At 39.2% G+C, this 118,320-nt stretch overlaps 4 protein-coding genes across 4 annotated transcripts; 2 read left to right on the top strand and 2 right to left on the bottom strand.

Annotated features, from left to right (window-relative positions):
• Window positions 1-38,470: 38,470 nt before the first annotated feature.
• LOC139735819 (uncharacterized) lies at window positions 38,471-43,342 on the bottom strand. The gene is made up of 3 exons (XM_071646568.1): window positions 42,883-43,342; window positions 39,606-39,811; window positions 38,471-39,078 (listed from the first exon to the last, which is right to left on the bottom strand). The coding sequence occupies exons 1-3, from the start codon at window positions 43,308-43,310 to the stop codon at window positions 38,546-38,548; spliced, it is 1,167 nt and encodes a 388-aa protein (XP_071502669.1). The 5' UTR covers window positions 43,311-43,342; the 3' UTR covers window positions 38,471-38,545.
• Window positions 43,343-45,307: 1,965 nt separating this feature from the next.
• Window positions 45,308-59,069, top strand: LOC139735813 (uncharacterized). The gene is made up of 6 exons (XM_071646562.1): window positions 45,308-45,557; window positions 51,755-51,823; window positions 52,353-52,620; window positions 53,755-53,859; window positions 55,607-55,773; window positions 56,595-59,069. The coding sequence occupies exons 1-6, from the start codon at window positions 45,316-45,318 to the stop codon at window positions 58,657-58,659; spliced, it is 2,916 nt and encodes a 971-aa protein (XP_071502663.1). The 5' UTR covers window positions 45,308-45,315; the 3' UTR covers window positions 58,660-59,069.
• A 14,623-nt stretch (window positions 59,070-73,692) lies between these two features.
• Window positions 73,693-82,294, bottom strand: LOC139735818 (EF-hand domain-containing family member B-like). Its single transcript, XM_071646567.1, has 9 exons — window positions 82,160-82,294; window positions 80,904-80,963; window positions 80,261-80,404; window positions 79,028-79,208; window positions 77,976-78,216; window positions 77,000-77,306; window positions 75,776-76,118; window positions 75,036-75,217; window positions 73,693-73,884 (listed from the first exon to the last, which is right to left on the bottom strand). Exons 1-9 carry the CDS (start codon window positions 82,292-82,294, stop codon window positions 73,693-73,695), a joined length of 1,785 nt encoding a protein of 594 aa, XP_071502668.1.
• Window positions 82,295-83,279: 985 nt separating this feature from the next.
• On the top strand, window positions 83,280-113,179 carry LOC139735804 (ras-related protein Rab-5B-like). The gene is made up of 6 exons (XM_071646554.1): window positions 83,280-83,391; window positions 91,301-91,648; window positions 100,565-100,716; window positions 102,803-102,925; window positions 104,226-104,319; window positions 111,009-113,179. The coding sequence occupies exons 2-6, from the start codon at window positions 91,489-91,491 to the stop codon at window positions 111,131-111,133; spliced, it is 654 nt and encodes a 217-aa protein (XP_071502655.1). The 5' UTR covers window positions 83,280-83,391; window positions 91,301-91,488; the 3' UTR covers window positions 111,134-113,179.
• The last annotated feature ends 5,141 nt before the right edge of the window (window positions 113,180-118,320 follow it).

Below are 118,320 nucleotides of genomic sequence, written 5' to 3'. Positions count from 1 at the left end.
CTTTCTTATTGATCATAACCATAATTTTTCTTTCTATTTCTGATGCTTGTTTACTGTAATCGTGTAATATATTTTTCTGCCTTTAACATTTTGTATTCCTGTAATTTTGTACATTTGTATTCTTGGAAACAGACATGATTGTCTTTGTGTCTATTTAGCATTTGCTATCAAATACGGGAAGGAAAAATAAGAGACCGTTTATCTGCCTACTAGGGTGAAGACATAAGCTGCTAATTCAAAACTGCAATTTCCTACCAAGACAAAATAAAGAAATATAGAAAGATCATGTGTGCCTAGAGTCAGATTCCATGTACTGTATTAGCCATTATATGAGCTGTGAAGTTTAGAAATCCTGTGCCATTTTCTATGCATGCAGCAAAACTAGTGTAATATCCAGGAGACATGCATGTAGCATGATTGAAATAGCATCACACCTGGCACATTGCTTAGCAATAGGACAGTCAGAATGATGCTCTTATTCTTTTGTTTCCTTGTCTTCATCAGATAATCATTCAATCATATTTGAAACTTTGAACATACGCAGATAAGATCTTGGATGGCACTTTCAGTGTTTGTTTATGAGCAAATAGTAGGTGCAGGTTTCATTCAGTATTTGCTAAATGTGATGAGAGACCAAACAGAATGCACTTAGCCTATTATCCCAAATTTATGCTCGCAAATGTTTTCTATACCCTTTCTAGAAATATTACTATGAAAGCATTGCAAAATGATTGATGCATGTACAGTCAAACTCGGATACCTCGAATTCGTCGGGACTGAAGAAAATGGTTCGACGTACGCAAATTTCGAGGTACGCGTACGTCGAATTTTCTTCGACTTGTCCGATGTTTATCGATGTTCAACGTTTATCGATGTTCAACATGGTGTCTGTTATAGTGCCTAGTGATTGTTTGCATGCTTGTCAATTTGAATTGAATCAACTTTTATATGAATGAATTGAGTGAAAATAGGAAATGAAATCAAAATTTCAGAAATAAAGATTTTGGTGGCCCGATCGCGCCACCAAAAAAAAAAAAGTCGGATGTTTGCCTTCACTTTTCAAAATGAACAGCGGTAACAATCGGTTACGTAAGATGCTAAAATAAATGTCAGAGTTTTGCGTTTAATTGTGGAAATGAATGACGGTAATATTCGACTCGGTATGATACTAAAATAAATGTCGGATGTTTGCTCATACTTTTGGAAATGAAATAACGATAAGACTCAGCTCCGTATGGTGCTAGAACTAATGTTAGATATTTGATTTTGCGTTCGGAAATGAATAAGGATAACATTCGGCTCCGGAAGACGCTGAAATAAATGTCGAATTTTTGCTATGACGTTCGGAAATGAAAAACAATAACATTCAACTCCGTACGATGGTTAAATAAATGTCGGATGTTTCCTTATACTTTTGAAAGTAAATAGCAATAGCATTCGGCTCCGGAAGATGCTAAAATAGATGTCAGATGATCGTTTTTATGTTCGGAAGAAAATAGCAGTAATATTCTGCTCCATCATGTCCATATGATGCTAAAATAACTGTCTGATGTTTGCTTTTAAATTTCGAAATGAATAACAGTAACATTCAGCTGCGTTTAATGGTAAAGTCAATGTTTGATGTTTGCTTTGACGTTCGGAAAAGAGTAACAATAATATTCAACTCCTGACAATGATGAAATAAATGCTGGATGTTTGCTTCTATGTTCGAAAGTAAATTGCAATAACATTTAGCTCCGAAAGATGCTAAAATAAATGTCGAATGTTTGCTTTGATGTTCTGAAGTGAATAACAATAACATTCAACTCCGTACGCTGATAAAATAAATGCCGGATACGTCCGAAAGTAAATGTCAATAGCATTCAGCTCCGGAAGATGCTAAAATACATGTCGAATGATTGCTTTTACGTTTGGCATGTTTGGAAGTGAACAGCAGTAACATTCTGCCCCATACGATGATAAAAAAATATATATATATTAGATATTTGCTACGGTACATTTCAAAATAAATATCAGTAACATTCAGCTATACGTTTCATAGTCCAAAATGTCTGATGTCTGCCTTTACGTTCAAAAATGAACAGTAACATTCGGCTCCGTGCGATGATAAAATAATTGTCAGATGATTCATTTCACTTTCGGAAGTGGACAGCAGTAACATTCGGCTCCGTTCGATAATGAAATAAATGTCGGATGTTTGAAATGAATAACGGTAATATTCTGCTCCGTACGATGCAAAAATAAATAACAGATTGTTGCTTTAAATTTTGGAAATGATTAATGGTATTAATCCGCTCAGTTAGATGCTAAAACAAATAGCGGATGTTTGCTTTCACGTTTGGAAATGGATTACGATAGTATTCAGCTCCGTAAGATTCTAAAATGAATGTCGGTTGTTTGCTTTTACATTTAGAAATGAATAACGGTAACTTTCGGTTTTTTACAATGCTAAAACAAATGTCGGATGCTAACAAATGTCAGCAAATGCTCCCATTTTCTCATTTCAAACGTAAGTTTTGACCTCCTCAATATATTGGCATCAACTTTTATAATAATATCTACGCCTATTAACTTGTCAAATCTTTAAACACTAAGTAAGATGATTGAATTTTCTATTCATTTGTTTTAGACATGGACATCTGTATCACTTCAATAATGCTTAATATTAATTTGTCTATGTTTAGTAGGACCGATTTAGTTTTTCTAATGTTTTTCCTGATTTTTTTTTTTGTCACCAGATTTTACTTTCGACCACCAGAAAATAAAAATCAATGATATTGGTGGCCCGATAAAACTTAGTGCGGAGCCCTGTGTATTCTATTCTTCATTGTGATCGGCCTATACTTCCAGATTTTCATAATCGCATTGCTGGAAAAAAAAGTTTCAGTGCTTGCGTTCTCGGGGAAGTAAACTTCGTGAAAGGCAAAAAAAAAAAATAGTTTAAAAAAAGGCACTACGATGTAGATTGATGTTTTGACAGTGGAGCGTGATTAATGGCAAAGATATAACTGTCAACGTAAGCAGGTGCGCCCCGACGGTTGAGAAATCTACGCGCACGGTATGACTGTCTCGATCAAAAATCAAAACACAGTGGTTAAAGAAAAGCAAATGATGGGGCAGCGCGTAGTGCTCTATCGTAAAGCACTCCATTGGCACGGGTGCTATGTGCATACCCATGTACGTGTGGTGTTGGGGATTTTCCTTGTCAGCTGTGTATCGGGTATTTCTTCTTGGGCGCGCGATTGTTCTGGTCTCAGAATATTTACAATCGAGTGTGAAAACATGTGACACGTCTTCGCTGTCCACGCGCGCTTAATCGGAGATGCTGAGTGATGTTTACAATTTCGATTCGAGCAACATGCTGGGAAAAACAATAAGTTAATTAAGATCGGGACATTAGATTTCCCTTCGAGGTAACCGAACTTCGAGTTATCTTTTTCGAGCTACGCGAATTTTAATACACGGAAACTCCATAGGAACAATCGGGACTTTCATTTTGCCCCCGAGGTAAGTGATATTCGGCTTATCCGATGTCGAGGTATCCGAGTTTGACTGTATCTATATTTCCTGCTCTATTGCAGCAGAGGGCAACAAATTGAATTTTATTCAGTTACGTCACATCTGATGCGTTTTAGCTCAGACGTTGTAGCGGTAACTTTTGCCAAATTCTACCTGAGCAAGTTGTGGTAATTACCTCGACATGGATGTACCCCGACAACTCTTCAGTAAGAATGCTCATGCACTCCTGCAGTAACATTCCTTTGATATTAGATTGTAAACACGTTGTCCCAACGTTGGGTAAAGTCTGTTGAAACAGGGCTTTCTATAGTCATGTACACATTTTGGCAGTACCGCACAATATTTTCATTGTGTAATCAAAATCATTTCGATCAACAAAGTTTATCTTGAAAACTTGGTGGTCATTAATAAAGATAAATTTTGTCAATGACGAGTGTTCAGCAAATTGAGGTGTTTTGTGTCGTGTGTGTGCGTTGTGTGTGTTTATGTGCATGCATTTGTGTGTGTGAGCGTGTGTGTGTGTGTGTGTGTGTGTGTATGTATGTTGGGGTGTCTAGTACGGTGTGTCTGTGTGTATGTATCGGGTGTTCACGGGCCAGGTCTGTGTGTGCACAGGTATGTGTGTTTAATGCTTTTGTTTCTGTTTTATAATGATATTCCATTATCTTGGTCGCTTTGCTCCCATCTTGACGGACGGCATACTTTTGAGAGAATGAAACCCAAATATAAAGGGTATTCAACATGATATTATATTTCTCTTTTCTAGCATACTGAAAGAGCATAATATTACTTGACTTGCCTCTTTTCGAAAACAGGAATAATACCCCAGTATTACCCTTAACATTATGTTAGTAACAAGTCGAGGGAATGTGTATACTTTCATTAAAAAAAAAAAAAACACCTATGCAATTTTCTTCAAAGTTTCTTTGTAGCAATGTCCTACACTGTGTACACTGACGTCACGAGTCACGAACGAGTCTTTTTATCCAGCGATGACGGCACAAAGTTCTCAACCGATTGACTGATTTTCCTCAAAATTCTCATGCCTTACCAATTCAATTCAATTCAATTTATTCGGCACAAAATAAATCAAAAGTACATTATGTACACAATAAAAACAAAAGCAATGTGTATAAACGTACATGCACATATTATGGAGATTAATGCCGGGACCCCTTTGAAGCATCTGGTGCTCGTTGTTGGGGCCCAAAACAAAATTATACAAAATACAGTTGCTAAATAGCATATTGTGCAAAAAATGAAAATGAAAACAAAAAATACACACACACACACAAAAAAACTTATCAGCCCTACACTATGCACACACACACACCACATTCTCATCATACACACATCGCACACCCAACACACTCATTCAGTAGCAATGTCAGGATCAAAGAAGTGAAAAGTAGAAGAAATTTGGTAGCAAGCAGTCTACTCAGACATGAATAACAGTTTCTTAAAAAAGAAACCTTACCAAAAAAACCATATTGATGCTTTCACTCAATTCACATCCGTAATCTGAGTTTCGTTCCCCTTTAATACCCAATATGCATATTGCTGAAATGAAGCCACATATTTAATTCCTGAAACTTTAGCCTCATTTCCTTCACCTTTTCCTTGATGTGTATCGTGTATCTGTACAAAAGCGTTAAATTGCCGTTCTATACTTATGACATGACGAAATATTTCATCCTCGTTAAATTGACTTAACCCTAACTAGGCCGGGCTATTTAGGTTGTTGATAGAGCCGGGGGAGGGGGGCCTCCAGATCTCGGCCGTCGACCACGCGATCGCAACGAAAACTGGCACACACATTGCCTATGATGTAATCTAAAATAACATGAAGTTAATTTTATGAAAATTATCATTTATGCTAAATTATGCTAATTTATGCATAATGATGCATGAAATCAGACTATTTGGTATAAATCACAAAATAAAGCTCAAAACAGGCACATTTTTTGTGTAAATATTCTTTTTAGTTTTCTTAGCAAATGTAAAATTGTGATATCAGAAAAAATTCTTAAGTATTTTATGTATTTCATTGTTTTTTCGACTTTATGTTTTTCACTGTTTTTTCGATGAAATTTGTCCGCGACATCGCTCCGAACAAGAAAATATGTTATTCATTGATTTTAATCAATAAAACACCAAAGTAATCATGCTTTTATGAAATTTGCCTGTAAGCACAGTTTGCATTGAAATTGTACACGAATTCACGTTTTTGAGCAATTTTTGGTCTGACATGCATGTACATATTTATGCGTAACTTCGGAACCGCGTGCCCGGGCGTCGCAAATTTGGTGTCAAAAGATGCGGGAGACTCGAAAGAAAAAAGTCATGAAAGGTCGCGGCGATAGCTTTTTGTGATTGCGATATAGCGCCGAACGTCGAGGGGGAGGGGCCTCGGAGGCCCCCCCCCCCCCCCCCCCCCCCGCCTAGTTAGGGTTAATAGTCCATTTCAACATGGCGAAATAAAGTGCTGACTTCACATAAACTAATACAAAACATTTTGAACATTCTTCCCTGCTTTGATCTCATGATTTCCGCCGCCAGCAAGCTAGAGCTGCAAAACACAACGCAGTTTGAAAATTTTTAAACAATACATGTGCAGAAAAAAAAAAAAACTGTCTTGAATGAAGAAAAATGCATGCACAGTTGTGGTATGTATCAGTATATCACGACTCAGATATTTTCATTGGCAAAATTCTACAGAAAAAGCTGTTTAGCTGATTGATTATGATATGTAATCTCATTTTCCATCTTTTCCGCACATTTTTGCAGAGTAAAAAGAAATAGCAAAGGGGAGCGGGCATGTGTGTCTCACTATTAGGCAATGGGTCGTATGTGTGAGCGATAGCGAGCGAGTCTGTAATTTCCAAGCAAAATATACACGAAATTATAGTCATGTTCTGACGTTTGCTGCTTCTCGTCATTGGCTTTTATTCAAAGATTGTTCCGCATGAGAAGGCGCATCAGCTATTAAGAACGGAATTAGGGAAACAGTTCCTTTGTCATTGACGATGCATGATTATGCAATCATCATTTTCGAGACACCCTGTACCTGTACTCATTGAGATGCGCATAGTCAGATGGCGGCGGATCTCGTACTTCATAGTGGTTGGATTCGTTGAAAGTCCATTCGTGAGTACTAGGTCCATGGTTCCAGCAAACCGTGAAGAGAATGATAATTGGAGAGTAATATAAGAGGTTTCCTGTCAGGAGACATCCTACTAATTATACAATAAAGTAGATTCATTTTTGCATTGTCAGTTATGTAATTGTATCCCATCTTACCGGACATACTAGACTACAGGAAATCTTACGCTGAGTAGTTTGTGCATCTTGACCTTTTGAATCTTTTGTTATTATACCTTGCACTTAAAAAAAAAGCTCTTTGAAGCCAATAACACTAAATGTTAAGTAGAGTACTCGAAAGGAACGTTTGGAACAGAATGTTGATGAGTATTGTCTATGTTTAGCTAAAAGTAATGGAACGATTCAAAACTGGCACGCGAATGTTCAAACTCTTAATTCAGACATCAGTTCGTGAAAAATGCGCCACTTGGTATAGCGACTCTTTCGATAAAAACATGCCATCATCAAAGTTTCCCAAAATGCTGACGTTTGATAATATTATTGCAGGTAGTGAGCGATGGACGTCAATCGTCGCTTTAACTGTTTTTTGCTCTTCACTTTTTACGCCCAGTCTCGGTGAGTACCTTCCTAGAATGATCTAGAATTAAGAATACCATATCTAAAGAAGTTCTTACAAGTCATGATACGTGTATGAAGGACGTTTTTTAGTGAAAAGAAAAAAAAATCGTCTGTTGATAACTTAGCACAGACATAAGTTAAATTCAAATGTTTGCATTTTTTTAAAGATCAGTGTATCGAAAACATGGAAAACAGAAACCTTTCGACATTTTGAGAGGTGTTATGAATAAAAAATATAATTACATGAAGTCACGACGTTTGGTAATCATTCGCCAATATATTATTTGCACATTATTTTCTTCATGTTGTATATCGGTGTAATTGTCATCATTATTATCAGTATCATTATCATCAATGTTCTTTTGGCTAATTTTCCAACGCCAACCTAACACGATAAAATGAAAGGATCCCTTGAGTTGTCGTTTTCTTTGAATGAATAGATAATAAAATAAATAATGAATCGTTGGTCCGTATTGATACCAACATTAATAAAACCATGACAGTTTAGCCTCTTAACATAGTGTTCTAAATAGCAGTCAATAACGGGTTGTAGCATTCTGTTCGATTGGCAATTTGGTTTCAGGGAAACCAAACCTCGACAACGCATATCTTGCTTGTCCGTTGAGACAGGGGAGCTTATTCTTTTGCACAGTCATCACACTCCACTTTCAGACTCCCTCTCAAGTATGCATGATATATCTTTATCTGTTGACTAATTATTACTTTGTCTTCAGTCCGCTGTAAATATGAATGTTTTCTTTCTTTATAATCATACTTGTACATGTTTGTTTGTTTGGTGGCTGTATAATGGTTTATTGTTTGTAAACTTTAATATGCACGCCGGTATAAAATACGAACACGAACTATTACCTTAGCTGTACCAAACTTTTAAGGCCATTCAGAGTTCATTACCTGCCTATGAAGGTATGAGTTTTAGTAGAGGCTACTATGTAATCCCGTGAGATTTTTGTGCCAAAATTGATTTTTTTTTGGCTAACTTAGTCAATTTGGGGGTGCTGAATCCAAAAAACTTTGGTTCCATTTTTTTCCGACCACGTCTTCAGCCGCCATTTTGAATGTCAAAATGGCCGCCATAGCAAACTGTATTTTTATCCATATCTCATTAAGTGAGCATTGTAGAAGCTTTAAATTTGGTGCAAAATGCATGGTTGTGGTGTCAGACAGACTGGTATATCTTTTTCTGATATTGTAGATTGTTTTGATACATTATGTAGGCTGCCATCTTGAATTTCAAAATGGCCGCCATAGCAAACAATATTTTGAACCATATCTCATACAGTGAGCATTGTAGAAGCTACAAATTTGGTGCCAAATGCATGGTTGTGATGTCAAACACTCTGATATATCATTTTCTGATATTGTGGATTGTTTTGATACAATTTATAGGCTGCCATCTTGAAATTCAAAATGGCCGCCATAGCGTTTTTACCCATATCTCATGTTGCAATTATTGTAGGAGCATCAAATTTTCAGTAATGTACATGCTTGTGGTGTCCAACGTTCCAGTACAGCTGTTCCCTATTGTGGATCATTAGATACGCCACCATCTTGAGATTCAAGATGGTGGCCATATAAAAACATATAATACTGTGGTAAGCGCCTTAGATGAATTTGCCAAAATTGTCCTAGTTAGACCGAATTCATTTTCAGGTCACACAGAACGACAGCCAGCTCTTAATTCAAAATGGCCGCCATAAATTCAGACTGTAAGGACGAGGTTCCAATGACGTCATCAAGCCATCCTGAGGGGCAAAAACTGCATTGTTTATTATGGTGGGGGGGGGGGGGGGGGGTAGGGGAGGGGTCCTATACCACTTCCCATAGGTGTGGGCAAGCGTGTAAGCGTTACATCCCACGTCCCATAATAGCCAGGAATATGTGGTTTGCGTACTGTGTGCTACAGCTATGCGCTTTATACACACGTGATTTGTTTTTGCCTCTCAGGTAATACACTATTTGGTGTCGTGGAACCTCGTTAAAAGTTATATTCAATCCCAGTTATTAAATATCTGTACAAAAGCAAGCATTGATACGATTAAAGGTGATCTTCAAAAACTTGATGCTGCCTCGAGAGAATGAAGACAAACAAGGAAAAGTCTCGCAATGGCAAGAAATGCCACGGTCACCCTACCAGGCATCCCATTCACAAGCTTGTTTGTTGACCACAAAATGAAACAACTCATCAGGAAGCTCATAGTTGCTGGATGTGTTTCTGGAATAACATAGAATGAATAAGGAATGTCAATGAGTAGGTTTTTTTCCTGATTGCCCTGTGTGGGTCATCCTCAATTATCAAGACTTCCAAGATGCTTACTGCTTTACCGCCAATGATTCTAAAACTACAAAGGAGCAATAATAGCTCAGTTCTGAGGCACTTTGGATGCATCAAAATTCCTCAATGATTTAGAACACCATCACACAAGGGTAATCTCAAAAATTGTCACTGCATTGAAACTGATGAATATGGTGTTTGGCAATCAGGTTCAAGGAGAATATTCTAGAAAGAGATGAAAAGGGAAGTTTTCATGTTCTGTACGAAGAATTTGTATCTGAAAGAATTAAAAAAAAAAAAAACCAATCTATCTGGGCTAATATGAGAAAGGCCAGACATTCAGCTCTTGCAATTGAAATACACCATTTAAGATTGGATCAAAAGTCATTAAGCTTAAGAGGACCAATACACTGCAAAAACAGTGGTGTTAGATTTAACACCACTGGTGTTGAATCTAACACCGGCCGAACTTCAATAAAGGACCACACCATCTGGTGTTGAAGTAACACCGTCTCTGGTGTTAAAATATCCAACACCCATGGGTGTTAAAGGGTGTAAAAATATATCAACACCAGCCTCGGTGTTTTTTCAACACTTAAGAGAGTGTTAAGAAGTTGACACCATAATGGTGTTCATTTGACATCCCAACACCAGTTATGGTGTAAGTTCAACACCCGTGGTGTTAAAATATACCAACACCAGCTTTGGTGTTGCTTAGATTATTGATAAGTTGACACCACTTTGGTGTTCTTTTGACACCCTTTAACACCAATGACGGTGTAACTTCAACACTATTTGTTGTTAGAATCTATACCCCAACACCTGTCATGGTGTTATTCTAACACCTCAAAGTGTTATAAGTTTGCATTATTTGGTGTTTATTTGACACCACAGAAGTGTTGATTCAACGCTTCAGAGTGAGAAATAAATTCCAAGTGATGCCAACTTATTAACAATTTGAAGTGTCGATACCTCGACATCATTTCACACTCTCCACATTCAATCGCACAAAATAACACAGTAATGTAAGTAGGTGAAAGACAGTCACGTGCTACTAGGTTGATCAAAATATTTAATAAATTCTGTCTGTCACAACAAAACACAATAATTCTATTACATGTAATGAAAGCCTCATCTCTACAATATAAGTATCAAAATGGAATACCTTTGACCCTTTCAGTTGGTTCTTTGATTATCTATGCAAACGAGATACATTATGGCTATTGTAGGCTAAAATATCAAATTTAAATACTCACTCTGAATACCTTTGGCCTTCTTGGCACTATCAAGTTGAATTTTCAAATGAAATTGATACTAGTAATATATCTTCTTGGCTCTATCATTCAAATGTTCAAATTGAATTGCCTACTCAGCTGTATAATTCAAATAATCAATATATATCATCCAGTCTGGTTGTAAAATGTTAACATTTTAAAAAAAATTATACTCTTTCGTTTGATCAATGCTATTGCAAGTGACGATACAAGCATGTGAAATTCGGATCATTTGAATATTCAAATGACACACATAAGGCCTTCTTGGGCCAATATTTTCAACTCGAACTGGATGTAATTGATACCCCCACCTAAAACTTAGAGAGTTAGCTCAATTCACGATATTCTTGTATGCCTTTTGTTGAAAAAAAAGTACAATGTAACAAAAGTTGTTACCATAGCAAGATTACTCAACAGTGAGATCAGTGTGCGACTCATTTTAAGATTACACCGGTTACATGAGCGAAACCTCAAGTCAAATGCTAGAAAACTGAGGGAGCTCACCCAATTCACAGTATTTTTTGTTTGATTTTCATTTTAAAAGATGGTTGCCATTACATTAGCACTCTGTGCAATATTTCAGGCCAGATGCTCAGAAATTGAGGGAGATTGCATAATCAACTGTTGTGTAAGTTTTTAATTAGAAAATGTCACTGCCATGATAACACTTTCTTTGACCGATACAAAAGATGACATTTGCACATTAGCGCACTACAGTGGTCACGTGCCAAATTTCAAGTCAAATGCCTAAAACATGAGGGAGTTATGAGTCAATCACAATATCTTCAATTGCTTTGTATTAAAAAAAAAATAAGTTAGCATGGCAACGCATTGTTTAACATTGACGAGAAAAGTGTTTTGCACATCTAGAATTTATCTTGTCACAATATATAGGTGTCATATCTCAAGGTTATTGCTAAAAATTGAGAGAGTAAGCTCAAGCCACTTGTAGTTTATACGATTCTCATTACAAAATACCATTAACTTGAAAACATACTATTTGACAATGACGAAAAATAAAATTTGCACAGGTACATAATATGTACAGTGGTCACATGTGCCAAATTTAAAGTCAAATGCTCAAAATCTGAGGAAGTTAGCTGAATCCACATCGTACTTGTGGATGATTTGTATGAAGATGCTGTTGCCATGGAAACGGATTTATGACCCCCACAAAGTGTCTTGCACGATAACATATTATCATAGTGACCATATGTATCAAATTCAAATTTAAATGCTAAAAAAAAAGAAACTAAGAGAGCAGCGTGATCCACACAATTTTGTATAATTTGTTTAAAAACTGCAATTGCCATGGCAACAGATTTCTGGACAATCGAATTTCAACAGAATTGATTTAAAACTGAGTAGCTTGATCCACATTCTGTATTTGTAATCTTTATGAAAATTTGATGTTACCATGGTAATGCATTACTCCATACTGACACATGTAAACTAGGACATGTAAAAATTACAAGGTCGTTGTTCAATGTCCCCTGGACTAAAGGTAATCACCTCCTCATCAAAAACTGTCATCGACTAATGAAGAGTACTGCTTCATCAACTGTATATCATCAGTCTCTATCTCGGTTCCTCTATAGAACTGGACTTGGAGTATCTTCAGTTTCATTGTCACAATGATGATTCTTCAAGTGTCTTCTAAAACCATTGAACGAATCAAATTATGTCCGTACACAGGCCCCCTGGGCGCAATTTATTGTTTGTCCATCACTCAGTCCATGTTCGTATGGCAAACAGTGAAAAAAAAAGTAGTTTCAGTGGGAACTCCTAAAGAATGCATCACTTCATTATCTATTTGAAAGTTTAGATCTCGGTTCACTAACTCGGGGTAATTCCAAATGTCCAAAGGTTGATGAGAGGTTTTGCATACCGTAGACAAAACACATATTTAATGTGCTTTGAACAATGTGTCGAAGGCACTCTGAATGATATCACCAGGGCAGGGTAGTACCAAGTGGTCAACAATGAAATAATATTGGTACACATGTATGTTATCCTTCTGACGTCCTCTGTCAAGCAAGCTGCATCTTCTGATCTTCAAGCAAGTAAGCTGCATCAAGAGCTGCATCTTCTTCTGCTTTCCCTCTTCAAGTGGTGATCAAAACTAGCATCAGGCTGAAAATGTAAGGAAACAATGAAAAACAAACAGACATTGTATGAATCTATTACAAATTAAAACTAGACAAATTTGACTGTGACCTTCATTTCGATTCCATAATGCAATTTGATAGACTCAGTCATACATAGGCTTAACACATTTTATTCACATTTATGATTATCTTAACAGATTTCAAGCTATCACACACACGGAGGGATGGACTACTCAAAACCATAACAATTCAGGCACCACTTCTTGGCAGAGGATAATAAATGGATCTTATTCCATTTTACTTAAAGATCACTATAATGTCACAATTAAAACTCACTTATACCTATTTTTTCTTTAAAGAAGCTTTGAAATTTATCACTTTTCTCTTATTCGTGACTGATCAAAAGCAACTTCAAAATTTTAGCCTACATATGGGGAAGACAATCTTTAAAGTTCAAGGATCGACTTTGAAGCATTCACGAGTAAAGTTCTCGTCGACATCAGGACATAACCCTGACAAAGGCAAGTGCGCAAAAATATTCACAACATCCAAAAAAAAAAAAGTTAACCTGTGAAACATTGAAAAGCAAGTGATCTTAATAAATTACATAGTCCAACAACACAAAAAAAAAACCCAGAAAATTTCCCTTGACCTCTAATTTCTTTTCTGATACAAAAACAGATCATAGAAAGTAGAAAATGCAAAATCAATTAAACTCGTAAAAATCAATTTCATTTTCAGAATACCAAAGTACTGTGAGTTCTAATTGCCTGTCCAAAATGACTCATAAAGGCTTGTTCAGATATGATGAGACAAACTCCGGCAACATTTTAGTGCACAAATCAATGCGATATGAGATGGTAAAAAACAAACAAATAAACAGATCAAAATGCAACAAAACTAAACAAAAACACTGAGGCAAGAGGAATATATTTTGCCACACAGTGGCAAGAAGTTATGGTGCAATCAAGCTCAAAAGTAAGTGAAGATACAATGTCATGAGTTTTTATCTTTATCTTACTTTTTTTTGAGTCATGTGCATTCATTAACATATGAAAGTGGCGTGGTTCGGCGCACCATATCTGAACACTAAAAATGTCAGGGGGTTTGTCGCATCATATTTGAACAAACCTTATAGTCATGTAGACTTACCTTTTGAAATCGGATAAGGTAGTCTACAGCCAAAGCCACAGAAATCTTGCACAATCCTTGCGCCCTGGTTCACAGGTGGAAGCAGATAGAGTACAAGAAGGATTTGCAGGTTACTTACATTCTATGCTGTGTTGTAAGAAATGCATGTTATATACAATATATTCTACGACTTATTAACAAAGTATCCAGGTATCAACAGAAATTATCAGTGAATTGCACTGCATAATCAGGGAGCATTAAGTAAAACATATGATCCTTCATGTAGGATGAACCCATGGGTTGTTGTGTGGCTTCTATAAAAAAACAAGAAAAAAAAACTCTTCTTTATTTCATCAGCATCTCCAAAATAACAAAATTACATTACATATTGATTTGTGACTGTGAACCTTTATATTACAATTGAGTTTGGTGAAATCCATTCATCTGCCTTTGAAAAATCAAAGTCACAAGATATTTCCTGCATTTTTTTTTTCATAATGAAGGGCTCCTGACCCTTGATTATTGACCTCATGACCCTCATCGACTCCAGGGAAACGTTTGATAAAATGTATTGTCAGATGCAAAGATTTTAGCTACTTATAACAGTTGTCACCAATGACAAGTTTTGTGGAATGCCCCCTGGATTTACATAGCCTTACCAAGTTTCATTCACAGATGATTGTTTTCAAATTGCGGCATGATACACAAGAAACGATATTGGATGGATAGACATCTAGAACATAAAAAAGGGCTTTCAAAACTTATAGTATTGTGCATACCCTGACTGCTACCAGGTCTGGTGGTACACTATTTGATGATTGCTCCAAGTCTCATGAATCCACATCAGTTTTCCGCATGTGTTCTCCCAGCAAACTCAACAGCTTGACTGTGGTTTCTGAAGGCTTTCCTCTTGCTAGTTTGACAAGACCTTCCACCAAAAACTGGCCACTGCTCAAAAAAGCTTGGCATCGTTGCCTGGGAGAAGGAGTGAGAAGTACTGTTCAACCTGCAAGTGTAAGGACCATGAACATACATAATTATCAAGTGGCTACAAGTCCGCAAACTGTCAAACTGGTGCGCAAGGTGTGATGCACTGGCTTAGGATTCAAAGTACTGAACATCCACATAACTGCGCTAGTGTACTTACTGTATACAAGTGCATGAAACAGATTTATCTTGTGTGGATGAAAGATTTGATCAGAACTGCAGAAAACAAAGGGTTTTGTTCAGGTGGCTTCAGATTAATTCAGTCGGTGATTCTATCATATATACCTACTTGAGATATGCTCATAATTTCAAGTTCGTTTTAATTAGCCACCAGGGGGGGGGGGGCAATAATATCCTGCTTCCAGGTATTCATCATCTTTATGCAGTGTACATTTATGCAAATATTATTTGAGGAGAAATGGAAAAATCAAATGCCATTTTGCAATTGATCTACTCTCATTTTCAAGGTTTTCTAGATAGATAATAAAAGTTCTTTTTGCAATTCTGTCATTTTCAAGATTCTCAAGTGCACTATTGCCAATATCATTAAGTGTGGCAATAACATAAGTATGGGGAAGAGGCATATTCCAGAAGGGATTTTTTTGTCTTCAAGAGATTATTTCAACAAATACTACCATCAAAGTAGACGTATATTCCCTCACCTGAATCATGAAAAAGCGACGATACATGTATTCCATTTTGACTCATTTGTGAAATTTAGGATCAGTTCTCAGACAGAGAACAACTGCCAGTTATTAATAGGGGCTGTGATTCTGTTTCTCGCTACCCTTGAACTCGCACCTTACAATTAGATCTAGTGCACTGTCTTAACATAGACTCGGTGGAAATACCGGTTTTACATTCATGTGACGTCATCAACTTTATAAGAGCATATTCTTATATAATGTAAATTTGTAAGCGGTTAGCAAACTCATAAATAGTAGTACATGTACTCATATTAGAAACTAGTTAGTAGATTCTAACGTAAGATCCACGCGCAAATACTAGCGTCCTATATAGGCCCCTACTGTACGTTCCTACGTGTAGCTACTGAAAACATCACGTAACCTGTTGTGATAAACAAAAATCGGGTCGGGAGAACCCCCCACCCAGCCCCTTTAATCGGGTATTTACGCTCTTTTTAGAGCGATATTTGCTACTAGTACCTAGTACTAATTTAAACCTAACAGTTTGGACCTAGAGCAGTTACAGTAGGCCCTACAAAAAATATAGTAGGCCTAGGGGCCTACCTGTATACCTACGAACATGTACAAACCTACGAACATGTACACACAAACATTGTTCGAACTTCGTCTTCGTGCACGTCAGTAGCGGGTCGGGTTCATTGGTTACAAATGATTTGCGCGCTAACAAAGATCCGCACCAGAGCCTCAGAGGTAAGAAAACTACATCAATAACAATACAAAATGCCACGGAACCTTTTATATTTAAAATTTGATGATATTTTTAAAATGCAATTATTGGACAAAGGAACCCTCAGCGAAATTCGGACTCAATGCACCACTGCAGCGCGTTTGTGTTATGGCCTATTATGTATGGCAAACACTATAGGCTATGCAGTACTTAGTATGTTGCGCTACATAGTATACTATAGTATTATGTGCGTGCAAAGACAAAGTTGTCTATAATATGCGATGAAATCCGTGAAAATCATGCACATCGTTTATGATAGAAAATAACTGGTACAGGAAATAATTACCTTAAAAGATACTTATCCCTGCTGACAGACTTAGCAAAGTCATCATCATAGATTCAATGTCATTTTTAGCCCCATACGACATCGAAAACCTGACTATCGCGATGACAGACGTTGACGACTCCGCGCCACAGCAACAAATTTCAGGCATTGGTATGTGTAACCAATGAGATCATCGGACTGCGAACACGTGATCTTCTCTGGTGGACAACTAACACCGATACGGTGTTATTAGTGAAAACCCCCTTTTCATGACAAAACTATAACACCACTTGGGTGTCATTTTAACACCGAGAATCTAACACCCAATGAATGAGAGAATGTTGGTGTAAAATTAACACCGAAGGGTGTCAAATTGTGTCAATTTAACACCAAATTTAACACCCACAGTTTGACACCCGGTTGGTGTTACACTTTTAACACCGCATTTTTTGCAGTGTACCTTCTTATAACACTACGATACAATTATCGGAAGTTACAAGTTCTACTGTTCTAAGTAATTCCACAATCACTCTTCATCTCATAATTTTATGGCCTTCTCCTCATTCTCACTAACAAAGGTTTTTCATACCCATGCCTTAGAAACCCACAAAACTGAGCCAAATTATCAGCCTGAAAGTTGAAATACTGATCAATCAATTTCATCTGACACAGATACCACATCACGGAAAAAAAGAAACAAAGGGTTCATCAAAGATGCTATGGGAGCTGTCACCCGTCACAACGAGGAAGCAGATATCCTCATTCCATTGCATGTATTAGATGCTACTTCAAGAGCAACAGGGAATTTCAGAGATATTGATGATTATTACCTATAGACACTGACATTTTCATTCTCCTAATTGATCTTTGCTTCGCTTTTAATACTGCATCGCATGTTGTCTGCTTCATCACTGGAAAAGGAGATAAAAGTACAATTGACATTGTTGAGAGATTATGTTCTGCAAATTGTTGCGAAAAACAAAGGTCTGCTTGGTCATGCCTTTCATGGCGCAGGCTGAAGTTGAAAATTTGAGGATGTCTAAAAGAGCAGATGGATCAAGAATTCTCTAAGCCTTGAATCATGCAGAATGTGCAATGACACAGTCCATGCTTTCCAGAAGTTGGGCGTGGATGACTTCAACCTGGACAATCTCCCGCTTTGCTCTTGTATAGAGTCTTGATACAACACATCCAGAGAACAAACCTCGTAAACTTTCACAACCTAATTTGTGCCTCTACGTACAGGGGAATATAATATGGTACATTGTAGTTATTTTCAGCGGATATGCATAAACTGTGCAATTAAGTGCTTTGAGCTTCCTGGTACACCAACGGTAGCCACAGAATTCATTATCATGTTCATGTGGCACGAAATGCAAAAGCAATTGTTTCTGGAAGAATTTAGAACCAATTCTCCCCATTGTACAGCCCTATACAAGTGCTGTGACTTCAAAAACACATGCAGGGAATGAGCCTAGAGGACATAAACTAAGTAGATATCCCATGAATTTTTAGTACACGGTTAATATTGTTTATTTAAACTCTACAACCAAATCGTCTTAATGGGGGCATTTAGTCACTCAGACACAGTTATTGAGGCACTTTTTCCAATTCACAAGTTTTACTCAAATGCAAGCTCTTAAAGGAATGTTTCCCATGGCAGCCATTTTGCATTTCAACATGGCAGTGTACCGACTGGAAGCAGTCCCGCTCACGCAATAATAATACTATTTACGAAAGTGATTGACTTACACATAGGTCCTACATGAAAGTGCTCCAGCATGCTTGAGTTTGCAGGGTAAAGATCTTACAGCACCAAATATGGGTCGAAATCCATCTTGAATTTCAAGAGTGGCAGGCAATGCGAATAATCCATTATTACAGAATGTATAATTATGTGTGTGTGTGTTTGTAAAAGAATGTACAATGTACACCACCATAAACATTGATATGCCAAAAAGTTGCTTGCCATTAGCTGAAAAGCAGTCATTTTGAATGATAAAATGGCAGCCTCAAAAATGATCTGCAATTTTAGGGAGGGGATCTAAGTGCATCTGAATGTTCAACATCATGAGCCCAGTTTATGCCCGAAATGTGAACTTTCTGTATTGGTTACAACATGAAATATGGGTCAAAATATACATTCTGGTATGGCGGCCATTTTAAATTTCAAGATGGCCACCTATAATATCAAAATGGACCATCATTTCAGATAAAGATGTTTCAGAAAGTCTGATAGCATATGCATGCTCTTTTCCCCAAATTAGAACCTATACACAATGCATATGATATGGGATATAGGCCCAATTACATTTGCTATGGCGGCCATTTTGAATTTCAAGATGGCCGCCAACCAAAATGATCCATCATTTAAAACAAAAATGTATATATTAACATGTCTGACATCATAAGCATGCTTTTTGCCCCAAATCTATACTTTTCATGGTGCTTACAACCTGAGACACAGGTAAAAATACATTTAGCTATGGTGGCCATTTTGAATTTCAAGATGGCAGCCCTCAAATTGTATTAAAACAATATACAACATCAGGAAATGGTGTATCAGAATGTCTGACATCATAAACATGATTTTTGCATCAAATTTGAACCTTCTATGATGCTCACATTATGAGAATTGGGTCAAAATACAGTTTGCTATGGCGGCCATTTTGAAATCCAAAATGGCGGCTGAAGACGCGGTCGAAAAAAAAATGGAACCAAAGTTTTTTGGATTCAGCACCCCCAAATTGACAAAGTTAGCTAAAAAAATCAATTTTGGCACGAAAATCTCACGGGGTCCAATATTTCGACATAGCAGACCGTACTATTTTGTTTGCTTACTTTTTATGCCTCCGCCACGAAGTGGTGCCGGAGGCATTATGTTTTCGGGTTGTCCGTCCGTCCGTCCGTCCGTCCTTCCGTCCGTCCGTCCGTCCGTCCGTCCTTCCGTCCGTCCGTCCTTCCGTCCGTCCGTAATGAATTTTGTGGACAGGGTAACTACCAAAACCTTTTGAGGTATCCTAATGAAACTTGGCATGTATGTGTATTAGGGGGTGAAGTTGTGCCTATCAACTTTTGGGTGCACATGCTCAAGGTCAAAGGTCAAAAGGTCAATGTCAAATGCTTAAAATTTTATATTTCCCCCATATCTATGCAATGACTGAAGATATTTTCTTGAAACTTAGTGTATACATGTACTACCCAATTAAGATTCTCTGGTGAAAGTTTGGGGTCATGAGGTCAAAAGGTCAAAGGTCAAAAGGTCAAGTAAAATGTTAAAATTTCACTTTTTTCTCTGTATCTTGGAAATTGTTCAAGGTATCTTCATGGAACATAGTGTATATGCATCTACTGACTGGCAGTGGTTATCTAGGGAATTTAGGGTTCATGGGGTCAAAGGTCAGGGGTCAAAGGTCAAGGGCAATACTTCAAAATCTTACTATTTTCCTTATATTTATGCAATGCCAGCAGGATATTTTTTTTAAAAAAACTTGATGTATGCATGTCTAACCCAATAGAGATTCTCTGGGATTTTTTTTTGCCAAGAAGGTCAAAGGTCAAAAGGTCAAAGATCAAGTGAAAGTGCTGAACTTACTTTTTTCTCCATATCTCGGAAGTGGCTCAAGTTATCTTGAAACTTAGTACATGCTGAATTTATGTATGTTCTGCCTGGCAGTGCTTCTCTTATAAATCAAAGGCCAGATGAAAATGATAACAAATTACTGTTCAATACAGAAATTGCGCTTTTTCTCCATACCTTGAAAATTACTCAGTGCATAAACTTATGAAATGGTCAAAGTCAAGTTAAAGTTCTTAAATCCCCAAGTACATGCTCTCCTATTCATCCAATTAAACATAGGTCAAGGAAGGTAAACATTCAATACATTTGTGACAAACATGTCATTTTAATATTTTGCCAATTTTGTGAAAATGTAATCACACATTGTCCACATGTACTATAGACCTATTAGGAGAATCATGCATTATGGCGGAGGCATACCAGTCGCCATAGTGACATTTCTAGTTGTTTGTCTGTTTTTACTTCAAAACAGTCATTTAAAAGTTACAGGTAAATCATTGCTGTTTTTCAGCCGATATCTAAACGTTCTGATTAGATATTACAGAAATAATTACAAATGTGAGTTCCGTTGATAGTGATATCAATAGTTTCCTAAAATGTTTATAGAATTTGTGAACTAGGTTCCATTATTTCGTTTTGTTTGGTATGATTTTTTTTTTTTTTTTTGGGGGGGGAGGGGGTTGTTCATAACTTTCGATGGTCTTTCAAAGAACGATTAAAAGGGCGTATCACAATTACTTATGAGAAAGCACAAGTGTATAATGGCACAATGTATCTATCTGCGCAAGTCTGTTGATAACAATCATTTTCCCAATTTTTAATTGGCATCCATACACAAGCTATTACGGCGTATAATGTTGTGTATGCATTTGTAAAAACCATGCATTTCCAAGTAATAATGTCTGTATCAATCATCATCTTACTTTCCAGGTAATCAGGCTGCGATTACCGTTTTAGCAAGAGGGTTTTCTTCAGTCGAGATTGGTTCACTTCCATACATGTATCGGTGCTACAAAAGTTTCCCCAGTCGGGGTGCCAAGCTGGAGTTTGGAATGATATCGCCTGTCTTATCCAACAACCTTTCAACTGCGCCTGTGACGTCCATCCTTGTAGCCAGAGAGTTCGCGTCCTCATCCTTTCGGAATGTTAGTAGAGCATTCTACTGTCGCGCGGCTCCCACAGACGGAAGTGACGTCACGACCGTGTACACGTTCTTCAGAAGAAGCGATGGTACTTGGATACCCCGGGGTTACTTCCCTCACTATGTTCCCCTTTTGCCACTCTCTCAAATACAACAAATGTCTTGCCCTTATGCTTAGTGAAATGATCATGGCGGTAGCTCCTTATCCACCACGTTTCATCTTTGGATATCATACTATAGTCGATTTCAGAAAGCTCAATTGACTTTGAATATTTTGAAGAGCTCGTTTATTAAACGCATCAAATCAGCGAACTCACAGTGGTTTGGTGCTATATCTTTTTATTATGATTTTTTATAAAGGGATGATTAGTAATTGGTTGAGATTGGGTTCAGGTTAAAGCATGCCTAATTGAATGTAGGCCTCCAACAGCATTTCAGTCATTCAGATATTTTTTTTTCTTTCAAACTGGAACTTTGTAGCTTAGAATTTAGAGCGATCATTATTTTCAAGGTCTTCAAATGAAACAAGACGTACACCAGTTTAAAGCCAACATTTCCATTCTGTTGACGTGACATAAAAACGAGAAAATTATACAAAATGTTACATGAACTGGATTTTCTAAATTTCAGTGTCGCAATTTCTACTGACCTCCATGTAATTTTGATATTCTCACAACAGCTTTCTTCAACTCTAGAGATGGACGTGTCACTCGTACGGTCAACATCGGAGACACGGGAGTGACCATCGAGATGGTAGAATCGATAGAATGTCCGAAAAACTTGATTACTTGGAGGAAGGATGGCAGTTTGCTGACGACACCACTCAACACTGCAGTTCTCTTTCCGAAGCCAGTTGTTCCAGCAGACGAGGGTTTATACGAAATCAACTGTAAAGGCACGCGGGAGAGCGGCAGAGGAACATTTTACAGGCTCATTGTCCGAGGTATTTATCTCGTCCACTGTATTCAGGGTAATTTTTGTATCGATGTACATCGATGTACAGTGCACTCCCGTTATAACGAACACGGTTATGACGAAATTCCGGTTACAACGAAGTAAAAAAATAGTCTGCAACATTATCCACTCTTTTTTTTAATTGTTCATTTGTTCTGTTTTAACGAAATTTCGAGGTGTAGATATACTGTTACAGTAATATGTAATTCCGAAGGTTCATAATTCTCAAGTTTCATTAATCCGAAGACGAAATGAGTTTTGTTCTTCCAAGGGTTCGTTAATCGCAAAATGAAATAAGGTCCATTATCATAAAAAAAGTAATAATCGTTAAACCTAAAACGAAATAAGGGTCGTAATCAAAGGTCCGGTAGAACGTAGCTTCTGGGTTTTTTTCTTTCTCTTTTTTTTCAGATCAACGAACGCCTTATAGGTTTGTACTGAAAAAACAATGTTATGCTTTAAGGATTTTATGGCGTTGTGTTATTTGCTTTTCCTTTATATTCGTGGTAATATTTGTCGTTTTGGGGAGGGTTCACACTAGTTAGAATGACAAAAGTCACCAGAAATATTACATTGCCTTGTTTTTGCCTTATTCTGTTAAAATGTCTGCAAATTGGTTGCTTTTTTTTTTTTTTTGCTTTTTTTTTGTTTACGTCCCAAGCCCTTGAAAAAGACCGGTAACTCGGTCAAAAGCTCGGGAGAATTAAAGGCAAAGTGAACATACTGCAACGTCTATCAGCAGTCATTCCTCCGTCACACCTCTATATAATTATGTTGTATATATATATATATATATATATATATATATATATATAATATAAGATGACGAAGTAGGGTGGTAATGCATTTCAGTCCAACAGTGCTATTTATTCAGACCAAATTTTCGACGAATACATTCGTCTTCCTCAGGGTCGACAATTTTGTCTGAATAAATAGCACTGTTGGACTGAAATGCATTACCACCCTACTTCGTCATCTTTTCTGTACTGGTACCAACACGCGGACTACAAGTATCATTATATGATATATATGTATATAAATATAAATTTTCCACGTGTTGGACTTCGAATGTTATAAAATAAGAAGAGTGAGTCTCAAATACGCCATCTGTAGATCCAACAAGAAGGTTTTTATTCACAAAATTTTCAACCCGCCTCGGGATTTCGTCAGTGTAGTGTATACTAGACTGAACATTTTGAAAATTGAAAATTTTGTGAATAAAACCTTTTTGTTGGATCTACAGATGGCGTATTTGAGACTTATTCTTCTTATAATCATATATATATATATATATATATATATATATATATATATGATTATCAGTGATTATAAGAAGAATGAGTCTCAAATACGCCATCTGTAGATCCAACAAGAAGGTTACATATATATATATATATATATATATATATATATATATGTGTGTGTGTCAGAATTTTAGTATACGCTGTATATGTTTATGCCTGAATGAAAAGGCCCTATATTCTTTATTCGTATAATTACGCTCATTTTAACTTAGACAAAAAGACAGACAAACAGACAGTCGACAGACAGACAGACAGGGAGATATGTAGGTACTAGCAAAGATAGACCCCTATTATGTTTCATACTCGTAGATTGCCCTGCCGGTAAATGGGGCCCGCCCCTCTGCCATGGAGTCTGTCATAAGTGCTACAACGGAGGAATATGCGACGACAAGTCGGGTCTCTGTATATGCCCGAACTCTTTCCAGGGACCCAATTGCCTACAAAGTAAGTGCTTTTGACATTGTCTTACATTTAAAAAAAGATCATCCTCTTTCCAAAATATACAAAAAAAAATAGATAATAAATAAACAAATGAGGTAATATATATATATGTTATTTATGTACATATATACATGTATATAGTGCTCAGTGAAATCAGCTCTTATTTTCCGCTGCTGTGCGCCACTGCAGATGTAGTTAAAATCTGCCCGTTGAAGTTGACACCTGCGAAGATTCTTTTGTTTTCTCTACCCCCCCCCACCACCACCACACAAGTGCACACACTTTAGGACTTTTTACACTTGTAAATTTTTGCTTAGCCCCAGACCAACGGTGGGGCTAGGGGGGGGGGGGGCCTTAGCCCCACCGTTGGTACGGGACTATCCTTAGCCCACTTTCTGTTTACACTCGTTTTTGCCCAAGTGGGCTAGCTCCACCGATAGTACGGTACTATCTGGCCCTGCAAAATAGCAGGGGTTAGCACCGCAATTGCGGTGCCAAGCAAGTGAGTGTAAACAGAACGAAAGAATAATCCTGGGCTAAGCGACGGAGACGAAGTCCGACCCTCACTGACCAATCAGAAACGAGGTAATCAAGTGCTGCCGGTGCGTGCGTGTACGTGTACAGTACACAGCGTAATTATGAATATTCATGTGGTTTGGAAAGTCCGGGGCTAAGAAATACAAGTGTAAAAAGGTCAGTTTTCTCCTTAGCCCCGGACAAGAGATAGTACGGGACTAATTGGCGAGTGTAAAAAGCTGAAAAAAATTGGTACGGGACTAACGATAGTCCTGGGTCAGAGAAAGTCCGGGGTTAAGAAACACAAGTGTAAAAAACCCTTTTTTTAACTAAAGGGATAAACATAATTTATGTCACGTGTTGGAATTTTAGATACTCTACACTAGATCGCACTTTTGGGAATTAACGAAGAGTTGATAAAGCACAGAAAATGATATCGGTCTTCAAAGGGGCTTTAGGTCCAATCAAACCAAGTCAAAGCACTTCCATGAAAAATGGGATTCTATACAAGAACGCTCATTACTGAAGAGGGCCTCCTGACTTCAATGGGAAGATAAGTGTGCAGTAAAAGTAATGCTCTGAAACAGAAAAAAAAAACCAAACTGCCAACTCAATAAAGAAGGACAGTTTGTTAAAAGGGATTATATAGTTTTGGGTGAGACCTGACTTCAGGTTTCTAACCTTTTTTTTTTTTAGAGAGAGAGATAATGAGAAACCACTTATGAAATATGAAAGAGCATGTAATTCCAAGAGGGATTCAACGTTTATTTGAGGAAAATTGGTTTTGAAATGGCTGAGATATTCAAAAAAGAGCAATCCTAATAAAAGGTGGGACCCACCTTTTATTAGGATCCCCTTGTTTTACTTTGTTCTTCGATGTCTCAGCCATTCCGAAAGCAATTTTCATCTAATTCATTGAATTCCTCTAAGAATGGCATGCTCTCTACTATTTCATAAGTGGTTTCTTGGTATCTCGCAAAAAGTTAAAAGCCAAATCCTCATCTCCACCAATACTGTACCATCACTTTAACACATTATGTCGATCACTGAGGACTTTCAAAGAGGACAAGATTTGAACGACCTGGTAAAGAGAGAGAGAGGAAGACGGGAATATATGTGTGTTTGTGTGTGTGTGTGTGTGTGTGTGTGTGCGAGTGTGCGTATGTGTGTGTGCGGGTTTTTTTATTAAAAATATTGTTGTTTGTACATTGTGTTTATACATTCAAGATGAATGTTTTTGTTATGTGAAATAACAGAAATCAAATAAAGATTGCTGAACAACAACAAAAGTGATGTGTGTGTTTGTGCATTTGCCACTGTTTTTTTTTTTTTTGTTGTTGTAAATAATATCTGCCGCATCTCCCCCTGATATGATTCATACTCTCTCTCTCTCTCTCTCTCTTTCAGTCTGCAGATCTGGAAATCGCTTTGGCACAAGGTGCGAGTTTAAATGTGATGACACAAGCGGTAGTGAACAGCTTTTTTGCCTTCCAGACCCTTATGGATGTACTTGTCACCTCGGAGTTCATGGCCCTCATTGTAGAACTCGTGAGTTACATATTTTGTGACGCATCTCTTATATAGCTTTCGGTGAAGTTGGTATATGACCAGGTGAAACCGCACACTTAATCTTCTCTCTCGTTTGTTTGTTTGTTTGGTTGGTTGGTTTTTGAACTCCTTTTTTGAGGTCTTCCCACGAGACCGACACCCACGAGTCATACGGCCCACGAGTTCGACATTGAGAAAACGTCCATGAGTCATACAGCCCACGAGTCATACAGCCCATGAGTTAGACACTAGGTAAACAAGGCCCACGAGTTCGATACCAAGCAAAGAAGGCCCACGGGTTCGACACTATAGGCAAAAACGGGGCACGAGTTCGGCATTATATCACAGGGATTAATATGTCGGTCTCGTAGGCCTTGTTTGCTTAGTGTCGAACTCATTGGCTGTATGACTCATGGGCTTTGAATCTATATTACAGGGTGTAAAACTCGTGACGTGCACCCGGGTTTTTTTCTTTCTTTCATTACCATTGTGGCTCCTTACATTTTTTGCCATGTTTTATATTCTTGCTGTACATATGCACAGGCATGACAGGTGTATCTAATGAACACATACTGTGCCCTGACTGCTTGCCGTGAAGTGTAGCTCCGAGTTATCCTCATATCGTTACATGATTTCTCGATTTTTAAATGCATTAGATACATTTTCTTCTACATCCACAGCATGTCCTCCGGGTACGTATGGTCCAGGATGCTCCCAAACGTGCCATTGCCAGTCGGGGACCTGCAGTCGTTATTTGGGGGTGTGTAGGGGCGAGAATACTGACTGTCAGGCTGGATGGACCGGCGACAATTGTCAGAGTGAGTGTTTGTGAATACATGTATCTTAACTTATATATAAAGCTCTCCCTAATTTCTATTGAAGTCATCTTTCTGTAAATATAATTTTTTCTTTTCGTTGTCAAGTGAGCTTAGCTGTGACTTCGTCACAGTATACTTGGGTGACCCGCACCTCGTCATAGTTAATGTTTCCCCATATTTGAATCACATTTCGCCACTGAAATTCTTTGAAATCCAACTCACATACAGGAAAAATGCTGAAAATTCCAATGGAATCACAAGTTCAACGATCGATATTGAAAATTTGCAGCTATCGTCGTCGAACGCGAACGATGCGAAAAAGTTGCGCGCTAAGGAAGGGGCCCGCAACTCGTCACCCGCTCTCCCATAGACTTAGCACGTAAAAGACTTGTGCGGGTGACAGTGATGTTCCCATAGACATACACGTAAAAGATGCGTGCGGGTGACTTCTAACACGTATTCCTATAGCCCTATGAAAATTCCAGATTTTCGCGAAAAACTGTTCGGTTTTCACCACAATTTGCTTGATTGTGGTAGCCCTGCCAAGTTTCAAGCGTGCAGAACACAGTCCCGGGCATACATTTTTGTTTAGTGCGCTCAAAACAATTTTAAGTGGGGTGACGGTATTCGGGCCCCTCACTATACACATCATTTCCAAACCCTAAATGTAGGTCTTCTCGATCATGATGATTTTTGCAATAATGTTCAATATGCGCTTGCACCATGTGCTAACTATACAATATATACAAACGACAAATAAGGCACAGGAATACGTGGATAAGTAAATAAAAGAATGAACCAAAACGGCGGATTCGACATTGACTGATATTAGACTACTGAATAAATAATTGCATTATATAGCTTTTGCACAAAAGACAATACTAAATGTCTTTGTGTGTCTGTAAAGACGGAGACACCCCTTCCACACAGATATTAGGCCTGCAATGTAGTTGACAGATTGGTGACGCTAAGTATAGCCTATATCCAGTAGTGGATGTTATGCAATTTCTCTTTCTAATCTGTTTAATATTATTATGTAATTGTATGTAATTGATCAATCTATACACTCGTGATGCACAACTTATTCATAATGACTCACCCATGAGCTATTAAATAGTTCAGAATGCATGTTTACTATAATTCCTAGCAGAACGATTTGAAAAGGCACTATAGCATTAATGCGGGCATTGTATAAATCCCTGTATGGTAAATTCATCAGATACAAGGTAGTTTTGTGGGATTTTAGTTTTAGTTTAGTTTAGTTGTTTTGCTTGTTTGTTTGTTTGTTTTTGCTTTTGTTTTTGTTTTGGGGGTAGTCTCTTTTTAAGCATTAAAATATGTCTGTCCGTTTCCATCTTCTTACAGTCCCAGACGTGTGTGACAAAGGCTACTACGGACCTCAGTGTACCAACAAGTGTATTTGTTTGAACGGCACACCTTGCAACAAGACTACGGGGGAGTGCATTTTTGATCAAGGTTGATTTATCCTTACAAACATGCAGTATCAACGGTACTGTTCCATTCACTGACTAGTAAACAAGTTCTAATACGTGTACTCCTGTCTACAATATATTCACACAATACATTCTAAAAAATGAACTATATGCGATAAACAATTTTTGTATCTTTCTCAACTAACCTAAGAAAAAAGGACTCCGGGAGAATGTGCAAAAATGTTCTTCAAATTGTAGAAACATTGTTGCCAAACGGTAGGCCAATCGTCTCAACGTGTGGTGACAAAGCACCTCTGTCTGCCTGCCTGTCTATCTCTCTCTCTCTCTCTCTCTCTCTCTCTCTCTCGTAGAATGCAATGTGAGTTTGTATGTATGTATTTATTTATGTATACAAGTTTGTGTGTTCTATACATTCGCTCATTTTTATTTTATTATAATTATTTCACAACGCAAAGACTATTCACAGTGCGCCGGTGTGAATAGTACTTCTTCTACCACGACAGTCGGAGTACAGCATTTGGATCAAGGTAAAGAAATTTGATTTTTTACTACTGTGGCGCCATAATTTTATGGTGAGCACCACATAGCATTAAACTATCTGTGTATAGACCGTATAGTATTTGGCAGTTTCACTATGTCTTAGGGAATAGTGAATTGATCCACTGTGTGAATGAACGGTGGGTACTTGAATTACTCGTCTCTCGGCACTCGCCAAGTGTGGCCGCTGTTCAAGTACTGCACTTTGTTGCAGTGTGAATGTTGAACATATACTGTGTGAAAGGCCCATATCAAAATTTCTTAGTAACATTAACATCGCCAAGCGGTATTAACCGACTGTTGGGCTGACTTAGTACCTCTCATTGTCTCTCTGCATCTTTCGCTTGTAGAATTGTGTATGTATGTTTGTATGTGAATATTCATTTATGTATACATAATACATGTAATATGTGTGTTATGATATACTTACATTCGTATACATTCATTCTCCTACATGTCACAACGCATTAAAAGACCGTGAGTCATTAAAAGACCATGAGTCACAGTCCGCCGGTGTAAATGGTACTTCTCCCAACACTACAGTCGCAGCACAGCATTGGGGTCAAGGTAGAGCTATCTGATGTTTGACCGCTGCATGCGGCTCTCTATAGTGTTAAGCACTGCCATGACAGCATGGCTTCACGCTAACGCTGGACATTCAATATTTTAGTGAATGGTGAATTGTTCCACTGTGTGAATGACTGGTGAATGGTAACGCTGGGTAAATACTCGGTATTACCACTGTCCGAGTATGGCGCACTCTTGCAGTTTGAATTATAGTTATTTACTGAAAAAGGTGAATGACTTAAAATTTCAGCAACATTATTGCCAAACGTTATTGAGTCAACTATTAGGGTGACAAGGTCCCCTCTCCCTTCCTTTTTGTCTGTCCATCTGTCTCTTCTCGGAGAATTTTGTATGTTTGTTTGTTTGTATATGCAGTATGTATTAAAAAAGGATATCCTGGCCTGTTACTTTGACTACTTTCATTGACAGATCGCATCCATTCAGTAAGACATTCATTGTTCCTTCACGATAACACTAAAACTTGAAAAAAGTGCAAGTTGTCATTAAAGACATAATTTACCATTTGCACATGAAACAAAAACCCAGAAGTATAGTGCTTCAAAATAGTTTTTAAATATGTGAGTAAGGGATAGAAACAACCAATGTAAAAATTTGAATCAGTATAATCAATGTTAGGTATTGTTAAATATACAAAATGTGAGCAATAGTTATAATAAGAATGTTTCCGAACTAAACCGTCTACAGTAATGGTTTATTGAGAAAAGCCCTGAAATCTCTTTACATTTTAGGCTTATTGCGAAAATTGTATATGGTAGGATGTTTTGTGATACAGCTGACGTACACATATGCATCAAACGTGATACCTTGAACATTTTTAAAATCACTTTTCCCAAAGGTAAACAGGACCTTTAAAGTTCATGTGCTCAGTCATGCATGCCATTTGTCAACATAATTAGGTACCAATGGAAAGAAGAAGAGTTCCCCTTTCCTCACAACCAACATTGCGCTCTCCATAGCTGACAATTACGAAATAGTAGCCATCCAACGTTGGATTACCCTTTTTTTATACACACTGTATAGGTGTTTATTATGCGTGCCATGCAGTACTGGTGCCATATATTCATATAATATTTCCCTACATTATTCCACAACGCAAAGACCATGATTCACAGCACGCCGGTGTGAATGGTATTTCTCCCAACACGACAGTCGCAGCACAGCACTGGGATCAAGGTAAAGCTATTTGAATTTTGACCCTTGCGACGCCATAAATAATCATGGTACGCCCTGTATGGCTTTACACCAATGCCAAATTGAATGCATGGTAGTTTGGCAAAATACTCGATACACTCGGCGCTCGGCACTCGCTATCGCCAGTGTGCCACTGTCCGGCTAATGCGCAGTGTTTAGTGTGAATGGTGAAGTGATACTTTGTGAATGGTGAATAAATTCACTGTGTGAAGTATGCTCAATGCAACTAGTGAAAGTGGGACACATAGGCTATGTAGCTTGAGAGCAGTGACATTGTCTCAGACCTCCCAACCATACTGAATTTGGAGGAAAGAATTTGAATTTTGGCCATTTCCAGCTCTTGTTTCAACAGGAGTTTTCTATTTTTCTGGATAATTTTACTACACGCTCCTATGGTAACTTCTCTTTCTTTCCTACTTTTGAGCCAAATCATCCTTATTTTTCAGTCATAAAGGTTGGGAGGTCTGCTGTCTTGGAATTGTGTGAATGATGAAATGCGATTGTGAGAACTGGTATCATTCACACTAAACGTTGGCACTGTGCTCATGATGGTGCATGTAAATGGTATATATAGGCATGAGAAAATGTTATTGTGCAAGGAAGTGAAAGTACAGGTGTGCGAATCTGTGGCAGTATCACTTTGTGAAGGGGGAACGATGCAGCTGTGTCAGTGTTAACGAACCAGCCGAATAAAATCACGCAGGTTGCTTGATATTTCATGCCAGAAATTTCCTATCCGATGAAAAAAAAAGTCATAATCAACTGAGGAGCAAGAAGTCTTACTGCTGGCTGATTATTAATGAAAATTGCTTTCGTAATTCTTAAAGAATGGCCATTAACTCTATTTTGGTCTAGACCTGCCCTACATACCATTATTGTGTGCTGCATAAAAGAAATATTCAATGTTTTATCATTCGTGCGACGTTTCGAATTTTACATCCGGTGCAAGTTTAACTGTTCTATTGACGCGAAGCGGAGTTGAATAGAACGGTTAACTTGCACCGAATGTAATGTTCGGAACCATCTTACTCACAAACATTGAATGTTTGTATACTATGATAATGTTTACAGTTAAATGCTAAAGTGTTTATATTGTGCGCTCGTCTTACTCTGGCTTACAGGAGATATTATGTGGTTGCACCTCTGCTATGGCATCAGTTTGGCCATTTCTGTCATTGGAAATCTTGTGGCTATGACTTGTGCATGGTAAGTTAACAATGAAACAATATTATATATGTACATATATATATATATATATATATATATATATATATATATATGTACATATATATATACATATATATATATATGTACATATATATATATATATACATATATATATATATATGTACATATATATATATATATATATACATATATATATATATATATATATCTGATGATGATTTGAGGTTAGATTGGATATTTGTATTGAATTGAATGATTGATTTGTGTATATAAAGGAAATGGTTTAGAAGATTAGTAATATGTGAAATTGCATTATATATTATATGACACATCAGGTTATTCATATAATAATCGTTCTGTTGGTAGGTCCTGACGAAGGCCCAATGACTGGCCGAAAGCTTGACAAATAAAAGGGAGACTAAGATCGAGAGCAACGTCCCGCCTCAGTCCAATTTCTTTCAATTATATGCAACCAACAATGCGGCACCGCGCACGTTCGGGACCCAGGGAACTATCTCTCATATTATATATATATATATATAGTGCGAGAGATTGTTCCTTCCCAAACATAATACGCAGTGCCTAATTATGGGTAGCACATAGTGAAAGAAATTATCCAGATGAAGGCCCGATGACAGGCCGAAAGCTCGATTAAAAGGGAGAACAAGAGAGCTACGCCCGCCTCAAGTCCATAATTTCTTTCAGTTATTATGTATGTATTAAGAGACTTATTCAGTCCAAATAAAGATAGAGCTTACGGTCTTAACATGGGAGAGTCTGTTGGTCTCAATAACAATATATGTGTTTGTATATTAAGTGAACATGCACCCTTAAGTAATAATGATTAGGATGGTCTTATCGTCTTGTATTCTATTCCTTCGTTCTTTGTGTTATTTTTCCTTCCTCGCTACAATCTGGCGGGACATACATACTTCACGTGGCCATCGTTCGTTCTGGAAACACAACAAAACGAAACGAAAATGTCGCCGTAGTTATAAGAGGAAAGTCAGGGAATCGGACAACGGTGCGATTAATCTGAAAGTGATATCGAGTCGAGATGTGGACACTGCTGGTGGCCTCTACGAAATATCCAATTTTTCTCCTGATCTGAAAGTGACATCGAGTCGAGATGTGGACAGTGCTGGTGGCCTCTACGAAATATCCAATGGTCCTCCTGATCTGAAAATGATATCGAGTCGAGATATGGACAGTACTTGGAGCCTCTACGAAATACCCAATTTCCCCCCTAATGAAGATGCGCAGGTTATTTACCAAAACGTCTGCGCTGCATCGCGCTCCAAGCATGATCAGTAAAGTTGTGTTCCCCAACCCACAACGCGGATCCGTATAGTGCCATATAGCGCTAAGACGTCTGTTGTCAAGTCCGCTGTGTAACTGTGAGCTCTGGACGATCGGGCCATGTGCTGTACACATGAAGCCGTGAAATAGGCCTATCATAACGTTTTCTTATGTTACATCACTATCTGATTTGATAGGGAATCACTTTTTAGATATTATAGACAGCAAACTGAAGAAGGTGCTACTCGTTGGTTCCACATATTAGTTTGACATAAAAACTATGAGAAAACACACATGCTGTGTAGGGGAGACCGGGTCTAGTTGTTACACGGGCAAGTTGTTACACTGTCATTTTCTCTATAAATGATCAAAAGAGGGCGTTACAAGTAATATCAAATCAAAACGTATAGCCAACGATCTCTGTATGCGAAATCTGGCGTTGCCTGGACGTCACATGTAGAAGGTAGGTCCAAAAAACACTTTTTTACCTCTCCGAGTAAAATTTTGAAAAATTCGATTTTTCTTTATTACACCAAATCCATTCTTCTCCAGTAAGTGATGAGTATGTGGTTGAAAGAAGCGTGTTTTGGCTGTCTTTTGGTGAAAGTAGCAACACACGATGTTTGATTGTTTATTGGCCACACGTGTGAAAAGTTTTTGAAAACGCACTGCAATGGGTCAAGTTGTTACAACAACTTGACCCGTCTGGAGAATCGAGTGGTGTAACAACTTACCCCAATGCACTTTCAATTGGATTTATGGTTATACACACACACACAAACACACACACACACACACACACACACACACACACACACACACACCCACACACACCCAACACACTCATACACCCCAGCATAGGCTAACATGCACACCCAGACAGGTTAATATTAAGAATTACCTAACACGTCAGATCTGCATTACCCGATTTGAGTTGACTTTCTATACGGTGTAACAAAGTACCCCATGTGCTGTAACAACTTACCCCAACATCGGGGAAAGTTGTTACAAAATTTTGTGTTTATTGATTGCGTAATATCTTGTTTATATTATCTGGACTTCAGTTTGTACTGTTTTTAATTAAAGGAGGAAATAAGGTATCCTCAAAGTAAAAATGAAGCCGATTCCTCTATTCGTTTTTTGTACAGTCCTAAAAATGTGAAAATTGTAACAACTAGACCCGGTCTCCCCTATCACTCGTTAATAGAGACCTATTAATAGCTATAATTCAACAGCCCAGTGAGATGGTCTGCGGTAGAGATTCTAGCTTATAATTGTAATTATCTGATGCGTTGTGAAACTGCTGTTTTTAATTCCCAGTTCATCTGTTCATCGATACAATAAATTGGTAATGACTTTATTACTTACTGTAAACATAATGTGAAAGTTGCTGATAGGATAAATTTGCGTTCACTCATTTAGGGAAAACGTACGGCTCTTCATCTATTGTAAATTCACAGAAGCACATGACATTTTCCAGAGATTGTCGAAAACTATATAAAGAAAATACTCGGATTAAGAGAACTCTCCTAATGGATATGACGCTGTGGCTGTGTGTCCCCCACTGTCAAACGCTGCTGACAATTTAAGTTGCTTTGTTTTGTTTTGCTTTTAAGATGACGTGTTTCTAAATCTAATCGGCAAATTGAGCACAATCCAAAGTCCAGATACCACAGGGCATGTAATAAATGTTTTGAGTACATTCCATTGATATCACACTTTTTGACATAATTATTACGCTGTCTAAAGAACGCAGTGATATCACCATTAAGCATGTCATAATCATGAATTAGCGTAAAATATAGCACATTATAGATGATAGCATTTAAAAGAATGTAAGAAACAAAAGACAAAATGCCGCCTAAGAATGTTATCAAGTAGTGTCAGGCACTGAGCAAACCTCAAAGTGAGCACTGAGAAAAAGAAATGTGTAATTTATTTCTCCTTACAATTAACACTGAGATCCTCATGTTGCTCAATTAAGAATTTATTTGCTGATTCGTTTGTTTTTCTCACTTCTTTGTCATCGTTTGTGTCATTATACCAAGAATGTGAAATGCAGATTTTGTTATTTCACCCAATTAAGACTTTCTTACGATATATTTTTTTCTGTCTCTGTCTTCTCTGTACCACCGCCGTATTGCTCATACTTTAAAGAACCTTTACTGCATGGAAACTTTTCTCGAGAAAGCAATTATCTATGTGATCGATCGATGTGTCAATGGGTTATACAAGACCCTATGTAAGATTTGATAACACCATTGTTGTTTTTTTTTTTCTTCAGTGTTTTTTATATTCATGTTTTAACATCCATTTAACATAAGACTACCAGAGAATCCGGGCAATTTCTCGAAAGTTTGCTTTGCACATAATGATCAACACCCTTCTACACTGAAGATTGAAAAACTTTATGGTTGGCAGGAGAAACCTGTCCAATAAATCTCTTTATTGACAGCCGATGCGACAAAGGCATGCACATTCTCTCCTGATTCATGATCCCCGAATTAAAAGAATGGGGGTCATCCTACGAGACCGATACCCACGAGTCATGCAGCCCACGACAGGGCCGTCGGAAGGGGGGGGGGGGGAAGGGGGGCTTGGGCGGCCACTTTTTTTGCACCATACAAAGGAATACATAAGGTGTCACCACTTTGGGACGCCCCCCCCCCCCACACACACACACACCTTTCTTCTTCTTTTTTTGTACCCCGGAAGTGCGTAAGTGGCACTAAAAAGAAATACAGGTAGATACAAACCTTGAGGTGTGATCGCGGTAAGGCCTTGTTTTTGCGCTGATGACCTTTTCTTTTTCTTTTTCTTTTTTGCTTGTTAGCTCCAGAAGTGGCAGCAGAAGTTTGAAATGCCCACCCCCCCCCCCCCCCCCCCCAAACACACACTTTTGAAAACGTGGTGCCGGCCATGCACGAATCATTCAGCCCATGGGTTCGACACTAGGTAAAGACAGCCCAGAGTTCGACACTCAAACACGGGGCTTAATATCGGTCTCGTGGGCCTTGTTTGCTTAGTTTCAAACTCATGGGTGGGCTACATAACTCTTGGGCTGTATAACTCATCGGCTGTGTGACTCGTGGGCTGTATGTTTCGTGGGTGTCGAACTCGTGACGTGCACCTGAAGAATGTTCATATCTTATGTAGATAAGTGACTTTGCACTGACGTCATTTCAATTCTCCACAGCTCTGATCCGCCGTGTATTTAGATTTCCATGACAACATGTGATTGTATAAAGCTCCATGACATCATAGATAAACGGAAAGTGAATAAAAGAAATTCACATTGTAAATTTATGTACTGTTACTGTCATAATGCTCTTTAATGACATAAATGTAATCCCACGCATACATTTAAATATGTGCTGTGCGTTTTGTGCTTACAATATAAAAAGATCCAATGAACTTCCGTCATAACGAACACGATTAGAACGAAATTCCGGTTACAAGGAAGTAAAAATTCAAGCACCAATATTATCCCCCTATGTTGTTGTTGTTTATTTGTTCAGTTATAAGGAAATTTTGATAAAAAGATCGAAAGAAAGCTGCCTGTCCCGAAGACTTTGATCCGTTATAACGGGAGTCTGTATTTGCCATAATGAGCAAAAAGGTGCCGACCTTCTCATCATATCTAATTTCCCCTGAACAATCCGTTGCTCCGCTAAAAGTCAAGAATGTTACAACTCAATACTCCATCTAATTTCTTTTGGATGAAAAGAAAAATGTGATGAATATTGTATGCAAGGGAAGAGAATAAGATAAGATGATGAAGCCACATGACAACCTCTACCTTGTGCAATCTATCTCACCTATTTTTAAGTATATCATAGGAAGCATATGAAACTGTCATATTCCGTAACATTCTTGTTATATGTCCGACTTAAGGATTCAATTCTGTTCGCGTATAAGTTTACTCTATAGTCACTGGAACACGAATATAACATTATATTGCTATCAGTAACAAAAAAAAAATAAAAAATAAAATATTAGGTGCATTCAAACAAAACCAATAGTATAGGCCATTGGAGTAAAAAAAAACGATCATTCGTGATCATTGGAGCTATAACCACAGCGATACCCCTGCTTTCACTAGTTCTGGGATCGGTATATCTGAAAGTGACAGAAATCACAACACCAAACACACACATTTCTTTGAGGCCAGCATTACTGATTCTTTATTTGAATCGTACATTCCACAAGCTGACATATGGAAAAGTATGCCGTTCAAGTTTGATACAGTATGTAGTAGGACAAACGTCCACGACTTTGGGGATTAGGCAGTGCCATTGTTTGTCCGCCTTTTGTATGTATTATATATAATATATTATATGTATATATATATATATATATATATATGTATATATGAGATATATATATATATATATGTATATATGATATATATATATATATATATATATATATATATATATATATATTCACAACAGTAGGTCAATATAAAAACTCCGTTAGAGACGTAAACCTACTGTTGTGAATCTATACTTTCTTAGGACTCCGAGCAAAAACTAATTATTGCTGTTATATATATATATATATATATATATGTGTATGTATGTGTGTGTATGATATATATATATATATATATATATATATATATATATATTGTGTGTGTGTGTTTATCTTCAAGTTTAACCTAAGTTTAGTTTTCGAACTAAATATACAAATATTGCTTAGAATTTAATGTCTTATCCATTTTAGATTCACATTTTTTGAGTTTCACATGTTCACATTCTGATCCAACATTATTCTTTCGAGCTGATGCTATTGAAATTATGACAACACAGAAGTTTTATTTCTTATTTGAGACAGTCTGGGGGAATATTGATATACAATTTGTGCCATCCTTTACTGTTTATGTTTGAATGAAGAATTCGTTTGTAAGTAAAACAAGCGGAAGGAGGAGAAGAAGAAAGTTCGTCTCTTCACTACATCTTCTATAAAGGCCTACTTATCATTACGGCACATCGACTGATAAGACAGTAAGAGTTGTTTTTTTTTTTTTGAATAATTGAGCAAATGTAGAATTAGAACTACATATCTCAGAGCAAGTTATCAAGCACACAGACATCTTTATGTAAATTCATGTTGATTTTCATGCAATTTGTAATGTATTGGCAAAATACATCGAATTGTATTAACTTTTGGTGCTCATTTGCACACCTGTATTAGACACCTTGGCATCAGCGAAAAAGAAAAACAAAATCTGCCATTTATTGCTGCGTGGCCTTCTACATTCGCAGGAATTTTCCGGAGCAGAAATTAAACTTCTGATCCGGTGACATGCTGAAAAAGCGCTGTTGACTCATCAGTGAGATGAGATAAGGGTGGACTCTTCGGACGTGAATTGGACGGCCTAGAATTCTCTCACACGTCACTCGCAGCATGTTAAAGAACGAGCCGTGATCTTGATCTATCGGGCCACGCTCGCGAGAAGGATTCGACAGGACGTCGTAGAGAGGTCCGGCAGACCGCTGCGGGGCGACGAGCGGAACATCCACACGGCGCCACTGGGTGCTCTGTCTGACGGGGACGCGTCGTGAGCTCGCCGTTGATGGTTCTGCCGTTGTTGCTGACGACGATGCCGACTTGTTGCAGAATTTCGGCGGTGTGAAGATGGACATGTCCTTGATGCCCTGGGAGAGGTCGAAAAATCGAGTGCTGACTGACTGTACCATCTCGAGGGTCTGATCGTCTCGCTCCATGAAAGTCTCCGTGACTGGCCAGCAACCAACGTCAGTAAACGTACCAATCCATGTCTCCTCTGAAGAGGGATAAGGGTTGTATATGGTGCACATTATTATTTCTTGTTTAGACTTTATATCAATTTTATGACATATCATTAAAAGAAAACTTGCGTTGAACGCTAAACGTTTTAAAACTCTTTTCCTCACCTTGTTTTTATCTTTCTTTTTCTATTGGAATTTGTTTTCAACAAGTATAAACTTTTCACTCTTCTAATTTATTGGAAATAGAAGTAGTCCCTCAAACTAACCAAGTAATTATCCAATCAGACAATCGGTCGATTACCCGCAAGTCTCTCTATCTCGCAGTCAACTGCAAATTTTAGCTGCTATGTATCAATCTGCCAATTTATTGATCGTTACATAGTCAATCGGTCAAACCAAAATACATCTGTGGTTATGTTGGGAAATCTGTCAATCAACCAACCAATCAACCAATCAATCACGAAATCAATCTATCAATCAACCAATCAATTTATCAATCAAACAACCAGTCAATTATCAATCAATCATTCATCCAGTCAACCAATCAATCAATCAAACTTACTGCGTCGTCCCGGGATCCTGTCGGACCACTCCTGCACCATGAAGCCACTACCAGGAGCTCCGACCTCGTAGCGGTCTTCCAGCGTTGCGTTGGGAGGAATCGTGTGATTGCGCCATGTGCCCAGAGGCTCAACGTGACAAGTGTTGTAATTGCGGTTGATCACATACTGAATACCGTCATCGAAGAGCTGAATGTACTCGTAGATCCTGTAATGGAGATGGAGAAAAGATCAGATACGACTTACTATACAATAGTTATTCGATATTGAAGATTTTCGGTTCTAGTAACATCAGTTTAACGGAGTATATCAGATTTGTAATTGTTTCAGATGTCGACTCGTGTTCGTGACTACTGAATCTCATGCTACCGCGAATCAGGCACGGTTTTTTTTTTTTTTTGGCAAATAAAGTTAACTGTGGAAAATATTCTCCATCAGTTCACGTTTCTTTCAAGAATGTTTGCAAAGTGCCAGGTTTATAGCTCAAGAATCTTTGAGAGAAATTGGTAATGAACACAGCAACAATCACTGCTAAAGGAATTCGAAAGTGTTTATCAATAATTACATAAGAGGGAATAAATTGCCTAAAGATTTAAGCATATCTTATCATTACTTCAGTAAGGAAGGATATAGAATTCCAAAACAATATCACAGACACACAGGTGACCAACGGAATTAGTCAATGTTTGAGAACAGGAATACTCAATCTGCATTGCCAGTATAGCGTATCTGTTGGCTGGCAATTCTATATTGACAAAAATTGCTTCTGTGAATATACATTTACGATATTTCTTAAGCTACATCCGTCTATCTAATCTTGGTGGTATAGCTTTAACACAACAACCACTGCACAGGAACCTTGGCAGGCAAAACAGAGAAGACGTGCGCCCTGTGAAACACACACACACACACACACACACACACACACCATATGCCAAAATATTTTCACACCTGGTTGGGATTCAAGCAATCTTTCCCATCGTCATTCACATGCGAATCTATGAGTATCCCAGGGTTGATGTTTTCCTATGCTGTTTTCATTCCAAAATTGCTAACACCAACAGCGTCATAATTGATGATCCAGATGATAATGGCCTTCTTTAACCTTCCACCTCCTACTACTTACTGGTGAAAGTTAAAGGTCCGGTTTACCTTCCTGGGAGCAGTGATTTAAAAATGTTCAAGATATCACATTTGATGCATATGTGTAGGTCTGTTGTATCACAAAACATCCTACCATATAAAATTTTCGCAATAATTTTCAAGCACTGCTGCTGGGTTTTTGTTTCATTTGCAAATGGTAAATTATGCCTTTGAATGAACACACGAAAAAACAAAACAAATGCAAAGCAATAGATAACTATGTCGAGGGCAACATGACTTCCTGTTTCTTTCCTCTTCATCTCAAGCAAAAGGAAATCACGGTGATCTGTAATCTCTCTACCAAAACATTTTATAGCTTGCGTGTTTGTCTTTCGTGGACGCTGAATGCCACGGGAAATCGGTCTGACCTTAATCGATCCTGCAGCAAGTTCGCTTTCTGTAATCTTAAGGACATCACTTTTAGATAACTACAGTTGTTCATGCCAGCAAATTATGGAGAATATGCTAAAGTGTTACTATGAAGATAATAAAGAAATAATGCACATTGCAGTGGGCGGTAGTAAGAATTATCCACCCGATAGTAACTTTGGAACCGAGCGTGAAACTACGAGGCAAGGCCGGAATATAATTATGTTTTGAACTGTTCCAATGTTACATAGGGTGGATAATTTTCCGACCTAGAAATGTGTATCCTTGTTTACAAAGAAATAACATGGATCCTTGTTACTAGATTGAAACTTCATATTATGCCCATGCTTTGTGCTGTACAGAAATTCCCAGGCCAGCAGCACCAGTTCTATTCGAAGCTATAAGACAATTTAGTGTAAGAAATAATTCGACCGCGGAACCGCACACAATGTACTATACAATATGTGAAATAGGCCACGCAGCTAGCCCAGCGGAGACGATCGTTACCCTGAAAATTAACGGGTAATGAGACAACTCGTGGATCCTAGAGATAGTTTCGGCCGAAAAAACCCACATATCGTCCATATTTGACACTTCGTGAGCCAATCCTGTAGGGTAGACATGGCTTTTGTAGATTACGGCAAATCATTGAATGAGCAAGGACTATTTTGAGCCTATCTCCGAGCGGTCGTTAGTACCGGTCAGTAGTAAAAAACTTATGCCCGCTGGGCATGTCGGGCAAATCGGAAGACTTGTCAAGTGACTGCTCTCTGCCAACCATTATTGATTACGATCCATACCACCATTTAACGCGTATAATAAACGACGCGCGTATACTTCAAGAGATATTACGGAATGGATGAATTTCTATGTAAATTATACACGTGACAAGGAAAGCGAAACTGTTTTCAGAGTTGTCTTAAAGTCAGAAGATTTAATCTTCTGAGTAAATTTTTAGACATAAAAGTAGGGAAACCGACACAAATACTGATGTCTGTCCAAATCTGAAACAAAATAGCATACGATTCGTTTACATAACTTCAGTCATTTTGAATTGTTCAATGTTGGGATGGATAAGGTAGAATTTTATAGCTCTCACATACCAGCACGTTGTGTCTTTTGAAAGCATGGAAACTGTAGAGGAATCCACTTTCTGCATCTTGATAAGAACTGGTGGGGATGCAGAGAGTCTGAAATGCTTCTTGTGGTGTCTTCAGGGAGATTATAACTTCAGCAGAGTTATAATCACTCAAAATGAGATTCCAATTACCCTGTAAGAACATCCTGTGTATTCCCCTCGTATGCAGTTTAACATAAATAGCACACACACACACACACACACACACACACACACACACATTTAGGCCTACATGATTATATACTCATATAATCATATTCACGTATACATGAGCGAAGAACCTAATTATGAACATCAGAACATCATGTCATAACTCACATTTCCTGCCAATATAGACTGTTTCCCTTGGTGCCTTATATAATTTTCTTTACAGTTTCACGGGTACGACTGTTGTGAATAAACACCTGATTGATTGCAACATAAATCGTCCCGTTTGTCAACTACAGTTACAGTTGTAGGATATTATATCAATCATTGTTTGTTTGATATGTGACACTGGGAATTTGCACCCAATCGACAGAGATGTATGAGCTTCTCTGTATCAGGCCTACCGATTCAGCAACCCCGATTCAATTGTTTATCAAAGCGTACTCGAAGTCAAGAGATGGAAGCTGTATTTAAAGGCCTACCTCTTTCCAGGCAACTGAGCGCGTTTGTCTTCTCTGATGTGTTTGCGGCGGTTGATGCCGTCGAAGCTGATGTTGAAGCGGTCGTTGTTCCCCTGAAGGTGATCCCACTCACTCGCTCGCCCCTCCCACTGGGCTACGGTCTGACATTGTGCTGTGGGTCCCGAAGCCGTGGTCGTCGACGCCGCTTCCACACCACCGGCGCCGACCTGGTCTTCCACCCCGTTTCCACGGACGGCAGGTTCTTTAGGGAACAGTCCCGACGAGATTTCCACAGGAACTGGTCTGCTTCTCTCATGCGGGAGTATTCCTCGATAGCTGGTTGCCAACCTCACCCTTCCCAGAGCTTTTCCTACATCAATTCTGGCGCAGGCAACGGCTGCAAGCCCCAGAAAGAGGACAAGAACCGCAGGCGACGAGAAACGCGACATGTTTTCAGACCTACTGTCGAACTCGAGATAGGCTGAAATGACGACTCGCATGCAGTGTTTGTGTGAACTCTTATAAAAGCAGGCTCTCGCAAAGAATGGGCGGAAGTTAGCTGGATCAAGGGTACCAGCCTGCTACATCCTCTGTGGGAGGTCGCTCAGATGTAAATATTTTTCTCCTTATAAAGGCTATAATCTCTACCTCAAAGAAAACAAATCATACTGCATTACTCGATGAACTTTCAAAATGTTTTCTCCAACTGCATGTTGTCAAAATACAAACTTTGTATTCTATATCCGTAAACTCCCTTGCTCAAATTTCTCGCACCTGGCAAAGATTGCTGTATCTATTGTTAGCCGTCATCCCACGAGCCTAACTCCCACAATCCGTACGGCCCACGATCTTGACAATGAAAAAAGATCTATGAGCCATAAAACCCACTAGTCATATCAAATCCCATGAGTCGAAGCCCGCAAGACCAACAATGCATAAGCCCCGTGATGCTTGACTGTGTCGGACTCGTGCATGGATTAGATTGGTCCAGTGTCGAGCTCGTGGGCTGTATGACTCGTGAGCTGCATGACTCGTGAGCTGCGTGACTCGTGGCCCAGCTCGTGGCCGTCGGACTAGTGACGAACACCCATGCAGGATAATTAACATGGGCCAAATTTCAAGTCATGAACAATCCGACATCATATTAAAGAATTAGCACAACTCATTCAATTTAACAGATGGGCCTATCTATGTAGATTCACCGTGAAAAATTCTCGCACTTTGCCATCGATTACAAAGACGTATTTTTACACGATACGCCCTTCTGCCATTCTTTTTGATATGTATGAGTTACTAGTATTGCTTAGGTAGGAAGGAGCATCTGTAGATCCGCCCTTCTGTCAAAATTGTAAACGCTCTATCCGTGTAGATCCAGAGGTATACGACATCAATGCGGAGTACAAGAACATGGCCAATCATTAATAATGAAGACCTATACCGAAATCTATACCTGACTTGAATCTGGAGTGAACTTCAGGTTAGACGAAAGTGTTATACTGGTAATACATATCACAAAGTCGATGTGGCAACTTAAAAAATGATGCGAACGGGGAAGTTAAACACCATAGAATATTCACATGTAAATATTTTTGTATGATCTCCTTGGTAATTTGAAAAATAACGAATTTAAAAGAAAAAAAAATGACGTGGCGCCAAAATTGGATGCTCGCGAGGACAGATGTCTGATGTCTCAGAGTCAAATCGTGTGCAGACTTACCATGTTTCATGTATTAGGGGCGAGACGCACTTGGGTGTGTTGGTGCGAACGCACCCCCCGCATCCCCTTCAGACCTAACCCCCGCCCCGCCCCCCCCCCCCCCCCTCCAAAAAAAAAAGTTTTACTTATTAAGTATGCACGCACGCATGCGCGCGGGTAAGAGGCTTTTTTTTTTTTTTGCTTGTCAGCTGAAGAAACCCGGAAGTGGAATCAGACATTTGCGCTGATAAACCCGGAAGTGGAACCAGAAATGAACGCATCCCCCTCCCCCCCCCCCCCAAGCCCCTTGAAAAAAAGCTGGTGACGTCCCGACGCTGCAGGGTCCTTTCTCACCCATGGCAGACCTTTTCTTACTCCTCTCAAAGAACTCCCAACGCGCGCTCACACACACGCACACACAAAAACACAAAAAAAGAGAACAGATTAAAAAAAAAAAAAAACCATAGGCCTAATGGGTTTCCAATCCTATGGAAAAAAAAATTGAGACAACTTTTTCGTTCAGACTCTGAGTAAGCCGAAATGTTATATCAAGTGTGGGCCATATCACATCATTTACTCGATGTTATCAATTTATGTATTGTTATTGTCATTAAACGTCTAGTAATTTTCCTCTTTTGCATATTTTGATACTGACATTTCCTTTGAACTCCTGAGTCCTTATGCCATATTCCTGCATGGGTAGTAATAATGCCCAACGGTCCGGTACGAAGACTAGTAGTGTGACACAAGTGGACAATATGGAGGCGACTGCAGAAATAATGGGCGACGAAAGCAAACCTTGTGAGGAAGGCTCGGAACCAGATGACAAGAGAGAGGATATCAGGCAATCTGATGAGATACTTGAGGAGCAAGAAGTGGAAGAAGACACACGTGTAGACTTAGAAGAAGAATTTGATAAATGGATAAAGTTAAAGGATCTCGTAGGTCTGTCGGGGATCAAAAGTGACGCTCGATTAGCGGCCTTCCTCATCGACTTCTGGTAATAGAACTTGCTGCATGGTCCCATGTATTGATAAATGTGTGCTCTGTGCTGGGTTTTAACTATTGACAATGTGAAATTCCTGATGCCTCATCGGATCGGTACAACATAAACAAATACTATGGACAACGATATCAAAGAATTTACTTTAACCAAAAAAAAGTATAGAGGAATATATTCAGAAATACGATGCCATGCAAATAGTGTTGAAACTTACGCCTGTGTGGTGTCTATTCTGAAGCCCAGTGAATTAAGGCACTATCTTTATCTAGAGACTAGACTCTATCACTACTGACATAATCACAGCGCGGGGCGAGACAGAACTTCAGTTCAGAAGCATGATGACATTTGAATCATGATGTAGATCTAGACAACCTAGCTGTGACAGATAATATAAAATTGCAGGCATTTACAGATGCAGTAAAATTTTATGAATTTTAACTGTCGCATTCAGATGCACTACTGACTAGACTAGATCTAGTCGTAATTTAGAGTATAGTGAGGTGCCCGCACCTCGTCAGGGGCCCGAATATCGTCACCCCACTTAAAATTGTTTTGAGCGCACTAAGCAAAAATGTATGCCCGGGACTGTGTTCTGTACGCTTGAAACTTGGCAGGGCTACCACAATCAAGCAAATTGTGGTGAAAACCGAACAGTTTTTCGCGAAAATCTGAAATTTTCATAGGGCCATAGGAATACGTGTTAAAGTCACCCGCACGCATCTTTTATGTGTATGTCTATGGGAACATCACTGTCACCCGCACACGTCTTTTACATGCTAAGTCTATGGGTGACGAGTTGCGGGCCCCTTCCTTAGCGCGCAACTTTTTCGCATTGTTCGCGTTCGACGACGATAGCTGCAAATTTTCAATATCGATCAGTGAACTTGTGATTCCATTGGAATTTTCAGCATTTTTCCTGTATGTGAGTTGGATTTCAAAGAATTTCAGTGGCGAAATGTGATTCAAATATGGGCAAACATTAACTATGACGAGGTGCGGGTCACCCAAGTATACATTTGTATGTGTGTATCGGGGGAGTAGGAGGTCAGGGTCTGAAGTAAGAATGTAGTCCAGTAGACAGGTCTAGATCCTCTAGGCTTTACTTAACTGGACAATCCGATCTGGGCCCTACTTTTACTTCTGCATTGGTGTCTAGAGTCTACAACATAAATACTTCACAGCAAAATCACTCTAGCCAGGCCTACACCACTGAATGTAAATAATGTCAAGTATGGCCTAAATTAAGGAGACTACAAAAGTGTCCAGATCTAGATCATCTGATCTAGGTTCTAACTAGTGTAAACTGTAGTGAGTGTCTCGTTGTGCAGAGCTAGAGCAGGCAGGCCGTGCTTTAGTTAGACTCTTTATTCTTTATCATTTTGGTCTGGTACAGTCCGCTGTGCTGCTGGCATGTTATCGTATTTAAACTTTGAAAGTTGTGCTTATCATTTGATCTTGATGTCATTGATGTACAAACGCCTGATGTAGCTATTCCATATATTTAGGCAGCAATACATGAGTCGGAGGCATATCTTATTCAAACTTTATATTTTCAGGAAGGTCTTTAAATTTTTTAATCGTAGGGGCTTCCCTTACATTATCTGGGAGGTCATTCCACTGGGGAATTGTCCTTAAAGGACAAGTTCACCTTCATAAACATAAGGATTGAGAGAATGTAGCAATATTAGTAGAACACATTGAAAGTTTGAGGAAAATCAGACAATCCGTTCAAAAGTTATGAATTTTTGAAGTTTTTGTGCAGTAACCGCTGGATGAGAAGACTACTGCAGTGGCTGAATAACTTAGATGTCACATGCGTACAACAATATAAGGAAAATATAAAGAGAATTTCACAAAATTCCATCTTTTGAAAAAAGTACACATTCCCCTGACTCGTTACCGACAAATGTTATGGGTAATATTATTCCCCCTGCCTTTAGAAAGAGGCAAGTCAAGTGCTCTTATATTATGCGAAAAAAGTGAAAATATGTTGAATTTTCTTTTACATTTTCTTTATACTGTTGTACGCATATGACTCACAAGCTGTAGTAGTCTCCACATCCAGCGGTTCCAACACAAAAATTTTAAAAATTCATAACTTTTGCATCGATTGTCCAATTTTCCTCAAACTTTCACTGATGTGTTCTACTAATATTGTTGCATTCTCTCAAACCTTACGTTTATGAAGGTGAACTTGTCCTTTAAGTAGAGAGACTGCCGGTAGCAGCTCTTATTTGCCCTTACAATTGTATATGGTCATACACAAATTTCTTAGAAGAGTGCCTTGTGCTTGGTTTTCTCCGAGCCGAATTAGTGCTTTGTAGATGTTTGATGTTGCTAGGGATTAGTCCTTGAGTCTCTTTGTAAATGATGCGAAGGCGAGATTTGAATCTCCGTCTTTCGAGACTTTCCCATTCCAGATGCTTCATCATATTTGTCACACTAGGTGTTCTGTCATAATTGTTGCATGCAAAGCTTGTAGCTCGTTTTGGGATCTTTTCAATGGCTTGCTTGTTGTTTTCCTGGCATGGACCCCAGACTGCATGGCAGTATTCCAAGAGTGGGCGTTCTAAGGTGATGTAAGCTATGGTTGTGGTTTGAATGTCGCAGCCGTACAGATTCCTTCTCAGTAGACCAAGCTGACGATTGGCTTTATTGGTTACTTGATTGATATGCATGGTCCAGGACAAATCCAATGTCAACTCACCTCCAAGGTATGGATGATGAATGAACTCGTCTTAGTGTGTTGTTTCGCATGGAATAACTAAACTGAAGGGGTCTTGTCTTGTGAGTGACATTCATGACGAAGCACTTGGAAGTGTTGAAGCCATCTGCCACTTTCGCTCCCAGGCACGAAGTGTGTCGATATCAGCTTGGAGTGAGGTTTGGTCTGAAGGGGTTTCAATCCCACAATACAAGATGCAATCATCCACGAACAGGCATATTTTGGATGAAAGATTACTGGGTAGGTCATTGATATACCGATGCAGAGACTGTAGGTGAGGAACAACAGTGGACCCATCACTGTGAACTGCGGAATGCCTGACTTCACAGGTAAGGGGTCACTGATAATCCTTCCTACAAGGACTCTCTGATGGCGGTTGTGTAAGAAATTCTGCAGCCGAGTATGGATGTTACAAATTCCAAGATAATCAAGCTTATGGAGTAGTGGATGATGGCTATCCACATCAAAGCCTTTTTGAAAATCCATGATTATTAGATCACTTTGACCCCTATTGTCCAAAACTTTTGCTGAGTTTGACTGAAAGATCAGTCTGTATCTTGTCGTTGGGGATATGTTCTGTGGAGACTACGCACATCTGGCTTCATGGAATCCTCTCCTATAGTATACTCATCTATGGAGGAGAGCCGTAAAAGTCAACAAAATGATTTTAAAAACTCCTTCAAAAGTAAAAAAAAAAATATAAAAATAATTTTAGAATATAAAGCCTAGAATTACCATTTTGTAAATTCTGTTTGCAGCTAAATACCAGGTAGAAGGAGCTTGACATGGTTTGCACTTTCTGCTTGAGTTGAAGAGCTCCAAGAAGATGCAGCAGATGTCTGATGATGGCAGGTGAAATTTAAGAATAAGACTTCCACAGCCATACCATCTGGGTAGAACAGAACATGGCTTAGGAACACAAGAATTGGAGTACAAATGGAACTTGCAACTTCTGTGGATTCCTGTATGCACAATATGTCCTGTTATTGGTCCATCAACTTCCCATTCTTGGCGGATACTGCCGATGCAGTGACCAACTGGACTGAGTACGCCGATGTTGATGGCACAAAAGAGAAGAAATAGAAGTGAGAGGAGACCTCTGGATGATTTTTAGACTTCTGCATTTGAACATCTATGTAATTGATTATACTGGGTACAGAGTTACAGAATTTATAGTGATTGGGATAAAGAATAAGAATGTTCCAAATTCATTACAAATCATAGTTAGCAAGGGTGATGACTTTCAGCTTCACATAACAATGTGTGATTGGGTGCTCATGGAGGCAAAATGTAAGAAGAAAACCTGTATAAATTCTATACAAGTGAACTTATTTTGGTAAAGCAAGTGGTGTTGTAATGAAATTGAATTGGTATGGTGTAATTACACTGTATATGTAATCACTGGAAATGAGCCTCCCATGGCATCATCCGTGTTCAGGGTAATATTTTTTTCAGAGTTTGGCTTATCTACTCAAGGACCACAATAAATTCCACAAATATGCATGGCACTATCAGTTTATGTACTACATAAGCGCTACCTGGTCTCACTGGTCTACATGGCGTGCTTCAGCAAGATACATACATGTAATTTGAAATTATCAAATCGTCTTGAATGTCCCTTTAATGGCTTTTTTTGAATGCTATGGAGAACTGCTGCTTTGAAAGTATCTTTGTCACCTCGGCCTATAGGAAGTTATGTTTTTGTTGCTGTTTGTTTGTTTGTTTGTTTGTCTGTTTGCAAAACAACTCCGAAAGCTGCCAAAGGATTTGGATGAAACTTACAGGAAAAATGATAATGATGTAAGGAACAGATGATTAAATTTTGGTAGTGATCTGGCTAATTGTCTGGATCCCGGATACTTTTTTTTTCTCCTCTTTTGAAAGATTACCATTGGCAAATAGGGCCACCAAACAAGGGAGCTCAAGCTGTGCATATTTGAGGTGTGCATACTTGCACTGAGTGCATGGGTGTATGCAAGGGGGGGTCGGGAGGGTCGTACGATCCCCCCAAATTTTCAAAAGGTCCACTTTTTGTAAGACATTTTTGTTTTTCGAGGGCTTTTTACCTTATAATAAACGATAGGAAAAAAAAAAGTAACCAGGTGGTGTTCCAGCAAATTGTCAAAAACCTCGTAAATTTTGTAACTTAGTTTTTATATGCCATACCTTATTTCTAAGCCGCACTGCCATGCCGAAAAAGTCACTTTTGTATGCTCCAAATGGCCCCATTTTAAGATATAAAATTCAAAAACTCCCTACCGTGGGAGGGGGGACACACCCTCCCCCCGCCTGGTCGCTCCACTCCCTCGCAAAGGTAAAGGTCCAAAAAATTTGATTACGACCCCCCCAGAAAAAATCCTGGATACACCCCTGGAGTGTGTACTTGAGGCACAGCTTGCACCTATATAGCTGCTGATGAGGTATACTCTGAGGACACACAACAGAAATGCTTCTTTATGACTGATATTGGGAAATAAGGGCGATTTTCAGCATGCCTATATGAGCGGAAATAAGCTGCTTGGCGGAGGTCTACGCTCTCCGAGTGCTTTCCTAGTTTTTCATATTTTTCATATTTTTCCTGCGCTCATGAAGACTTTTACTGACTCATCTAGAAACTGGGCCTGAAACCCTAGATCTAGAGACCTTGGGCTAGGCAAAAATTTTGCAGATTCTTACAAAGCTGTGCATTATTTAAATGTACAAATTATGTACTGTATAATACAAAGTAAATGTCACTGAAACTATGTTACCAGTTTCTGCTGTGTTTTGTTGTTGTTGTTGTTTGCTTGTTTTGTCAGTTTGATTAGGCATACTTGATATGTGCAATTTAGAATATGTTTTTGCTGTTTTAAAAAAAAGTTTTTACTTATCATCAGTATGCCTATTTAGATACACTGTAAAAGTGGTTTCTTTCGCGGTGGTTTTATTTTTGCGCTTTTCGCGCTTTGAGGTTGAACCGCGAATTTAACATCATGTTAAAAAATGTTTTCAACTCGCCGCTTGTTACAATGCTGTTGCGCACATGCACACACGAAGATTCCGTGCATTGAGTGTATTGATGGTCAACACACACACAACGATACCGCGCAATGTAGGTACAAGCATATCATAAAGTACTCGAGAGACGGGATTTTAGGTAAGCCTGCATTTGATTTCAATTTCTATCTAATAAATAAAAGAATAATCGGATTATAGTTTGGGTTTTCATCTGCAAAATAAAACAGATTTTGCCGACTGTGAATTCACAGATTTTGCCGACCGTGAATTTAAACACACGCAAAAAAGTCGGCACCGATGGAAACCGTGAAAGTATCTGTACGCGAAAGAAACCACTTTTACAGCAATCTTTTTTGTTTGTTTGTTTGTTTGTTTTTCTGCATAGGACAGCAGCCCTGCTTTGAGCAGTACTCTCATATGTCAACAGTTTTCTTGATTTACTCGGAAGTCGCTATTCTTTTTTTAATCATAGGTATGGACACAGAGACTGCACAGAGCCTGAAAAGAAAGAGACGAAGAAAGGCAGGAAGCACAAGCAAAGGTGAGCTTGGACAGCATTCCTTTTTTCGCCCCCAACCTTGCGATGTCATTTCAAATCTCAAGGCACATAATATGTCATCTCTTCTACCCATGATCAAGAACATTAAAGTAGAGCAAGTCAAATCAAAGCCATACATTTTTTATTAAGCTCTGATGAGTACAGATGTAGATACTCCAAAATCCTTTGGATTGTCAGTCTTGGCTACATGTACTTTTAAGAAAGAATATTATGAGGGAAAATACCTTCATAGTTATTGTTAGTGTGAAATTGTTCTGCATATTGTATATACGGTGTACAGTGTATTGTACTATTCTTGATGGACTTTGCAGTTTATCTGTGCAGTTATGATAACCAGAACTGTAGAGGATGTCCTCAACTGACAGTCAGAAACCAATTTAAAAATGGGAAAAATGATGAATATTGAAGTCATACGCCCATATGAAAAGGGTAAAATGTGTTAAAGATGCAAAGAGATCAGAATGTTTTTTTTTTTTTTTTTCGTTCGATATTTATCCTGCATTATCATCAGGTATGAATCATCTACACCAGCCCCTAAAATCAAGATACCAGTTCGCATGACCAGTAGAGGGCGTCCCGTCTACAAGCCAAACATCCTTCAAGTTAAGCTGACCAGCGATTACCGGAAGAAGAAGTCGAAGCGACAGGTTGCCTTGCAGAAGAAGCAGGATGCCATAAAGAAAGCCAACCAGAAGAAGGGTGTAGGGAGGAAGAAGAAGGTGACGCTGAAGGTGAAAACGAGTGTCAAATCTCCAAAGAAAAAATCTCCTGCATCAAAGGTAAATATACCAACCTGACACGAACTCTCGTTTCGTCATCAGATAGATGCACAGTCACTTCAAATACCCAGAATAAAAAATAGATGGGGGAGGGGATCATGCTTTCTCAGTTATGGAATCAATTACCTATTCAGTTACCCCAACTGTCATCTACAGAAACATTCAAATTCAAACTGGAAACGTATGTGTTCCTCTCACATTGAGGATTACATAACTGCCATCCAGAATGTTCAGTGAAATTGTCTTCCTTATCTGGTTTGTGTTTGTTATTTTCCTCCCTGTTGTCATGTTTTGTACATTTAGAAGGGCCATGTGCACCAAAAGGTGGACTCATGTGCTATACAAATAGCCGCTATTATTAGTATTGCTATTATATACCCTCTGCTGTTCTTGGTGGACTCTTGTAGAATCGTGGCAGTAGATCAAAGCAGCGGAAAGATGTCATGTCTCATTCTACAGTAGCAGAAGGCCTGTTAGTGATGTGATATGGGAAAGGTGACTGAGAAGCTGGTGACACACCAATGTAAACAAAACTACGCTCATCTTTTTCGAGAAGTGAGAAACTTCCCAAACACATGCAGGAAATTTATAGAAAATTTGGCTGGTTCAGAAAGTTTGCAGTCAAACTGCCCATACTGAGCAAAACAAAATACTGGGTAGTATGACTGTGGCTAGTGTGTCTAATACAGTGTATGTTCCATTGAGTATCTGTAGTGGTTGCAAAAGCTGACGCAGTGACCCATGAACTACTGTATACGCCGAATATTGTGCGAGATTTTTATTTTTGCGAATTTCGCGAGTCAGCCGCTATTTGCGAAATTAAAAACACGTGAAAATATTGACTCTAATGCCGATATGAATGTGACGTACGCATATAACTCCGTTCAGTACAGGACTCCACGATCACGAATTTAACCACTCGCGAAATTGTTGTGAAGTCCCGATTCGCGAAAATTTAGACTTGCGAAATATATGGCGTATACAGTATTCTTCTGTTGTCCAGGAGCACATAAACTGGGATTTCTGTAGGACTTCAGTCTAGAAAGTGAATCCATGATGTCATTTAATCTTATCCCGATTTCAGGCTATGATAAAGCAATTATCGCCTTCTGCTTGTCCTTTGTCCTATGACAGTCCCACACTGCTGCCTGGCCATCGGACGATGAAGATGATGGGGCCGTGTCCATGGAAGACAATAACGACGACAGAGACTACAGACCCCAAGCAAAGCGAGGAAGGGTAAGACTTGTGTGAGCCCGTTCCTTACGGGAACCTGGTATACATGTACCAGGTTCCCGTATGGTCAACTGATATATGGGAACCTAGTATACCAGGTTCCCAAAATGTAGACAAGACTGCCTGCATTTGTGGCCTAAATTCATGTTTATTTGTTTTATGCTTCCCAGAAAATGGCCTAAAAGAGTTTTTTCTATCGATATCTGTTGCTTTTCTATATGAAAATTGTGTGTACAGTGTACCTGTATCTCGTAGTATTATTTGCCTTTTCCGAATGTAGTGTGTACTTGTTTCGAGATGAAACTCATATGAAGATGTACATATAGCGATCAAGGCTAAGCTCAGTAGATAGCATCTTCCTCTGACCCGATGCAGGTGCCTCTTTTGTGTACAACAAAAGAGCTTGTGAGCCCATCAGCACTCGCTGTATTCATACCTCGAGCCTGGTTGATATTTTCATTGTTCGTGGCACATGGAAAGGGGATACGTACCACTTTACTGCTTTCACAAAGGTGGATTACAGGTCTGTCTTTTCTTTGTCGACCTGCAAAAAGAATCTTGTTTGGGGGTATTAAAGGCTCTCATAGAATTGTGGGAGGTACAGGTTAACAGATCTTAGAGGTTCTTATTTTTCAAATTTTTTGAGGTCCTCCTGGTGTGGTGGTTTTATCTCTTTACGTGTCACATTTGCACGCCCAACTCAGTCAATGCTTTGCCAAGTTCGCATATTTTGCTCAACTGCACAAAACCCACCCAAACTTACTATAAATTGCCAAATGACACAGTGTACTATAAAAGCTGTTGGGTTTGTTGGGGGTTTTTTTGGTCAAATTTACATTCTTCTCACATGTAGCTTGTATTTGCGGGTATTAAATGACATCCTAGTTTTATAAACCAACTTTTTTTTTCTCTGCACTGAAGGCTCACAAACAGTCAGTTTGGGCAGTGTTCATTGCTGCAAAATATTGTAAAGTGGAGTTCATTATTTACTTTTCAGAAGTACTGTCAACCTTGCTTAAGTCGACCTCAAATAAGTCAAGTAATTGCCTAAGTCAAAGGTCTTTTCAAGTCCTCTTCTCTTTATTGTCTATTGATTTTAATCCCACATAAGTCAAATTTTCTCTAGGTCAAAGCTATTTCTTCAAGTCCAAATAGATTTGACTTAGACAAGGTTGACTGTACAACCGTAGTGTCTCTGGGGATGTGGCCTTTCTGTGAAAATAACAAATTGCGCAAGAGGTGCTTTGTCATAGCCTCACTGGGATTGGAAGTTGTTAATCCTTCGTCCCCATTCACTTCTCTATAAAAGGTAATGTTTTCTCCAAACTGGTGAGTCCTCACCGCAGTGATACACAATGTGCAGGAAGCAAAAGGCATTGTGTGAATGTCTCCCTAAAAGACTCCTTCCTGTTATCGCCAAAAAAAACATGCCAAACTTCTTAACCCACCAGTTTCTAGACACCACATTACCATGGCCTTGTTATGTACTTTAATCTTATCTATTCTTATCTGATCTGTAGTATCAGATTGTTAGTGTTGAAAAAGGAAAAGTTGACATTTTCTGTATTTGAATCTTTTGTTGTTCATTGTAATATGTTTGTTTGTTTCTTTGTTTGTCTCAGTTGCAGTTTTTCATCTTTTTTTCATCTTACCCTCTTTTCTTTCTGTTTAAATGGTGTTTATAGATCTAATGCATATTATGCATTAAAAAGTGCCATCGGGTGTCTTTGATTGTTTTCCTGTATGATAGGGTCGACCCAAACTGGTAAGAGATGAAAAGTGGTCAGATGAGGACGGGAATGAGAAGGACCGTCGCTCCAGACAAGGAGTCGGCGCGGCCAGGGGGAAGCGCAAGGTTCGGCGGGGGGAGAAGCTGCCACCAAAGAAGAGGAAATACCTGGACAAGACTAGGTTAAAGTACGACCCATGCTTATTTCTTCTTCTTCTTCTTCCTTTGTACCAAACACTTGGCAACTATGATGTGTAATGTGCCTGTTGTTCTATACAATTGTACATTAGTATATATGTGTTTTCAAGGTCATTTATTATACATTCAGGGATTGGGCAGGATCCCAATTTGGGGCTATTTCGTACATTTACGTTTCTCTTTTTTTTCAAGTGCAGAGTTGAATTTTCAAAATACTTTGCAGGTATCTTTACCAGAGTGATGTACTGTAAAAGTGGAAATTTTCGCGGTGTTGAAATTTTCGCGCATTTCGCGCAACCAGAAACTAGCGCAGAAATAAAAGCACGCGAATAATTTTGCTTGCCATATGTTCCTGTGCTTGATATCTTGAGTCCGCGGAATTAAAAACACGCGAAACTCTTCTTACCTGGCCAAGCGCGAAAAATTGCTCGCGCGAAAATATCCACTTTTACAGTAGTGTACAGATGGACACCATGTCCCCCTGGATGCCCCAAATTTGCTATGTTCTCACTTTGTAGTCTGGAAGTATGCATGGAAGGCAAACTTGTGACACTCAGGTGAGTATGAGGACCCCCAGGTCCCTTCTCTCTTGTTACAGATGTAGTTCTGCAAATGAATATTAAACTTCCACTGAACCACAGACAATGAATATTAATGTATAAAGAATGAATGCCTGTATGCCTGGGAAATGCTGTTTACAATACTTTCCATTGATAGAGGAAAATGTGATTCAACTTGCAGGGGGATGGGAGTACGTACTTTATACCCTTGAATGAAATATCTATCTTTGTATCTGTGTATTTGTCTGTAGGGGAGAAACGTGGTACAGGTGTCGCATCAAGAAGATGATGGCATACAGGAAGAAGTTTCAGTGTAAGATCTGTCTGGAGCAGATGGCAGTCATCACCGAGGTCATCGACCACATCCAGAACGAGCATCCGGACCAGATCCGGGAGTTCCGCGCCACGCTCGGACCTCACCTGGAGAGGTGCGGCCTGACCGTCGTCTGGCAGCTCCCGGACTCCGAGGTTGGCCAGGCGAGGGGGACGTCACAAGATGTGGCCTGCAAGACAGAGGAAAAGGAGGAGGAGGAGGCGGGGCCCCAGGGAGACGGGAACAGCAACGCTGTCAGCTCTCTGTCCAAGCTGGATGAGGCCAGGAATGAGAGAAATGATGGAGAGGACAATCCTGGAGAGAGAGGGAATGGGGATGGCTTCGCAATGGGAGGAGGCATTCTAAAAGGAGGTTACATGTCGTTGTTAGTAGGAGACGAGCGCAGTGGAGCAGCATCTCTGAAGAGGGATGGAAAAGGCGATGGCAACGAGAAGAAAGGAGGTGATGATGAAGAAGGAGGAGAGAGAAGAGAGCCTGAAGGACGTAGGGTAGTGGTAGTCCTTGGTGACGGACAAACTGATGATCTCTTCAAGGATCGTCACAATGCTTCTGAAAGTTTGTCCCCCGAGGAAGATGTTGATGTCCTCTACGAACTCCAGGGTTGGATAGTCATAATGGTAGCATGTCCGGACTGTAGTGAGTTCGTCAGTATATACAGCTTGCCCAAACATCAATTCCATCACAGCAAGCCAAGGCAGGATTACCCGTGTGATAAGTGCAAGAAGGTGTATCGCCGTCCAAACCTTCTGCGTAACCACCAGAAGAAGCACCTAGATAAACCACCCAAAGGAAATGAAGAGGAGAAAACGTTCATGTGTGAACTATGTGGGGATGTATTCCGCAAGGCAAAGTATCTGAAGAATCACCAGCTGCGGCACCAGGGTAATCTGCCATTTGTGTGCAAGATTTGTGGCCGGCGATTTCTTTTTCAGAGGCAGCTGAAGAGGCACGACATTATCCACCGCGACGTGAAGCCCATCCTGTGCCAGGAGTGCGGGAGGGGCTTTGTGCAGCGCTCACAGCTCAACGCACACATGAGGCAACACACTGGAGAGAAGCCCTACAAGTGCGACATGTGCGAAAGAGCCTTCACGCACAACGTCAGCCTCAAGACCCACAAGAAGCGGGACCACGGCATCGACGTCGGCCGCTGCGCCAACCCTCACCTGGGACGACCTAAGCGGAGTGGAGAGGCAGCACCGAAAAGCAAAAGCTCAAAGTCTGCATCGGCCAAGAAGGTATCCCAGACGAGAAACCAGTCTGTGATCAACAACCCACCGGTGTCACAGTATTCAGAGTGCAGAATGGTCGCCCCTCCTGTCAGCCACTTGCCAATGGGTCTCGTCATCAACCCAGACCGCCAAGGTATGGATCTGAGTATGGAATCCCCCGAGAGCCCTCCACCTGTTGACAACAGCAGGCAAGCCATGATGCCGACGAGACTTCCAGACAGGAGCCACCGGGACAGACAGGATTCCATCGAGAGATCCAATGCAACGATCCACAACCTTGACAGCCATCCTCGTGGGAGCCATGGCGACGGGCACTCACCCAGCATGGAGCACCTAGGAAACCCGCATATAGAGAGGTCTGTGATTAGCATGGACCGGCATGGTTCCAGTGGAAACACCAGTTGCGGCAGCGGGGGTGGCCACAGCCACGCCCACTTCGAAAGGTCCATGGGGATGCCCCTGCTGGAGAGATCGTTGTCAAGCCACCTGACCGACAGACAGGGACTTTCCCCACCTATCGATTCAAGAACCAGCAACGCCCACGGCCACCACATGGGGCATCATCACCAGGCGGGCATTCCGCTGATCGCCCGTCCAGACTTGAACCAGCACCTCATCAGACAGAAGAAAGGGAAGGAGCTGGATCAGCCCCCACACCAGAGCAACCCGCCCCACCCTCCGTACCCGTGGGGCGCGTGGGGAAATGTTGGAGATGGAATGGGAATGCGGTTTCCTGTGTTTCCACAGTAGGCAATAATCACATTTTGCCTTCCAACCGAGCCCTTTCCATGAATCCCATTTTCTTACATGTTCCAATGTGAAATAATGCATAGAATGCAGTATCCATAGAGTCCTTGGAATCATTTATTGATGAATATTTGTTATGCCTGAATATTGCAGTGGTTCCACTTCATAACTTGACATGGTTCAACATGTTCTATGGTTCAGATACCATGTTCACTACATGCAGTGATGATGTGGATATGTTGACATGTTGATATCGGCAAATTATGTGATTTGATATTCAGATGTCAAATTTGTGCATATTTTGACATTTGAATATCAGAATTAAGATACTCAGTTGGTATCCAGATATAAAATTATGCAATCTTGAAATAAATAAGATAAAAGTAAGCATTGTATAGCATGAAATGCACTTGTGCCCACCACTTAGTTCTTTTTTTTTTAAAGATATCTAATATCATTATGTGTATTCAGTAAGATATTCTGATTTTTTTTCTTTTTTTTAAAAGATTTATTCTTGTTGCATGATCAGTATCATAAGGGCTCAGTATAAAGATTTTTAATGCAATTTTCATGTGTGGTTACAAGCATTACAGCAAGTGTTGTGATTAGATATCAGATTGGAAGTATGCATACACAAATGATTAGAACAAAGTATGTATACATTCTGAGAAGTGTTGGCGAAAGTAAACCTGTTGCATGATCAGGTGGAGACTTTTCACAATGATGTACACATGGATTGAGTAAAACAATCAATTCAGCAGTAGTTTGCCTTGAGCTGTGAGTAGTATGTTATTGCATGTGTACATATAAACAAGAAAATGTGAAGATGCATAATGCTGGGGCCTTCAAACAAAACAGTGCATGTCTAGCTATTTTGTTTATCCAAAAAATTAGAAGTCAACAAGCTTAGCTTGGATGACTTTGAATGAATATTAATTGTACACTTCACTTTCAACTCTTCCGTGGTTTCTCCAATCCTGAGCTCCTCCAAGCAGCTTTTTCTCTCCCTTAGAAAAAAAAAATGGAATTAACAAAAGTACCAACGTTTGTTGCAACTTAATGCTGCAGTATCAGACCAGATCATGTCATCTACTTTTTAAATTCAATTTACAAGTCTGATTTGGGTCATCGGCCTCCACTTCGCCTGACTGCTGCTAAGTTGCAGAAAACACAAGTGGAATGTGTACGTCAAATTACACAAAAAAGGTCACGTGCCAGGTGGTTCTTTCAACTCAGTGATGATTTCAGACTGCTAAGTGATCGGCAATCATCAACACTGCCGTGAGGCGTGTGCTGTGGGAGTCTCCGATTGGCCCTCTAAAGTTAATTGCCAGCCGGAGTGACTTCTAGATTCCAAGAGTACGGTTTGCTGCATCTCACCACATCCAAATGCCAACAGCCTTGATAAATGGCGTCGTTTCCAGATAGTGTGCCAGTTTTAGATTATGATACTCGTCATCCAATATCAGTTATGTGCCATCCATACTTACGGGCTTCTAGTAAAGTAGTCTATTTAAGTGCTGTTGCAGTAGACAATCCTTGTTATCTTAGCGTGCATGAGCTTGTTTGCGAGGCACTTCGTAGAAAATGCGTCATGAAGTGAATAAATATCTTACAAACAAACAGTAGAAGAAAAAAAAAATGCCTGTGGCTTGAAGAATGTTTCATCTGAAGCCATTGACTTGTGTGTGCCAGAAATATTAACAACTCAAAATGAATGACAGTACACTTCTGTAATGAATTTGTAAGGAACCGTAATGGTGCTAGTCTCGTAACCGGCATGGCATACGTGTTGTGCCAAACCTGTGACAGAAACAAATGAAATGCTCCCCATGCTGATTAGATGTACTGTTGAATGTCCTGATAATGAGATACCTGATATAATGAAGTGATTTTGCAGGTTCCATTCTGTTTATATTCTTCCTTTTTTATCCCTGATAAAACGAGATACCTAATATAGAGTAATTATCCATATTATATGTACGGGGACAGTTTCATTTGTTGATGGAACTACCGTACTCAATCTGGTGAGAGATTACTCTCAATTCCTGTAATATTTGTGAGTAACTCCCGCTTTTGTTTTTTAGTATGACAAGCACACTCGATGCTCTTTCGCTGTTTCATTGATGAATGAAACTGACCCTGATGCAAATAGGCACCCTGTCGCAAACATAGAAAATTACTCTAGCCGTTAAATTTCAGGGGTCCCAAGTAGCTCTCTATAATTAGGTTTCCCTGTACTATAAAGGTCAAGAGAGTGTACCAGTGGCAGAGCAGTACACATCACAACCGCTTAGTGATATCTCCGTGCTTGTCACAGTGCGTGAGGAATTAGAAAGGATGCCTGCATGTGGTATTATTGGCAAAGAGCTAGGTATTTAACTGCGCTCTCCACTAACTTCAGCTGCCACTGACCATGCAGCATTACAAAGCTTTGCGGCACTGGAGCAGTGTCCAGTCACATTGGAAAGGAGCAAACCAGGCTTGCTTGGAGCACACACAGCTCTCAGGGCACTACCGTCTCCTCTCTATTAATATATTCCTTTGCATCTCATTCAGCAAATCGTTCCTCACTCACTTGAGAGTGCTGTGGTTCAACGACCCAAGGTTCTGGGACCGTCAACAGGAGAGCCCGGGGTTCAAGCCCCACCAGGCGCGTGCATCTATGGACTGCATGTTTATCTGCTGTGCCCCTGTCAGTTACAAGTAAGAATGGCACCCTTCAGAGGGGTAATAAATGATGCTGGAGGAGTCCACTGGTAGAATAGTGCCAACACTGCAAGAGGCTACCCCTTGTAAATGTGATATTTATCGTCTCGATTGTCATTATAATGATGATTATTCTGATAAGCTTTGTGCCACCTTTTCAAGACCATGGTTGCCATGTAACAATTCAGTTTTTATGTCTCTTTCAGGGGGCTTCCCTTTGCAGCTGCTTTCAGGTCAACAACAGGCATTTTTTTTTTTCATTTTAGTTAATCAATCCAGTATATGTAGTACTGAATGCATCACAGTTGCCCCCTCCCCCCCCAAAAAAAAACAAAAAAAAAATGATGAACAAGGAAGAAAAATACAAGATTAGTTAGTGAGTAAGCAATGCAGCTGAAAAGTGGAACAATCAATCTATGTCCTCGTAAATGCCATTTACTTGTCAGTTATATTAAGAATGGTTGTATGTTTGCCTTTTTCATCAGATGGACTTCAGAAATCATATCAAACTAATTGCAGCGCACCGCTTGGCACGGTAGCTTCTCTGAGACACATGATCAACATCAAATGCTGCTTCTTTTCTCAAAAGAGGTGCATACACTCAACAAAAATTAAAGTTTGTCAAGTGGCATCGGTGCTAGCAACCAGCAAATAAGCCTCTAGTATGGCTGTGCTGTTAATGTTGAACGAGAGCAGAGAAAATATGGCGTTGGAAAGGCTAAGTGGTATCTGTTCAGCACCAGACATGAAACATGCCTGACCTTTGCGGTGGGATGCCAATATTAATATTTCGTATCATGATTTTTATGCCTCAATGGGTAGGGGATGGGGGTAGTTTTCATTATTTTTGTGGTTTTTTTTTTTCTCTCACTTGTTTTCTCGGAGGTGCTATGAAAGTAGAAATCATGAAAATAATCGTTCAGCATTGTCATCCATAGTTACTGTATATGTTGAGAAATTGCATCTGGTGGCTGGTTTGAAAACCGAAGAGCCCCAGACAGCTGGTAACGGAATGTCGTTGTGTAGTCACCAATACAAATACATTACCTAATGTACTGTACATTGTAGTATGTGTGTGTCATATCACTCAAGTTATGCATGATAAAGCTATTATGATATATCCTTTGAAGAAATGTATACATTCGCCATATATGCTGTATTTTCTGTTTTTTGAATCTGATATGTTCAGCTATTCATGAATGGAAAATATGAACAAAATTTGCATGAACCCAAATTAAGGTGTTGCTTTAACAAAAGGAATGAAATGTAAAAATGAAAAGTAATGAAAAAGCAAAGAAAATGTGCTAAAAAAAGAAGAAGCTATTAACACCTTGGTTTGGGTTAAATATCAATAGTATTGCAATTGAAATCTTCATTTAAAAACTATGAGTATTTATGCATTTAACAAAAGCTTTACAAATTACATTTTGTCTGTTTATCCAAAGGAGCTTGCATCTTAAGGAGACTTTGCTGTAGATATTCAGCTTGTTTGTCAGAGTAGAATTCAATGTGAACCTTAACACACCCCCAAAAGGGTCTAAAGTGCGTGGCTAGCCATCTTTTTACACTTTTTGCTTGTGAAGTTTGTGCGATATTATATATTCTCTAGATGTTGTTGCCCCAGTATAACTGGACTAATTTGTAGTGTAGGAGTAATTTTGTATGTGTGTACTCTTGACTGTGACATCTGAAATTCTTGAGAGAGAGATATCTGCATGAGAAATGTTCGTGTGGAATAATTTTTCTTCGTTGGTAGGACTCTAATGCCCTATTAAAGAAAAGAAACAAATCTCTTCCACAAAATCCATTTGGGATACTGGCAAGGTTCCCCAACGTTTCACAATTTAGCTGGACTCGAATGATATGATGTTGTGTGAACTTGTTCGAAGACAGTATGTCAGTGGTGGTCTGCTTGATATTCCAAGCAACATGACATAGTTTACTATATATTTTCAATGCATGTCGTAGCATACACTAAAGTGCTAAGTTTGTGTACCGGAGATGGTGTATTCATAATTCTGCCGGTATCACACGAATTCTGTCGCAAAATCAAAAGTGTGCTCTCTGTCTCTCGTTATAGTGGCAGTGTTTTTGACTCTATCTGTAGATGTAGTGTCTCAAAGCTGAGAGCGACCACAACTGGAGATTTACAGGTAGTGGTGCTCCTTTGCCAGCCCTCTCTCAGCTACCGACACAGTTTCATCCAGAGATTGTAAATTTGTGTCGAAAGTATTTCTTGTCCATCCTGCTCGTAAATATTGCGTTAAGAATTGGGCAGTGAGTTGCTCGTTACAGGCAGTTGTGATCCAGTCATCATCCTTTCATTTTCCGAGCATGGGGAGAGTATCTTCCGCTTGCGCTCAAAAGACCCAGTAACATGAAGATTCATGGGTTGTTCAATTCATTCACTGCCCACCGGGGTACATTCCAAAACCACAAATAGCACCGGTCGGCGAATATGTGCATTGAAGCTTACGCTTACCGGCACCAGTCGACCTCAGTCGAGATTCTTCGGCTGTGTGTGTTATAAAGATCAGTGATAAAGTTGTACACACTTTGTTACAGCGGGGGACTCTTGAAAATATCCGAGCTGGGTCAGCCTTCCGACACCATGGTACCCCCCATGCTAACTGGGTCTTCGAGATGACAGAGTTTGATTTGACCAGTCGATCTCGCATGCTAGCCTTGGATCTCACATTGTCTTAGACTTAAATCCAACTTGTCTGTTTGATCTTTATAAGCTTCGCAACTTTTTTAATCACTTGGTGAAAATTTGCAAAGGAGGACTGCTACCTTGAAAGCTTCAGAGTGTGTTTCCATCTTTGTAGCTGTAATAAGTATACCAAAAAAAAAAAATAGACCAGAAAGCAAACCAGTAGGTCTGAAATTCTTCAAAAGATAAGACTACTTGGTGAGTATTCTATGGTGTTTGTAAATAGCCAAATTTTAGTAGTGTAGCAAAAATCTACAATTAATGTGTTTTTTTTTTTTTTTGTGCATGAAACTAGATATAAAGAAATAGCTATTGAAGATGCTTGGTCTTTTGGTATTGTTTCTAGCAAAAGTTAAAATCCTAAGGCCTATTCATTACACATATATCAAATGCTTATTTCACTCACCAAATGCAAAAACAAATTGTGGTTTGTGTTTTTTGACATTTTTTACTTGTGCTACTAATTTTCTTCCCTTTCAATGTGTTATAGTGTGTGTCTGTGTCTGTGTGTGTTCTTGTAAATGGCTTCAATTGGGGACATTGGTTAGTTTCACACTGGGCAACCTGGGATACATTTTACACGAGGGTAGTCAAAACAGAGTAGTTAATGAGAAAGCACCCTAGGAGTGGGTCCTACCTTTAATAGAGGTATATACACCTGTACTACACCTTCCCATGCTGCACAACAGTGCCTGTATATGTGCGTGAATAGTAGGCCTACTTCACACTAGGCAAATGGGGAAACTCAGATTTTTTGTTTGGTACATCTTTGATTATTGAGTATGCACCCCTGCTCTACATGAAACATAATTTGAGTATGAATTCGCTGGTTTTCCAATTCACTTTAATGGTCAATTTACCAAAATAAAGAAAAATATATTTTTCAGAAACAAGTCATGCGGACCTCCCACCTATTCTAAATTTCTGAGGAGGGAATCTGAATTTTGACCCTTGCCAGCTCTTGTGTCAGTAGGAATTTCCTATTTTTCTTGATGATTTTACTACACACTCCGGTGGGAACTGCTCTCTCTTTCTTACTTTTGAGCCAAATCATCCTTCTTCTTTTTTCAGTCAGAAAGCTTAGGAAGTCTGAATGATATATAATGCACAGTTACCTTGAGCAAGCTATAATGTAGGCCTATCCCTGGTTGAAGCTTCTTACAAGAGTGTGTGTTTGTGTATTTGGGGGGAAGGGTGGGTGGGTTGGATGGGGCTGACAGGAAAGTTATATGCTGACAATCAACTTTTTTTTTTCAATAGAGAGTGTATGACATCAATGAAATTGGAATGTGGCGTCCTTGTTACTGGTTTTGTTGTGGGTTTTTTTTTTCAGTAATCAAGATTTGTTAATACCCTTCCATCAGTCTGCATAAACTGCAAATTAGTCTTGGCTGCCAGCCTCTTTGTAGCCACTGCCTGAGATGGGTTTCATTTTCAGAAATGTGCATAAACTACAAATTAACAGTAATAATCGTTACCATGGTAACAACTGCAATATGCACTGCTGGGTGGTAGTTGCTCACATGGAAGTGATTGATGTCTTATTTTAGCAATTATGTAAAGTTTTTTTGTGGAACAAGAATGGTCTTTAGCTAGATGCTTTGTTGTGGGCATCTATGTAGGGACAGCGTTTTCACTTTTGCCATGTGTACATGTACAGGCCTACTGTTTCCCTTATGTGACTTGCTAGTCTACATTCAGGCTATGTCATCGATCAGAGTTCTGCAGGTTATTAATTTCCCAATTATTATTTTTTTTTCCTGCTGACAGTATTATGAGTCTCATAGTATTCTGTTACTTTTCTATAACTATGAATTGCCAAATGTTCCCTGTCACACACAGATCGTTTCTCAATGAACCTTTTCTAAATGATTAATTGCGGTATATTAGAAAAATGATGGCTTGATAGTAATGTAATCAGCAGTCATCATATTTGTGTCAAAAATCTAAACTTAGTATTGCCATCATTGTTATGATTGCTATTTTGTGTATTAACAGTATTGCCATTATTATTATTGTTATCATCCTTGTTATTATTGTTTTGTCATCATCACTGAGAGCATAGTAATCATCATCATCACCATTATTACTAGTGTCAACCATGAACATATTATGCTGCTTATTGCTGTATCCATGGCAACAGGGACCAAGAGAAATTTTCTTCCCACCAGGTCTTCTGATGGCATCAATATGCGTGCTCCCATTCTCATTCATATCAACCCCTTGAAGACTAGTCCCGTGCACGTTGTAGCAAAATCAGCCCATCTTCAACGGGTTAGCCCATGGGTACCGGTACGCCCTCTTTTCGCTTTGTCAAATTAGGGATACAATCTTCATCATAGGCTGATGTTTCATCCGTTCTTGGCACGAAATTTCCCAAGCATACTATACTCTTGGTCCTGTACTGTTCTGTGCGAAACACAGGGGGAGAAAATTGTGCCGTTACTCAACTTGCGCATTCTGTGTAATCCTGTTCTGTGTGTTGTGTAACAGATATTTGTGAGGCACGCATTTTGCAAACAAAACAATTGCCTTTAATAAGGTTTGCGTGAATAGTCCTTTCCGTTTGCAGTTGTGATGATATTGCCTGCATTGAATTCTTCCAGTAATGTAGACAAAGAGGTTTATCCCTTGTTAAAGATGTTGATCAGATCATCATCATATGCTGCTCCATGCCACTGACTTTTGTCCTCAGATGGTTATCTGAACAAGGTGTCTCATGTCAATAAACCCTGTAAGATTAACAGCACAGGAATACTGAAACCGTAAGATATTATCAATATCCATTACATGATTACTGTAAAAGTGGATATTTTCGCACGACAAATTTTTCGCGCTCAGCGGGGTAAGAAGAGTTTCGCATCTTTTTAATTCCGCGGAATTAAGACCTCAACTACTGGAATATATGGCAGGCAAAAATATTCATGTGCTTTTATTTTCGCGCTAGTTTCTGGTTGCACGAAATGCGCGAAAATTTCAACACCGCGAAAATTTCTACTTTTACAGTAGGTAATTGTCTGTTTTCTCCTGGCTATGAACCGCATAATTCTGTATGTTCTTTTCAATTTGACTTTCAACTACCATTTATCGTCATAATTGGCACATCTCATATGTAATCCTCAAGGTTGGCATTTTTAGGCTCTGTGAGAAAAAAAGAAGAAATACATACTGTTGTTATAAATGTTTGCATCAACTGTGGTTGAGTCAATGAATTCCAGCACATTGAAAGTTTACTTCATGTAATCTTGCACCAATGATACAGTATATTTAGTGAATGCCATCGATGGTTACTATCAGTCAACTGTATCCAGCTGTTGGTACAGTTAACCTGTGGTAATTTATTCATGTGAGCTTTGTGGGGATGTCCCCACCCCCAATCCCTGTACGAACTTCAGAATAATCATTTGATATTTCATGCCTGGAGAAATAGATGGGATTAAGTATTTTCCAGCCATTATCCATACATGTCTTCACTCTGCTACCATTTGCACCTTGTGAATTCATAGCTGAAGGGACGGGACTTTTACAGTGTGTTTGGCTTGTTTGTAGCCCAAGCGTGCATATCATTATGCCCCATTTCTTATACCTGAAACAAACCACTAGAGATTGACTGTCATGATATCTTGCTGAGAAGAAATCATTGTAAACACTGTTGTTACTTCACATTTCATCCAACAAATAGGTACTAACGATCAAAGAATTACATTTTATGTGCTATAAACAGATATGTTTTGTTATGAGGGGTAGATACGTTTAGCATTAAATGCGTTAAAAATACTTGTGCTATTCATTTACACAAGGGTAGGTAGGTACTGTAGGAAGAATTTTGTACATGGGAGCACTGAGGTCCAACTGTGAGTGAGTTCATTGAGTGTGAGTTGCTCTTTTGCTCTTCAAATCACTTACTGTGATTTTAAAATTATTTAAAAACAAATTAAATTATAAACTATCAGTATTTTTAAAACTACATATGTAAGTTCCCAAAAATGACCTTGTACAACATTTGTGGTTAGGTAGACAGTTTTTTTTTTTTTAAATTTGTGTCTTCGTAGCAAAGCTACTTTTTATGTCATTTTTCCTGTATTTTGTCCTCTTAAAACCAAAAAGCATATCCCTTTGTTTGTTTGTGTATGTGTCCCTGTGCCATTTTGTTCACAACATTAAATGTCATTCTGACACAAAACAAAAACTTGCAAAGATGTGTTCGACTCCTTACTGACAGACAGTTATTTTGTGATGGCTAGAGCCACAAGGGTATTTGTAATCTGGGGGGTGATTCTGCAAAAGGCTTCCTGAAAACTTCAATATCTGTTCATGTCTGGATAAGAGAATACGAGAGTCTCCCCGATTTTCAATTTTTTCCAATTAAGATGCATGTAACACACAGGTATATCCCAGACTGCTGATTTGGAATCTTGTCTGATTTTGATGTGTGAATGTTGACAGCCCAGGGGGGTGTTTCATAAAGCTGTTTGTAAAGTTACGAACAACTTACGAGCGACTGGTGATCAGTTCTGATGTGCTATACTTATCAGAATTTCCATAATTCAGCACAAGAACTGATCACCAGTCGCTTGTAAGTTGTTCATAACTTTGGGCCCTGGTTATTAACTCTCTTCTTGAGATTTATTGAATAGCTTCATAGCCCCTCTGTTTCAGAACTGATGAAATACTTTTATCCACTATTCAGATGCTCTGTAACTGTTCCTTCAAGGGAAACACGGCTCACATTAAGGCCGCCGCACACTTTATGACTTTCGGTCGCGAGACTGACAGACTCTGGATCTGAAATATACAAGCGTGTTTACTCTGAGGCTATTGTGAATTATTTTGAATCCGTGTCTGTCGGTCGTGTGACCGAAAGTCGTATAGGGTGCAGTGGTCTTTACATGCACCATACATATAATATATTTCGACATGAGCCTTCTCTTTCTTCACTTCGTTCTTCTCTTTGGTTTCATGAATCTTCACTTCTCTCTCCTATCTCGATTTTCCTACCTTCAACTCCTCCCTCTTCCTCTTCCCTTCTATTTCATCTTTCTCCTCCTAACGATGTTCAAACATCTTACTTAATTCTCACTCTACTCTTCCTTACCACTCTCTCTCTTCCCTTCTCTACCGTCTTCACGAGTGCAACTTCAACTTCCAGCCCATTACTGTCCTCCACTCTTCACTTTTTGCCCTCCTTACAACCCCCATATGTTGCTTCCCTCTTCAATTCTCCTCTTTCTAGGCTCTTCTTCTGCCAAGCAATGATCCGGTTAAGGAATACATACACATGGTGTCACCGCAAACCTCTCTCCATCAGTTACTTCACCATGCAAACCTTCAAGCAACACACACCTTCAGCTTTGTTGGCCCATATAATATTATATGTACATGCACGTGGAATGCCCAACCAGCGAAAGTAAATTACTGTGGTCTTGTTATAAACATGTTCACTGTAATTTAATACCGCCACAGGTACGTTCCAGGATGTTGCGTGGTTCACTCTGTCCCATTCAATTCAACTTGTCTTGCTAACAACTTACAGTGCAATAATCCATACCATATCAAGTCAGTAATTTGTACGAAAGAAAGAAGAGAAGGAGGATAGCAGAAAGGAGGCGAGGGAAAGGAAGGTAAAGAACGTTTTTGTGAGGATTGCAAGAGTCTGCATACAACCACAATATCCTCATGCAGCACATTCTTGCTGTACAATGACACGAGACACACATTCCAATGAATTTCCAAAGTGGCATATAATTCCAACATACAAAGTTACAACATTACAAGGTAAGAGGAGATAATTCTGTACTATACATCATATTTACATCAAATATTAATATGCACATTAAATATTCTTCTGTCCTCAAAATCAGAGAAAACAAAAAATCAAATATATCTCCCAGTCCACAGACTTAGAATATTGTACATAGTGGGTGCTTGATGGAAAACAAAGTTATAGCAAAAAAAGGCACAGAGAGAAATGCATATAATGTATTTACTTTAAAGAGCACTTTAGTAAGAGGAGCTGATGTGCACTTCACATGGAATTCGATGTGTATATCTTCTGAAGTATCTCTTAGCAATACAGCATAGTTTTTATACATATGTATTTTTAAAAAAAGTAAATACAATCTTTATCAGTTTATCCTCTCTACCAAAGAGAAATCAGTAAAATACAGTAAAATACACTGGCATAATACGTCTATAGCCTGATGAGCAGTACATGATAAATTCAATTCTCTATTGAAGGGTGGATCACCCCTTCAGTCTAGGGCTGTATTTGAAGAGATCATCACAAATTCAAAATTTCATCACAGACAATTAATACATCAAATATGAATACATGGACGGATTGTGACGCCATAACAATCTTTTATAAGGCAGCAAATTAAGGACAGTAAATTTCACGTCATCCTTCACTAAACTCGTCTTCATTTGCACAAGTGTCGGGCAGTTGCATGTTGTTCTTGGTGGCTTTCTGATGACTATTAATAGTTCAGCCCTGCTGAAGAACATTGTGTGTAGATATTATTGGCATAGTATGAGAAGTTGGAAGAAGCAAGATATCAAGTAATTGTATAAACTAGAAATATCGCTACGGCGACTGGTATGCCTCCGCCATAATGCATGGTTCTCCTAATAGGTCTATAGTACAATGTCTTGACAATGTGTGATGACAGATTCACACAATTGGCAAAATATTAAAATGACCGGTTTGCCACATATGTGCTGAATGTTCACTTTCCTAGAACTAGGTTCAATTTGATGAATGATTAAAATGTCAGAGTGCAGGTATTTGGGGAACTGATGATTTTTACTTGACTTTTGGCCCTTTTATAAGCTTATGCATTGAGTAATTTTCAAGGTATTGAGAAAAAGTATCATTTCAGTATCAAATGGTAAAATAGCATTATCTAAACCTGGCCTTTGACCTTTGACCTCACAGTTCCAAAGAGAATCACTGTTAGGTAGAACATGCATAAATATGTAAGTTTCATGATGATACCTTGAGTTACTTTCGAGATATGGAGGAAAAAGTGCAATTTAGCACTTTCACTTGACCTTTGACCTTTTGACCTTTTGGCAAGAAACTTCCCACAGAATATATATTGGGTAATACATGCATACATCAAGTTAAAAAAAAAAAAAAAAAAAAAAAACCTTCAGGCATTGCATTTTAAGGAAAGTAGTGATATTTTGAGGAGTAAAGTAGTGATATTTTGAGGAGTAAAGTAGTGATATTTTGAGGAGTTGACCTTGACCTTTGACCCCCTGACCTTTGAACCATGACCCCCAACTTCCCTAGATAATCACTGCTCATCGGTACAAGCATATATACTAAGTTCCATGAAGATACCTTGAACCATTTGCGAGATATGGAGAAAAACATGAAATTTCAATCTTTTTTTTTCCAAAATAACCTGTGACCTTTGACCTTTGACCCTGTGACCCTAAAATCCACACAAAGTATTATCCCCCCAGGGTATACCCTCATACCAAGTTTGATGTAAAACCACCACATGGTTCTTGAGATATCGACAAAAACAAAACGGGACGGACGTACGGACGGACGTACGGACGGACGTACGGACGGACGGACGGACGACCCGAAAACGTAATGCCTCCGGCCACTTCGTTGGCGGAGGTATAAAAATAGAAACCCCGCTGAAGAACATGGCGTGTAGATTATTGGCATAGTATGAGAAGTTGGAAGAAGCTTTAGATATCAAATAACTGTTAAAAAATAATAAAAAGATACACAAGACATGTTGTGTTGTGCAAGTATTCATTCTTTTTGGCAAAGAGTAGAATATGTTAGAATAAGTAAATCGTGTGGAAAAATGCATACTTGACTGAATACCAAACAACATGTGGGTGCTTTAAAGTCCTGCAAGAGAACATAAAGATATCTGGAGGTAAGCATGAAATGCAAATATTCCTGACTCTCACCAGATATGAACAAGTGTTTAGTATGGCAGCTTTCAGTTCTTCAGACAAGCAAGGATGACAGAGTTCTATGATTTGTGCATACATCGAGTGGACTCCCGTTATATTGAAGTCCTCGCCTCGGGACCGGCAGTTTTCTTTCGTTATATCAAAATATTGTTATAACCGAACAAATAAACAATCAAAATACGTAGAGTGGATAATGTTGCGGCCCTAATTTTTACTTCAGTGTAACCGGAATTTCGTTATAACTGTGTTCGTTATAGCAAGAGTGCACTGTAATTGTGCACGGTCACCGCTGCATATTTTGCAGCAACAAATTTCACCAAGTTCATTCGTTCATAAAAAAAAAAAAAAAAAAAAAAAGCTCAAAAAGATATGGATATGCACCAGTCCAGTCAAAACTATCGCTCATATGGCAATCGGTGGAATGCAAAGACCAGGAGAAAAAAAATGGACGCCATGGATAACTCGGGTACATCATCATGCGGTGGCAGAAATGAGCATACCTTTCCTTTTCCTTGTGAAAAGTTTTCACGTGAACTTAAAGGTGTTCAAAAACCTTGTGGAAATGCAGAGTTTACAGTGAGCTTTTTGTTACTTGTATTTACGAAAGTAGTTTTATTTCCTTTTTCCTCAGTATTTCTGCCCGATATCTGTTTAGAATGTTTCACACTTGATCAAATGCAAAAACAATTTATCAAACAAACACAAACACAGAAAATAAAAAGAATTACAAAAGTTCTTGGAATGTGCTTGCATAGAGTTCATTTGTGCATTGCACAGATGGCCGGAATAACAGCAGTGGAAGAAATGTATGACATACAGACATTACTTGCATTAATATGCAGAATTGTCAATATAGTTCACACGGTGGGAACTGGTCATAAATATATTTGCCCCAAGTATTCTGTCTGATCTGCAGAGTCTGCATGAATACACAAACAGGCAGATGTTAGTAATTCCCTTTGAAACATATCTCGCGGTAATATAATACAATCATCTGTTTGAATTAATACACAAATTGCTTGAAAGAAATGCCACGTCTTGTGCAACAAGTGATCAAGGCATTGATGTGCATTGTCAATCTTCAAGAAAAGCTTCAATCAGACATTTACAAACTAAGTGGAAGGACAGATAGTAAGCACTATGTGTCAATATATCAAATTTGCATGCACGGTGGATTCAGCTCAATTCAATTGCATAGAATGTGGTTTGGACAGAGTTTGCGAAGACAATGATGCAAGCAAATGAAAGGCACTAGTGTCGAGAGACACAAACTAACATGTAACCACTGAAACCAGAGATAATAGCCACATATTCATCAGTCTTTCATTTTTCTTGTTGTTTTTTTTTATGGCAGAGAGCAGCAACAGTGTAAGTTTCATCCTCTTTGAAATCTTCAATGACGTTTTGATACTTGTTGCTTTACAAAGGAGTATAGATGAAAAGATGACCTTCTGTAGGACAGGATAGCCTTGAGACACTTTTAATACTCCATGCAACTGAGTCCTCTTTGCCCATTTCTCTTCTTTGAGAATCCATCAAAAGTTCAGGGTTCGTCCTCATGAATAAACAAGAATTAAGCCAGCAAAACAAGCGCTGCATACGATGCATGTTGTTAACTTGGTAGACTCGACTGGCGAGTGGGGGGTGTTCCAAACAACTTCAGCATCAGCCTACACAAGCTCGGGGCTGCCTTTCTCCTGGGCCTCGTCTGCCAGCTGCATGGCTTGCACCTCGTCCAGCACGTTTCTGAAGCTCTCCACACTGACCTGGCCGCGGTCACTCCGTGACGCCGCCAGAGACCACAGCTTCTGGAAGGTGTCCTGGTCCATTTCAACCCCGATGTTTGAAAAGATGCCCTTGATCTGTGAGCACAATGGAATAATTGCAATAAAAACAACTCCATGCAAGAATTCATTATAACTGATTGACAAGTTGCCCTACATTGACGTAAATAATTAATGATGAATGAAATTCATCTCGACGGAAGAATTTCATGAATTTGAAGAATTCATTCATTTGAATAAACAAAGACACAATGGAATTTTCTATAAAACTTTGCGAAGGAAAATGACACATTCCAAGACCCCGTTTACAGTGCGAGGCGAGGCCGCGGCCGAGCACACCTTCATTTCAGTGTAAACATGCAAAAGGCCAAATGCGAGGCCAAAATTGGCCTCGCATTTGGCCACGCTCTGGAGGTGGTCTTGGCCGCGGCCGAGCAGCGGCCAAGCCCGGCCTTTTCTCAGTGTAAACGCAAACTGGGCCAAATGCGCGGCCAATTTTAGTCTGGCTTCCAAACCCTCTGCCTGTACTATTTCGCTATTCAGGATATTAACCCCCTCAACGTCGAAAACTAGTATAGTTTAAGGTGGTTTTGTCCTGCAAAGGATTTTTCCTTTGGCAAAGGCCTTTGCCCGAACGGCGACTTCGTCGCCACGGAATTCAGTTAGCAAAGGGTCTGAAAACCAGACAATGCCAAATTGCATTTGTTTACAAGCAGAGCGCCACTACGACAAAATATTGAAAGGTTTGAATCAAAAGCGCGGCCGAGCCAGGCAGAGTATAAACAGACAAAATTGTGAGGCTCGGCCCCGCAATTGAGGCTGGGCTCGGCCGCGGCTCGGCCGCAGCTCGGCCCAGCCCCGCACTGTAAACGGGGTCCAAGATTGAAGAGAATTAGAGCTCCTTCTATCTTACCATTTCAACAGGTCACTGCCTCTTACAAAAGTTGTATTCATACTCTTCAGTCACAGTCTCAGTAAGATACTTGGATAATCTGTATGTCACCTTCTGTACAAACTATGTTCTGTGAACCCACATGCTGAGCATGCGATTGAATACAGACGCAGCGTCTCACTAGTATATGGATTTAAACAAAGTAATTTTGTGCCTTCTCTTCATGACTGTACCACCCAGCAAAGTCACAGGCGCTCACTCTTTGGAACTTTTGACTTACTTTCTAGTGCTAAATTATAACAATTTTATACAGCTGCATTAATCGTCACAAATTTACCTGCTCTGGATGCCTTGGCTGGAAGAAATCTTTCTCGTAAACGCCCCTATTGCTGTAGATGGACGGGTTGATGAGGCCGTAGGCATCCGACTCGTCGCCATAATTCTTTGAATCACTGATGCGCTTCACCCTGGGAGCCGCGATGTCACTGCGTATCGTTGGCACACCATATGTTCTGTAATCTGAATTTGCAGATATGCAGGAGGAACAACATATTGGTTTAAAGGGTCACATTACACATTCATAAAAATAAGATTAGTTTAATCGTCATGAATTCCCCACTTAAGTCCCCTGCTCATCTCTCTTCCTCCCCCCCCCCCCAAAAAAAAAATAGATACAAATTAAAAAAAAAAAAACCCATAATGATCTTTCCCACATGAACATAGCAAAATCCATTTTATTGTCTGACCGCAAGCTTGATATCATTGTGAATAGAGAAAGTCTTAATATAACGATCTTGAGGTAACTAAATCAAACATCTGGGCTAGAATTATAGATCTTGATTTAAATCAAAGTTGAAGTTGATGTTGCAAAATATTTCAGTGATGAGGAGAAAGTACGCTATCTTACGGACACTCACAGGCATCTAATAGGCCTAATTTGTTATATTCATGGACATTTACTCAAATACGAGTCAACAGATGCATACCTAACATCCCTACAACTTTTGACCTTTGCAAATTGCGTAACCTACGTTGTAGAACTTTGGCACCATGCCAGGAAAGAAAAACAAATCTTACCTTTTGTTGACACACCGCCGACCACCGAATTAATCATTTGCGCTGATGTGCGATGACCGCCAATGGCCTCGTCGATTTGCTTCTTGATCCGCTCCGGAGTCCCCTCCTTCTCTTTCTCCTCCTCCTGCTTGGGCACAGTGGACTGTGGATTGGTCAACCTCTGACCTTCCTCCATCTTGTCCTTCCAGTTCAGGAAGTTGGCAAACTCGCTGTAGTTGATGTAGCCGTCGGAGTTTGCATCCACGTAGAGGATGAGCTGGGCCAGGAGCTCCGGTTCCACGGGGAGGCTGAACTGTTCGCAGCACAGCCGCAGCTCGTTGATGTCGATCTTTCCGTCACCGTTCTGCAGAGATTGCAAACAAATGTCACAGATTTGGTTCTAGAAAATACAAAATTGTATATACACCTTCCAATTTTACCAAGAATGCTCAGAGTGTTCAGCTAATTCTCCGAAATCTGGTTTTCATATTTAGGTAAATGTTAAACATCTAATTTCAATCCGGTCATCCATTCCCAGATATAGTTTGGCCTCACAGTGACTACAAGCAATAACTTTGTTGTATCTCATTCAGTTAGGAGATTCGGTGATCTCGGTCATGGAATTCACGTAATCAGGAAGTTGTCAAGGAGACACTTCACTGGACTACTACTTTGATCTCATCAATGCACGTGCTGTGATCAATTATGAAAACTGAATTTCTTTAAACATTACAACAATAAATTTCATTTAGATCAGAAACAGTAAAAGATAAATCTCTCAGGTCTTTTTTTTTTCAAGTCCAACCATATCTAATAAGTACATTCATCAATACCTAGCAATTCGTATCTAAACCCAACCAAAGAAATAAAGAAAAAACGGGTTCAAAGTCACAAATGCAAAATCAACATGCGCTGATTTGGTTTATGTTATTCTATATTAGTAGAAAAAAGCTGCTACAAACTGCTTATCCCATGGTAGCAAGCGCATTTAGTAGACTGGGGCCTACAAGCTTTCAATCCTAGCAGAATATTCTTTCGATGCTATATTAATATTGTATGTTAGATGTCGTTATATGTCTGCAGTCCATCAATGTGTTTGCTTACCCTTTATGACTGTCATTTTGCCTCTGACAAAGATTCTGTTGAGATCAAGAAAGCTCAGGCACCTTTTGACTCCACTTTATTTGACATTTGATGGAAAATCATATATGTAGTAAAGGGGATTAAAACAATTTGTAGCTTTACCTTGTCGTAGTGGTTGAAAGCCGCTTGAAGATTATTGAAGTTGTGGTAGTTGGCCTTCTTGAGCTGCTGGCGGATGGCAGCCACCAGCCCCCTCTCCCTGTCCTTCCCCCGCAGATAGCTGCCGGGGTAGCGGCCGTGGATCAAGTCCCCAGCGCCGTACTCGTCCGGCTTGAGAAGGATCCCATAGGAGTGGTCCGGGGGTACTGTCAGGGTCTCCTTGATGGGGTCGTGGACCTGACCCAGCTGGGGCTGGGTGCGCTCCCGGAAGTCATCCACTCGCTTGGACACCACCTTCGTGCCTTTGTCACTGGTTTGCAAATTGTATTACCAATTATATGAAAATTAATTCCAATCTGCATACATCTGCAGGTTTTAATTTGTGGATGACTACTATACTCCAGGCATGACAATGCAGAACAATTTTATCAAAACAAAACAAAACAACAAATTATAAATAGTTCACAGCCACAGCAATTATTATTGTTTAAACTGGTCCTGAATGCCAAACACATGGTACAATTGCTTGAAATACTCATTATATTTGTTCATATCTCTCCTTGCCGTTCTGTTTATTTTTTTGTCTTTATATCAGTCTATGCATATGACATCACAAACTGTTGTAGTCTTCTCATTCAGCACTGTCAGCACTAAAACTTAAAAAATTCATAACTTTTGAACAGACTGTCCAATTTTCCTCAAACTTTCACTGATCTACTGGTATTGCTGCATTCACTAAAACTACACACCGATATGGGTGAACTTGTGGCACAGAAAGGGCGATTACAAGAAAATGAAAATTAATATCCTGTCACACTCAAAAGCTGGACATACGAAGCACTAAACAGGTTATAGCTGTTTGCCTTCGAGGCGACAAAGTACACACTTCCAACAGAATCATGCTTCATGTTTTCGGAGCATACAGTATGCATACATAACACTTTGTATGCATTGATTGTCCTTGAAGATCTGTACTCACAGCTGATCATTGCGCAACCACTCCAGGGTCTTTGCCACGTTCTTGCCATCGTTGTCGTGGGGAGTGGCGATTCCGAAGAAGCCCTCTTTCGGGTAGCTAGACCAGTCGTAGTCGCGGTCGACAGATTCACCCACATCGAAGTCATGGTGCGTGAACTTGTAGAGGTCCCTGCCCTGCTCGCTCTCGGCAAACACCTGTTGGTAGGTTTTGGCAGGACTGACTAATTCCCCTGCGGTGCAATCTTCACACACACAAAGAAAGAAACACAAGGGCATTGTTAGTTGAGATTACTCTTATGAGTGAGTTCTCTTCAAAGTTGTGATATACAATGTTTTATTTTGTTTTTTACTAAAAATAGACACTGTACACATGGTTTATTGCATGAGTTTGTCTTTGGGAGGTTCTTGTTTTTGTTTGTCATTTGTTGCTGTTGTTTATTTATTGCGAATTTGGTGAGTCCATTGCTATTCACAAACTTAGCAAAAATTTTGGCAGAAATGTTGTCTCTTGTAATACAAAAGCATTAATTGCTTATTTCAAAGGTGCAAAATCACTAACTTTTCTGCTCCAAAAGGATACTACTAGTATTGAAATCTAATTTTACAAAATCAACCGGTAGTGAAAGAAATATTAAATCATAAATCATCTGGCACAGGATGTATCCTGTGAAATGCACTTCTTGTGAGGTACAATGTACACATTATAGAATCTAATAATCTCAAAACTTGATTAGTATTAAATGAAATCTTGATGATCAGTGAGGCAATTGTATGGACAATGGAAAGAGCTGCATTGTATTGTCAAAGACACCAATGCAATGCACATGTTGTTGGAGAGCTCTGCAATTTGTGTGAATTGACGGCTGGTTGTTTAATCTACTTTGGAGCAGATCAAAGTCTACGTCTCAATCCTGAGTTCTGGTAATTTTCTCATTCTACTGCCCACATCTAAAAATTTCCTTTGCTCCGTGGAAGTCACTAATGCCATCCCTAGAGGGTAGACGGTGGAAAATGATCATGCACTTTTTCTGAATTTATATACAATTGTCTCACCAAAGACATTTTTGGTGCCAAATGCTGTTTTTAAGGGGTCAATGTCTGCTGGCAGTCCAGGGCTCTGGTCATGGGACTGTCCGAGGGGAGCTTTCTGCTTGCTGGCGTAGAGTGATTCCTTCTTCTCCGCCAGGCGCTGCTCAAAGAGAGTCTTCGGTTGTGGGTTTACAACATCACCAGCCTACACATATGAAACAAGAATACAAGACACTTTACAGCTGAAAGATACGCAATAATTTTCTTTCTTTTCTTTTTTATTGGTATGTCCCTGCCTTTCCATCACTGGAAATAAAGAATTTGGCATTTCTTTGTTCATTCTGGTAGTATTCACATGGTCTTAATCTTCATCTTCTCAAAATGAAACCATTACATTAATTTTCCATCTTTTAGGGGGAACCTTAAATCTAAATGAATGCACGTTGAATATGGTCAGCATTTCAGATATTACACAAAACTTATATAAATATATATTTGGCAAACTACTGTATACACCATATATTGTGCCAGTCTAAATTTTTGTGAATCAGGAATTCCTGTGGATTTCACGAGTGGTTAAATTCGCAACCGTGGAGTCCTGTACTACGTCACATCCACATCGGGATCAGAGTTGCTATTTTGGCAATATTTTTGCATGTATTTAATTTCGCGAATAGCACCTGACTCGCGAAATTCGTGAAAATAAAAACCTCGCAAAACATTCGATATATACAGTAGTTATTCTCCCCTACAAAATCAATAAAGGTCATAATATGGGTGCAATGTGAGTGATCTATTCGTGATAAATATCACTCCGCATTTTTGAACTGGTACCAGTCCTGAGGTTCTGGAACACTGTTTCTTCTAAATAAGTAAAAGTGAATTATAAATACACGCTCTCTTCAATGATTCCACATACATACCCCTCCCCTCTTTTTTCCAAAAATGTGAAATGAAATTACTCTCACAGATGTAGAAGTTGTTGACATGTACATTGCTCAAGCAAGGTTGTTAACTATCAGGTACATTTGTAAGTTCACATACATGTACAGCTGTATACATGTACACTCTCACTCTAAATCTGAGCAAAATGCAGTACAATGGATGCTGAGTATATGACATTTGATCATCCTGCATTGTATTTGTAAATCATGATACTGGATTACCATCAACTGAAAAGTTTCTAGACCTTTACAAAAATTTGTGCAATGTATTTCACAACTTCAAATACTGCAGAGCTGCACACCAATAACTTACCTTCAGTGAACCACTGGTTTCCACGCCATGGGAAATTGTAGAAGCAGTGTCTGGATCACCGGCTTTGCCCCAGAACACCCTCTTTACCTGAGGTTCGGGTTGTGTCATATTACGGAACTTTTTGACAATCGGAGGAGTTTGAACCTGAAGGAGTATGAGAGAAGCCATGAATTTGATACAGTGTACTTCTTCAAACTGAGATTCATAAGAATAAAGAAGACAAAAAAAGATGAAATGCAACCTTTAGAATTCAATACTGATTTCATCATTAGGATGTGTATGCAATGGATAGCACATTATTATAAACATGAGAAATCCCAGTATATCTCAAGCGATATCAAATTCTTACATGTACCGTAGTTATGGGTAAACTCAGCCCTCAGCGCGCGCATTATAGATAGTTGTAACCTGCGCACTGGAAGCCGAGTTTACCCGCTATGCCGAGTTTACCCATAACTAAGGTACAGTTGAGTAGTCTTTACTGTAGTCTGATGCTGCCTATTTAAGCCAAAAGTGATCTCCGTGAACATGTTGGTTCAGTGGTTCACTATGTCAGCCATTGCACGGTACTCTACATAAAGACTGCATACTAGGCTATGATATCTGTATTCAATACGAGGCAATCCAAGAAAGTGTGACTTACCCTTTCTATATTCATGCAATCTCTCGCAGTTTCTCCTGGCATAGTGATGAGCTTCCCTGCCTGTATAATGCACAGAACAGATTACAGAAGGTGAAATTGTTGAAAAAAAAAACCTTAGTCTCTGTGCTATCGCTTACTTCAAGCAGAAAACACTTGAAAAACTCAATTCAGTGCAATTGACTTTATTTCCCACACATCCACAGAACAGGTGCATACTATTATTAATTACAATGACTATCAATTACCGAAACAGAAGCAGGTTTTGTATTACTGTATATACCGGTACACAGAATGTTGTGTGGGACCTAAAAAACAGAGCTTGTTAAAAACAAGGTCAAAAAAAAAAATACAGAATACTACTTTAAATATCATCTCTGCAAATAAATGAAAACAATATATTGCAGAAGGAAGGGCTGAGATGAGAAAAAAAAAGAGGGAGGGAAGGAAGAAAAATGGAGATAACATCCCCCATGGCATGGGCATGGCATGGTCAATGAATGACTCGGGCCACAGTGGCCCACCCATGTAACCCCCCCCTGGCCTGGAAGTTTAAGACCATGCAGTGATGCACAGTGATAAAAAGGCAAAATAGCACAAAAACACACATTTTATTACATTTGAGCAGCTTATAATAGAATAACACTAACAATTTCTTTTATTATTAAACAGAGAAAAGAGACAATGAACAAAACACATCCACTACATAGACTACGTACAACCCTTATGCCTTCTTAAGGTCTAACGTTACAATTAGACATGCTAAGTTCTTTTTCCCTTTTTCTTTTTCTTTTTCTGGGGGGAGGGTGGGGGTTGACTTTGTTCGGGTCAAAGTCTCAGTGTCAGCGTGGTCACTTGACTTGTGATTCTTTACTTTCAAGAGTTTTGACGAGTTCTAACATCAGATCTGGATTCTAACGGCTAGAGTACAAATGGACAAGTTTACGACTCTAGAACCTATAACGTGTTAGAAATTCTACCTAGTAGTGTAGGTTCTACAAACAATACAATTCTTCTTGTGACATTTCTCGTGACAACCATGACATTTATGAGTATGACATTTGTGGTATGTTACAATATGTCTAACGACTTGTTACATATTTATACAAATACAAAATAATAATTAGATTCTAACTAATAAACTGTTGTTACACATCTCAAGTCTTGTAACGTGGAATAGATCTAGTTATATTATAATTTAAGATAATTATAATAATTATAATTTAAACCATCTCTAAAATGCACTTTTTTGTATTTACCGCAGTCATGTCACGATTTCTGTCGATGAACTTCCCTGTGTTGCTGGCAATGGTGGGAATTTCACTACCATTTGAATTGGGTGGTGTTCTCCCTTGCACACCAGTTGATGCACTTGTTGAGGCAACAGCAGCCATGATGCCGGGTGGTTACTGTGGATCACACTTCCCTGTTGATATCAGTGGCTGAATTGAAATAGGCAATAGAGTAGTCTTCTAACAACTGTAAAGCAGGTAGAGATCCGTATCGTGGTTGAAAATCTAGTCCTACTTGAGTAGGGTCTAACAAAACAAATGTACCGTAAATAGATTTCGGGATCTATGATTGAATTACACTTCACAGAGCAGTGCTGCCAAAATTGGAGCTGAGCCGAGTGTGAGGGCTGTTGCACCAAGCCGTCCGTCCAGAGATCCAGGCGCGTGAACTCTCCAATGCAGGGATCGATTCTCAGGCCGGCCGGTTGATCTCAATCAAAACACAGCGGTAGGATCTCTACAATTGCTGTTTCAAACTACAAAATATATTCTAGACCTATAGTCTTGTTAGGTATGCTTTTTTTACAAATTTTGCAGGACTTATTTGCAGCACACATCCATATGTAGAATTCTTGACACACGTCTACTTGATACGCTTCCACGGCCAAACACTTGTTGCCTCCCTTCTCGTACCATCCACGCGTACAGTTTTCCTATCGCGTACAAACTATGCACACGCTCGAGCTCGTGTGGGGTTATCGTGTTGATGTCTGTGTTGTAGCTCTGGCTGCTGACATGATTCGCTCACACATTCTAGTTACGGTGGGTACGTACTGTACGTACGTAGCTAGTAGCTGCAGAGCAACTTGTTTGGAGCTCAGAGCGTGATGTTGCTAAGGCTCTTTATCAATATATATATTTTTTTAAGTATTCAACCGTCTTTATCCTAATTAAAGAATTTTTATACATATAAAATACTATTATTGCAGTAAATTATATTATATTTAAGATATATATGGTGCATATATGCAGTATTATTTGTTTCTTGATATCTTGTAAGCAATATAGTGTAAAGGCTAAGTTATGGGGTCATTGCCTATCTCGTTTGATTCTGCCGAAATTTCTCGCATTTTACGAGATGTTAAATCTCATGACGTAATGCAGGTGGGGTTTCACGATTGCGCACAAGGGCTTGCATCTTCCTGTTATCAATTTTTCGCTGAAGTAGACGACCAATTTCAGTCAATATATGCCGTTTGGTAAGGATATTAAGAATATGAGTATGTCAGCTGTGTGCATGTATGATGAAACTTTCCGTAAAACCTCAAGAAGTAAACTTAAGAGGACCTGCTGGTTAAAAGTAGGCCTGTAATGAAGGGGGTGTCTCCGTTCACCTAGTCATATTCCCATTGACTTGCGTACGTAGCAGTGCGATGTTGATGTTCGTACCGGTTGAGGTCATGTACGACGAGTATTCCGTGCCTGTCGCAGCGTAGGAACGAATGCGGAATGGCACTTGTGGACCCATGGCCATGGTGTGGTGCGATGAGATGTCATACGGCCAAATGAGTGTTATGATTTCCCAAATATGATACTGAAACTGTAGTAATGCTTAGTGATTTCATTGAGGGTAGACGGGTTAGCTCGATTTTTGCCAATTCAATAAGGCAGCGGTTTTGTCTCTAAACAATCGACACATTCATTGTCATTGTTGGACTTGTGAAATGATAGTCTTGAACCTAGTTCCAAACATTTTAGGGTTAGGCATTTGACTATGTTGACAACAAGTGCTGGTTGGTTTAATCTTCTACAAAGTTCTAGATGAAGCCGGTAGATTTATCAATCATGTCATCTGCATCTACACATGTACAGATATGTAGCACAGCCACAGCACAGATTATTTTAGAATTTAGTGTAGAAACCTCTATCCAGTAATTTTATAGGTCCTAACTTTATATGGCTATCAGTATAACACTAACAAACAGTAACAGTAGTATCGTTTACGGGTAAGGGCACCAAGGACAAGGTTCGACCTCTCATGCCATGCCAAGCATGGCCAAGGTGAAGACTGAGATTGAGCCTGCATGCTGCAGGCGGTTGAATTTTGGATGGTGTTGTAGTCGAATTATGGGCAGCTTGCTGTGTTATTTTTTGGCTTTAAAGCGTAAAGCCTATATTAGGGTGTCTGAAGCATTTTTGCAACTTTTGAAATTCTATAAAAGGTGGATTATAAACTATTTCATATGAAAGAAAAATATGTCATTAGCATATATTTCAAATTTCATGGCAAAATAATTATTCTATCTCGAGAAATTCAACTTTCAAATCACTGCAATATTACAACTTTTTTTTGACGAGCACGCACGAAAATGTGTCCAAATCATGTTTGCAAACAAGGCCGGTGAGTAGCATTTGCGTGCAGATCGCCAGCGACCGGTTAATGAGCGTACAGCGGATTGCTAAAACGCGTAACCAGCGCAGAAGCCACTCCCCCTCGTGTCGTCATAATACATGTTGTGCGTACGTATACAGCGCTCAGCGTTGTGAATGAATACGTAGCGCATGCATTCCGGCCCAGCCAACATCGGCGGACGAGCTAGCGAGCGTGCGTGCATTTGAGTGTATTATTGTACTACCTACACACTGTACACACACGCTATATGCGCTACATATACACTACGTACGTGTGTACACACGTACACAGCTGGCTACTGAATGCGACGACTACATAACACATCAATGTCGAGATCTATGGCAGTTCGTGTGAAAATGTTATATGGCTATTTAGCCATGAATGCCACTTTACCACCATTCGTGGCTGAAGAGCAAGTATAGCTTCCAAAATCGTTGCTTGCCCTTTTTGTCGATGGGAAGTTCAGTCGTAAAAATCGGTATTTGTACCTACCTTCCACCGCGGTACCGCTTCACAATTAACTTGCCTGATATGGTGCGTTGTGTAGCCTAGGCCTATCTGTTGTGCTGCATAAGATCGCGAGAAAGACTGTAACTCGTGCATCGTTAGTGCACTTTTCTATTGAAGTATTTAAAAAAATAAATATGACTCTACATGGTCATTCGTTTGGATTGCTAACTCATACATTGTAGGCCTGTTATGATCATTATCAATCCAGTAATAGTACAATGTCATGTACTTTGACTACGTTGAAACTGATGCGCCAGGTGGTTTACGAGCGTGTTACATGCACATACTAGTATTGTGAATGCTGGGCAATCGTAAACCCCATAGAACTCAGTGCTGTAGAACTATCGCAAGCGAAGCGACGTGACAGCTAGCAATATAGCTAGCTAGCTCAGTCTGTTTTCAGTGGCACGGGTGTGCGCGCGCGCACGTACTCGTGTAGACACACACACAGCGTAGCGATCTAGCGAACTACATTGTATGTAGCTACGTAGCTACCTTGCGACGGTAGACACACTGCTGACCTACACGTGTAGGTCCGTGAGATACACACACACACACACACACACACAGCGCGCGAGCTAGCTGCATGCGCGCCATGTGGCGGCGAATGCGTGTAGATTTACATATGTATGAGCGTATTCGGTCGGACGTTACTATGGTTGTTGCATACGAAGCCACGCCTAACACGTTCGCTGAGATCAAAAAGTTATTGCAAGGGGTATCTTCTAGGCAATATCCCCGGTCCAAGACGTGGAGCTAGCGAAAAACCGACCTCACCATCGGATTCAGCACATCCTAAACTACTCGCATGCCACACGCTGGTACAAGTAGCGAAGCAGACGCCGAGATATCGAGATAGGTGTGATTCTAACGACATTTACACCAATTTATCGTCGGAGTCATGTACCAGCACTTTGATAGATTATGGAGCAAAACTTCCTCTTTCATATGATACCAAATTTGTTAGGATTCGATAGCGGCATGGACCGGGGATTTTGCAATAAATGCGATTTTTTAGCACAAAACGCGGGGTCAAAACAGCGTAGGCGCGCGACTCCATTGTGTTCTATGGGGCTTGCGTGTTGTAAGATAGGGGCGCGTTTTGTCCGAAGGTTGGCAGTGCGCGATCAGACACCCTACCTATATCAGCACAGTTAACTACAATCTTCATGATCATTTTCCTTAAAAAGGCGGTGTATACAACAGAATGCGTGTGTCTATCATCCGATCCAGCCACACGCGTGTGGTTGTAACTTTTAGCCATGGCCTGAATTGCTGGATATAGAGTGACTGCGGCAGTAAGCGGCCGTGCAGCCGTTGGCGGCAGGTACAACATACTCGGTAATAAACCGTTAAACACAGCATTGCACTGTTACATGCACACTACACATATACTAACACACTACCAATCAACAAAAACCAACCGATAAAATGGGCACGATCTGTAATAAAAGTGACATTTTCTCACCTAAATGACTATATATCGCATCCAAAAAAAAATTTTCAATACTTCTTAACATAACAATTAAGAAATAATGGTCCAAGAAACTTGATTTTTTGTCGTTTTCCCGATGTTCATGGATTTTGAAAACATATCCTCACATAAAATAGAACTTTCGCGAGCCGATGTGGGCCGCCATTTTTGTTCGGAAAGTGAATGGTTACCATAGAAAAAAGTCAGAAAAACACGAGAAAGACATCAACGACACCTCTAGAATTGCGATCTTGTTTGCGGCCAATGCATGTGCGCCCGCTATTTTCACGTGCTTTCGCAACAGGAATTGGCGCTTATGCAATGTTCGTGAGACATGTGAAGGCGTTCAGCTAAAGATGGCAGAGCACGCGCGTATTGCATAGGGATTGTACATCGTGCCGCAAGCAGAACTACTACGTCGCATATCGCCCATATCGTCGAAAATTGAGCCGGGTTTTGCCCTGGTAAATCATGAAAACTGCGTTTGTCAGTGGTAAATTTCTTTTATGAAAACAATTGCGTTAATGAATAATCTTGTCTATGATATATGAAATGGTTGAAAATAATTTGCCTGATTTGTTTACAAGTTGGAAAAACCCTTAACAATGCTTAAACTGCCGCAAACGGGATAATTTACTCTAGCCACTTGTGATACAGTATAATGTACGATGAAAAATGACTTGGTTTTTTTTTTTGTACACAACTTTTATTTCTTTTAAATCATTTCAAATTCATTTCATTCTCATCGTTTTTCCTCTTTTTTAATTTTTATTCTTAAGTCATGTCACAAACTTTTATCCGCTTCTACTGCAAGTTTTCTCAAAAAAGATCATTTCAATCCTGACTAAAGGCTGGCCTCTGTTGTGTTCCGATCGATTCAACCATCGACAGCCACCAACCACGCCACCAGCCAGCCAGCCAATCGCACCACGGCGCTGTAGTCAGCGGCGGGCCACAGCAGCTTGATAACATACTGAATACACATACAGTGTACTAGTACCCTTCCGGTTTGACTGCCGTATGCCATGTACACAGTGTAAGCAGCGCCGCAGTCAATACAGCGCAAGCGCAGATCCCCAACATGCATAATTCATGTCGCCAAGAACACACTGAAAATGCCTGCCGGTCCACCACTCGACGCCCAATTGCACATCAGTATAGAATATCTATATATCTCGATTATCGGCTGTGCGATCGCAGCAAGGAGAGAGCTAAAACTATTTTGGCCTCTTCTCTCTCGGCTCTCTCCGCTCTGCTATGCGCTTGCCAAGTCTTACCTCTTTGCTGATTGGCTGAGCCACGGTTGCATTGCATGGTCGTGTGTACTGTGAGCATTGTGTCTTGCTCGTCTTGGTTCTTGCATCGCCAGCATGCACAGCACGTGAAGTCACTGCACGCTATCCCGCTCTCGTAACCCCGTTACTGTAAAAGTGGACATGTTTTCAGTGTTGAAATTTTCGCGCATTTCGTGCAACCGGAAGCCAGCGCGAAAATAGAAGCATGTGAATATTTTTGTGTGCCATATGTTCCAGTAGTTGATGTCTTGATTCCGCAGAATTAAAAACAGGCAAAACTCTTCTTACCTGGCCAAACCGAAAAATAAGTCACACGTAAATATCCACTTTTACAGTAGTATGTACCCTCGCAGCGCACGGCGGAAGTATCGGGTAGGTTGCTTGCTACGGAAATCTTTAACATTTTCAACATTGATCTATGCACTTCAAACATCCTCGCACATACTGTAAAAGTGGATATTTTCGCGCGACTAATTTTTCGCGCTTGGCCGGGTCAGAAGAGTTTCGCGTGTTTTTAATTCCGCGGAATCAAGACATCACGCACAGGAACATATGGCAAGCAAAAATATTTGCGTGCTTTTATTTTCGCGCTAGTTTCTGGTTACGCGAAATGCGCAAAAATTTCAACACCGCGAAAATTTCCACTTTTACAGTACTCGCATACATTAAAAGTAGTATTAAAACACAGATAAATCGCTCAAGAATTCATTAAAAAATACCACGAGGATGAAAAACAATTGCATGTATGACCAAAACTGCTCCTTTGATGACATATTCCTGGCACAGATTGCCGGAAAATTCCATAATAAAGGGCGAATTACACAGAAAATTTACGTCGTTTTCCAATAAGCCACGGAGGTGTACCTGGTATCAACGTAAAGCTTATGAATGGAAGAATGTCACTTTCAAAAGGCATTGTGGTAGAGCAAGCTACTCTGGGTAAAGAAAACTGAATAAATAAATAAATAAATAAAATCGTTGAAAGCAATAGCAAACCGATCATCAACTGATACTAGCTTGCAGTCGTCTGCTATGGTAGGAATGAACAGCATGGTGCGTGCAGTGCCCCAAACAAGACATGGCGTCATCAGTTATGAACAGTGAGAGTGCGAACCATAGTGTATACACAGTAGTACGTGGCACATGCATTCTCTTCGATAGTTGCAACATATGTGTTGATGTGTAGGCCAGTGCCAACTGTGCTGCGATTATTAAACAGCCGATGTCCCGATACATCAAGACCATGTTGTAGCGTTATGATTGATCAGGTGGATTCCTAATCAATTGGAATCCACCAATCATTTGCAACTTACAAACAGGATAAGACTGGAGTGAAAAAAAAAGAAAGGACATTGCAGGAAAATAAAGTTGTCTAAATCTTAACTTGAAAGTAAAATTAGGTTAGTTTCGTCGCTGTAGTTTTGTGAGATGGTGGTACATATGTGATACACTCGTACAGGTTTTGTACATTGCATGTTAGTACAACCGGATGATCCCCATGTGGTGCACCAGAATGCGCATGCAGCTTTTTCGTGAGCCACTGACCTCTATAGAGATCAGTGGTATGTATGGATATACAGTGCAAACGTGTGGCTATATCCAGCGACTCTGGCCATAGCTACAAGAACATGCATGTGGCTGGATGCAAAAGACGTGTCTAGATGTATGCACTGCCTTTACTTTCGAATAAACATGTGCATTATTAATGTACAGTGCACTCCCGTCATTACAAACACGGGTTCAACCAAGTAAAAATGTAAGCCACAATATGTTCTATTTTGAGTTTAATTGTTTATTTGTACAGTTATAATGAAAGTTTGATATTTATATAATTTATAACAAGAAAATTGCCGGTCCCAAGGACTTATTTAACGGGAGTCCACTGTATTCCAGTTTGTGATTGGGTCAGGATGTGGATGTTATGCTTGTTGATTTTGCAGAGAATGCAGACTTATTCAAATATGATTAGTAGAAACTAGGCCTAATTTCATGACACAGTCATGACATGAGACAATCACATAGTCATAGAATTCTAAATCGAACTAGTCTACACTGTACAGTTGTAGGGTGGCAGATGTATAAAAAAACAAGAACATACAAAGATCATTAAAAAAAATAGAATAGAAAACAAAATTTACAATAAACTGGTCATCAACATTTGACTTTATGGTTACAAATCACAGTAGAATTTTCAATAAAAAAACCAACATATGAGTTTACGGTTACAAATCACAGTCGCTATACCCACCACACCTCCCCCATACACACAGGACCAACTCCACACAAGGTCATACATATTTTAACTTTCACACAAAAAAGTAAAAAGCCATTTTCCACTAAGCATAAGTTTGATGAATCTATGCCTTGCTGTGTTAAAATAAGTTACCATGTACACTGACAGCATTCCGTCATCAAAGGATGTTGCCGACCTTGAAATTGTGCATCATTCTCCGGAATTCATGTGTGGGAGAAATTCTTATGAAATACGAGCAGAGAATAGTGAATCTTCACAGTGAATTATGCGGACAAGTCAAACAAATTAATATTTTTCCTGATATGTCAAATTTGTGAAGTGTAATATGTAGTGATTGTTGTAGTTTACAAGGATGTATCTTTCCCCATTTGCATATAAGCTGATGCGCTCGACCTACAACTGTAAACATACAACATCTAGCCACTCCGTCCCATTTACCAACTGAACATTTCCACTGATAGCCGTCCAAAAAATTGACAGTATGGAGGGATGTTTGGTTCAGTGCATGCGCATATTCTATGCTCTACATGCCATCCTGACTTCGAAAGCTCGCTTCTGTTTGGCAATAGGACGACTCACTTTCATTCAAAGATTGTTGAACTCTGCCGACTGAGCTACAAATGTACAATTGTTACATGTTATAATGTTCAAGTACGTGTTTATTCAGGGAACCCTTTCATCTGTCATACCTTAACATAACAAATGTTGATGAAGTACTATCTTGTCCATCCCCCTCCATTCAGAGTGCTACCAAAGCAAGTACACTGCACGTAAAATAGACTATTTTGGCATTGAAACTTCTGAGAGATATACTGTGCACATCCTCAGTGAGAATAGATTTTCCTCATTATTTAAATTGTTTTTTATATACTGCCTATTTAAGGTATGTTTACACATAAGATCATAGATTGTTGTGACTCATTGTTAACATGTGACTCTGATGAAGTACAGTTTGTAAATATTGTGTACTTTAAATCTCCTTGACCAGATGTTAGGACACAGTACTGATACCTTTTGAGGTGATAAAAGAGTTCATGAACAAATGCAAATACCTTTTGCCAAATGTTTCAGAAGCGTTCCATTCACTTGGACTGGAGCTTGATCATTTTATGTGGTTATTGAGGATGCTGTGGTACTTTGGACCTCCCAGTTGTACAGTCTATGTTCTAATTGCACATTACTACACTGAGCATGATATTTTGTGTTTTTTATTCTCTACCAGGACTGCTGCTGTTGGTCAAGGCAAGTCTGCTCTGAATACAGCCCGCCATACTGAAGTGAGGAGACAATTTATTCATTCTGGAAGTCGACATCACCGCGAACCTTTACTGCAACTTTGCCCGCAAACGTTAAACCTGTGGTGGAGTCTGCATTGTCGAACTTTTTGCTCATCCCAATATATGTTGAACAATGGCGAATAGAGGAGGAGCACAGAGGCCGAATGGCACACAGGGCAAGATATGTCAGTTCAAGCTCGTTCTCCTTGGAGAGTCTGCTGTCGGCAAGTCCAGTTTAGTCCTGCGATTTGTGAAGGGCCAATTCCACGAGTTTCAAGAAAGCACAATAGGAGGTAATCATTTATGTCCAACTCATTGGCTTGTCTGTTGTGTTTTTATGTGACCCACCTGTTTTTATGCCACCGCCCGAAGGGTGCCGGAGGCATCATTTCATATGAGATGTGCAATGATCACTGCTTTTAGTGGCAAGCAATCAAATGGTTTGAATTGATTGTTCTTTCGGACAAACCCTCAGGATGAAAGTTATAGAAAGTGCAAGTGATACCACCTGAAAGTAGGACTAGGAGTTGCTACCCGGCAGATTTCTAATGCCATATAAATGCATGATTTTTACTGCCTCTGAGAAGGCCTTTCTATGGAGGTTTAGTTTTTCACTTTTCCATCACCAAGCTTTTTGGTAGTGTACAACCTGTAATGCACTCAATATCAAGAACTCGCACCTGTGTAACAATGCAGGTGTACCATTTTTTTCCTGTCTCCCACCACATCCCCCCCCCCCCCAACTCAAAACCCATGTTGGGACAATCTAAAGTCCACATGTCTGGTTTACCAAAAGAACGGCAAATTGCAAAAACATTTTACGGGTTTGTGTTCACAAAGTTGTTTGATTCAGTAGGACTTGAAGGTCAATGACAAGGTGATGTGACCTTAATCTCCTCAGAGATAATTTTCGTGAGTATGAGTTCATAGACAAAGCTACATCAACATCATACACTTCTACCATATGGGTTCCTGCAGTTTATTGCCAGTTTCAGGCAAGCTTTACAGAACCTCTAATTGGTATAAACTTGAGCACACATGTTATGTATTACATCTGTGATTAGAGAATGTGATACTGCTTTCGCAGAGTGTATATTAACATGTACGTATGTATACATATGGTGTAGTACACTGTGGGGCCTTTTCATTTTACATGTAGCTGTGAGCCTTTGTATTTGGTCTGTTATCTGAAATTGCCCCCCCCCCCCCCCCCCCCCCCGAAAAAAGACAAGAAGGCATCCAGGCGTCCAGCCTCAAGGAAGTATATTGTTGGTTTGTTGAAAATGTTTTGTTTTGTTGTGGTGTTTTTTTTTTTTTGGTTTTTTTTTTTTTGGTTTTTTTTTTTTTTGGTTTGTTTGTTTGTTTGTTGTTGTTGTTGTTGGTTTTTTTTTGGGGGGGGGGGGGTTGGGTTTGGGTTTTGGGGGTTTTGGGTTTGTTTGTTTTGTTTTTTTTTGTTTTTTTTTTTTTTTTGGGGGGGGGGGGTTCCTTGCCAAGTATGCAATGTACATCTGTACGTATCCTCCCTGAATGAATAATTAAACAAAATAGCAGATTTGTTGTTGGTGTTGTTGGTACAGTGGGGTGCCAAATACTGCAACCTTTCTCCTTCCTTTGCTTTACTCAACAATTGCAGATTTAACCAAGCGCAGAGTTGTTGGATGATCCAAACACACACAAAATAAAAATTTGCTAAATATGGCATACACAGTATTCTTTGCAACGATGTCATGTTCATGATCGCCCAAATTTCAGTGGAGATGATTATCAAGCAAGCTATTCTCACGAAAAATTTGTTTTTGAGACTAAAAGCATGAGAGTGCTTACAAAGCAAAGAGTCTTGACAGGTACAATGTAGTCAGTTGCATGTGCACAAAGGAGGGTGGGGGGGGGGGGTGAGAATTACATGTAGTTTAGAATTAGTTTCACTTGTAACGAGGAGATTGAACCTCAAATCTAGCACTTCGTATACAGACATAATGCAGTCAATAGTGCAAATACTGTAATGAATGTGGTTAACCACTATTAAAGTGGTAACTTACATTATCTGCATTTCCACTTTTCGTGGGAGAGAGTGAGGAAGATTTCACATGGTTTTTCATGTGTTGTTTCATTATTTGTTTGTATATTTGTGTGTGTGTGTGTGTGTGTGTGTGTGTGTGTGTGTTTTGTGTTTTTAATGTGCACATGATGTGCAAGTGAGAGTACTACATGTACAGCGCTAGCTCCCCAGTAGAATGTGCATGTTGGATGAAAGTTTATAGCCTTCTTTTGTGATTTACATCCATTTTCCATTTCGTATGCATTTTAAAGTAAAGAAATGTGCCAGAAATTTCCAACATCCAGTGTGTGGAGCAGCTACAAAGACAGAACTTTGCTTCTCAATTTCTGAAGTCCATGACCATGATTAAGGAATGGATTTGTTTTAGATACAAAATTTGTATCTACATGTATGCTATGGAATGAAGAAGTCACTGGTCAGACAGTTAGCACTTAATCATGCATGAGAGGCAATACAAAAAAGACATCAATAAACACTGAAAAAAAAAATTCTTGCAGCCCACAATTTTTACAAATTTGTTGTCATATTCTTGTGTCATGGATTGATTATAACTATTCTTACACTTGTACACCTGTGTACATGGTGTATTATGATGGAAGAACACAGATACAGCTGTACATGTGCCTTGGTCTGTATATCTGCAAACTTCACAAAGAGTGTATGTAGATTTTCTAGCCTCACGTCTCTTCTAGTCCTTACTACTGTATCTTTAGTACAGCTGTATTTCTATCTTATAGCCTCTAGCTTTGTAATGTTTATGAATATGCTACATGCAAATTGCAGTGTCACTCAGGTGACTGTGCATGGTGGACTTGATTCACATGCGAATTTGTAGTGCTTTGTCTATTCGACATGTGTACAAAAATTGTGCATATCAGTAGTGACTCATCTGTCCTTGAGAAAAATCAATATTGTCATGTGTGCTGCATAGTGCATGGAACTCCATCCAACAGTGAAGTTTAGGCCAGAATTGACAAAGGTGGTTTTAAAGTGATCCAGAGATTTCACAATTTTGCTGACATGCTACAATGTACCAAATATTTGCAATGTACAATATGTAGGTCTACAGTTTTTCACTCTTGCTTTTGAATACAACATGTAGTCAATTGACTTTCCAATGTAAATTTAAATCATGGATTAATAGCTAAGTTTCTAGATTTGGACAGCTTCATCGTTTTTTTTTTCTTCTTTGTTTTTGTTTTGTTTTTTGGTGTGTTTTTTTTTTTTGCGCCAAAAGTAGAGGATTTGTTTGTAGTGGATTCTGAAGAAAAGCTGATGTAAATATGACAGCAGTTTAATTACTGTTAATGAATGTTCTATGGTACATTGTAGATGTCAGATAAATGTTGCTAATAAATGCTTGGACTAATAGTTACAGTTAAGTAAGCATCATGAACACTATACTACCTAAGTTGCACTTTAAAATACAATCAACTCTGCATTAGTTGACAGTGTACACGACGATGTATTATGTTGAGTCATCGGCTATAAAGTTGATGAAAGTAAAGAGTCTTAAAGTGAAAACATAGTTTTGGTAAGGGTTTGAGAACCTGTCTGACACCATTTCATATTTGCTTGCAATATATCGAAAGAGTCTACCAAGAAACTTACCTGGCTTACGCGATTTGCCGTGATGATAAGTTGTTTTGGAGTAATTCAAGATCAAAAATAAGAGTCGGTATACCGACTTTTATTCCAGAAGGATCCAGACTAACTCGGTCTCAGGGAAAACTTGGCCCTATTTCAGGCAATTTACACGCAGTTCATGTCCGCCATACTGCATTCTATACATAGGTGCTTGAAAGGCGCACAGTAATTTTGCATGCGCGCCAGAGGTTCTTGATGCGCACGTTGTATCAACTCCAAAGATAGTAGAGTAGTGGTGATGTGCGTAATACACAACGCTTGAGGACCGCGCGCTAGCCATTTGTTTTGTACAGGATTAGTGCGCACTTTCCTGTCTTTTCAGTTAAGCATCTTTCAACTCGGACTATAACTGTGACTAGCCAGAACGCGAAGCGCTACGTATACAGGCCGCTCCCATAGTACAACACTGTACAATCCAGAGGGACAACTCGGCCCCGCTGTTAAAGCGAGGCCGAGTTGTCCCCGAGTCTGAGTTTAGCCTGACCCCGATCGGGTAAGTTCTGAGACTGCAACTTCGGTGAACCTTTTTGGTTAATATTTCGCATTTTCGTCCTAACCCATCGAATATCTTGGTATTACAGCGTTATTCCACACATTTCTTATGCATGCGTGCACATTTGGGAGCGAAATTTGACAACTTTTGCAGACGTACACTTGTACATGTACCAGTATGTTTTGGCTTTAATTTATATTCTATAGCCTTACACATACTGTACAGTACTTGTACAGTGTACGTGTGTCTTCCTCCGTGAATACAGATCTACAGTATGTTGAATGTCACCTTTGCTATAAGTTGATGCGTTTTCTTCAGTCCCTTCAAAATTGGCCTTACAGCTGTGTGCGAAGTTTGACTGTAGTGACTTGAACACGATTGCTTTGCCATACACTGTACAAGTAGTTTACTGAGTATTGCACATTTTTTTTTCTTTTCTTTAACTGAGCATTGCACATGCACATCTATGTACATAGTGTACATATGTTCAACATCTGGTTACATGTACTGTAAAGAATGTTAGTTACACTTACATGTAAATGTATTCTCTCAAATGAAACAAATTTTCTCCGTGATTGTCCTCATTTGGCATTCATTATGCATGTTATGACACATGTACAAGGTAGACTGCCATTTGGTTCTTGTTCCTGTTCCATAGGCCTTTAAATCAAAATTTAAATGAGTAACTACAGTTGTAATGTACACATGTATCTGTTGTACATGTGTAGTTGTATTCATGGCAGAATATAGGGCCTTCAGAAGTGATTCAATTGCTTTCAGAGGAAATCATAATATCCTAGTTGAAAGTTGTTGAAGTACAATTACTCTCAGTTTTGTTATGTTTTTGTACTATTCAGATTATTTTTTTGTTTTGTTACACGCTTATTGACAAGATTGAGAATGAGGACGGGCTGATTATGCTACTTGTATGTATAACATGCATTTCCCATAGACACCTGCCCGAGTATACTCGGGACTCGTCCTCCACGGGTTAATTACAACATGGATGTACAGATTTTTCCCCTCATGTGAAGGATGCTGTCATAAAGAGGAAATATTCACTAGATAGTGATGATGACTGTGAGAAAGATAACAATGTTATTCTCTTAAATGGATAATACACTTTACAATTGTACAACTGATTGTCTAGATTTGCGATCACAATTTACAATAGAAAATGGTTCTCATGGAGATAGATGTTTGTTTCTGTTATATAGATTGATACAAAAACCCTTATGAGAAGTCTACATGTGCACATGTATACATTGTACATGTATTATTTTGTAAAAGCACACCATGTACAGTTTGTAGATAATCTGAACATTGTATTTGCTCTGCATATTGGCAGTACTAGAAATAGCAATATAATAATGTCACAATAGAGGAATGCATTAAATGCCAATTGCCTTCATTTTAATTCAAAATCCGAATTTTCGAGGGCCTCCCCCTTCGTCAGGGATGAAAGTGCTAATGAATTTTCACAGTAATATTAATATCACTGTGAAAATTCATTAGCACTTTCATCCCTGATGCAATATCACTGTGTAAATTCATTAATAGCACTTTCATCCCTGACGAAGGGGGAGGCCCCCGAAAATTCGGATTTTGAATTAAAATCAAGGCAATTGGCATTTAATGCATTCCGCTATTGTGACATTATTATTGCTATAGATAATCTGAGATGTACAATGTACATGTACACTGTAGACTGTCATTGTGTAAATGTACTACATTTATTTACTTGTACATGTACACGTATGTAATTGTACACTTGTACTGTACATGTACGTGAATAATTACTAATCTGTAATCTGAAGGGATGCTGAAGAACATGTTCTGTAACCTGTGTAATCCACATGTTGTAGAATACATGTCAGTCATAATTCAAAGTAATTTTAATTTACATTGTACAAACTACCGGCGGTATTTTACAGGTGATATGTACAAAATGTATGTGTGCAATGCATTCATAGATTTAAGGTTTGTGTAATACATAATGTATTCATTATGAGGGCATCCAACCCCCCCCCCCCCCCCCTCTTTTTTTTTTTTTTTTTTTTATGGCTTTTACAGTGTACACATTCACACTTGACTGGACACCATGTGACTAGTCTATTGACTCTCACTGTTTGCTGCAGAGTTATTCATGTGCTGTTGTACCCTTTCTGCTGGTGACCTTTTAATATGATGGAAAGGAAACCAGATGCATCCAAGTGAAAACATACATTGTACACAGTCAACTACCTGTTAGGTTGTGTCGCAATGTGGCGAGTGCAGCCGGTGGGTAATATGCATGAGCCACTGGAGACCCGAGATGAAGCGCGGCATCAAAACACATCCCCCTTTCTCCTCCTCCTCTGCATTTGGATGCTGTTGTATTGCAGGGTAGTTTCTTACATGTTTCTTGTTCTGTAAAGCATTACATGTGTGCTTTGTGTGAATGGGGAGGGGGGGGGGGGGGCAGGGGGGGGATCATATTTTAACTGGATGTGAGTCAGAGTGACATGTTTTCCTGGAGAAAAACATAACAGAACAGATGACCCATGTATCATGTAAAACGTTCTCTTTCATCATACTTGGTAGGCAATATTCTATTTTTAAAAGGGGGGAGACTTGAAGATATGATGTGCAAGTTGTACATCAACATGCAGTTTAGTATGCTGCCATTATTTAAGATGACTGTAGTGTAATTTACAAATACACAGTACACATTGCAATTTATGCCACATTGCCGCAGAGATTTTGTTTTTGTCTAGGACTGTGTAATATACTGTACTACAAAGAACACTTTCCACGGGGCAGGGATTTCATTTATCATTAATGATTAATTAGAATAGATCTCAAATTTTTGTCTTGCTACAAGCAAAAATGTACATTGTATGAATGCAGTGCATTAATGCAGATTATAAAATGGATTCAAGAACGTAGCCAATAGGAAGCGCTGAAATGAGTCACGTGGGCTTTGATTACTTTAGTACCATTGCACTGCAGTACCAGTGCGCACTCAATCAGTTGTTACAAGTGCGTCGCGCGCTACTACTAGTACACTGTATACGCGCTGTCAATCCTGTAAACAACTCCTAGTTTGGGCTGCCGGCCGGCCTTTCTTGTGTGCATAACATATTATGTGGCGTACGTATGCAGTACTCTTATACGTACAGTACTCTTATATACGTACAGTACTTACATGTGCGGGATTTCCGAGTGCGACGTGCTTGACTCGACTCTCTCGAGCGAGTGCTAGTGCTACATGTAGCTGACTGGTATTGACCCACAAAGGTACGTGAAAAATGCTGTTAGTTTTCGACCCATTTTATAAAACAAATGATGCACACGATTATTTCGTGGCGTTGGTGGAGATGCAGCTCACTCTCAGGTATTTACAATGTAGTGCAACATGCACTCGGCTTCGCCTCGTGCATGTTTCACAATTATCGAGTGCGCTACGCCTCCACTAACGCACTCTATCCTGTGCATCATTTGTATAATGTACTACAGTCCTTTAATGCAATTCATGCATACTGGTTTAATAATCAGCAGTACAACATGTACTGTATGTGGTGTGGGTCCCCCCCCCCCCCCAAAAAAAAAAAAAAAAAAAAAGAAAGAAAAAGAAAAAGGAAAACAAGGGTGTACACTACATTGATATACGAGTACATGTACATGTAGGTGCTTTTACACAGCCAGGTACAGCACAGTGCAGAGTGCGGATAGATTTGGCTGGAGCAGGCTGTCTTCTGTGTCGTTACAACTTTATTCCATGCTGTTTGTATACATGTAAGAGTATTTACTGCTTGTGGCTTGAGGTCATGTGTGAAAATGAGTGAATGTACATTGTAGGGTTACAAGTGGAGACAGAACAAGTGCTGAATGGTCTGTATGAACATTGTTGGTACATTGTATACATTGCTTTAGATTCCCATCTGCAACTTTATGATTACAAACTTTTTTCTAGCTTTGTAATATTACCCATTTGGGAGAGAGTTATCATTGGATTCACATAATGTTGTTGAGCATGCTGCATGCTTATCAATACACAATACATACATTGTAATGTACAAAATGTTTGACTGAATGCAGGATGTTCCTTGAACTGAAAGGAATTCAATTTCAGGAATTGTTCCCCCTTTAGAAGAGTTCTCTGGGCTCACACTGTCTGGCAAATGTGTGTGATAGCCAACTGATTTCGTAGCAAGTATTTTATGCAACCTGTTTGATACGCATGTTTATGTGCCAGACCAGACATACATGTACACGCACGTACAAGAGATGTGTTTATTGTCTTTCCCATCATGTGTGAAACATATTTTGTGCGTTTCCCAGATCACGTTTCTGGAGCTGTTGCATTTATCACTGCTATGGTGAGTTGATTTGGAGGTCTTGTCACTGCGCTGCTCTGTTGTTCAGTTTGACCCAAGGAGCGGAAATGTGTAGTTGGCAGTGGTTGGCGTGGTCATGTCAGAGCTACAAATGCATTTTGAAACAACTTTGCATAAATTTATCATTTCCACAGAAACGTGTTTCAGGCTCAAACATGTTTGCGATCACACTTTTTCCGGCATTTCAGAAATATGTTTCTAACCATAATTCTACGCCAGAAGTGATCTGATAAATGCACCTACGCAGTGATGTTTAGTAAAGGTCACAGGCTCGGTTGCTCCATGTTGCAGTAAGTTGGTACAGTGTAAGTTGCAACATCAGTGCATTGTTGAAAAAAAAACAGGAGAGAGAGAGAAAAAAAAACAACAACATACAGTTTACCATCATAATGAAATGCATGAGCTGCTTGACAAGTCATTATCAACAGACCTATTGCATAAAAAAGATGCACTCTAAACATACAAATTACACATAAGGAAACAAATGTTTGTGGCTCAAGTACGATGTAGTCAAAAAATTGGTTTTACTTGGTCAAAGTCAATACGTGCAAGATTTGTTTGTGTTTTGTTTTTCTCTCATTTGATCATTTTTGTGACTCAAGATTTGGTTTTCACAATTTGATCCTTGCAGCTGCATTCCTGACACAGACAGTATGCCTAGATGACACAACGGTAAAGTTTGAAATCTGGGACACCGCTGGGCAGGAGCGCTACCACAGTTTAGCCCCAATGTACTACCGCGGAGCTCAAGCAGCCATCGTAGTATACGATATCACGAATCAAGTAAGTTCAAAGATTATCCCATTCATTCATTTTTGTGCCGAGATGTAGTTTTATTGTTTTGATAAGATTTCATATTTACATACATTTACATCGCAGTTTCAGGTGGAGAGAGAAACTACAATTTCTCCAAACTGTAATATTTTGTCATTTTAATGCTCTATCCTCCCATGAACATCCTATCTAAATGTTTAAAATGAAAATGCAAAAAAATTTGGGAAGGTTTGGTTAAAGTTACATCTTCGGGTGGAAAATGAGAGAAGTAGAGATGAGTAGAGAATGGAGTCTTTGAATATTCATGTACCTTTTCAGGCAATGAAATCTGTTTTCATGTTTGGAAGCATATTATGGTAATAATCACATTTCATGTATGATATCCACTGCATAAACTGTGAATGAGACTGAGAGCAACTTTTATCAAGACAGGTAAAAGTTTGACAAACAGGTAAAGTTTAGAATTACCCCCTTTGTCAGCTCATGCTTTATCTACTTGAAAAGCAAGTAGGTCTAGAGAGTGATGCTTTCCGAAGTAATTGTCCCTGTTTTGGCCGAGAACTGCAATAGCAATGAGATTATTGTCAAGTTGGTGACAATACAGCCATCCAGCAAACATATCAGAGCTCAGCAGGAATGCACGAATGAATGCCCTTCTTGCGACGCTGACGAAATGTATTTTCAGGACATGACTCAGCTCCCCTGGCTGGAGGGTATGGGGGAAAACAAACGGCATGGAAGGAAGGAGTCAGTCATGTGACAGCTGTTTATTGTGGGTTTTTCTTCTTCTTTTTCTCTCGCTGGGATCAGCGAGATTGGTGCGTGTGTGGACCAGCTGAAAGGAAGCTTTCAGGTGCACTTTGTATACTGGGATCCAAAAGTTTGGGAGGCAAGCATGTTTTGCACTGTAGGAAATCATTATGGAGAGAAAATAATCGCTGTCTGAATGAATGAGCCCCCTTCTAGTCTGTGTGAATTTGTGCCAGTCATTCATTTAAAAAATACATTGTTTGAATTGCTTCATATTGTTTGATGTTTTAATGTGGTTTATTACATATGTTGTTTGTCATGTATGTGTAGATGTGATAAAAATAAGTGATGAGAAGGATAACATAAATGATCATAGGGCAGTTGTTGTATGGTGAGATTATGAGCAGTGTATGGGCTCCTGTCTAGTCCAATTACATCATGTACCATCAACTGCGGAATCACGTACAGCAATTTTCTGTTACTTAAAGTGATGGCATATAAAATATGTGCACCCCCCCCCCCTTTATTGTTGGAATGATATTCAAAAGTCATTTTGATGTGGTATAATTTGTCAATAGGTTATTTATGGTTTAGGAATGTTATTTGAATAATAATGGTGCCCAAAAGGGGGGATATTGACACAGCAAGCGTAATGACTACAGAGTTGTACAATTTACCTGGATAAGCAGGGCTTTATTGAATAGCCTGTATTTCCCTGTGTATTGTCTCATCAAAAAAGGTGAGCCGTCTGCTTCATTTATGGATGACATTGAATTGTGTCTTGCACTATGGAGGTAATATACACATGTATTTATAGTGTTGTGAGCCTGTTGGATATAAGGGAAAAGAGAATATGTATGCCTGTCTTTTATACAAGTAAGTCATAGGCCTCAAATTTCATGAAATTTTGGTCAAGGCCACTGTTTTGAGGGGGCACAAATCCACTGAAAAGGGCACCAGTGAGTAAAAAAAAAAAATATATATTGTTGCTGTGAACTGTTTGATTGTGAAAGGTGCATTCTGGCCAGTGGGAGGGGCATGGCACAAATTGCCGATGACCGATTGGTATTTCAAACATTGAAGTCAGGTGTAGATGCGTATTGTAGGACAAAGAATGTATATCACATGAGCTGTTTTTTTTTGCGAAGACACAACATTGCTTGAAAATGTTTGCAAGGGGTTACAAAGTTCAACTGATAATTTAGTGTAGATGTGGATGTGCACTGTGCACTTGAGTGTTGCCACTGAATTTCAAAACATAATTGTGTCAACTTGATAAGCTTGCGCACACGGCTCGTGTGGCATTGCTGATATTTCTCTTAAACAAGACTTTGTTCTATTGCAGGAGACATTCGGAAGAGCCAAGACATGGGTAAAAGAACTACAAAGGCAAGCTAGTCCAAACATTGTCATCGCACTGGCAGGAAACAAGGCAGATCTTGCTAACAAGAGGATGGTGGAATTTGAGGTACAGTGGAATTTACTCAACATACCTTACATTATACGTCCTTAGATTCCAGCATGTATGTAAATATGAGTATGAATAAAGACAGATGGTATAAGTAAAAATGAAAAAAAAAAATACTGGAAGTATGTAAAGCAATAGAGGATGGGTTTGACACTATTGATAACAACATGTTCTGTTTAGATAGTGGGATTCTGTTTAAGGTTTGCTTCAAAAGTTGTGTAACAGCAATTTTTGTCCAAAGTAGTTGTATAGGGCCTGTGTATAAAATTATTAAATTTATATTGAATTTCATCTGAATGAAGTAAGACATTGTAGTGATATTCCAAATTAGGTTTGATTCTAATTGGACTTCCAGATATTTTAGATATTTACATTTATGAATCATAATTCTAACGCTGCTAAAAGGTGTGAGTACAGTTTTGATGCATCCAGTCAAACATCACAGTAAAGGCATGGTACCGAACATTATAACATCACAAGTGTACATGGATATGTTCATGGTGTGAGACAGTTCATAGCCCATAGACATACATGTACCATACGTGTGTACGTAATGAGAACACACTAGATTTTTTTTTTCTGTCTTAGTCATTCTAAACACTACAGAAGTTACTTTTTTTGTGCTTTTCAAATACAAGATTAAGAAGACGACAATAGTTCATACTCAGTTTACAAAGAAGAGAATGGGATTTTTCTTTTTTTTAAATCTACTGGTAGTAAAGCTCTTATTTTGTTAATACTATGAAGTGTACAGGTGTAGGTCTAATTTTGTCAAGTGGAGCTGGTTTGAGTGAATGATACTGAAAATCCTAAATATGTGGGTGCTGATGGTTTTGCTCTGTGGCAACTTCAGTCTGAAGGTACCATATCAGTGATAGTTGCCTCTCATTCCTTAATATGATAGGTGATTCCCCCTCCCATTTTCTCATCCCCCATATTTTTATGTGCCTTCAGGTAGAGTGTGTTTGTGTGTGTGTGGGGGGGTGTATGTGTGTGTGTGTGTGTGTGTGTGTGTGTGGATTTTAGTTGTCACATACACTGTATGTGTTATATTACACTTGTTAAGGCTCACACACAAACACACACACATACACACACACACACACACACACACACACTCACACCAAGACACATTGCTCTTGTACGCCCCTGCACACACAACACATGAAACACCACATTTACCATACTCATAACCACACATGACACGTACACTGTACATTTGCGTGCCGGTTACGCAGGGAGCCGGTGTTGTGGCATTCACTTGTATTCATTTATGCATGTGTTTGTGCCCAATCGGCAGGAGGCCCAGGCGTATGCGGAGGAGAACAGCTTATTGTTTATGGAGACATCGGCCAAGACTGCCATGAACGTCAATGACATATTCCTGGCAATAGGTAAGCTACAGTCAGAAGGAGAGTGTAAAACCTGCCCCCTTTTCCTTCCCCAACCACCTGTGAGGATTTGTTCTCTTATCTTTTGTTATGACTCCATTTATAAGCAAAGAATTAAAATAAGTGAGAACAATAGGGATTCATTGAGGTAGTGCAGTTTCTGATTGCAAGGCAGCCTTGGATTATAAAAGTAGAAAAAGTAAAAATACATGGGCATCTGATGTAGAGCCATATTTTAATAACTAAAAGAAAGCCTATACTTTTGTATTTTCCAGTGTTTTCCATGTACCTGGCAACCTAATTCTATGCACTGGTGAGCAATAGTGACTTGAATAGTTGAGTGGGTTGTGAGTACATGTTAACAGATGCTCAAGATGGTAATCCTGTTCTGAGAGTTTCCAGATGACTCTAGCACATTCCATATACCATGAAGATACTGACAAATGTTTAGTTCATTATTATTATTTTTTTTTAACTGTGTTTCTCTGGTGATTTTAATGAATAAATGCCAAAAAAAAAAAGATATCAAACCTTGGTTCCTGAACAATACCACCACTGCCTTCTCAAAGAAATGTAGAAGAAATTATTCTGACAATAAGTGAGTCACACATTGTATATCTTTGCTGGGCTAAGATGAGCTTGGTGTAAAAGCTTTGTGATATATAAATAGATTTTTATGATGACAAGTTGTATGAACTTGCTGGGCTAGTAAAGATGAGTCTGGTGTAAAGGTCTGTCATTCTCTCAGATTTCTGAATATTGTGAGACACTGTTGATTCTTTCATACGTCCAGTAGGCGTTTTCACATCAGCCTGATGTTTCGAAATAGCGCGCTATTTTCTGACTTGGGAAATTAACCCGATCACGAAATAGCGTGCTATTTGATAATGTGAATACAAATTAGCGAGCTAATTCTATCGCTCTGATCGAGAAAATTTCTCGAGTCCAACTCGGGAAATTTACAAAATAGCGGGATAATTTGCGAACTAGCGCGCTATTTGATAATGTGAAATCGCCTCAAGAAATTAGCGCAAAACATCCCATCATGCCTAGCATGTTTTTTTGAAAGCGTGCGCTCTACTTGTATACCCGACACTGTTTGCGCATGCTCAGCTATCGAATTAGCTCGAAAAAATTTCGGGCTAATTCTCTTCGGGCTGATGTGAATAGGAAATGAAATAGCGAGCTAATTTGCGATCGCGAAAAATATCTCGAGCTTGGATTTTTATCGGGCTGATGTGAAAACGCCTAATGTCATTGATATCAGAATGACAGTGTCATGGGCTTTAACACTTTGTTTGCCATGGTCACATGCTCGACCTTGTTGATGTTGTGCCAATTTCACATATTTTCTACAAAACATAACCCTGGACAAACCAGTTGATAGATTGCTCTTTGCCACAGTACATTGAAAGCTTCATTGCTCTAGCTTTGCCATAAAAATTTACATCACAGCATAACTTGCGATTTTCTCTGCTGCATTTCTGGTGTAAATGCTTAAAGTCATAGGGCTTTGTATAAAAAGAGATTGTTTTCCAGAAGTGCTTTAATATACATCCTGTGTGTTGCAGTTTCAGAATAATGGAGCTCACCAGAATTTGTACCATGGCAAACAAAGAATTAAAAGTATTTTATCCCTCTGTCCAGAAGGATACGCGAGGCATGAATGTTTTGTGTATTAATTTATATGTTTTATCATTCCTCTATTCATTCATTGTTCAAGTTCGCTGTTTTATTACAAGTTTTGTAATGCATGAACAGCTCCCATTTCATTACTTGTATCCATAACGTCAAAGTTGTCTTTATTTGAGCTGCTTTTGCCATGTTTACCTCTGCAAGGAAAGTAAGAGAATGACTGTAGCCAGTGTTGTCAACTACAGCTTTGTCATCGCCAAAAGTTGTTACAGGCTTTGCTGCTCATGAAATCATAAAGTCACTTATCAAATATGAATCTACCAGTGTGAATGAATTGCGCACACTAAATGGGAGATCATTGCCTTTTTAAACAAAATGGCCTTGGGGACATTATCTTTGTCATTTAGTTACCTCATAATGCAAATGAGCTGCTATTGACAGTGATGTAAAACTTTGCACTTTAATAAGTCATATTTTTGGTAGTCCCAGTAGAGTGATCACCCCCCCCCCCCCCAAAAAAAAAAAGGGAGAACACATAGCCTGAATTAACAAGTTTTTTTTTTTGTTTTTTTTTAGTCTAGTCCATAGACTATTAAAACAAAGCATGAACATACAATGTACATATGTACATTTGTAGGTGTACCTTTCACATGGGCATATCAGTGCGCATTAATTTTTTTTATGTCTGTTGGCTTCACGTTTAGTCATGCACATTTGTGCAAACAAAATTTGCATAATCCATGGACTAGATATAAACAACATTTATGAATTCTGCTAAAGTGTTTCCCACTTGCCTCTTTCTAGCGACAATTGAGCAACAAGTCGGTATTTTAGCAGGCAGGTGCCCCTGAGCATTTGCTTGCCTGACACTGAGTTGTGGTTGCCCGGGGCAAGATAGGCCATTGAGCTTCTTTTTTTTTTTGCTCAACCCAGGTTATTCAATTTCAGCAAGGTTGACTGGAATAGCAGAGTTTGCCTGTCCACGTGTTCCTCCTTCATTCAGACATAATTTATTCACTTACTTTAACTTCACTCTACCTTAATCCCATGATGATATGGGATGCCTGTTCATCTATTGAAGCTCGTGATTTGAAATGATTGTACAAAGTAAGGACCAAAGCCTAGAACAGCGCTTGAACTGAAACATACCACTTGCCTATGTTTCAATTCTCCTGCTGCTAAAGATTGTTTCATATCGCTGTATATGATGTAAATTGAGGCTGTGTCTTCATGAGAGCCATTCGTCAAACCACCATCTATCCAGTGTGCTTCTGTCATTGGGATGTTCTGTTATCAGAAATAGGTTTCGAACTTTCCATGAGAACATTTACAATGATTACAAAGATCAAATGTTTTTGGTTCCTGTGCCCATAGCCTCATTCAGTGTTGTAGTGTCATCAATCTAGCTTACTATGAAAAACCACTTTCCTCTGCATTACCCAGCCTGGCATACCATTGGTGCTACTGTTTAATGTCAAATGCATTCTGTTCATAAAGATGACTCACATATTGCAAGTTTGATACCGAAATGATTGCCATGTACATTGTAAAGGTGCACATATTTGCCATATCATTATTGTAACACAATGGCAGGCCTAGGAATAAGAAAGTCGCACTCATGTACAGTGATGTAACTGTGTTCATAAAAATAGTGTTTCAAAGAAGCTGTTCAAATCTCACTTGATAGTACACGTGCAAGCGTGTGGTAATCATCCCCCCTCCCCCCAACTGACATTTCATAGGCAGGCATTACCTATTACAATGTATAAAATGGTGTTCAATCGTGTGCCAGCGCTGGCGCAGTGATTGATTGACGATATTCTCAACCACAACAAGTGCAGTGTGTCGAGGGCCACTGATCAATGTGACTGATGGTACAGACAGCATGGTACAGCATGGTAGGCATCGCCTCCCTAGTGTTTCACTCATGCGTTACATGTACAGCATGTGTGCTTGTACACTGTACATGTATTCGCCCCTAATCGTCCACTCCATTCTATGCATACTCACCCATAAAGATAGTAAGTACCCAAAAGAGATGGGGGACGGAGAAGGGATTAATAAATGTCCCACTTAAATGAAAACATGACTTATACATTTTATAGTCTGATAAGGTAGTCATGACCTATACATTTGTAATAGTATCAGAGCATTACAAAAGATACTTATTGCCATTGCTTTATTTGCCTGCATATACATACATTTGAGCAAAGACTCCATACTTAAAACAAACAAATGGTCATTCAATTTATGTGATTGATGATTACAAGTTGTAGTTGGTGTGGGCAAGGAGGCAAAAGGGCTCATAATACTTTGCACAAGAGTAATACAATAGTTGTTGTTTCCATGTGCTATGACAAATCTGATGAGATAAATCCTGGAATCATTGCTACTTGCCTCTGCCAAATAATTTGTGCCTGGGCAGTTTGATAGAAAATTGGCATGTGCATATTGTATACCTGTATTCTAGTGTCACATGTGTGTATAAATCCAGCTCGGTGTAATCTGGAATAACTTGCTATAAAAGTAGAAAGGCTAGCACAATAAATGAACATGCATCATTTCTACATCTAGCCACAGTGTAAAACATGTTTTGATGAATGTCATTTGTAGTGCAGCCATCCAAATTCATCGAGTTATGTGTGCTGTGTGTGCAGTGTTCAGTGTGTACAACTGTAGCTGAAGATTTTGTCCATGAAACAGTTTTTTATATTGGAGAGATTCTTGCATGCTCTTTCAGAACGAACTCTGTTTGAAGAGCTCAAGAAGAATGAATGTAAGCATAATTGGCCCTTTGTTTTAAAAGTGCAGTATTTATCATTCTGTCATAAAGCAGTGCTACATGTACTGTATGTGTACTATGCACATTCATATTTATTTTCCTATTGTACTGTGTACAAATATGGGTGTGTAGTGTAGTGGCTGCAGATACTATTTTTCTATTAAAGAAATTTAGAACAATTGAAAATCATTTGTATCAGGTCAGTTTTAATGCCATATAGATGACAGTAGCAAGATTTTTTTTTTTTTTTGACAAATTAAATTGTTAGAAAAAAAAATTAATTAAAAAAAAATGTTTTGATAAACATTGACTGTTGTCCAAACAAATGTACAATGTATGTATCATACATCTTGTACACACCAGTATCATAGTTCAATCAGCCCTGTGATCAAACAGACTAGCAACAGACTACATGTACCGAAGGAAAAATATTTTAAATATTTCCAGACTAAACCGTCTACAGTTACGGTTTATTGAGAAAAATACAGATACATTGTATCTCCTTATATCTTAGGCTTTATTGCAAAAATTTTATATTCCGAGAGGATGTTTTGTGGAACAATAGACCTATGTGTACACATGCATTAAATGTCATATCTTGAAAAAAAAAATTAAATCACTGTTCTCAAAGGTTAACAGGACCTTTAAGTTACATTTGACTGCACATTGATGATACTTAATAATACAATATTGTTTTATAAAGTCTTTGTTAGATGGTATGTAAGAATGTCTTGTAAAAAAGTAGCATGATGATTGAGGGAAAGTGTACACAAGTCTGGGAGGTAATTTCCCCGATGTAGACACCTTCACCAGATAAAACGACTAGAAGGTATTAATGGTGACAGGAGTGTGGTCGTGCAGCGTGTTGATTGCGTACCGTCAGCAACGAACAAGTAAGACACAAATAGTCTGTTCAGCGGAAACCACATACAACTTGCTAAGTCATTCTAATGAGCAACAGAGTCGATGACAGTGAGCGTAATTGCCGAGGCCCAAAGTGATTTGTCCACTGCTGGTGCTGTCTCATCAAAGACAGCATCACGTACATATGTACGAGCACAGTCGTGAAGTCTCCCAGATTCTTTTTTCAGGAGGCCCCCTGGAAATTCCAATTTATCTATCTCTCGATTTCTTGTCCTGACAAGACGTCGTAAAAGTCTTCGCTATGAGGGAATCACCTTTGCTCATTGTGAATGAAGTGAAGTACACCAAGTATCTCCCCGATTTCTCTTGTGAGCACCACTGGTTTTGATCTAGGGACTGTCTGTAATCTCTTGAGACAGAGCTCTACCTTCTCAGTGTGTTCTGTGCAAGTATTTGTGAGAAAAAGATATCTACACATTCTTGCTAGACACCTGTATGATTGTAAAAGCAGGTATCAAAGGCTCATTTGACTGAGAAATTCACAGAAAGAGTTACTTTTTGACAGCTGTAAATGTGAAAATGGCAGATCAGTTGAGATTTGGGGAATTTGGGAAAAGATGAAATTATAAAATGCTTTGACTATCAGTTATTTATCTTGGGGCATAAAAAACAACAAAAACAAAATGTCTCCTTCAATTGTACTTCCGTGCATGGACAGTTTGGTATGGTGCCCATGCATTGTACCTCGAGAAGGAAGGCCTACAGCTCTTGTATGCTCCTTATCATTTGCTCAATAGTGAGATTTAGTTGCCATGGGCAATTTGGCGTGTGGGCTTGTACCGCCCTACGTCTTTAATAGTGGTACTCAATCACATTTATGCAGCACTATTGTTGGAGAACTCATTTGCATTGTGTTTGCAGGTATAACAATTGAAAGGTTGTGTGTTTGTTTTTTGTTTGTTTGTTTGTTTGTTTGTTTGTTTGTTTGTTTTTTGTTTTTTGTGGAGGATATGACTTTGGTCATAACTTGCGTATATTGCAGCGATGAAGTGTGTGTTTGACATATCCTGAGACAGGTCATAATGAAAAAATTTACATTTTAGTTCAAGAAAATGGGGCTTGTATGACACTTCTCATACAGTCCTGACTCTTTAGCTACATCGTCTTAATGGTTTGACCAAGTTAAGATTGGTGTACAATCCAAACGGTTTGCGCAGATGACTCAATGACAATCTTTATATTTGTACAGCTGTTTTTCTTTATCAGGCCTTTACTCTTGCTAAATAGACTTTAATTCAAAAAGCTTTAATATTCTCGTGATTGCATTGCTGTGAAATGAGTGAACAGTACCTCGCCATCCATTCAGATTTGAAATTTTGTTCATCTCCCTCGTCTTACTTGCTTCTTTCAGCCAAGAAACTTCCAAAGAATGACCAAGTGGGCGGAGCCAGCAGCGCGCAGAGGGGCGGATCTAGGGGCGGCGTGGACCTAACGCAAACTAACCAACAGTCGTCAGGGGGCTGCTGCAAAAACTAGCAAAGGGCCGCTGGAGGGACGGTTGTCGGTATCTTATGAGAGACAGTGAGACAGGGCAAAACTCATTGTGGGTTTGCCCAGCAGCAGCCGACGAGTCAGCGACAGATCAGTCAACATTCTAGCAACTAATCAGATATCCCTTTTAACAGCCAACGTGTGTTTCGAATACCCCTTTGTGATTTTTCAGTAAACAAGTCTGTATATCGAAAAGAATTCAAGTATTACCAACAGTTCTCCTTTCCTTTCCATGATGTGTGGTGTGGGGAAAGAAAAAACAACAACAAAGAAATCCTTGGACACTCCCATGCATATGTTTTCATATCTTGAATTGGGTCACAATTGTCAGGCCTGGTAGAGAAAGAAAAAAATAGCACTCTGTTCCCAAGTACCATGAAGTCTAGGAAATCACAAGCTACCCTTTTACAGTTGACTTCTACCCTAGAATACTATTCACCTCTGACTTGGGGGGGGCATCCAAAGGCTAATGATACACTGTATTACACTCATCAGCCGTTATTTGCCAAGTTTTGTGTTGCAGGGTGGGAATCCAAGCAAGGGGTGAAAATATTCCACCCCCAATAGTTGGGACACAAAGAAAAGCCGTCTGTGGAAGGATAGGAGAGAATATTCACGGTTAAATTTGTATGAATAAATGTAATGATGTGATCACCATCCCACGCAAATCCATCCACAACAAGGGATTCCTCCCGTGCAGCAAGAAATTAACATGTTCATAAACAATATGTATATTAAAAACAAAAAATGTAATGGTTGTTGAATATAAATAAGTACAAAAAAAACAAAGTGAATGTTATTGTAAATATGAATTATATGCTTATTATTTGTATCATGTGTTCCAATATTTCTTTATTCCCATTTCTTTCAAAGTATACCAGTAATCTTGCAGTATAGTTATCACCCTCATAAAGTCTCCTGTGGTTGGTTATTTTTACTGTGGGAAAGAAGTTGCCCTTTATAGCTCCTTGTCTCACTAACATGTGTATGTGTATGGCCTCTATATTTTCTAAGAAATCATTTACTACGGTGGGCGTCGGCCGTCCTTCGATGCCATCGCAACGTGATGCAGTTCCAGTATACGCCTGACAGAATTGTAGCCGTAGAAAACTGGTTTCATTGTAGCGAGCAGAAGCAGACGTGTCTGTGTGTGTTATGTCTCAGCCAGTTCACCCCAAAGTTCCAATGTGTCTCGCTGGTAGATATGTCTGACAAAATGTTCAAGTCTTTATTAAGAGTTAAGTTATAGTTGGTAGTTTGCTCTTAGCAGCAAACTGTGCAGTCTGTAGGGAGAGTTTGCACACCTGGAAGTGGAGGCATCATCTTTTTTTCTTTCTTTCTATTATTCTATCTTTTTTTTTTCTGTGCTGTGGGCGTTTCTCTGTGCGTGCGTGTGTGTGTGTGTGTGTGTGTGTGTGTGTATGTCTGTTGGTGGCTGGACATAAGAGTGAATTTTAACACTGATAATTCATTGTTCATAAAGACAGATCAAAACAATCCAGATGCTAATATTTTTATGGTCTACACCAAGCAAACTTGTGGATGTGTAAGTGTGTGTGTGTGTGTGTGTGTGTGTGTGTGTGTGTGTGAGTTTGTTTGTTCGTTCTGTTTGTGTATGTTTTGTTAATAGTGTAAGCACACTCGATGCGCTCTGAAAATGTGTACGAGAAGATGATTAATGCAGTGCTGCACACTGGCACTGGTCCGACGGTCCCTGACCAGTAAAAATCACTGTCCGACCAGTAACTTTTTCAGGAATGGACCAGTAAAACGTAGAAAAACTTGGTACCTACTGATGAAACAGACAGGTCGGACCAGTAAAGAAAAAAAAAATGAGTAAGTGTGCAGCCGTGATTAATGAAGGTGGAAAGTAGACCATCCATAGGTATGCATAATTGATCATTGAACTTTCTGCTGTAAATGGCAACAAGAGGCACATGTTCAATGTTCTGTTTTCTTGTTGCCTTTCTCAAGAGTCCATGGATTCCTCTCTCAGAAGCTGAAATGGTGAGAACCTACATCACAGATCACGCTGACAACTTTTTTTTCCCATTTGTGTTGAAATCCATCTTTTTATTTTTTCGCCAGGCTAATGATAAGGAGACATATTTAATTCAAACAGGTTGTACGAGATGAGTATCTTTATCTCTCGTTTTCTGCTTTCAAAGTTTAGATTATATGCCTGGGATTTGGTCAGCGGTTGTATAATTCAGAGAAAAACTTGGTGTTATTTGTAAAAACCTTAGCCAGATTATGTAGACAAATGATCAATGATATTCTTATGTATTCAGTTGACCAACTGGCTAGATGCGTTCTCTTATTGACCAATTTGATGCACTCTGCTAGAAGGCATTATACCAGCACTGTGCCAGCCACTGCGATTGACCCATCTTCATTTATTTGAATATGTTCCTATTTTTCTAAACCCCCAGCAATTTGAAGTGTATGGAAAATCACTTGCAGTGCATTGGAGAATTGAGTGTGTACTTTCTGCCAGCATCTATATTAACAATGAAACTTAACCAATACCAATGGCACATACCATCACTTCTGATGAAAACGGACGTGATCAGATCTGATTTTGTTTCCAGTGGCCAATGTGAATCCTCCCTATTGCATATAACTATGAAAACTCAAACAGCGGCGGCGCCGTTTAATTTCATTATTAACAGTGTGCCGACAACGCTTTGCCGATGCACAGCGCAAGCTCGATTTGGTCATACACACAAACATGGAGCACTTTTTCCATCTCAAAACTACCACAGTTTTGTAGATTTTCTTGGCAGTTGTTACATGTTGGTTAAAGAAAGGTCACATTATAAGTTCTGAAAATGCATTTCTGTTGTGAAGTGACAATCTTTTTAGTCATGAAAAAAAGGGAAAAATTAAATGCGGTTACAGCATAATTATGCCCTGCCCATGCCTGATGCACAGTAACTCTGCATTACTGGGTGTGCACAACAGAACACCGAAAATTTAACCCTGCTTGACCTCTGTGTGTTGCACTCGGGTGCTTGAGATCACCTCATTCATTTTCACGGAGCGTATGACCAGCTCACGCATCCAACCACTAGTGACGAAATGTTTACATTTATATGCGATTGGGAGAATTGCTCAGTGTTGAAAAGGTTGTGCTTAAAGGGTGCCCCTTTGACAATCTTTGAGATGATAAACCACTGTGATATTTTGCCTTTTTAGCATTTTGTTTCATGAACTTTTCGAGGGAATAGCTTTGTCGCTCGTATAATTCTTAGCAAAAGACATCTTATGCTTTCAAAATGGAAATTTAATGGAAAAAAAAAACCATGCTGAATATGCCAATCATCTGCACTAGCTAAGTACTGGTTTGCACTTGGTAAACTTTATAGACTATACGAAATATTTATGTGCTTATCTTTGTCTTTTCCTTTTCTTTTGCACTGAGGACAAGAAAATGGTGTTTCCTAGATTTTATACCCACATGTATGCAGGATTTGTTTATGTCGCATGCTAGTATATTTTAAGTGCATGGAGGATATTGTAAATTTCTTGTCACCATTTCCTGCCGTGTGGGTGGGAAAACACAGAAAAGATTTCTGTACGGAATTAGCTTTCATTTTGTTTTTCACCGGTTTTCATTTTAACCATGTATCACCCCTCCATGCTAGATAATGATCACAGGAAGGGAGATTAGCTTCACGTTTTTCGTAGCAAATTGCTGTCGAGGGCTGTATGGTTTCTATTCACATCAAAAACACACTAGAGAGCTGTCAGCTGATAATTACATAGCTACCAGAACAAGCGCATGTTTTATGCATCTGACATTCTGGAGTGTGGTGTGGCACTTTAAATCAGCATCGTTGGACAGGACGTGCTAGACTTGCGTTCCAGACCCCATGTGGTGTGCAATTCTGTTGGTACCCAAAGAGCACTGTAGCCCTACCCATGTACATGGTGCCAGGTATGTAGTAAGCAGGTTGTCACTCCGTGCCTGTTACACAGAGGAGCACTCCAGCACCCCTTAGAAGTGTCCGATGGGGGCAAGATTTCACACATTATGTAGATCAGTCCATCTCACAGATGTGCATATGAACTTGTGGTAATGGCACGGCAGAACCGACCCACAATATAAGGATCTAGGTAGTAAGTGGTTGATGTAAATACGAGTGGGCGAGCGCTGTTTGAGTTCTGTATGAAACACAGCAAAACAAAGTAAAGCATATTAATATATACTCGTAACTTTGGGATCATGTAAATGTTCTTCGTGAAAAAAAAATGGATATTATTTAAGATGAGCTGTTAGACTTATCAGCTAGGAAATGCTAGGTTCATGATTTTGATGATCTTTTATCCTTATCAACATTGCCAGTAGTTTAAGATCAAGGGACTTCAATATTCATCTTCAGTGATATGCATCTCACTTTATAAACATGATTGACTACATTTAGAAGACAAGGAAAGAAGGGAATTGCAAACCTTTAGGCACTGTCATAATTATTAGCATTGCTTTTGTTTTCTTTATTTTTATTATTATTATTATTTATTTTTTATTTATTTTTTAATTATTATTATTATTATTATTATTATTCAAATTATTGTTAGTAGTGTTAGTTTTGCTTTTGCTTTGTGTTTGTAGAGTATGAAAAATATGATAATGTTCACATTTGGCCCTCTGGCTGCTTAACCTGAAATCCAAGGGATCAATACGTGGTGGAAATGCACATTTATCTTAAAGTAACGTGCATTTTTTAAGTAGCAAAGAATTTTAAAAAGCAAGTCATTTGGATTGCATGAAACTATGCAGAATGAAACTTGCAGCAGTCTTTTGTAGAATGGCTTGAGAATTTTCTTTGCTAAGGTGGAACTTGGTGGGGAGTTAGTTTGTGTATTATTTTCTTTGGACGTTCAGACGTTTGAATGCTTGTGTTCAAGGCAAGGGATATTTTGATATTTATACGTGACACTACCAAGCTCTAACTTTAAGATACTATTGTTACAGCAGTGCAGTGTAGCCAAACAGGATTGAATGTTGAATGTATGTCCTCATATTGGAATGGTTTCAGTATGTCCCAACATTACAATGTAGTTTAAGGTGTATTTTATTTCTTTTCTCGTCGTAATGTATTGATCATGCTTGTTCTATCCCAACAAAAAAAAAAGAAGGAAAAAATGTTGAAGAAAATGATGTAATTTAGAGAAAATTGAATGAAACGTCAATGTGTATACTATTTACCATGTAAAATGGCATATGTGTACTCCGTTCACAGTGCGAAATAAATAAAACAATTTTGCTATGGAACATGGGTCTCTCTGTCATATCTTGTGTACATGCACTACGACCTGTACATGTATTACAGTAGATTTGCCCAAGAACCTCTAGTACTAGTAAGTTCCTGCCTACACAATATACACTGGATGCCAGTAGCAAGTCATGTAAATTTCATGCTGCGAGAAAGGCCATCGCCTCCAATTCGTGAAATTTTCATGCCACGAGATGTAATCGTGTTTTACAGTACAGTTGAGCCTCTATTATCCGGCCTCCCTTTATCCGGATCTCTCTATTATACGGACGCAATCTCGCCGTGATTTTTTTTTTTTAAATAAAGCCATACGGGAGGAAAGGGGGATTCCCAACTCCTTGAGAACTCCTACACAAACACACATGAATTACATATTACTTCCAACATGATTGACATACATATTACATCAAATTTCCTTCCAAATTGCTTACCTTCAGACATTTTAACATCCCCAAACATCCCCAAATGTAACAATGAAAAGGTTGCAGTATACACATTACTACATGTGGTACTACAATGGGCTACATCAGTACATGTGTATGTATATGTACATGTATAAAGCATTGAGTCTCCCGTATCCGGCCAAATCCCTTATCCGGATGAGCCCCGGTCCCGACTTGTCCGGATACGAGAGGTTCAACTGTACCTTTTTGCAAGAGGAGCAAAGTTGGCAATTTGCCACCATGGACACAACAACAACAGACATTGTATTGTAGGAGACGATCATTTGCCTTCCTGTGGGAAGATGCAATTGTTGGCCAACTGGCAACATTGGCAAAAATGAAACTGCAGTTAAATACACTGTACGGTGTTTTTTCATCAGATTCAGTATTACTTGAAATGCACAGATACATGCAGAGACAAACATGGCAACACAGTTCGAGCCCCAATGATGCAGTGTACTGCTTATTCTTAACATACTCTTACGTAGAGTATTTTCTCTCTCACTGAAAAGATGCACAATGTATACGTATTCAGGGGCGGATCCAGGATTTCCGTAGAGGCGGGGGGGGGGGGGGCACGCACATGCAACCACCCCCCCCCCCCATTTTTTAACAATTTCTTTTGTTTTAACAAAAAATAAAGGGGGCACACGCCTGGCGTGCCCCCACCTGGATCCGCCACTGCATATTTGTGTTTTCCTTCCTCTTCTCTGTATCTTAGAAATCCCAAATATCCGTGATACGAGATGAGAAAGGTGAATGCTCAACTATTGCACAAAATATCTACAGGTCAATCTATAAGAGGCAAGGATATATTTTTTTTTTTTGGGTCAACGTCTCTTTCAATGTGTTTGTGCTCTAGTTATCGAAAGCAAGAAATTACGTATACAGTACACTCCTGTCATAACGAAGTTATAACGAAATTCCGGTTACAACAAAGTAAAAATTCAGACCGTAACAGTATCCGCTCTATGTTTTTTATTGTTTATTTGTACGGTTATAACAAAGTTTCAATATAACAAAAGAAAACCATCGGTCCTGAGGACTTCATTGTAACAGGAGTCCACTGTAAAGTTTACATACAATACACATGACAGGGTTCGAAATTGGCGATGGTCCGCTGGCCATTGGCCACCCAAAATCATGTCGGACTAGCTAAAAATCATAAAATTCTGAAGTAACTAGTCCGTCTGGCTAGCCAAAATATTGCTTCAGTGTCAAAATTGATTCTAGGTAGTCCGCCTGGCTAGTTACAAAAAAAGTTAAGTGCGACCCCTGCATGAATGCTACTCTGATGATGAGAAATTGGTCCAATACTATCACAACTTGAAATGTCATTTAGAGCTGAAAGATTACTTTTCACTTCACCCATTCTCATCCATGTATACATTTTTTTAAAAGAATGGTAACTTTTGTAGTCACTGAGTGAAATCTACACTTTGGGTAAAAT

This window comes from Diadema antillarum, unplaced genomic scaffold, assembly GCF_040938485.1.
Source record: "Diadema antillarum isolate AM-2024a unplaced genomic scaffold, OU_Dant_1.0 seq00000599_RagTag, whole genome shotgun sequence".
NCBI classification, from domain to species: Eukaryota; Metazoa; Echinodermata; class Echinoidea; order Diadematoida; family Diadematidae; genus Diadema; species Diadema antillarum.
Note: the sequence above shows the minus strand (reverse complement) of the source record. Positions and strands in the feature narration are given on the sequence as shown.

Bases quoted from the DNA above. Each gene is read 5' to 3' on its own strand.
- LOC139735818 (XM_071646567.1), bottom strand. From the start codon at position 82,294: ATGGCTGCTGTTGCCTCAACAAGTGCATCAACTGGTGTGCAAGGGAGA. The intron at 80,405-80,903 runs GTAAGTCACACT...ATACTCCTTCAG, and splicing joins ATTGCATGAATATAGAAAGG to GTTCAAACTCCTCCGATTGT. The intron at 77,307-77,975 runs GTGAGTACAGAT...TTTGCAAACCAG, and splicing joins TGGTTGCGCAATGATCAGCT to TGACAAAGGCACGAAGGTGG.
- LOC139735804 (XM_071646554.1), top strand. From the start codon at position 91,489: ATGGCGAATAGAGGAGGAGCACAGAGGCCGAATGGCACACAGGGCAAG. The intron at 100,717-102,802 runs GTAAGTTCAAAG...GTTCTATTGCAG, and splicing joins TATACGATATCACGAATCAA to GAGACATTCGGAAGAGCCAA. The intron at 102,926-104,225 runs GTACAGTGGAAT...CCCAATCGGCAG, and splicing joins AGAGGATGGTGGAATTTGAG to GAGGCCCAGGCGTATGCGGA.
- LOC139735819 (XM_071646568.1), bottom strand. From the start codon at position 43,310: ATGTCGCGTTTCTCGTCGCCTGCGGTTCTTGTCCTCTTTCTGGGGCTT. The intron at 39,812-42,882 runs GTAGGCCTTTAA...TCTCCATTACAG, and splicing joins GCTCAGTTGCCTGGAAAGAG to GATCTACGAGTACATTCAGC. The intron at 39,079-39,605 runs GTAAGTTTGATT...ATCCCTCTTCAG, and splicing joins CAGGATCCCGGGACGACGCA to AGGAGACATGGATTGGTACG.
- LOC139735813 (XM_071646562.1), top strand. From the start codon at position 45,316: ATGGAGGCGACTGCAGAAATAATGGGCGACGAAAGCAAACCTTGTGAG. The intron at 45,558-51,754 runs GTAATAGAACTT...TTTTAATCATAG, and splicing joins GCCTTCCTCATCGACTTCTG to GTATGGACACAGAGACTGCA. The intron at 53,860-55,606 runs GTAAGACTTGTG...CCTGTATGATAG, and splicing joins CCCAAGCAAAGCGAGGAAGG to GGTCGACCCAAACTGGTAAG.